Below are 129,844 nucleotides of genomic sequence, written 5' to 3'. Positions count from 1 at the left end.
TAGACATATTGCTCATTTCATTGTCGTTACTAGTCATCACAAGTCATTTGAGTCACGACTGGTCGTTATTGGTCGCTAGTAAGCATTTTAGTCTTTTGCAATCAATTGTGGTCATTACAAGCCGTCGTCAAACATATTGGTCATTTTGTAGTCATTAGTAGTCACGACAAGTCATTAGTGGTCATGGTAGTCCTTAGTACTCCATAATAGACATTTATATTCATTTCTAGTCAAGTGCGGTCATTACAAGCCGTCGTTAGACATATTGACCATTTCAGGGTCATTAGTAGCCATTGCAAGTCATTAGCAGTCATTACTAGTCATTATTAACTTCTACCAATCTCTTTTATAACGTTATCATTCACTAACTGTCACTATCAATCATTTTTCATTCTTTATTCTTGCTTTAATCTGTCTTCATTTGGTGTGATGGCGCTTCGGCGGACACTCCAGCGGTCGGGTCTGCTCACACCAACTTTACCATGAGCGTAGAAAGGTTTTACCTCAAAACTTCAGCACTGCTAGATCAGTGTTATAAAAATTACAGGGTCTCTTAAGATCTCTCGTAAGTGGTGAATGGCAAAAAGCTACTCTTCCTTCTCCCATCATTCGCCTCATTAGTATGTATTTCAGTCATTAGTAAACAATTGTAGCCGGTACGATTTGCCGTTAGATATATTGGTCATTAGTAGTCCTTACTAGACATTTCAGTCATTATTAGTCATTACTACTCACTACTAAGCATTTTTAGCCATTTGTAATCAATTGTGGTCATTACGAGCCTTCGTTAGACATGTTGGTTATATCACAGCCATCAGTACTCATTACAAGTCAGTTCAGTAATTATTACTGATCACTGGTTATTACTAAGCATTTTAGTCATTTCTAATCAATTTTAGTCATTATAATTCGTCGTTAGACATATTTGTCATTTCGTAGTCAGTAGTAGTCATTAAAAGTAATTTCAGTAATTATTAGTAATTACTGGTGATTACTAAGCATTTATAGGCAGCTTTAATCAGTTGTAGTCGTTACAAGTTGTCGTTGAGCATATTCGTCATTTTTATTTATTTATTACGTACTGCAGACCAATCTGGTCCAAGCAGGATAAGCAATACAATTTAGAGAAAATTTTTATTACACAAGAAGAGAAAAGGAAAAGAAACATGATAGTACGAGAGGAAAGAACTCAAAAAGACAATCATCTAGTCATATAGTGCGCCATAAGGTTCTGTTAGGCTGTTCCAGTGGGACACAGAACGCGGAAAAAGCGAAGACTTATAAATGTCTGTTATTGCAAAGTAAGGGGTTAGAAAGTATATTTGGTAATGTCGCGTAGGTCTTGTGGCTAAAGGGGAAGGAAACTGTGTCTGATCAATAGCCATTTTACAGTTGAGAAGTAAGTTTAAAAAATTGAACATTTTTTTCTTGTTGATTCAAGTAGTTCAGTGTTGTTAGCTTTCATGAGCTCAGGACGAGAATCAGTATACTTAAATTTAGAATAAATAAACCTTACAGCTTTACGCTGAATCCTTTCCAACTTTTTAACGTTAAGGATCCCAAACAATGCAGCAATATTCAAGCTTCGGTGGCATGAATGTGAAATAGCTAACAAATTTGACGTTAGGAGGAGAATTACGAAGTTTATGTCTTAAGTAACAAAGTTTGCGGAAAGCTGAAGAGCAGACGTTATCAATGTGCAGATTCCAAGAGAGGTTATTGGCGATCGTGACTCCTAGGTACTTGTAAGTGGTGAAGTGTTTCAAAGGAAGAGATGTCAGGTTATAAGTATATTTAAGAGGAGTTTTTTTAGGCGTTACACAAAGATAAACCGCTTTATCGGCATTAACAGTCATGCCAAAATCTGTGCACCACTTAGATACATTATTGAGATTAGAATTCAAGTCAACCTGATCATGCACACTTCTTATTTCACGAAATAAAACATCATCATCTGCAAATAACCTAATTTGAGTTCCAGGAGTAATTACGGAGACAATGTTATTTCTATATAAATGAAACAGCAAGGGTCCCAGAACACTTCCTTGAGGCACACCTGATGTCATTTGAAGACTGCAGGAATCGAAACCATCAAGTGAACAAACTGCGTTCGGTTATGTAAGTAATCGGAAACCAAAGAGACAAAAATGTCGGGAAGGTTAATATTTATGAGTTTATTGAACAATTTGTCATAAATAACTCTGTCAAATGCTTTACTAAAATATAAGAATATCGCTTCAATTTCTCCATTATTATCTACGCATGCAGCAAATGAATTAACTACCCTGACCAATAGTGTCGCAGTAGAGAAATTTCTTATAAATCCGTGTTGAAAGCTTGAGAGTATAGAGTTTTCCTCAAGAAACTGAATGATGCGCTTTCCTACAACGTGTTCCAATTATTTACAGGAAGAAGATGGTAAGTATATTGGGCGATAACTTTGCTAACAAACGGTCACCTTTTTTATAGACGGCTATAACATGAGCTGTCTTCCATTCATCAAGTAGCCTTGCACTTAATAATGAACATCGAAACAAAATCACAAGAAATTTAGCAATAGTTTTGGCATACCTGCGAAGGAAAATATTAAGTAAACCATCAGGACCGCAAGTCGATCTTGTTTTCAGATTTAATATCATTGCGACTATGCCATGATACCAAATAAAATAAACCTGGGATGCTAAAAATGCCCCGTGGCACAGATTCACGGTTGTACTTGCTTCCGAAAACACTGAGGTAAAATGTGTATTAAAACACTCAGCGACCTGTAACAGAGATGCCATCGACCGAAACCTGCGTCACGTGCCTGTCAGCATCGCTCAAGTAATCCCAAAATTTTATTGGTTCATTATTCATAAAGTTGGGCAAAGTTGTAAAAAAAAGTTCTTAGACTCGTTCATTGCATGTATGAGATTGTTTTTGATACCATTAATGATAATAGGATTAGGATTAGACCTTTTAGCACGTTTTAGTTTCCGTTTCAAATGAAGAATTTTTCGCGTTAGCCAGGGTGTACGTTTGTGCACTTTCTTTCGCTTGTTTGGTACGAATGTATTGAAACAATTATTCCACATATCAGCAAACTTTTCCCATAGAAAAGACACATTATCATGCTCTTCAGCGAAATCACTAAGCCAATTTTCCGTATACACAATCACAGAAGCATCATCAGCTCTTTCGTAAAATAGCGTATGCTACTAGTTTTATGAGAAGCAAATTTTACTAGGGGAATTGACATATATACAAGACTGAGGTCTCATAAACCTTCTTCAACTATGACAGTTTGTTCTGTAATATCTCGGTTTATAAAGGCCAGATCTAATATCGAGCAAGAAGAACTCTGGATGCGAGTGGGCTGTTTGACAACTAGAACCAGGTCATGGGTGAGCATAATGTCAAAGGCAATATTCATATTTTTTGTTGAATTTGTTAGTTCCTTGCAGTCGCTCTCAGTCGACGATGGGTAAATTAAAATCACCGCCCAAAAGAACTTTCTTATTGCGACAAGGTTCATATACACTCGCAATTTATTTAGGTAATCAGGAGTAGATTCAGGTTGTCTGTAGCACGCTATCAGGATAAAGCTATGACCCTAGCAAGATATTTTTAAGCATAAACACTCAGGATCGCGGAAGCAGTCGAGTGCCATTGCGTCAATTGAAGATATAACAAGCATTGCTACACCCCCGCCCCTGGTTTCTCTGTCTCTGCGAAAAACTTTATAAGAAGGAAAGACTAAGTCATATGCTATGTCGCTGTGCAACCAAGTTTCAGTAAGGACTGAATTGTGTGGGTCATGTTCATTTAACTTTAATTCCAGACTATCATTATTGTTAATAATGCTCCGGGCATTATTATGTAAAAGTCTCAGGTATTTTCTCTCTGGCTTAGCACGAGTAACGTGACTAATCGTTTCGTCGTACAAGTGTGATGAAGTGCTGGTTTGCATACTACTGCTTAAGTTTTGTGCTGCATTTGCATGCAACTGCGCGTCCAAGGGCGATTTGGTTTGGTGTATTCGTTTTTTTGCAGTAGTAGTTTATCATTTTTGTTCTCATCCCACACATAGGCCACGCTATGGATTTACAGTTCATCAAAAGCCAAAAGAATTTTATCATGCTTTTCACGGTTTGTTTTTGCACTTGCCCATGACTTTCTTCTGACCTCACGTACTCTAAGCGAGAAATTTTCGCCAACAGAATATTCAGTATTTCTTAGTTTATAACTTTTCTCTAGAATTTTTATTGTTTTCCGCTAGTCCGTTAACTTGAGAATCACTGGCCTTAACTTTCTAGTGTTTGGTCGGCCCAACCTGTGTATGCACTCTATATCAATGTCATTATTTCAAGAATTTCCTGAAAAATACCTTTATTGACTGCGTTTTCAAGTGATTCTGTATCCTCTTTCTCAGATTCCGGAAGACCATAAATGATTAAATTGGATCGTCTGGAATTGTTCTCTAAATCGTCAATTCGCGCCTCATTTCATAGTCATTACTAGTCATTACAACTAATTTCAGTCATTATTAATCGTTACTTCTCACTGCTAAGCTTTTTAGTCATTTGTAATCAATCGTTGTCATTGCAAGCCGCCGTTAGACATATTGGTGATTTCGGAGTCATTATTAGTCTATACTAGTAATATGAACTTCTACCAATCTCTATTATAACGTTATGATTCAGTAACTGTCACTATCGATCATTTTCCAATCTGTCATCATCATCGTCATCATCGGCCTGATTACACCCACTGCAGGACAAAGGCCTCTAACATACTACTACAACTACCCCCGTCATGTGCTAATTGTGGCCATGTTGTCCCTGCAAACTTCTTAATCTCATCCACCCACCTAATTTTCTGCCACCCCTGCTACGCTTAACTTCTCTTGGAATCCAGTCCGTAACCCTTAATGACCATCCGTTATCTACCCTCCTCATTACATGTCCTGCCCATGGCCCATTTCTTTTCTTCATTTCAACTAAGATGTCAATAACTCGCGCTCGTTCCCACACCCAATCTGCTCTTTTCTTATCCCTTAACATTACACCCATCATTATTCTTTCCATAGCTCGTTGCGTCGTCCTCAGTTTAACTAGAACTGCTTTCGTAAGCCTCCTGGTTTCTGCCGTATAGGTGAGTACTGGTAAGACACAGCTGTTATACGCTTTTCTCTTAAGGGATAATGACAGCCTGCTGTTCATGATCTGAAAATGCCTGCCAAAAGCACCCCAGTCCATTCTTATTCTTCTGATTACCTCAGTCCTATGATCCGGATCCACATTCACTACCTGCCCTAAGTAGATGTATCCCCTTACCACTTCCAGTGCCTCGTTACCTATCGTAAATTGCTGTTCTCTTTCGATACTGTTAAACATTACTTTAGTTTTCTGCAGATTAATATTTAGACCCACTCTTCTGCTTTGCCTCTCCAGGTCAGTGAGCATGCATTGGAATTGGTCCCCTGAGTTACTAAGCAAAACAATATCATCAGCGAATCGCAAGTTACTCAGGTGTTCGCCATTAACTTTTATCCCCAATTCTTCCCAATCCAGGTCTCTGAATACCTCCTGTAAACACGCTGTGAATAGCATTCGTGAGATCGTATCTCCCGGCCTGACGCCTTTCTTTATTGGGATTTTGTTGCTTTCTTTGGGATGGACTACGGTGGCTGTGGAGCCGCTATAGATACCTTTCAGTAATTTTACATATGGCTCATCTACACCCTGATTCCGTAGCGCCTCCATGACTGCTCATGTTTCGACTGAATCAAACGCTTTTTCGTAATCAATGAAAGCTATGTATAAGGGTCGGTTATATTCCACACATTTCTCTATCACCTGATTGATAGTGTGAATATGGTCTATTGTTGAGTAGCCTTTACGGAATCCTGCGTGGTCCTTTGGTTGACAGAAGTCTTAGGTGCTCTTGATTCTATTTGCGATTATCTTAGTAAATACTTTGTAGGCAACGGACAGTAAGCTGATCGATCTATAATTTTTCAAGTCTTTGGCGTCCCCTTTCTGGTGGTTTAGGATTATGTTGGGGTTCTTCTAAAATTCCGGTACGCTCGAGGTCATGAGGCATTGCGTATACAGGGTGGCCAGTTTTTCTAGAACAATCTCCCCATCATCCTTGAACAAATCTACTGTTACGTGATCCTCCCAGCTGCCTACCCCCTTTGCGTAGCTCCCAAGGCTTTCTTTACTTCTTCCGGCGTTACTTGTGGGATGTCAAATTCCTCTAGACTATTCTTTTCTTTATTGGGATAAAGACTTGCCCTTAAGGCATAATTCTTGATGCGTGTATGTGTATTATATGTGTACTGTGAGGCCTGTGTTGTGTATGAATTCTCTCTTCCATTATTCTCGTGGGTGCCACTGGTACTGTGGTACTGTATAAATCTCTATAGAACTCCTCAGCCACTAGAACTATCTCATCCATTTTAGCAATGATATTTCCGGCTTTGTCTCTTAACGCATACATCTGATTCTTGCCTATTCCTAGTTTCTTCTTCACTGCTTTTATTCTTCCTCTGTTCCTGAGAGCATGTTCAATTCTATCGATAGTATACTTCCTTATGTAAGCTTTGCACGCTTGTTGATTAACTTGGAAAGTTCTGCTAGTTTTATTCTAGCTGTAGGGGTAGAGGCTTTCATACATTCACGTTTTTAAATCAGATCTTTTGTCTCCTTCGATAGCTGTCTGGTATCCCGTCTGACGAATTTCCCATCGACTTCTATTGCACACTCCTTAATTACACATTTCCATTCTTTAATCTGTCTTTAATCTGTCTTCATATGGCGTGATGACGCTTCGGCGGACACACCGGCGGTCAGGTCTGCTGACACAAACTTCACCATGAGCCTAGAAAGACTTTCGCCTTAAATAGTAGGCAAAGTGCGCTATGAATTCTGACCGAATGCGTGACATATTGTTGCTTCTTAGCAGGAGTGCCGCAGTATTAGAAAACATGGCAACCAACAGATATAATAAACACCATAATTACAGATTGCACATCTACGAAGAGCGTTTGTTCTCAATCTACGTTTTTTGCCCAGCAAGTTATGGAAGCTTAGACAGAGGCGCCCAATGGCGCTTGTTTAACTTACTGTAACATCTGAGTAATATGTGCTAAAGGATCAAAGTCGGCATTCTGAACGACAGACAGCGCAGTTGCAAGAGGGTGTTGCAAATGTGAATGGGAGGTGTGGCTTCCTAGTGAGTTGTCTTTTTGCTCAGGCTGTCACGCCAGTTTATATTCGTAAATATTAGTAAACAGAAGGCCTGCGCCTTACGCAAGACCGTTTTCGTTGAACTTCACCTTCATCATGTTTCTAACATTACACAGCAAAGCAAAATACAACACAGGTAGGGCTCGAAATACATGATTATGCAAAAACAATAATTATGTGACTAATGGGCAATACGACAAGCACTCCAATCTGACAGCAATGCTTCTTAGCTGCCGCCTAAGTCTAGCAGAAACGAACGTTGCTAAACCTGGCCGAACGCCTGTAACCACTTCAAGGTATGAGAAGCTCCAGAAAGGAGTTGTATGTTAGCATATGTTCCATTATTTCCACCATGCCATACAAAATTTCTTGGCCTCTTTACTTCCTCAGTAGTCAATGATTAGTGTGGGAATGAGGGATGATGCTTACAAAGAGTTACTTATATCAGATTGGCGCTTTTTGGCGATTGCGTCATGCGCCTGATAAAATTGGTAAAATGTGGTGATAAAAAGGCACGATATTATGTATGGCACTTATCACACTAAAGAAGATGTCTTCGGCTACATATCATCAGCGTTCGTAGCCTAAGAAGGAAACAATCTTTCTAAAAAAAGAAATAGGTAATATAGTTCGTCATAAGAACATTGCGTGAATTCATGCTTGCCTTGATCGGTTAAGGCCGGATAATTTATTTACTTGGACTAGGTAAATTCTTTTGATGACTCATACGGAATTTCAGGTGTCCCTCGTAGTTCGCCGTTACTTATGGTTGCTTCAGCTTCATGTTCCTTACTGCAGCATCCGGGCCAAAAATGTTCTGCGTCTGTGTGGGTAAGTTGATAGTCTTGGGGAGGTGGACATCTGTATTTAGGTGAAAAAAAAAACTGGGCTATAGAGGGGTAATATTTTACTCTTAAACAAGTAGCTTTAAAATATACAAGTGTCAAGACTCCTGTATGAAGATTTCTGAACGAGTGTAGAATTAGGCCCAATAGGGAACGTCTAGAGGAAATGCATTGTCGTCAGCGAGATTGTCACCGCTTAAACGGGCCCTGAACCACCCCTCGGGCTTGGGGAAAAATATAGACCACGGATGGCATACGCTGGTGTGACTATCTCAACCAAGTTTTGCAGTCAAGAGCGGTGCGTGGAGCTCGCAAGCGGAGCGTCAAGTTACCTTTCTCGGAAACGCTTCGATTTCTACGCAAACCTGCTCCTCCCTCTATTCTGGACGCTTTATTTAGTCATATAGCGGATTCTCATACGCGGCTGCAATATGTTGGCCAATAGCTGACGTCAATCAAAGAAACGTTAATGGATCAGTGCGTTTCTTTCCATTGTTACTCTGTGTATTAGGATGTTCAATAAACAGCCTGAAGTAAGGGCACATGTACTTTTAAATTTACATAACAAATACATACTGCAGGAACAAGTCGACTATCGTCTGCTCCTGCTAGGCCGCAGCAACCCGCGTAAGGAATTAACTTTGGCCACCGTCCTTATTGGCATTAAAGCCGTTGGGTCTCGCCAATTTCGACTAGCTTTGAAGGCTCAACTAGCCTCTATGCACGCGAAACAAGGTCACACCGTACTTGCGAATATGTGAGTCGGATGTGGCTACTATCTGTCACTCAGGCGTGTCAAGGACAAAGCCGGTCCGCCCCACGTGGCCTGGTCAGACTGCTGCATATGAGGGCGAGCACATAATCAAGCCTTGTAGCACACACAGCATACGCTGCGCACACGCAATGTGGTTGCATGAAGCTGCAGTCTGCTATGTAGCCATGATCGCCGCGGGGTGTCACGAGTCCAGCAGCTAAGTTCACTGCGGCTCGCTGAGGACAACCGCGTTTGGCTTACGTTTGCGCGTAGTAGGGGCCAAAATCGCAAGTGTCCTCGTCGTTCACATCCAAAACCAAGTTTGAACGGCGCGCCGCGGTGAGATTTAGAAGGCAGGGCGTTGTGGGCAAACCCTTCTCCGGCGTACCCTTCGCAGTGCAAGACATTGAAGAAGGGACGGGAACGTAGCGCAGGCCGTGTTATCATTTACAATACCTCTGCTTCTGCTGAGCGGATTGAAGTACTTTTTCCGGCAAAGTATTTCTGAAGTAGCCTATTTTCACTCAATGTGCATTTCCACACTTCTAAAAAAGCTGTTCAGCGCGCCGTATATTTCTGAATCTTGTACTGTTCATCAAGAAAATATTTTTACCAGAGTTAGTTTTCTTCCAAGAAGTTATGACTAACATGGCATATGAAGTCCGTTTCTCTTATATTACCTGTCTCTAACACTTTGGTTGCACCCTTACAGATAAAAAAAATATCGGAAGAGAAGACACGAATAAAGAAATTCGCGATTTGCCTTTGCAAGTCGGTCTGCACAAGTTTATATTGTGTGAGTTTATTGAAAATATAAAAATATAGCTGGTGTCGTTCGAGGCTGTTGCGAAGTTCGAGGCAGAGTAGCATGACAATGTACACCAGACTTGCGGGAAAAGCAAGTCGCACTTTCCATTGTGAATATGTTCTTCACAGAGGCAAGCCATGTATAACCATATGGCGTGCTGAGGCCCTTATTTCCCATGACCATTTCCTTTCGTTTACTTCGTCCATGGCCGAAATACTAGCCTCATCCGTTTCCGAAGCTGCTCAGTTATAACCTTTTCTAGTGGCTTCTTCAAATTGAAGTTTCATGGTCATTCACGCACATTCACCTTACCAGAGACTTAGGTTGCACGTGACATCAGTTACGGCCATTGCCGAGTGTATATGTAGCTGTCGCACTGCTGCTTTGCGACCGAGTGGCCCATCATGTGCAGTGTCTACCTCGCCTGATTATTGCGCGTACATAAAATAATCAAGAAATGTTTCCGCAACTGCGTCCCACAAACTTTTATGAAATTCCAGGCTCGAAGCGGGCTTGTGATAGTGTGGAAATGCCATGGAGCGATGGCACTGAGCATTACAAGGTCCATGTCGCTGAAGGCATGAGTCCGATACCAGTGGTCAAGGACATTGACTTCATAAGTTAACTCGTCTTGCCAGTGGGTTCAGCACGTAGACAGGAACTTGTTAATTACGTCGACAAGCATGTTTTCAAGTCCGTTTCAAGTCCTTTGTTCTGGCCCGGGCATGCAAAGTGGTTCGTCACCTTTCTGGCACCACTATCGTCTGCTCGCGCTAGTTAGTCATCGCCTTCGGCGAACAGAATACACTTTTGTGCTTTGTACGTTTTCGATTTACTGCCATGTGCTTCTCATTTGACAGCAAAATTTCGCATAGGCCACAATTGCGACGGCATCGACATGGAATGCAAATCTCCCAGAGCTACGTCCTTTGAGGACATGACCGGTTTGTTGTCTAGTTTATAGCGCCCGGTAATTGCCGCACGGCTTGAGAGAGCTCTGCGCAGGAGGCACATGTATACGTGGGCGATGTACAAATGTCAGTGCGGCAAGTCCAGAGACCCTTTATTTCTTATATGTAGGAAACTGCGGTGATTGTCAAGATTGCCACCCTCACGTTTGTTCCTTTTCTTTCTGGCTCCTGGTGTAGTACCGATACTAGCAACCTAATGAGCCTAAGTTCCTAGCAAGCAGAATTTTGAGCAAGAAAAGTGTTAAAACGGAATTGTATGTTCACGACAGCTATTCCCCAATACCACTAGAAGTGGCCAAATATGTGCAAAATTGTTAATTATGAAATCAGTAGAACTTATCTAAAGAAGTTCACTAAAAAAGTGAATCTGTGGCATTTTTGACGTAGGAATATCAAGCTTACCGAATGCAAGATAATGGAAAGCTGCAGATTGTTCCGTTTCTAGTGCTACATATGACGACAAAATACTGCCGCCTCAAATTTGCGATAAGCACAAATATTCGTAGACGCTTACCCAGTAATTATAAGTTGGAAGCGCTGCGGTCTGCATTTCAGGTTTATACACGGGTTGCCCAAGTCAAGTGAGAGGCCCATAGTCAAGCTACTTCCTGCAAAGGCAAAACGACATGAAACTTCTATTATTATAGAAAACATTGTGACATACTTAACTAAAGCGTTCTTCTTAACCAAACCTGGCCTTTCTTTATTTAATTATACGTGCATCAGATGCCTCAAAAAGGAACCTCGTCCCATTGTACCAACTTCCCAAAAGGTCTGTGTCCTTTTAAACGTATGGGATTGCGGCAGTTGCCTAGCAAAGGCCGGCATTATGCTTGTACCCATTTTATGCTATTTTAGGCTGGATAATGCTTTCTTCTCGCTTATTTAACTTTGTGTGGTAAAAAATATGCTAGAATAAATCCCTCTTTTTCCTTCGCTAGACATGTACTCTCTCCTAACGTGTGCTCTACTCAGGCATTCATTTCCGACCTGCTGTTCCTCATTTAGCTGTTAACCGATACCCCTACAATGCAGACGACAGGAATTCCGATCATTGCTTCATGCATTCTTTCGTTATATAAATTGAAAATTGCTAATTTAAAATCATTGTAGAAGAAAGTTTAAAATAGTTTTCGGCATCTTCAAGTAACACTATTCTTCAGCAACCAAAATCAAGAACCCTCACGCAAGAAAGCTGGTAATGTTTTCACTTAAAACGTATTGGTTAAAGTAAACTTGTCAGCAATGTAAGAGTGAACGAATTTTGCCTTTCACCGGAGTGTCCGCAAAGCTAAGCAATCTTTCGTGCAATGTATTTACCCTATATGCTTAGTTGTCCTTTCGCTACACAATATAGCAAGACAAACATTAAATACAAATGAAAACATTTCAATAACGCACCTAATTCATCTCCATGCTTATAGAATTTCTCCAGCCGTCAGCCTTAAAACCATAAACTTTCGTATTACCTTAAAAATGCAGCAATATTTCGTTCAGATAGGTGCGCATTTTTTTGCTTTTGCATCTGTGTTCGCATGTCTCTTGCAATGCTCACGCATCTGTCCTGCTGTTTTTCAACAACCCTAGTTTCAATTTGAAATTCACTGCCATGCAGAATGTCCTTCCTTATGTATTCAAATCTGATGCATCAAATGTTAACACCAATTTTCTTATCACTACAATAAAAAACCACTAATACTTCTTTATGGATTGTCGTTTGATGTTTGCTAGGATATGCTACTCCCTCCGGCACATGTCTCCCTGAAGTTTGTCGTATAATCCATACAGTGAAACCTCCTTGCGCTTTTAAATGTAATGTTTTGCTTACCATAAAGAATGTGCATCACACCAAGAAGTTCGTAAGGAGGCGGTAGAAATGGTCGAGTCTCAGTAGTTGGCGTTGTACCAGGTTCTACGTGTCCCTCACTAAGCCCTTGAGACGTTAGTAGAAGGGGTAGAATTTCAGTAACACTCGTTCCATCAGTTTCACCGTAGCCATCCTCACCATTAATCTTGTTAGGGGGTAGTCGAATAGATACGCTTTTATAAGAAGCAGTTGTTCCTTTTTCACCAGGTCGCTCCTCGGAAAACGAAGGACTAATCATACATTGTGCCCAAAATATTACCACGAAGCATAGCAGCACCGTCATGGTCATGTTTCTTCTGGTCTCTTCTGCTCTCTTTAAAAGAAAATGGGCCAATATTTTGAAGGCTCACATAAATATTTGTTTAACTCGAGAAGTATATTTCGCAGCTCCTCTCTAGTTTGTTTGCTTTGTAGAATATTTTCTTTTTTTTGTGTTTAACTACAATGCTTGTTTCATATGATCGTGATACGCCGATGTTTAAATCTCAACAGTTATTTTTGTTAATTCTTGTCCACTTGTCAGCATCTCATGGTGCCACTGAAGTATGTGTTCAGTATTTGTCTTCCAGAGTTGTAAGCATGTTGAGGGCTACGAAAACATAAAGCGCCCAATGGAAACACACAATGCAACATTTCATATGTTCAAGATTGCATTTTCAGCCTTAGCCTTTGTACACAGAGAAAAAAATGCGTCAAACAACGGATCGCCTTGAATTCAAGTCTGAAGGACCACCACACAAAACAGAAACCTGCTTTTTCGAGGGAACACGAGTTGTTGACTTAGCCATGTCGTGTGTATGCGTGCTTCTCACACCTGTACACGTTATAGAATAAAAGTAACAGATTACAATTAATTCATTCAGACCTTTTTTGTCGTGTACACGGTCACAGCTAAGTGGCGCAAGGTGCACAACAGTGGTTTCTGGGTAATGCGTACCATGACACGTGGGAGGCGGACATTTCTTTCCGTGCAAGCGGAGGCGCAAGGAACCCATGTCATTCGTTTGGTCAGTTGATACTTTGTCTCTCTTTCAACACTCAACTACGACGTAACTAATTACTGTTACCGATTACGTCCTCATAAATGTAATCCAACAATTACCAAACGGCTATCGACTACATTTGGTTTACATTAATCGCAGCTTTTATTAGCGGTGGAAAAAAACTAAAGATAGAATGAGCTGACCTCGCTCTTTTCCTGCATCGTCTGCAGCCATTCACACACGGTTAACCTTGAATAACACGTCATTTTCTAAACTGATATGGTTCATCTTTCCTCGTTTTCTTTCTAAGACATCATCAGTGACATTTAAAACTCCCTCAAAGTGCGCGTTAAAGGTGACATGATGCAAAAACACAAGGCAAGCAAGAATGGTTACTCATGGCTGTAATGCTTTCCTGTGGGTCATATACAGGGTGTTTCGCGTAACCTGAACAAAGGATATAAGAAAGGTTAGCCGCAGCTGGCTCAAACCATCGACATATTGGTCGCGTCATGTTGCGCTCCTCAAAATATATTTTACATTCCGCTTAATTAGGTAATCAGCTGAGATTATTTCTAAAAGTTTTTAATATTCACTTTAACTCCTCATGTACTGCTTCCATTGGACTTCGTTATACCGCTATCGATGGTTTGAAATGCCGCTTTTGAGAGCTTCCATGCGGCTCACGGACACACTGCGCTATCGGACGTGAAAGAGCACTACATTTTTCTTTTCTAAGCCGTCCACTTTTCTCCTGCAAGGCGGTGATTTCTCAAAGCGCTCCGAAGCTTCGCGATAATCTATGTAGAAAGTAAAGCCCTCAATCTCCCAAAGTAACGCCATTCACTTCCCTCCTCCTCCGCTCGGCGCGGCCTCGACGGTGGCGCCGCCGGTGGTGGGCCTGCTAACGGTGACGGCTAACACGCTACGGGAGGAAATCCGCAGAAAAGTTCGTTCAAGCCCTGCGGAGCAGTTTTTTCAATCGAGATCTTTCTTCGTCAGTCGGTAACTGGCATTTAGAATTTTGTGTTGGAATTGGAATTGGAATTGGAATTTTGTGTTGGAAGATGTTCGTACTATCATAGTCTTAGCAACCATTACAAATTATTTCAGTCATTATTAGTCATTACTGGTCATTACTAAGCATTCTTAGTGATTTCGTAGTCATTAATAATCACTAAAAATATTTGAGTCATAATTAGTCACTACTGCTAACTATTAGGCATTTTTCGTCATTTGTAACCAATTCTGTTCATTAGAAGCCGTCGTCGGACATTTCGGTCATATCATAGTCATTAGTAGCCATTAGAAGTCATTACTGGTCATTACTAAGCATGTTTAGTCATTTCCAATCAAGCGTAGTCTTTACAATTCGTTGTTAGATATATTGGTCATTCCGTAGTCATTATAGCAATTACAAATCATTTCAGCGATTATTAGTAATAACTCGTCATTACAAAGCATACTTAACCATTTGTAATCAGTTGCGGTCGTTACAAGCCATCGTTAGACATATTTGTCATTTCGTAGGCCTTAGTAGTCATTACAAGTTTTTAATAATAGCTTTAGTCATTACTACTCATTTCTATACATTCCTAGTGATTTCTAATCAATTGTGGTCATTACAAGCTGTCGTTAGACATATTGGCCATTTCGGAGTCATTAGTACTCATTGCAAGTCATTAGTAGTTCTATTAGTCATTACTCATCATTACTAAGCATTTTTAGTAACTTCTAATCAGTTGTGGCCGTTGCAAGTTTCGTTAGACATATTGCTCATTTCATTGTCATTACTAGTCATCACAAGTCATTTCAGTAACGACTGGTCGTTATTGGTCGCTAGTAAGCATTTTAGTCTTTTGCAATCAATTGTGGTCATTACAAGCCGTCGTCAGACATATTGGTCCTTTTGTAGTTATTAGTAGTCACGACAAGTCATTAGTGGTCATGGTAGTCCTTAGTACTCCATACTAGACATTTATATTCATTTCTAGTCAAGTGTGGTCATTACAAGCCGTCGTTGACATATTGACCATTTCAGGGTCATTAGTAGCCATTGCAAGTCATTAGCAGTCATTACTAGTCATTAATAACTTCTACCAATCTCTTTTATAGCGCTATCATTCACTAACTGTCACTATCAATCATTTTTCATTCTTTATTCTTGCTTTAATCTGTCTTCATTTGGTGTGATGGCTCTTCGGCGGACACTCCAGCGGTCGGGTCTGCTCACACCAACTTTACCATGAGCGTAGAAAGGTTTTACCTCAAAACTTCAGCACTGCTAGATCAGTGTTATAAAAATTATAGGGTCTCTTAAGATCTCTCGTAAGTGTTGAATGGCAAAAAGCTACTCTTCCTTCTCTCACCATTCGCCTCATTAGTATGTATTTCAGTCATTAGTAAACAATTGTAGCCGGTACGATTCGCCGTTAGATATATTGGTCATTAGTAGTTCTTACTAGACATTTCAGTCATTATTAGTCATTACTACTCACTACTAAGCATTTTTAGCCATTTGTAATCAATTGTGGTCATTACGAGCCTTTGTTAGACATGTTGGTCATATCACAGCCATCAGTACTCATTACAAGTCAGTTCAGTAATTATTACTGATCACTGGTCATTACTAAGCATTTTAGTCATTTCTAATCAATTTTAGTCATTATAATTCATCGTTAGACATATTTGTCATTTCGTAGTCAGTAGTAGTCATTAAAAGTAATTTAATAATTATTAGTAATTACTGGTGATTACTAAGCATTTATAGGCAGCTTGAATCAGTTGTAGTCGTTACAAGTTGTCGTTGAGTATGTTCGTCATTTTTATTTATTTATTACGTACTGCAGACCAATCTGGTCCAAGCAGGATAAGCAATACAATTTACAGAAAATTTTTTTTACACAAGAAGAGAAAAGGAAAAGAAACATGATTGTACGAGAGGAAAGAACTCAAAAATACAATCATCTAGTCATATAGTGCGTCATAAGGTTCTGTTAGGCTGTTCCAGTGGGACACAGAACGCGGAAAAAACGAAGACTTATAAATGTCTGTTATTGCAAAGTAAGGGGTTAGAAAGTATGTTTGGTAATGTCGCGTAGGTCTTGTGGCTAAAGGGGAAGGAAACTGTGTCTGATCAATAGCCATTATACTTTTAAGAAGTAAGTTTAAAAAATTAAACATTTTTTTCTTGTCGATTCAAGTACTTCAGTCTTGTCAGCTTTCATGAGCTCAGGAGCAGAATCAGTATACTTAAATTTAGAATAAATGAACCTTACAGCTTTACACTGAATCCTTTCCAACTTTTTAACGTTAAGGATCCCAAACAATACAGCAATATTCAACCTTTGGTGGCATGAATGTGAAATAGCTAACAAATTTGATGTTAGGAGGAGAATTACGAAGTTTATGTCTTAAGTAACAAAGTTTGCGGAAAGCTGAAGAGCAGACGTTATCAATGTGCAGATTCCAAGAGAGGTTATTGGTGATCGTGACTCCTAGATACTTGTAAGTGGTGAACTGTTTCAAAGGAAGAGATGTCAGGTTATAAGTATATTTAAGAGGAGATTTTTTAGGCGTTACACAAAGATAAACCGCTTTATCGGCATTAACAGTCATGCCAAAATCTGTGCACCACTTAGATACATTATTGAGATTAGAATTCAAGTCAACCTGATCATGCACACTTCTTATTTCACGAAATAAAACATCATCATCTGCAAATAACCTAATTTGAGTTCCAGGAGTAATTACGGAGACAATGTCATTTCTATATAAATGAAACAGCAAGGGTCCCAGAACACTACCTTGAGGCACACCTGATGTCATTTGAAGACTGCAGGAATCGAAACCATCAAGTGAACAAACTGCGTTCGGTTATGTAAGTAATCGGAAACCAAAAAGACAAAAATGTCGGGAAGGTTAATACTTCTGAGTTTATTGAACAATTTGTCATAAATAACTCTGTCAAATGCTTTACTAAAATATAAGAATATCGCTTCAATTTCTCCATTATTATCTACGCATGCCGGAAATGAATTAACTACCCTGACCAATAGTGTCGCAGTAGAGAAATTTCTTATAAATCCGTGTTGAAAGCTTGATAGTATAGAGTTTTCCTCAAGAAACTGAATGATGCGCTTTCCTACAACGTGTTCCAATTATTTACAGGAAGAAGATGGTAAGTATATTGGGCGATATCTTTGCAATAACAAACGGTCACCTTTTTTATAGACGGCTATAACATGAGCTGTCTTCCATTCATCAAGTAGCCTTGCACTTAATAGTGAACATCGAAACAAAATCACAAGAAATTTAGCAATAGTTTTGGCATACCTGCGAAGAAAAATATTGGGTAAACCATCAGGACCGCAAGTCGATTTTGTTTTCCGATTTAATATCATTGCGACTACGCCGTGATACCAAATAAAATAAACCTGGGATGCTAAAAATGCCCCGTGGCACAGATTCACGGTTGTACTTGCTTCCGAAAACACTGAGGTAAAATGAGTATTAAAACACTCAGCGACCTGTAACAGAGATGCCATCGACCGAAACCTGCGTCACGTGCCTGTTAGCATCGCTTAAGTAATCCCAAAATTTTATTGGTTCATTATTCATAAAGTTGGGCAAAGTTGTAAAAATAAGTCCTTAGACTCTTTCATTGCATGTATGAGATTGTTTTTGATACCATTAATGATAATAGGATTCGGATTAGACCTTTTAGCACGTTTTAGTTTCCGTTTCAAATGAATAATTTTTCGCGTTAGCCAGGGTGTACGTTTGTGCACTTTCTTTCGCTTGTTTGGTACGGATGTGTTCAAACAATTATTCCACATATCAGCAAACTTTTCCCATAGAAAAGACACATTATCATGCTCTTCAGCGAAATCACTAAGCCAATTTTCCGTATACACAATCACAGAAGCATCATCAGCTCTTTCGTAAAATAGCGTATGCTACTAGTTTTATGAGAAGCAAATTTTACTAGGGGAATTGACATATATACAAGACTGAGGTCTCATAAACCTTCTTCAACTATGAGAGTTTGTTCTGTAATATCCCGGTTTATAAAGGCCAGATCTAATATCGAGCAAGAAGAACTCTGGATGCGAGTGGGCTGTTTGACAACTAGAACCAGGTCATGAGTGAGCATAATATCAAAGACAATATTCATATTTTTGTTGAATTTGTTAGTTCCTTGCAGTCGCTCTCAGTCGACGATGGGTAAATTAAAATCACCGCTCAAAAAAACTTTCTTATTGCGACAAGGTTCATATACTCTCGCAATTTATTTAGGTAATCAGGAGTAGATTCAGGTTGTCTGTAGCACGCTATCAGGATAAAGCTATGACCCTAGCAAGATATTTTTAAGCATAAACACTCAGGATCGCGGAAGCAGTCGAGTGCCATTGCGTCAATTGAAGATATAACAAGCATTGCTACACCCCCGCCCCTGGTTTCTCTGTCTCTGCGAAAAACTTTATAAGAAGGAAAGACTAAGTCATATGCTATGTCGCTGTGAAACCAAGTTTCAGTAAGGACTGAATTGTGTGGGTCATGTTCATTTACCGTAAATCCCAGACTATATTTATTGTTACTAAGGCTCCGGGCATTAATATGTAAAATTCTCAGGTATTTTCTCTCTGGCTTAGCACGAGTAACGTGACTAATGGTTTCATTGTAGAAGTGTGATGAAGTGCTGGTTTGGATACTACTGCTTAAGTTTTGTGCTGCATTTGCACGCAACTGCGCGTCAAACGGCGATTTCGTTTGGTGTTTTCGTTTTTTTTGCAGTAGCAGTTTATCATTTTTGTTCTCATCCCACACATAGGCCACGCTATGGATATACAGTTCATCAAAAGCCAAAAGAATTTTATCATGCTTTTCACGGTTTGTTTTTGCACTTGCGCATAACTTTCTTCTGACGTCACGTACTCTAAGCGAGAAATCTTCGCCAACAGAATATTCAGTGTTTCTTAGTTTATAACTTTTCTCTAGAATTTTTATTGTTTTCCGCGAGTCCGTTAACTTAAGAATCACTGGACTTAACTTTCTAGTGTTTGGTCGGCCCAACCTGTGTATGCGCTCTATATCAATGTCATTATTTCAAGAATTGTCTAAAAAATACCGTTATTGACTGCCTTTTCAAGTGATTCTGTATCCTCTTTCTCAGATTCCGGAAGACCATGAATGATTAAATTGGATCGTCTGCAATGGTTCTCTAAATCGTCAATTCGCGCCTCATTTCATAGTCATTACTAGTCATTACAAGTAATTTCAGTCATTATTAATAGTTACTACTCACTGCTAAGCTTTTTAGTCATTTCTAATCAATTGTTGTCATTGCAAGCCGCCGTTAGACATCTTGGTGATTTCGGAGTCATTATTAGTCTATACTAGTAATATGAACTTCTACCAATCTCTATTATAACGTTATGATTCAGTGACTGTCACTATCAACCATTTTACAATCTGTCATCATCATCGTCATCATCGGCCTGATTACACCCACTGCAGGACAAAGACCTCTCCCATACTTCCATAACTACCCCGGTCATGTGCTAATTGTGGCCATGTTGTCCCTGCAAACTTCTTAATCTCATCCGCCCACCTAATTTTCTGCCACCCCTGCTACGCTTAACTTCTCTTGGAATCCAGTCCGTAACCCTTAATAACCATCCGTTATCTACCCTCCTCATTACATGTCCTGCCCATGGCCCATTTCTTTTTCTTCATTTGAACTAAGATGTCGTTAACTCGCGCTCGTTCCCTCACCAAATGTGCTCTTTTCTTATCCCTTAACATTACACCCATCATTCTTCTTTCCATACCTCGTTGCGTCGTCCTCAGTTTAACTAGAACCTTTTGCGTAGGCCTCCTGGTTTCTGCCGTATAGGTGAGTACTGGTAAGACACAGCTGTTATACGCTTTTCTCTTAAGGGATAATGACAACCTGATGTTCATGATCTGAAAATGCCTGCCAAAAGCACCCCAGTCCATTCTTATTCTTCTGATTACCTCAATCTCATGATCCGGATCCACAGTCACTACCTGCCCTAAGTAAATGTATCCCCTTACCACTTCCAGTGCCTCGTTACCTATCGTAAATTGCTGTTCTCTTTCGAGACTGTTAACCATTACTTTAGTTTTCTGCAGATTAATCTTTAGACCCACTCTTCTGCTTTGCCTCTCCAGGTCAGTGAGCATGCATTGCCATTGGTCCCCTGAGTTACAAAGCAAGGCAATATCATCAGCGAATCGCAAGTTACTCAGGTGTTCTCCATTAACTTTTATCCCCAATTCTTCCCAATCCAGGTCTCTGAATACCTCCTGTAAACACGCTGTGAATAGCATTCGTGAGATCGTATCTCCCGGCCTGACGCCTTTCTTTATTGGGATTTTGTTTCTTTCTTTGGGAAGGACTACGGTGGCTGTGGATCCGCTATATATATCTTTCAGTATTTTTACCTATGGCTCGTCGGCACCCTGATTCTGCAATGACTCGATGACTGCTGAGGTTTCGACTGAATGAAAAGCTTTCTCGTAATCAATGAAAGCTATGTATAAGGGTTGGTTATATTCCGCACATTTCTCTATCACCTGATTGATTGTGTGAATATGGTCTATTGTTGAGTAGCCTTTATGAAAGCCTGTCTGGTCCTTTGGTTGACAGAAGTCTAAGGTGTTCTCGATTCTATTTGCGATTACCTTAATAAATACTTTGTAGGCAACGGACCGTAAGCTGATCGGTCTATAATTTTTCAAGTCTTTGGCGTCCCCTTTCTGATGGATTAGGATTATCTTGGCGTTCATCTAAAATTCCGGTACGCTCGAGGTCATGAGGCATTGCGTATACAGGGTGGCCAGTTTTTCTAGAACAATCTGCCCAGCATCCTTCAACAAATCTACTGTTACGTGATCCTCCCAGCTGCCTACCCCCTTTGCATAGCTCCCAAGGCTTTTTTTTACTTCTTCTGGCGTTACTTGTGGGATGTCAAATTCCTCTAGACTATTCTTTCTTTTTTATTGCGATAAAGACTTGCCCTTAAGGCATAATTCTTGATGCGTATATGTGTATTATATGTTTGCTCTGAGGCCTGTGTTGTGTATGAATTCTCTCTTCCATTATTCTCGTGGGTGCCACTGGTACTGTGGTACTGTATAAATCTCTATGAAATTCCTCAGCCACTTGAACTATCTCATCCATATTAGCAATGATATTTCCGGGTTTGTCTCTTAACGCATACATATGATTCTTGCCTATTGCTAGTTTCTTCTTGAATGCTTTTATTCTTCCTCTGTTCCTGAGAGCATGTTCAATTCTATCGATATTATACTTCCTTATGTAAGCTTTGCACGCTTGTTGATTAACTTGGAAAGTTCTGCTAGTTTTATTCTAGCTGTAGGGGTAGAGGCTTTCACACATTCATGTTTCTAAATCAGATCTTTCGTCTCCTGCGATAGCTGTCTGGTATCCCGTCTAACGAATTTCCCATCGACTTCTATTGCACACTCCTTAAAAACACATTTCCATTCTTTAATCTGTCTTCATATGGCGTGATGACGCTTCGGCGGACACACCGGCAGTCAGGTCTGCTGACACAAACTTCACCATGAGCCTAGAAAAACTGTCGCCTTAAATAGTAGGCAAAGTGCGCTATGAATTCTGTCCGAATGCGTGACATATTGTTGCTTCTTAGCAGGAGTGCCGCAGTATTAGGAAACATCGCAACCAACAGATATAATAAACACCACAATTACAGATTGCACATCTACGAAGAGCGTTTGTTTTCAATCTACGTTTTGCGCCCAGGAAGTTATGGAAGCTTAGACAGAGACGCCCAAGGGCGCTTGTTTAACTTAGTGTAACATCTGAGTAATATGTGCTACAGGATCAAAGTCGGCATTCTGAACGACAGACAGCGCAGTTGCAAGGGGGTGTGGCAAATGGGAATGGGAGTTGTGGCTTCCTAGTGAGTTTTCTCTTTGCTCAGGCTGTCACGCCAGTTTAAATTCGGAAATATTAGTAAACAGAAGGCCTGCGCCTTACGCAAGACCGTTTTCGTTGAACTTCACCTTCATCATGTTTCTAACATTACACAGCAAAGCAAAATACAACACAGGTAGGGCTCGAAATACATCATTATGCAAAAACAATAAACATGTGACTAACTGGCAATACGACAAGCACTCCAATCTGACAGCAATGCTTCTTAGCTGCCGCCTAAGTCTAGCAGAAACGAACGTTGCTAAACCTGGCCGAACGCCTGTAACCACTTCAAGGTATGAGAAGCTCCAGAAAGGAGTTGTATGTTAGCATATGTTCCATTATTTCCACCATGCCATACAAAATTTCTTGGCCTCTTTGCTTCCTCAGTAGTCAATAATTAGTGTGGGAATGAGGGATGATGCTAACAAAGAGTTACTTATATCAGATTGGCGCTTTTTGGCGATTGCGTCATGCTGATTATAAAATTGGTGAAATGTGGTGATAAAAGGGCACGATATTATGTATGGCACTTATCAAACTAAAGAAAATGTCTTCGGCTACATATCATCAGCGTTCGTAGCCTAAGAAGGAAACAATCTTTCTAAAAAAAGAAATAGGTATTATAGTTCATGATAAGAACATTGCGTGAATTCATGCTTGCCTTGATCGGTTAAGGCCGCATAATTTATTTACTTGGACTTGGTAAATTCTTTTGATGACTCATACGGAATTTCAGGTGTCCCTCGTAGTTCGCCGTTACTTATGGTTGCTTCAGCTTCATGTTCCTTACTGCAGCATCCGGGCCAAAAATGTTCTGCGTGTCTGTGGGTAAGTTGATAGTCTTGGGGAGGTGGACATCTGCATTTAGGTGAAAAAAAAACTGGCCTATAGAGGGGTAATATTGTACTCTTAAACAAGTAGCTTTAAGATATACAAGTGTCAAGACTCCTGTATGAAGATTTCAGAACGAGTGAATTAGGTCCAATAGGGAACGTCTAGAGGAAATGCATTGTCTTCAGCGAGATTGTCACCGCTTAAACGGGCCCTGAACCACCCCTCGGGCTTGGGGAAAAATATAGACCACGGATGGCATACGCTGGTGTGATTATCTCAACCAAGTTTTGCAGTCAAGAGCGGTGCGTGGAGATCGCAAGCGGGGCGCCAAGTTACCTTTCTCGGAAACGCTTCGATTTCTACGCAAACCTGCTCCTCGCTCTATTCTGGACGCTTTATTTAGTCATATAGCGGATTCTCATAGGCGGCTGCAATATGTTGGCCAATAGCTGACGTCAATGAAAGAAAGGTTAATGGATCAGTGCGTTTTTTTCCATTGTTACTCTGTGTATTAGGATGTTCAATAAACGGCCTGAAGTAAGGGCACATGTACTTTTAAATTTACATAACATATACATACTTCAGGAACAAGTCGACTATCGTCTGCTTCTGCTAGGCCGCAGCAACCCGCGTAGGGAATTAACTTTGGCCACCGTCCTTACTGGCATTAAAGCCGTCGGGTCTCGCCAATTTCGACTAGCTTTGAAGGCTCAACTAGCCTCTATGCACGCGAAACAAGGTCACACCGTACTTGCGAATATGTGAGTCGGATGTGGCTACTATCTGTCACTCAGGCGTGTCAAGGACAAAGCCGGTCCGCCCCACGTGGCCTGGTCAGACTGCTGCATATGAGGGCGAGCACATAATCAAGCCTTGTAGCACACACAGCATACGCTGCGCACACGCAATGTGGTTGCATGTAGCTGCAGTCTGCTATGTAGCCATGATCGCCGCGGGGTGTCACGAGTCCAGCAGCTAAGTTCACTGCGGCTCGCTGAGGACAACCGCGTTTGGCTTACGTTTGCGCGTCGTAGGGGCCAAAATCGCAAGTGTCCTCGTCGTTCACATCCAAAACCAAGTTTGAACGGCGCGCCGCGGTGAGATTAAGGCAGGGCGTTGTGGGCAAACCCTTCTCCGGCGTACCCTTCGCAGTGCAAGACATTGAAGAAGGGACGGGAACGTAGCGCAGGCCGTGTTTTCATTTACAATACCTCTGCCTCTGCTGAGCGGATTGAAGTACTTTTTCCGGCAAAGTATTTCTGAAGTAGCCTATTTTCACTCAATGTGCGTTTCTACACTTCTAAAAAAGCTGTTCAGCGCGCCGTATATTTCTGAATCTTGTACTGTTCATCAAGAAAGTATTTTTGCCAGAGTTAGTTTGCTTCCAAGAAGTTATGACTAACATGGCATATGAAGTCCGCTACTCTTATGTTACCTGTCTCTGACACTTTGGTTGGTTGCACCCTTACAGATAAAAAAATATCGGAAGAGAAGACACGAATAAAGAAATTCGCGATTTGCCTTTGCAAGTCGGTCTGCACAAGTTTATATTGTGTGAGTTTCTTGAAAATATAAAAATATAGCTGGTGTCGTTCGAGGCTGTTGCGAAGTTCGAGGCAGAGTAGCATGACAATGTGCACCAGACTTGCGGGAAAAGCAAGTCGCACTTTCCATTGTGAATATGTTCTTCACAGAGGCAAGCCATGTATAAGCATATGGCGTGCTGAGGCCCTTATTTCCCATGACCATTTCCTTTCGTTTACTTCGTCCATGGCCGAAATAGTAGTCTCAGCCGTTTCCGAAGGTGCTCAGTTATAACCTTTTCTATTGGCTTCTTCAAATTGAAGTTTCATGGTCATTCACGCACATTCACCTTACTATAGACTTAGGTTGCGCGTGACATCAGTTGCGGCCATTGCCGAGTGTATATGTTGCTGTCGCACTGCTTGTTTGCGACCGAGTGGCCCATCATGTGCAGTGTCTACCTCGCCTGATGATTGCGCGCACATAAAATAATCAAGAAATGTTTCCGCAACTGCGTCCCACAAACTTTTATGAAATTCTAGGCCCGAAGCGGGCTTGTGATAGTGTGGAAATTCCATGGAGCACTGATGGCACTGAGCGTTACAAGGTCCATGTCGCTGAAGGCACGAGTCCGATACCAGTGGTCAAGGACATTGACTTCATAAGTTAACTCGTCTTGCCAGTGTGTTCAGCACGTAGAGAGGAACCTGTTAATTACGTCGACAAGCATGTTTTCAAGTCCTTTTCAAGTCCTTTGTGTTGGCCTTTGCATGCAAAGTGGTTCGTCACCTTTCTGGCACCACTATCGTCTGCTCGCGCTGGTTTGTCTTCGCCTTCGGCGAACAGTATACACTTTTGTGCTTTGTACGTTTTCGATTTACTGCCATTTGCTTCTCATTTGACAGCAAAATTTCGTACAGGCCACCATTGCGACGGCATCGACATGGAATGCAAATCTCCCAGAGCTACGTCCTTTGAGGACATGACCGGTTTGTTGTCTAGTTCATAGCGCCCGGTAATTGCCGCTCGACTTGATAGAGCTTTGCGCAGGAGGCACATGTATACGTGGGCGATGTAGAAATGTCACTGCGGCAAGTCCAGAGACCCTTTATTTCTTACATGTAGGAAACTGCGGTGATTGTCAAGATTGCCACTCTCACGTTTTTTCCTTTTCTTTCTGGCTCTTGGTGTAGTACCGACACTAGCAACCTAATGAGCCTAAGTTCATAGCAAGCAGAATTTTGAGCAAGAAAAGTGTTAAAACGGAATTGTATGTTTACGACAGCTATTCCCTAATACCACTAGAAGTGGCCAATTATGTGCAAAATTGTTAATCATGAAATCAGTAGAACTTATATAATGAAGTTCACTACAAAAGTGAATCTGTGGCATTTTTGACGTAGGAGTATCAAGCTTACCGAATGCAAGATAATGGAAAGCTGCAGATTGTTCCGTTTCTAGTGCTACATATGACGACAAAATACTGCCGCCTCAAATTTGCGATAAGCACAAATATTCGTAGACGCTTACCCAGTAATTATAAGTTGGAAGCGCTGCGGTCTGCATTTCAGGCTTATGCACGGGTTGCCCAAGTCAAGTGAGAGGCCCATAGTCAAGCTACTTCCTGCAAACGCAAAATGACATGAAACTTCTATTATTATGGAAAACATTGTGACATACTTAACTAAAGCGTTCTTCTTAACCAAACCTGGCCTTTCTTTATTTAATTAATCGTGCCTCAGATGCCTCAAAAAGGAACCTCCTCCCATTGTGCCAACTTCCCAAAAGGTCTGTGTCCTTTTAAACGTATGGGATTGCGGCAGTTGCCTAGCAAAGGCCGGCATTATGCTTGTACCCATTTTATGCTATTTTATGCTGGATAATGCTTTCTTCTTGTTTATTTTACTTTGTGTGGTAAAAAATATGCTAGAATAAATCCCTCTTTTTCCTTCGCTAGACATGTACTCTCTCCTAACATATGCTCTACTCAGGCACTCATTTCCGACCTGCTGTTCCTCATTTAGCTGTTAACCGATACCCCTAGAATGCAGACGACATGAATTCCGATCATTGCTTCATACATTCTTTCGTTATATAAATTGAAAATTGCTAATTTAAAATCATTGTAGAAGAAAGTTTAAAATAGTTTTCGGCATCTTCAAGTAACACTATTCTTCAGCAACCAAAATCAAGAACCCTCACGCAAGAAAGCTGGTAATGTTTTCACTTAAAACGTATTGGTTAAAGTAAATTTGTCAGCAATGTAAGAGGGAACGAATTTTGCGTTTCACCGGAGTGTACGCAAAGCTAAGCAATCTTTCGTGCAATGTATTTACCCTACATGCTTAGTTGTTCTTTCGCTACACAATATACCAGGACAAACATTAAATACAAATGAAAACATTTCCAATAACGCACCTAATTCATCTCCATGCTTATAGAATTTCTCCAGCCGTCAGCCTTAAAACCATAAACTTTCGTATTACCTTAAAAACGCAGCAATATTTCGTTCAGATAGTTGCGCATTTTTTTGCTTATGCATCTGTGTTCGCATGTCTCTTGCAATGCTCACGCATCTGTCCTGCTGTTTTTCAACAATTCTAGTTTCAATTTGAAATTCACTGCCATGCGGAATGTACTTCCTTATGTATTCAAATCTGATGCATCAAATGTTATCACCAATTTTCTTATCACTACAATAAAAAACCACTAATACTTCTTTATGGATTGTCATTTGATGTTTGCTAGGATATGCTACTCCCTCCGGCACATGTCTCCCTGAGGTTTGTCGTATAATCCATACAGTGAAACCTCCTTGCGCTTTTAAATGTAATGTTTTGCTTACCATAAAGAATGTGCATCACACCAAGAAGTTCGTAGGGAGGCGGTAGAAATGGTCGAGTCTCAGTAGTTGGCGTTGTACCAGGTTCTACGTGTCCCTCACTAAGCCCTTGAGACGTTAGTAGAAGGGGTAGAATTTCAGTAACACTCGTTCCATCAGTTTCACCGTAGCCATCCTCACCATTAATCTTGTTAGGGGGTAGTCGAATAGGTACGCTTTTAGAAGAAGCAGTTGTTCCTTTTTCACCGGGTCGCTCCTCGGAAAAGGAAGGACTAGTCATTCATTGTGCCCAAAATATTACCACGAAGCATAGCAGCACCGTCATGGTCATGTTTCTTCTGGCCTCTTCTGCTCTCTTTAAAAGAAAATGGGCCAATATTTTGAAGGCTCACATAAATATTTGTTTAACTCGAGAAGTATATTTCGCAGCTCCTCTCTAGTTTGTTTGCTTTATAGAATATTTTCTTTTTTTTGGTGTTTAACTACAATGCTTGTTTCATATGATCGTGATACGCCGATGTTTAAATCTCAACAGTTATTCTTATTAATTCTTGTCTACTTGTCAGCATCTCATTGTGCCACTGAAGTATATGTTCAGTATTTGTCTTCCAGAGTTGTAAGCATGTTGAGGGCTACGAAAACATAAAGCGCCCAATGGAAACACACAATGCAACATTTCATATGTTCAAGATTGCATTTTCAGCCTTTGCCTTTGTCCACAGAGAAAAAAATGCGTCAAACAACGGATCGCCTTGAATTCAAGTCTGAAGGACCACCACACAAAATAGAAACCTGCTTTTTCGAGAGAACAGGAGTTGTTGACTTACCCACGTCGTGTGTATGCGTGCTTCTCACACCTGTACACGTTATAGAATAAAAGTAACAGATTACAATTAATTCATTCAGACCTTTCTTTGTCGTGTACACGGTCACAGCTAAGTGGCGCAAGGTGCACAACAGTGGTTTCTGGGTAATGCGTACCATGACACGTGGGAGGCGGACATTTCTTTCCGTGCAAGCCGAGGCGCAAGGAACCCATGTCATTCGTTTGGTCAGTTGATACTTTGTCTCTCTTTCAACACTCAACCACGGCGTAACTAATTACTGTTACCGATTACTTCCTCATAAATGTAATCCAACAATTACCAAACGGCTATCGACTACATTTAGTTTACATTAATCGCAGCTTTTATTAGCGCAGCAAAAAAACTAAAAATAGAATGAGCTGACCTCGGTCTTTCCGTGCATCGTCTGCAGCCATTCACACACGGTTAACCTTGAATAACAAGTCATTTTCTAAACTGATATGGTTCATCTTTCCTCGTTTTCTTTCTAAGACATCATCAGTGACATTTAAAACCCCCTCAAAGTGCGCGTTAAAGGTGACATGATGCAAAAACACAAGGCAAGCAAGAATGGTTACTCATGGCTGTAATGCTTTCCTGTGGGTCATATACAGGGTGTTTCACGTAACCTGAACAAAGGATTTAAAAAAGGTTAGCCGCAGCTGGCTCCAACCAACGACATATTGGTCGCGTCATGTTGCGCTCCTCAAAATATATTTTACATTCCGCTTAATTAGGTAATCAGCTGAGATTATTTCTAAAAGTTTTTAATATTCACTTTAACTCCTTATGTACTGCTTCCATTGGACTTCGTTATACCGCTATCGATGGTTTGAAATGCCGCTTTTGAGTGCTTGCATGCGGCTCACGGACACACTGCGCTATCGGACGTGAAAGAGCACTACATTTTTGTTTCCTAAGCCGTCCACATTTCTCCTGCAAGGCGGTGATTTCTCAAAGCGCTCCGAAGCTTCGCGGTAATCTATGTAGAAAGTAAAGCCCCTCAATCTCCCAAAGTAGCGCCATTCACTTCCCTCCTCCTCCGCTCGGCGCGGCCTCGACGGTGGCGCCGCCGGTGGTGGGCCTGCCGTAGCAGACGACGGCTAACACGCTACGGGAGGAAATCCGCAGAAAAGTTCGTTCAAGCCCTGCGGAGCAGTTTTTTCAACCGAGATCTTTCTTCGTCAGTCGGTAACTGGCATTTAGAATTTTGTGTTGGAATTGGGGAAGAAATAGAGAAAAAGACCATTATTCAAGGCGTATTTAAGGGGTAAAGCGCGCGACGTTGAGAGTTCGCGTTGCTGAAACACGGCGCAAGCACGCGGTGTACTCAAACACGCGTGTAATTACAAAGTTTCAGGTGTTGACAGCGTGAAAGTATGTGTACGTAGTTTCGTAGGTTCATTTACGTACCTGAAGGATACTTTTGTTCGGCCAGTGCGTGAGAGATTCCGGCTGTGTGCGGTCAGCAATGCCTGGCAACAGGGCCGTTTTTTTCATTGCGGGGTGCTTTGGTAATCGTGACGATATACTGCTTTTTTTTACAACTACTGCTCCAGGAGGGCACATGTAATGGCTAACGGAGGCCTCGGAAGAGCACGTGATATTACAATAATGCAGGCGTCGCAGGGAGTGTTGGCATACAAAATTGGCTGTCCGCGATCTTATACCCCCTTGGCATGCACAGGCTTCGGCGAGCCCCATCCAGCCCTGGTTCTAGCTTTGGTGTTCCCGTTGCCACTTTGGTGCCCTGGAGGCGCCGTCAATAATACGAAATAATGACAAGTTGTTACAACTAGTAAATGAAATTAATTGAAGAAATACAATCGCGCTGAGGCACCAACTTCTAAAACAGCGCTAGCGCGCTCGCGCGAGTATTATGAAACGCCAACGAGGAATTTACCGGCCCACGTGCGACTCTACTGTCAAAGTGCACGTTAAACATCCCCAGGTGAGCTAGATAAAGTTATCTAGAGCCATCCACTACGACCTCCATCCTAGCTTTAGTCGCTTCGGAACATTAAAAACGTTAATCACCACAAACGAAATCAATACATGCGGGCGTACATTCGAAGCTAAAAGACTGCATCGTAAGTCATATTGAGCCTTGCAAAAGCGTCGAGAATGTGCTAACTTCTGGTGGAGCTCAAAACACACCCTGAATAAAGTCGCTTTTATGTCACAGGCCAGCTGCAGATGCGTGCATTTCATTGCAAGACGAAACTACATGAAACAAAGAGAGCACATTCTAAACAAAAAGTCGTACAATGCGCTAAAAACCAGGCAGAGCATGAACACACACTTTTTCGAAGCGGAAGGCGTAAACTAGGCTCAAAATAAGAGGTTGTGAGTAGCCGTGGCCATTACTTCACTAAGCCGTGCGCTCTATGCCACCTCCTCGAAGTCAGCCCGCCCGACCCTGCGAATACACACTTCTTTTTGCGTTGCGCCAGCCGGACGGCAAAGCAAAAAACTTTTTGCACTCGCTGTGTCTGTTGCGGCAACCGAAGGCGCAGCAGCATGGCATCGCAATTAAGTACTCGGCCCTACACCTTCTATTACGCTAACGCACTCCGTCAGTCCGCCTGTCGTCGCGCAGGCCCAACAATGGAGGTCAACGCGCACTGGAAAGAAAAAAAATACACAAAAGCGCGGCGCCTGCTCCGTGCTGGAAAGAAAAAAATATACAAAAGCGCGGCGACTGCTTTCACGTGACACAGATTGGCCGATGGGGGAGCGGAGGAGGCTGGGGCGACAGGAGGCGTGGAGGTGGACGCGCCAGGGTGAGCGGGGTGGCGGAAAGATCTAAGAATGGCGCTACTTTTGAAAAATTGAGGGGTTTTGTGTAGACAGGAAAAATTGTCGCCCCCTATCGATTGCTTAAAACGCCACTTTCGAGATATTCCGCGCCGCCATAGTGCCTAGAATATACTGGCTAGTGTGCCGTCCACGGCCGCCCGGATGGCACCGGATGCAATGAAAGGCGGCGGCTACCGCTAGGAGCGCTGCAGTGCAAGTGGGTGCCGCGGCGCCATCTGGTCTTCGTAGCCCGCTGAGTTTCCACAGCATGGGTAAGCGAACTGTTGCGCTTTTTTGCTTTTATTAAGCCGTAGCAGCAGCACAGTTCAAATGTGGGCAGCTGATTACTGATTAAGGTTTGTTTTGACAACAGGCTTTTATAGCGCTTGTCGCTTGCGTAAAATCCTTGTGCTAGCTCAGCTCGCCTTCGAGCGGGGAACCTCAAGTGTTTGCATGCTGGCGAAGAGAAAACGTAACCTTTAAGGCAGATGCCTTCGATCTCCATGTTTCAAGGCCGTGTTGTGAGGTACAGCACATATCACAGGATCCAAGGAAGGCCAGAAGCGAACCAAGAGAGAGAGAGAGAGAGAAACAACTTTATTGAGCCAAGCTCGACATCTTCTTGGACGCCGCCGATGGAAGTGGTTCCCTCTTCGCGGGACCCATATGCTTCCCTAGCCGTCTGGCCCCTGGAGATCAGGGCGAGCTGGTCTTCCAGGGCGGTGCTGGTTAGCAAGGTCTCCCATCGGTCGGTAAGGGTGGATGAGGGATGGGGTAGGGTAGCGGGGCAGTTAAGAGGTGGGGGGATCGCCTTGATGAAATCGCATACTCCAATGACGTGTTGGAGCGTGCCTAACTGAGTTTTTCAAAAGTTACAATCCTCCTCGTACCTTTCCGGGTACATCTTGTTTTGAAGGTAAGGGTGCGGGAAGGATCCGGCCTGTATTTGCCTGTAGATCGCTTGCTGTTCTCTGCTAAGCGATTTGTGAGGATCGGGGTAACGGCGCCTCTCCGTCTTATAATGGTTCGTAATGTCTCTGTAACTAAATATGGACTGTGGCTCACCTTCCTCAACCCGGTGTTCCATCTCTCGGGCGAACTGGTGGGCAAGTTCGTTGCCCTCCAGCCCAGAGTGAGCCGGTGTCCATATTAACTCAACTTTCCTTTCAGGTACGTCGCGTTTACTTTGGAGAATATCTAGTGCCACAAGAGACACCCACCCCTTCCTGTAGTTGTTATACGCCTTTTGCGAGTCGGTGACAATTCTTCCCACCTTGGGTTGCGCGAGTGCTAGCGCTATCGCGGCCTCTTCTGCCACCTCTGGAAAAGACGTCTTGATGGAGGCGCAGGTTACGAGCACATCCCGCGTCGTAACTGCCAGCGTTGCTTTCGATAAAACTTGGGTAACGAAGCGTCTGTGAAGAAAGTGACCCCCTCTTCCTCTTCTACTATTTGACCCAAAGTCTCCGTCAAGGCCGCTATACGAGCCGCTCTGCGGCCGTTCTTACGACCCGACCTCATGTTTCTAGGCAGTGGCTTACTGTGGATTTTATGCGCCCACAACCTGGGTAACGGCCCCGTTTCCTTCCGCTCTGCCTCTCGCCAGCCCAACTTGGCAAGAACGCGACGTCCCGTCGACGTCTGACTGAGCCGAACTCTTTGATTAGATAGATGAACTTCTATTAACTCTTCGACGACGTTGTGCTTGGCCATGCCGAGAAGCTTGTCGGTCGAAGAATGTTTCGGAATGCCCAGCGCCATCTTGGTTGCCTTTCGTATAATGACGTTCAACTGGTCCCTGTCTTTTTTCAGTAACTTGAGGTACGGCGCCGCGTAAACGATGCGCGACGTCAAGAAGGCCTGGACGAGCGTCAGTACATCGTCCTCCTTCAATCCCCTTTGTCTGTTTGTGACTCTTCTGATCGTGTTCGAAATTTGTTCCGTTTAAACTTTGATTTTGTCGATCGACGCCCCCGCCTTGCCATTGTTCTGGAAGATGGCACCCAGGATACGTGCTTGCGTGGTTGGTGTTATGGTCGTCCCGTCGATGGTGATGCGTACGTTCTCTTGGTCTCCTTTCTTTCTTCTTGGCTTGATGACGAGTAACTCGGACTTCTGTGGCGAGCAACTGAGGCCGCACGATTTAGCGAACTCGTGCACGGTCTTTGCCACTCTCTGAAGGGTCTCCTCCATCCAACTCTCCGACCCTGCCCTCGACGTCCACACAGTGATATCGTCTGCACAGAGAGCGTGATCTATGCCCTCTATGTCTTGAAGCAAAGTCGGGAGAGGGAGGAGTGCCAGGTTGAAGAGAAGCGGCGAAAGAACCGATCCTTGTGGAGTGCCTCTGTCTCCCAGGGCTATCGGTTTCGACTTCTCCTCTCCAATTTTGATGGTTGCCGTTCTATTGGTTAAGAAATCCTGCGCATATTTGAATGTTCGCTTTCCGCATCCCGTTTGGTGCAGGTTATGAAGAATACTTTCGTGTGTGACGTTATCGAAGGCCCCCTTGAGATCGAGCGCCAGGATAGCTCTTGGCGTAGGGGTCTTCGCTTGCTTGATAACCAGCTCGTGTATTTTCACCAAGACGTCTTGCGTGCTCAGGTGCCTCCGGAATCCGTACATGGTCGGTGGCATCTGATCAGTGACATCCAAATGTCTCTGTAGTCTCTTGAACACCATACGCTCGACCACCTTCCCTACACATGACGTGAGGGAGATGGGGCGTAGATTGTCGACATGGGGTGGTTTCCCCGGCTTGGGAATGAAATGCACCTCCGCTTCTTTCCATTTTTAACGAACCCTTCTCCCAGGACGCGTTGACGAGGTTTAGCAGTTCAGCTTTGCTTTTGTCACCCATATTTTTTAGCATCTTGTATGTAACGCCGTCAATTCCCGGTGCGCTGCCTTGATTACTTTCATCGATGGCCGCAACCAGCTCCAGTTCGGTGAAGGCTTCGTCCATCTCGACGTTGCTATCGCCTTCATACTCGTGAGTCGGGTTACCGCTCTTCTCGGTCTTGAGGTATTTACTTGTGAGTTCCCGAATGAGCTTCTCCCCGTCCCCGTCGTAACTGTTGATCGTTCTTGTGAGGTCTCGAACGCATGCGCTCTTGCTTTTTAATGGATCTATGAGGTGTCGCAACAGCTTCCAAGTCTTCTTCGTAGACAGTGTGCCTTGCAGGTCATCACTGATCTTCATCCAGTTTTCGCTGCATAGTTGTTCCGCATACTCGGTCATTTGCTTGTTGAGCGCGTGTATACGCCTGCGAAGCTTCTTGTTATGTCTTTGCCTCTTCCACCTTCGAGTAAGACCGTGCCTGGCCGCCCACATGTGACTAAGCCTGCTGTCTACGAAGGGAATTTGCGTGGTCGTAGTAATCTTCTGCGTAAATTTCTTTACAAATTCGCGTTGCTTTTTGGCCCATGCCTCATACGTCTTGGTGTATTGGTTTTCGTCCTCGCCTTCACTGTCTGCGCTTCTACGTAACCGGTCCCAGTCTGTAATGTTGGCTTGACCCAGTTTCGCCTTGATGTCAGTCCCCCCGAGGGTTACACAAATTATATCGTGATCCGAGCCAAGATTTTCCCCCATGTTACGCCAAGTTACGTCGAGGTTCCCCCGAACTAGCGTCAGATCAGGTGTGGTGTCTCTGACCGTGCTAGTGCCTGTCCTGGTTGGTACGCCAGGTTCGTTAACCACCTCCATGTCGTGATCCTCTATAGCTTTAACCAATTGGTTTCCTCTTTTGGACGAATATTTATAACCCCACATCGTGTGGGCGGCGTTGAAATCTCCTAGCACTAAAATCGGTCTTGTTTTTGCTTTTTTAATGCAGTCCAATATGGTGCCTTCAAAGTCAATGACCCTGCTGGACGGTCGGCAATAAGCATTCAGGACGAAAAAGTTCTTGTCCCCCCCCCCCCCCCCAACTCTTCTGCTGTGAATTTCGATGAGCGTATGTTCGCAGCCTCGCTGAGCGGTCACGTGTTGTGTGGCCGCCACGTTGCTGCGGACCAAGATCGCAGTACCCTTTTCGCTAGGGTCCGTGTACGTAATGTATCCCGCGAGCTTGGCCCGGCCGTTGGTCTCTTGTAACGCTATGATATCCGGTTTTTGGTCCAATTTATCAACGAATAGTTGTAACTCCCCTATCTTGTTTCGAATACTCCTACAGTTCCATTGAAATAACGTCGCAGTCTCTTTCTGCTTTCCTTTAGTCTTCGTCATTTTCTACTTTTTGAGCGGTAGATTTGCGCACGGAACCAACTTTTCGCGGCCTGACCCGTAGATTAAGCCGTGGTGACTTCATCTTGGCAACGGTGAGATGCTTATTTTTCGCATCCATCGTCATGACTCTAACGGAGAGTTGGCTGCATTTGGCTTACACATTATCCATTCTTACTGTTAGATTGTTCACTTGCGCAGGCATTTGGGAAACTTGGCTGGAGATTTGCGTAAGCGTGCTCATGACCGACTCCATTGTCGGAGCAACGGCGGCCTCAGCCTTCTCTTCCTCCATGGCAACCACTGCCGTTTCTGTCTGTGAAGCTTGCGTCACTGACAGTGTCAACGCCGGTGATGTGATCTGCGCCGGTGACGTGATCAGCTTCGTCACCGCTGGAGTAGCGCTGGTGGTGTCTCTCTTGGGTACTTTCCTTTTAACTGCACTGACGTCATTATCACTGTTCTTTGTTCTACTGAGCGTCTCGATACGCTCCATCATTGCTTTTATCTGATTGTTTTGGTTCTTGATTTGATTGTTCTGCCTCTCTATCATCTCCTTGAGTTCCAAACAGTGTCTACACTCGTTGTCTTTGGAAGGGCGGGAGGAGGGGAGGGGAGGGAAATTGCTATTGTCGAGAGCGACGGGAGACCCCGCTGCCCAGCCCACCTGTTTCTCGGCGCTGTGTAAAATATATGATTATTGATTAGCAAATTTAATTATTGATTAGTGATTAGATTAAGCTGGATTAGGTTTGATTATGGAGATGAGTTGTATTAAGGAGGATTAGGGTGGAAGAAGGAGGATCTGGGTGGATTAAGGTGCATTACAATAGGCTATACAGGGCGTTCGCCTTCGTTCTCTGAGGAGATAGCTAAGGGCACTTGTTTTTTATTCTAGCGATGATGGCAGCGTAATTTTTCTATAGGTAAGTTTTAGGTGACATTTTTTATTGTAATAAAGTAAAAGAATTCTAAGGGTGCGTTAGTGTTCTTTTAATGTTATATTGCTGCATAACCGTTCAAGACCGCTGTAACCGATCATCTTTTGAACTGACTCAAATTTCACGGTTCTTTCTTTTTATTTTATTTGCTGCTGTTTCTGCCTATTTAGCTTATTGTTATCCTCAAAGGTTTGAATGTTTTTGATTGTTTGTAAACCATGTATACATCCCCTCATAATGTCCACTGGGCCCCAAGGGTATGATAATAAGAAAATAACTTAGCCTGTAAAATAGACTGTGGTGTTCCGTGTGCTATACATTTTTATACCTGGTAAACACGTGGAGATTTCTTTTTATGTCTGATATACGTGAACGAAAATAGGAAACAGAACTTTTATTTAAGTGTAAGAAATGTTTTATTCAAGCATAACAACAAACGCCGGCGAAGACAGCACTACGTGAGATAACGCACACATACATGAAGAAGATAGATCTAGTGGCGGTGACGCAGTTTAAGGAGCTTCTGCCGTTCCGTTTGCACTTCCCTCTATTTGGTGATTGCTTTTACAAAAAAAGAACGAAATATGAAGAAAAAGTTAACTTTGCAACTGGTGTCAAAGCTGGTTTTTCATGCTCTGGGCACCCTAATTGTGGAAAGGCCAGTGGCGCCAGTTCGCGCCTTTAGAAATATATATATATATATATCACAGGCGCTGGCGGGCGAACGGGGCTAAGTGCGTCAGATATTTGGGCCCGCCAGCTGTCGCTACTCCTTGACAGTCAGAAGCCTGCCCTAACACTGACTCCGGCCGTGCGACAAGCCATCTGAGCCCAAATATCTGACGCGCTTACCCCCGTTCACCCGACAGTGCCTGTGACGGCGCCGCTCTCCTATGTTGATTACCCGCCAGTATTCGCATCTCCTACGGCACCGCTATCTTATGCCGATTGCCTGTCGCGGGTCACTCCTCTACCGCTCAGCTATGCTGCCGCTGTCGCACGGCCTCCCCCACCGCCATATTCCGTCCCAGCTCCAACGCACCGGGTTCCCCCTGCTCCCATTCCACGACAGTCACCACCGCCTCTTCGTCAAGCCGACATGTGGCGCACGTCAGACAACAGGCCTATTTGCTCCGCCTGTGGCATCGCTGGTCACGTTGCCCGTTTTTGTCGTCGTAACATGTCCTGGAACCGGGATGCCTTTGACCAGTTTCCCACAAGATACCGCCGACGTACGCTGCCGAGACGCCGCTGACTTGCCGCTGAGACCTTTCGATCGCGACCGCCGTTCAGACAGTCGCCGTTCTCCTTCTCCGCGTCGAGGGTCGCTGCTACCTATGCGTCATCGGCCACCTACTGCCAAGGGAAACTGACCAGCGCAGTTCCCGAGGCAAGAACTGCAAGCTCATGGAACTTTCTAAGGCCTCAATCTTTACCACAGACTATCATTGACGTTCATGTCAAGGGAGCATCCGCCCAAGCGCTTATCGATACCGGGGCCGCCGTTTTCGTCATCCACGAAAATCTTTGTCGCAAGCTGAAAAAAGTCACGACCTCTCCATCTGGCATGGCGCTCTGCACTGCTAGTGCTCAACCCATTCATCCTACAGCTCTATGCACAGCCCGTGTAGTCATCCAAGACGTTTTGTACATCATCGAATTTTTTGTTTTGCCATCCTGTTCTCATGATGTCATCCACGGGTGGGACTTCCTGTCCCGTCATAGTGCCATCATCGATTGTTCTCGTGCGGAAGTGGCCCTTTCGTCACTATGTGACTCCCCATTGGTCGGCACCGACCTCAGTGTTCACAAGGTCTTCGTTGATGACGATACTGATCTACCTCCGGAGACGTGGGTGCTTGTGACATTGTCGCGTACTGCCGTGCCAGACTCAAGTGTGGTGTTTCCGCCTTCTTAATGCTTGCTCGCCGCAAGGACCTATTTCTCCCATTCGCCATACTCACGGTTAGGTCTGAATCCTCTTTGATACCTATCTCTAATCCGCACCGGTATCCAGTGACCATACTGCGTGGTGAGAGCGTAGGATTTGTGCAAGCTTTCACGTGTGTTGAAGACCTTGACGTTCATGATGGCGCCACCTGTTTACATCTGGACGCCATAACTTCCGTCTCCTCAACGCCACCCTTAGCAGTTTTCGACAACGCCATAGCTGCAGACTTTTCGCCGTCTGATCGCACTAAACTTCTGGCTCTGCTGAACGACTTCGCTTCTTCGTTCGACTGCAACAAACCATCCTTGGGTCGCACGGCAAGTGTCTCTCGTACTATCGACACCGGTTCCCATGCCCCCTTGCGACAGCGTATCGCGCTTCCGCAGAAGAGCGCCGAGTTATCACAGAACAAGTGGACGACATGCTGCAGTACGGCGTCATTCAGCCATTTAAAAGCCCTTGATTGTCGCCTGTCGTTCTATTGCGGAAAAAAGATGGCACCATTCGGTTTTGTATCGATCATCGCCGCCTAAATAGGATCACAACCAAAGACGTCTACCCCCTGCCTCGGATGAACTATGCTCTTGACTGTCTGCAAGACTAAAGATCTAAAGACTTCTCGTCTTTAGATCTCCGCGCCGGCTATTGGCAGGTTCCCATTGCTGAGGCTAACCGTCCAAAGACAGCTTTCATCACTCCCGATAGTGCGCATGTGTTTAAGGCTATGCCTTTCAGACTTTGCGATGCTCTCGCTGCCTTCGAGCGCATGATTGATACCAGCCTTCTCGGACACAAGTGGAAGACTTGTTTATGTTACCTGTATGACATAGTCGTTTTCGCACCGGATTTTCCGACACATCTCGTCCATCTGCATGACATCCTGACCTTTCTCACTTCACCTGGCCCACAGCTCAACCTCAAGAAGTGCCGTCTCGCTGCCCGAAAATTAACTGTTTTGGGTCACGCTGTCTCGAAAGATGGCATTCTTCCTGATCCCGACAACCTTCGCGCAGTCACCGAGTCTCCGGAGCGCCCATCTATCAAGGCCCTGCGAAGTTTAACCGGCCTGTGCTCTTATTTTCGACGCTTCTTGCGGAACGTCGCCTTTATTGTCGCACCCTTGATGAAGCTGCTTACCGCAAAAAAAGGCACTTCCGCGTGGTCATCAGCATGCGATGAAGCCTTTGACTTGTTACGCGAGTTGCTGACTTCCCCGCCGACTCTTCGCCATTACGACCCAACTGCGCCGACAGAGGTTCACACCGACGCCAGTGGTATCGGCCTTGGTGCGGTCTTGGCCCAACGGAAAGCCACGAATATGTCGTGGCTTATGCCAGCCGTACCCTTAAAAAAGCTAAGATGAATTACTCCGTTACACAGAAGGAATGCTTAGCCATCATTTGGGCATTGGCCAAGTTTCGTCCTTATCTCTACGGCCGTCCTTTCAGCATCGTCAATGACGATCGCGCCATTTGTTGGCTTCCCTCCTTGAAAGACCCGTCGGGCCGCCTCGGATGTTGGGCACTTCGCCTGCAGGAATACGACATCCGCGTCGTGTACCGCTCTGGTCGAAAACATTCCGACGCTGTCGCGCTCTCCTGCTCGCCTATGACACCTGATGTGGCTTCTCTTTCCGTTCCTTCTCCGACCTCAGACCCGTCACTACTGACCGCTATTGACATGCCTTCCGAGCAACGCAAGGACCCATCGCTCGCACTGCTGCCCGACTACCTTGCCGCTCCATCGGTCGTTCCTTCAACGCGGACGTTACGCCGTCAAGCAGCCCAATTTGCCGTGCGCCCACTTTGCCCAATTTGCCTCTACCGCCACAACTATATGCCTGATGGTCGGAAATGGCTTCTGGCTATCCCTCGTCACATGCGCTCCGATATGTGCGCGTAGTTCCATGCTGACCCTCAAAGCGCCCACGCCGGCGTCCTAAAAGCCCTCACAAGGCTGCGTCAACGATATTACTGGCGTGGAATGTAGCGGTTTGCGCAGCGGTTTGTGCAGTACGTTCCATGATGCACCGCCTGTCAGCAAAGCAAAACTCCCCCACTGCGCCCTACTGGCCCACTACAGCCGCTACCGTGCCCAGCTCGGCCGTTAGACCACATAGGCATCGACATCTATGGCCCGCTCCCATCCAGCGGATGTGGAAACCGCTGGATTATTTTTAGCGTCGATCACCTGACGCGCTACGCCGAGACCTAGGCTCTCCACGCCGCGACCGCGAGCGCAGTTGCGATGTTCATTCTTCGCAACTTCGTCCTTCTCCACGGTGCTGCTAGAGAATTACTCAGCGATAGGGGTCGTGTCTTCTTGTCAGAAGCAACACAATCCCTCCTTCGCGAGTGCCAGATCATTCACTGGAAGTCGACCGCGTATCACCCCCAAACGAACGGTCTCACGCAGCGCTTCAACCGAACGCTGGGCGACATTTTGAGGATGTACATTTCGTCCGACCACTAAAATTGGGACACCGTACTCCCGTTCATTACTTTCGCTTATAATACCGCGACACAAGCGACCACCGGTTTTCCACCTTTCTTTATCTTGCATGGGCGTGAGCCTTCGTGTCCTTTGGATACTATCCTGCCCTACCGACCTGGCGCTTTCGAGTGCACAACTATTTCAGAAGTCGCCCTATACGCTGAAGATTGCCGCCAGCTGTCCCGTTCGTTGAGCAGCGAGGATCAGGGGCGTCAGAAGACAAGACGCGACAGTCATTATGCCACGCCCACGTTCCCTGCTGGTTCCCTTGTTTAACTATGGATACCGCCTCACACGCCTGGCCTTCCTTCTAAGCTACTTGCGCGGTACCGCGGTCCGTACCGGATCATTGATGCCTCCTCCCCTGTGAACTATATCGTTGAGCCCGTCACACCATCGCCTGACCTTCGTTGTCGAGGTCGCGAGACTGTGCATGTTAGCCGGCTGAAGCCTTATTTCGATCCCCTCATGCTCTCTGCGCCCTGAGTCGCCAGGATGGCTCTGTTTCACACCCGGGGACAACGTAATGAAGCAGACGCGCTTCGTGTTTCGGATAGCAGCTCAGAGACGACGACGACGACCCGTGCTGTGCTTTGCGAGAGCGCGCGGGTTGTTCGCTTCGGCTAGGCTGCTGCCTATCTGCTGTTTCTCGCGTTCAATAAACATCATGACTATATATACATATATATATATATATATATATATATATATATATATATATATATATATATATATATATATATTCACAACACGCGCACAGCGATGGCTGAATCAGGCTAGCGCCAAGGTTGAATTTCACAACACAATTTTCATTCCACGTTCAGTAATCACACTGATCATTTGCTGCTTCGTTCAGGGGCACACGCGGGCTTTCGGCTTGGTGCTTGTTGTTGCGTTTGGCGCAAGAATATGGCTAGGAGCAGGCACCGCATATGCGCAATCACGAGCAGTATAAACACATAATTTCTCTAGAAGCTGACGCCGAACACGGGTAGCGCGAGGATATTATTGGGCTGACACGACGACTTCGTGCCGGCCGAATTCCGTATACTGCATATCCGGTGAGGGCAGCTATATGAACTTGTTGATAGGTCATCTTGTAGATTGTTGTGGCGCAGGCAGAACGAAACGGTCATAGAAGGCAGATGAGACAACACACAGCGCTGAACCACCTGCGAAAAGTTGTTTACGTACTCCGTGTCGCAATGAACTTTAGAAACCGCCGTTGCGCACTCCAAAACAAATCTTAACTAACATGTTATTAAATTAGTAAACGTGCATATTATTTGCTCGAAATCAAGAAAGGTCAGTAATATTGTAATGTAAAAGTTTTATTCATTGCAAAAAAGGAATTATGCAGCGTGTGCCATGAAACCTGGCAGCAAGCAACCCTGGGCCTCGCACCAGTCGCATTGTTGAAATCGCAATCATGTAAAATTGGCCTTCTAAAAATTGCATTGCGACGCGTGCGACTGCACCGATTATCGTCGTTCCAGTCGTAGCATGTGAAAGAGCTATGATCCCGGATGTCGCTGTGTTTTCCACAATTTTATGAATTCTAAGAAGGAAAATGCGAACACATCTTCGTTTTGGATATAAATATTTACTTCTTCTATATTTCTTTAATGCGTCTCTCAGCAGTATGTTTGGTACAGAAACCACCTTGTTACTTGTTTGCCTTTTACTGGAATTTTCTATATTGATATGCAGACATGAATGTGTGCCTCTCAGCTTCGGGAGACAAGGAACGTTCAAGCAAAGTCACAGGTGGTTCTGGGCTTGGCTGAGTGCAGCACCCTGGCCAAAATGGGTGTCCATTGTCAGACGGAAGGCCTTTTGGAGCAGGACATCTGTAAGTAAGATAAATGATCTTGCAATCAAACGTGAATTGGCAGGGCAGTAAAAGTAATTTTTTTATTCAACCGATTGAGTGTGGCGTTTTCATACAATGTAACTGACGTCAATGCAGATTGCACAGATCTTCGTGAAAATAATAGTAACATGTTATTGTCGGTGCGACAGTAATCAAATCTTTAAATAAATATTTAGCTACATGAGCTGTTGTCCCAAATGAGGCAACTAATTGTCTCATTTACGGTTAATGCGGTTAACCTAGGGTTTTTTAACAAACGGGTAATTATGACATATTATCCAGTGAATATACAGGTGACTGGTCCAGGGAAGAGCATGACATTAAAAGTAAAATGTTATATTGGAGATTTACGAGCCAAAACCATGATCAGATAATGAGGCACGCCGTAGTGAGTGACACAGAATTAATTTTGACCACCTGGGGTTTTTAACGTGCACCCATTGCACGCTACACTGGCGTTCTTGCATGCCGTCGTAATTGTTTGCAGTCGCTTGGAGATACTCAGATTAATTCTTACATTGCGTTAAATCAGATTTTCATGCCAGAATAATTAATCAGCTTCTCAATTATAATAATTATATTAGAAGTGTAAATGGGGAAATAGCAGAACAACATGAGAAACTTCCGACACAGCTTTCTGTTGCTCAATACGTGCTGCACAAAACTTTTTACGAGCGCGAAAGATGCCAGCGATTACATCCAAAGTGGCTCGAGCGGACAGTCGTGCAGTTATTTGACGTGTATTTGCGCGCTTCTTTCACGCTAGGAAAACACTTTATGAAGCACGTAATAAAGCTATATCGTGAGTTTTTCGTGTTGCTATAGGATTTTCTCATTGACGCTGCTATAGGATTTTCTCATTGATGCTTTATATCCAATTACAATGTTTGAGAAGTTGGTAAATAATTAGTACTAATTATGTAATGATGAGGAATGGAAATAATGATGTATCTCCAAGTAACGCACACAATATTTTCTTCGTTTTGTCCACTTGCGTGACATATTCATATTTTTCAATATTGGCATACGATACTTGGGACTTTGGCAGAAGAGTGCGTGGTGCGACGAAACTATAAAATTTGCGGGTCCTAGCTGGAATCGGTTGGCGCAGGACACGGGTAATTGGAGATCGCAGGTAGAGGCCTTCGTCCTACAGTGAACATAAAATAGGCTGATGATGATGATAATAATGATGATGATGTTGATTTGGGACTCTCTGCAAACGCATAAACTGGGCCCGCATTACATGGCGGGCCCAGTTCCATCTTTTCACGTAATGTGAACTAGAATATGGAATATCTCCTTTTTTCTCTCATCCACACGCTCTCTTTCTGTCTCTCTACGTTACGCCTAAATTTTTTTTCCATCGCTTCTTGCACAGCCCCAAACTTATTCTGGAGCTTCTTTATTAAGTTCCAAGTTTCTATCCGATATGGCAGCCCCAACAGAATTGAATTACTTCCATTTTGAAATACAGTGGTAGGCTCCCAATGTAGTTTTGGTAAAAAATGTCGTATGCACTTCAACCCATTTTTATTCTTCTGTAAGTTTGCTTCTCCTGGTCAGGGTCCCGTGTCGGCTAATTGATCTTGGTAAGTGTACTCCTCTGCCGACCCTAGAGGCAGACTGGCCATCACGAATTCTTGTTTTTTTTGCTAGATATTCAACACTACATGAGTCTTGTGCACAATAATATTTAGCCCTACTTTGCACGTTCTCGGTTGGAGTCCATAGTCACTTGTTGCAATTCATCCACAGTGTTCGTCAACAGAACAATGTCATCTGCAAGCAGAGGGTTGTTCTTGAGTTTTCCGAGTCTGCGAGCTTGAATACTTCTACGCATAGAGTGTATAGCATTGGAGATATTGTGTCTGCTTGCCTGAAACCTTTCTTGATAGGTAATTTTCAACTTTTAGCAGGCGATACTTTGTAGATATTTCCATGGATAATATTCACACATACCTTCTGTACTCCTCTATTATGCGATGGCTCAATAAGTGTTGGTATCTGTTTTAAGATATCCCTTGCTGAAGCTGGCCTGTTCTATTCGTTGATTGAAGTGGTTTTGCCCTTATTATACGTACTATACTTATGCTACAGTGAGAGTAAGGTAATGGGCTTATATTTTTTTCAATTCCTTAACGCTTCCTTTCTTATGCATTTTTCTAGTTCTCCAGTGCACTTGAAGTATCGAGGCATTGCGTATAGAAGGCAGCAAACTTTTCAAGCATTATATCTCCCTCATATTTAAATAAATATACTGGTAATTCCTTTTCTTGTGTCTTTTTATCCAAGATAAATGTTGCGAGGTGATATTAAATGAATCGTAAGTAATAAAATGAGGCTCTCTATCTTGTTCATCACTACTAAGGAACGTAGCGTGACTGCTCTGGATATTGTATTGGTCCGTATGGAATAGTTTGCTGCTATGAGTATATTATCGAAATTGCTTATGACGTTACCCTGCCTAGCTTTCACCGCAGACATTTTGCCCAGTCCTATGCCAAGTTTCTCCTTTACTGCGTCCTGCAACCGTTTCATACTGCTTCCCCAAGTTTTGTGTCGTTACAGTTTCGAGTATTGTTTTGTTTATTCTCATGTGTAACCTTCGACAGTTCAGCATTTTCTGTCTGATCTCCTTTGTTAAACAGTTTCATGTTTTGTTGTTTCTTTATTAGGTCGTTTCTTGCTTCGGAGAGCTTACCTATATGTTGTCATGGTGCCTTAACTCCCATCTCCCTCGCTCTTTCTGAAATGAGCCTAGTTATGGCTTTATTCATTACCTCTACGTTAGCCCCACATTTACATTTTAAAACTTCATATTTGTTTCCAAGCGCCAGCCTGAATTCGTCTGCTTCTACCCTTACTGGATCTTGGTTGGCCTGTTCCTCCTTGAATTATTTAACTCTTTCTCTCTTCGAATTGAAATAAATCATAGAACTCACTAATCTGTGGTCCTACCCTTTACGCTACCTAACACCTTTGCATACTGCACTATGCTGGTATGAGCAGAGAGTGCGGATACTATTTCATTTCGTGCTTTTTTTCATTACGGCTTTTCCAGATTCACTCGACGGTTTAGTATCGTTTTTCACTTGCAGCTAAATTTTGCACTTAAGCGTTTCTGAATTCCCCTTCTCCCTGACTCAGCATCAGCGGCTGCGTTGTCAAACGCATGACCTCGTGCTTAGAACCACAACATCATAGCCACCTTGGCCACCGCGGAAGGTAGACCTGATATATTACCGACGACGCAAGATACCGACGAAAAAAGAACTTAAATTCAAGGGGCTCCAGCTGATCACACCAACGCAGAAATATAATACTGCATATATGATTAGGTTACTCAACCTTCGAAGCACCTCAACGTTGTTCGGATGATGTGCTCTCAAGATTCGTTTCCTAGAGAGCTGCCTGAAAACGCGTGTGTAGCGTTAAGCTGCACTGCATTAGCAACCAATGCAGTCATCAGCCTTGTGGCGAGCTGCCTCTAAATGGATTCACTGCTGCGCAGTACTCTCTCTAATAATGACTGTGTCAAACGCAACATTTTCCGTCAGATACTGTTGTCTGACTCTAATGTTGTGGGGTATTCTGTTCCCTCGTCCTTTTTAGATCTGACCATGGGCTTGTATTCGCAGCTATGAGGCTGCGGCAAATGCTCGACTGAGAAGCTGAAACTGGCTGTTGGGGCCAGGAACTCCACGTGGGCGTCACACTTTCCCACTGCAAATAAAAAGCCACTACACGTCTCCAACCCATGCGCATATTGTCGCTTCACGTGCGATCAGAACTGTCTGGACTACTTCAGGTACGAGGTTAAAAACCACGAATATTTGCAAAAGGGTTTTCAACAAGTTAGTAGTTTACATCCAGGCCCATCTAGAATCCTTCGATAACGTCAGTCGTGATGCTATAATGTGCGTTTTAAAATACTTTAGGGAGTCTATGAAACACGCCTCAGGTGCAATTAAATTATTTCATCCACGAGAATTTTAAACGATAGTTAAGGATAGTTAACGGACTCCTATCTCGCAATTTTTGTTATCATAAATGCTGCTGAGCACAAAAAGCAACAACAAATAATGCAGATAACGAAAAGGTTGGAATCTGTGAGAAGCGAATATATCGGGAAACGCTTCACGAAGAGCTATAAATTTGCCTCCTTTCATTCCCGCATCTTTGTTGTAAAGCAAACCAGCGCGCGCCTGTGCGATAAGGTACCTGTTCTACGCGATGTGATAAATTCTGTATAGGCCCGTACGTCTTCATTTCTTCTCATTTATTTTGAATGTACCTGCCACTTCTTGGCCAATTTCCCATAGTGCGTCTGTGTCATAGAATGCAAAACGATCATCATCAACATTCGGCGGCCATATGAAAAAGCTAGTTGACATGCGCATGATATGCACATGCATTTTTCACCAATTGTGGGTATATACCCTAGTATGCCAGTGATCATGCTAATCAACATGTCGACACTCTATGCCGATCCCCCGCCGTCCTTGGTATGTGCCATAGCATGGAAATCATAATCGTCATCAACATGCGCCGATCATCTGAAAGAGCTGATTGTCGTTGTCATGACATGCAACGGCCCCCTCTTGAAAATCCCACGTGGGGGCTACGAGGCACAGTATGGAAATCATCATCATAATTAGCACGCGTGGACGTTTCTGGACGTTTCTTGGAGGATCCTTGTTGTGAGCATCTATCATAGTATGAAAAGCATTACCATCATCAAAAGCTACCATAGCAAAAAGCCAGTTAGCGTCGGCACAATATGTACCACCGTAGTTTTCGCCAATACCTTGTTGTGGGTATGTACTATAGAATTCGAACCATCACCCTCATCTACGCTTAGACACGCTTCCTGGCCGATCCCCCGTCGTTGGTATCTGCGATGGTATGAAAATCTAAATCGCCGTTAACACGCGCACACCATCTCAAAGAGACAGTTTCAAAAAGATAATCTCAGGGATCTGATCTTATCGCATCCCGCAGACTCTTGAACGTCTGTGCTGTCTGGTATAAAGCGGCAATTGTACCATCCAGAGCGCATTTCCAGCGTCTTCTCAATTGTGGTAGCCCCCGTGAGGCATTCTGCTTAACTCCTGCGAGGGTCGCGCGTTAGTCGAGGGACGATTTGTTGCTTCAGCGCACGCTCGAAAAACAATTTTTTTTTCTTAGCAGGTATATCCGGGTCTGTGTGATGGAGAAGTCGGGTCATCTTATTCGGTAAAAAAAGAAATGTGGCAGAACCTACCTCAAGATGAATGTCGACAGTAATGTGTTACCATTGAATTAATATAGCGATACAACATATTGCCACTGTCGAAACGAGCAATGTGTGAGACGTGTTCTGCCCAAGAACACTGGGCACCTTCTAGTGCCACAACCGCGAAGCCTGGGCGTGGCTTCCAAATGCGTAGTTCGCCGGCGCATGCATACGCTCAGAAGCGCGTGACGTAGGAACCAGCCTTTCTCGCACTTCCTTCTGCACGCGCTGCGTCACACCAAGAGACGGCTGCTGAGAAGTCCGCGCGTGGGCTGCCTAGACCGGAAGCTTGGCGCTCCAGTATCTGCAAACGCTCAGTACTGTTGGCTTGCCTGCCGCGCACTCAGTGACACACACTCAGCAGTCCAAGTTGGCAAGAAGTTCACTGAGGAGCTGCACATAGCAAGTGCATTCGTGGTGCATTTCGCTTAAAGCGCTATGTAAAAGCGGCCCATACCTGCGGCATTTGTGGCGTGGTCCGCTATTGCTTCGGATGGCTGTCATTGAGAAACTCTTCTGGCGTGGGTTCGAGTGTGCTCAACATCGCATACTTGAAGTAGTCTTTCTGCTATTGTATAACGGCACATTTCTAGTGGCGCATGTGTACTCAAGTTGGCGTCAAAGACGTTCATTGAAGAGCGGCACATAATCTACTGGCACATATCCAGTGACAGAATCAAAAATGTTTCTTGAGGGCGAGCGGAGACCAAGCGACACATACCCGGTGCTCTCAGTCAGCCTCAAAACGTTTCTTCGAACGCTGAAAGTCACCCAGTTCCGCATCTACAGTCATTCTTGTCGGCGTGAAAGATTTTCCTTGAAAAGCGGTAAGTATGTACACATTGGTGAATGCTCAGTGACGCATGTTGGTCCATTGCTTTGTTTCGAACGCTGTTTCCTTAGTACGGCTGCCCGATACGCTACTCAGTCAACCAAGGGCTACTCAGTGACGCAGGTAGACGGGAAAACGCTTACATAGGACAATAGATAAAAATATTTCTCCGGAAATAACTTGAACTACCCAAAGAATGCTCACGCATTAAATCGTTGCTGTCCAGGTTGTGCAGAAGCACTTGTGCATGTATTTAAGAACTCCCTGCAGATCAGGTCCCCTGTAGTCAACGAGGACACTCGATTTTTGAAGTAAGTTCTGGCGACTTCTTCCAGTGAAAAATAGACGTGGCGCAGCTTGTCTTCAGCGTTCAGCTTGTAGGTTGACACTCTTTCAAACGCCTCAAGCCAGGTTTTCGGTTAAACCACTGAATGCTCATAGAAGATATGGTGCTCTCTGAGTTACTGAAGCGTGATCAGTGTAGGATGCATTGGAGCTGTCATTCTGGCTCCTGTCGTGGTTGTACACTTCCTGTACTTGGGAAGAAGTCCGTGCTGCAGAGGAAGTTTTGTAGCCTAGGCCAGCTCGATGCTCAAGGCGACGCTGGTGATGTCTTTTGGGTTTAGGCTCTACGTGGACGTCCGGTACTAGAAGGCAAATGACCTCAAGAGGCTATCACGTCGTAGTGGCGGTGAGCAAGCCAAAGTGACACAGCGCAAGACACGAAACTAAATGTTCACTGAGAAAACATGTGCCAAGCTAGAGACTTAACACTGCCATGAAATGTACAGATGCCCGCCTAAAAAGTAATGCCTTGTTCGCCGTGCGTGGGCGACTACAAAGTGTTGAGTGGCGCGTGGTGCGTATCAGTGATACCGTGCTGCTCGTCGTTGAAGACGAGTCAGTTCTCGTCGGACGTCCGATCCACAGAACCCAATATGCACCACTATGCCGTTCTCCGACGCCAACGGCACGTGCTCCTGCTGGGCAACCAGTACAGGGAACCAGGTGAAGTGGTCGTTTTCCCTGGTCACTGCGACCACCAGCTTTGCTGAAGGTGGCGAGAGCAGAAGCTGCAGCTAGTGCATGTCTACTGTGGCTACGTTGGCTGTAGTGGCTGTCATCGCCGTCGTTGCTGGTGCGGAGAGCAGTATTTTCACAGTATCTGAGCAGTACCTCCAATACATGGCTACCGCGGCTACGTCGGCTACAGCGACTTTCATCACAGCCTCTGCGCCGACTGCACATTCCTTGATGCCATGGCGAGGCTCATGGTGACGTTGTCGAAACGCCAGCCGACCGCTGGGGCCCGACATCGGCATCGACGTGGCAATGCGTTCCGCGCGAAGAAACGTACGGCGAGAGACTATTTCTATCACAAGACATTTTAGCAGCCGCAGGAATGCAGGTGATAAGATACCTTTAAGTATGTGTCTCAAGTCGAGATAATATTTTGTCCTGTAAATACAGATTCTGTGTCGTATGTGCAGTGGGGTGTCTATTGCGTTCATTGGTTACTGGTCCTGGGCCCAAGCCTTTCTTACTCCATCACAAACGCGGAACACAAGAACAGCGGCGAGCGCACTTGTTGATCACTGAAATCTGATGTGCGGATCACATGCGTCGGTTATTTGTACATGACCAACTGAATCGTCAAGCGTAATCACTAATGTTCACCATACACCAATATTCTTGGCATGCATACATTTGATTACACAAGGCTCGGAGACAACATAAGCAACATCTAGAATCAGCGACAATGCCCTAGAAACTTTCAATACAGAAAGGCGCGTGTTGCGCTTGGCGATAACTCTGAGCGTTGTTAGCCTCGAAAGGACAATCACCCTGAAAGTAAGTACACGTGGCAACGTTTCGCCAGCTGTGGCGTCATTTTTCGGGTTATGGTCAAAAGCAATTTTTATACGCAGCCATATTACTCGTGTTATCAATACAAAGACTGAAACAGTTGTCAGGCGGAACGCCGTCACTAGTTACCTTTAACTAACTGAACCAATTCGATGTGAGATGCCCATTTTATTTATTGCAGCGAAGCTGTTTAGCTCTAGTCCCTGTATGCATCACCGTATGCGTTCGTAGGGGTCTATCCTGGCCAACTTACGTCCTTAAGCGCGACAGGAATGTGGAGCAGATCCCAGATCTAATGCAATACCGGGCATGCATTCCAAGGGGTGTAGCCAGCCCGGCCCAAGTCCGTATCGCAGCGCGTGGACAGGAATGCATCGGCCGATGCCGGAGATAATGCAGTACTGTGCTGACCCGTGGTGGTGGCGAAACAGGCTTCTGGCAGTCCGCAAAATTCCAAAAGTAAGTATCGTGTCGTTGTAAGTGAAATACAATATATAATTATCCATACTATATATATATATATATATATATATATATATATATATATATATATATATATATATATATATATATATATATATATATATATATATATATATATATATATATATATATATATAGTAGAAAGTGCACGTACAGTAGCAATTTAGCCTTGATGTGCTTTACGTGTTTTAAATTCTGTTTTCCAATAATGAGAGGGGGAAAGAGTGTAGCGATGGCACCTGCGCACCTGGCCTGCGCTATTACGATTACAAAGCAACGCGTGTCTGCGGTGCCGGCACGGCGGCAGCAGCGGTTGCGGCAGAAGCATGGGGAGTGCGGTGAGCGCGTCGGCGCTTGTGTCGGCGCAGTGCGGTGCCGTATTTAAAAAAAAATGTCATAATGTATGCAGCCCATGTATCCAGTCTAAATATATTCGCTGGTAATCCGTCCCCATATGAATGTTCTAGCCACGAATTTGTTCTTCACGCAAACATCCGCTTTCTGTGGATTCCGCCATCGTGTTTCAATTTTTTCCCGAGTACCAGCTCCCCGTAATTTTGGGAATGAATTTTGTCGGTCTTTATGGTATCTTCGGTCTTTTATTATGACTGAACGAAAACTAATGAAATACTTCTACAAACGACGATATTTAAAAATCACTTTTGCTAGTGATGGGAGGGAAGTAAATATCAGTGCCCAATAGGAACTTACCCGGTCAGTACAAGCTGAGATTTCGTTGCCCTACAGCACACACTTACGCATGGAATTGATAAGTCCATGCACACACTATCGGGTATGCCATATCCGCGGTATCGGCAAGTATCTGCAGGAAAAATGGGAAATCGTGTAAAAATTTTGATAGAATGTTTTTAAATGTATAGTTGTTATTTGCGGAACCAAAACAGTTATGAAGGCATTCCTACTAATATTTCACTTAGATTTTTACAATTTAATGTTTCCGAAAGGTAAATAAGATGTCATGTTGCAAGAATGCTGTGATATTAAAGGAATACGGAAGTAAATTGCTTCATTCGGGACAAGAAATTCAGGAACTTCATTTATTGATGTCCTAACTATGAGAAAAGCAGTGTACAAATTTTTGTTTGCCGCTCCTACGAAATAAAGTCACACTATGTATCAGTGCGCCTAAAGTCAATCATCATCCACTGATAGTTGTCAGTAGCCAAGCCTCATTCAATACCCAGGAGTCCTGATGTCACTAATACGCAATATATATGCAGAATTTTCCAAATGAAATGCCTTGACGCTTGGGATTATTCAAAAGCTTTTGATAGAGTTGCTTACTGTCGTCTAAAAGCTAAGTTAACAGTTCTTAAGATTGACTCATTAACATTACTTTGGCTTCGCAATTTCTTAACTAATCGGCAACAGTTCGTATCTGTGAATAACTTTAGCTCCTCTACATCTGTTGTAAAGTCAGGTATACTCCAGGGAAGTGTTTTAGGCCCTTTTTCCCCCCTAATTTTTATCAATGATTTGCCGAGCATCGTTTCCTCCTGCATACGACTTTCCGCGGATGATTGATAAATTACAGAACGATTAGCTGTCATGATGATCCTCTACCTTTGCCAAATCACCTTCACCTAGTTAATGAATGGTGCGACCGTTGGCAAATGACATTTAACACATCTAAGTGCTGCGTTCTTTCCTTCCCTCGTATGAAATCATAGCCTAAGTTTCCTTACAAAATCTGCTCGTCGGAAGTTCTTCGCGACTCTACTTACAAATACTTTGGCGTTAATTTCTGTACTAATCTTGCCTGGAGCTTTCGCATCGAGAAGATATGTGCTAAAGCTAATAGAACTTTAGGGTTTTTATGTCGTTTTCGGCACCTTTCGCCATCTACCATCGGTCAACAGGCCTACCAAACTTTTGTACGCCCTCAACATGCATATGCTTCATCGATCTGGTCTCCTCATCAACAATACCTATTAGATAAGTTGGAATCCATCCAAAATCGTGCTGCCCGCTTTATAGCTTCTAACTACAGTCGTCAATCTATCATCACACAAATTAAAGGCGATGTCCCCCTGCCGGACTTGGATTCCCGCCTCTCTGTTGCTCTTCTATGCCTCTTTCATAAATACTACTGTAACTCATGGTCCAGCCGTTTGTCGCTTGAAATTTCTTCTCGCACATCTACTGGACTTCATAATGATCTCAGTTTCAGGCGCATTTTTCGCCGCACACGCTCATTCAATAACTCTGCATTACCGCGCGCCATCACACTATCGAATAGCCTTCCAAATAATATTGTCTCAATAAAATATCCTGCTAAATTTCGTGAACATTTGGAACTCCACACGTTTGCTTGACCATGTTGTACGACTTTATATTGTATTCGCCTTTGTATCGTTCTTCGACTTGTTTTCCATTGTATTCCCTTGACTTCGTATGTATTTTTTCCAATGTTTACCAGTGTTCCTGTTTTTCAATGTACAAAGTTATTTGTTTCTCTTACTATGTACTTTCCTTTTTTGCGGTAAATATTTGTCATTTTTCGGTAACCTCCCCTACCCCATGCTCCTCCGAGCCTGTAGGGTAAACCGAATAAATAAATAACCTTTCAAGTTAACACGCTGCTTGGTTATAGAAACAAACAAAACTTAACTATGATTGGACATAATACGATGGTGATAATTAAATCATCTGCGACTTTTAATACAACGAATAAACATGACACATCCCGAATGAGCATCGAAGTTTTGCATAGTGCCAAACTTCTCAAGATACTAGTTTCTTCCAACGAAATTGATGATGTTGCAAAAAGTGGACGAGACCTCATACATTTAAACTGCGAGATATGTCATTGTTCCAGGCACTACAACATGGGAATTAGGAGCCTGGAGACACCAAAACCAAACAAAAGAATTGAAAGAGCCCAAGAACTGTGCAAGTTCCTGGAAGCCTTCGTAAGTTATCTTGTAGAACCATAAATTTTTGGAAAATTTTAGGACAGTTTAAAAATGAGATTTAGCTATTGTCAGGATATCTACGCAATCCACGATGGTCATATAAACGCACACTCAAATTAGCTACACTTGTACACACGTAAATAACTTTGGACTATGTAGGTCACGTTGCAAATTTAGGTTGCTTTATGATGCATATATGCAACCAAGGCCGACCTTTCTGGACATAAAGACCAGTTGTGAAAGCCACGTTTTCCACTATTTTGTTAAGAAACTTTCTTTAACCGTGGTACTATCAATACCATGCGAATATAGTTATTTCAAACTGTGGAGAAATATTTGTTATATAATGACTCTCTGGTTTATGATTCCTCCTTACAGTAGCGGCACGAACATTGCATATTTGCATAGCTGCACTACTCATTAGAACTGGTCATGTCTGAATTGCCACAATACGTGAAAACATTATTGAATATATCGATCAATTTACACAGCTAGATTATTTTGATACTTCATGCATTCTTTGATGTACATATATGGAAAGAAATTAGATGAATGAGAGTAAACATAATATTCAAATGCTGAGGTGACATGGACATATGTCAACTCAGAATGTGGTAAACGTGTTTCTCTCAACCGTACAGGCAAACTCCGCATGAATTATGCGGATACGCACAGGCATTTTTCATATAGAGGCTGCGAAATAGTTGGCAGAAACACTTGTCTGTTATAAAAGCTTTTCGAAGTTTTTTTTTCTTTTCACATTAGAGGAAGAGCCATACTTACTGTTGATAATTTGCATTTTTCCTATGTTGTATGGGTCTCGACCTTCTTCTGCTAGGACCTCACTTGTCATTGCAAGAATGAATGCGTAGAATAGTATCATCATTGGGGTTTTCCAGATGTCCTAATGTCACTGAAGGAGAAATTCCAGCCGCCAAATGAGCATTCTACGAGGAATCGCATTACGAATTCATTGAGCTATACAAAATCTCAAATTTCTATAACGACAAGACCAATAGTTTACAAGTGTCCGGCCATTCAAAGTGTGCGTTACGGGTGGTTGCTTTCAGATACTCCCTGCCGAGCAGCATGGTAGACCGCATACGCTCACACTTGGCAGCGCTCTCTCTCTTTCTACAAATACAGTTCTTCCTCGCAGGACATTTCTAACAGTCCACAGGGTGGGAACCTTCGTATAAACAGCATCTGTCACACTGAGAGGAACACGTCTTTGCACCGTGACCTTCTCCACGAATCCAGCACCGAAGGTCTGATCTGCACACCTTAGTGCTATGGCCATATCGCAAACACTGAGCGCATTGCAGTGAACTGAAGAAAGTGCTGTCGAGACACCGTAGTCGTCATACAGTTGCTGTAATGCCCTCGTCTTCATAACTCTGTATTCATTTTAACATGGTCGTTCCTTCGGCGTCACACATGCATCGGCAGCAGGTTATCGTCACGCCGTCATTTCAACACCGGCGTCGTCATCCCATGGTCACCGTGCAGTCATCGCAACATTGTCACCATCCCATGGTCGTCCCGTGCCCGTCATCATACCATGATCGTCACTCCCAGCTTGGTCAAGCCAAGATCCTTGTGTTGTGGTCATCTCACCATCATCATCCTATCTTCTGCCGTCTTTGCATACATATGCGTCATCTATACGTCTTATACCACTCTCTGCAGGAAACGGATAATTCTCAAGGATAATTTCTCTGTATTTATATCGCTCTCCTTCTGCTGCTTTCTCTGCTCGCTCGTGCATTCTCAGTGTGGATCTCTGCAGTCTGTCCTGTTGAATACAAGGTGGTCTTCGACAAGTTCTTGGGTAGTTCTGTGATGTCAGAGTACTTCCAGCAGAAAAGTGGCCTTGCCTGGTGGCAGTCCAAGCTGCTGCTTGTAGCCTGCTCGCAGGAATGCCTTCGCCCAGTTGTCAGACTAAACGCCACACACAACAGCCGCGCCACATCAGACAGGACCTTGGCGCCGATCCTCCCTGTCTTGTATGCACAATCATGCGAACGATGACTAAAATCTGGAGTTGCATACCTCAGAGTACAGATACGCTAGAAGAATTCTTCCAACTGATACGGTGCAGAAACACGACTGCCTCTAACTTTTCAATGCAACAATACCCACTAACAGCAGTTACCAAAAAAGTTAATAATTGTGTATTAGCTGATGGGACTACTCACAAAGATCATTAGCATCTCAAGTTGTGTCCCCCTGGCCACATAAGTTATTTGCACTGGCGGTCTTCGCATGTCTCCCAGTGCGTAACTTTAACAAACCTATAAATCTTAAATTTGAACACCCTGTATATAATACCTGTAACGAATGCCAAAAACCATATGTACTAGGAGGAATATAAGCAAAAATGTGCAAATTGCAATTACATGTCTGGACATGAAAAACGTATGTGCAACGAGGTGATGTACGAGAACAAAAAAAAAAGATTAAAGCAAAAACACATCATGTAAGGTGCGACAATTAAATAGCTATAATTAAAAACTAAACTGATGGAGCAAATGCGATATGAGTGTATGTGTAGTATTACAATATGAAACAGCGCAAAGTGCCCTAAGCACAAAAGAATCATTGAAGAAAAGTTCCGAATAAATGTCATTCTTTTATTCTAAGTCATTCTGTTATGTGAGCGGTTGAAAAGTGATAGAAGAATTTTGTACAACGGACAGCTCAGGTTGCTTGCAGTCTGCTTCCATATTGACGGATGAATACAGGTATACGTGGACGTACAAAAAATGAACACTCGTGTGGAGGCACCCTTCGATATATATATATATATATATATATATATATATACGCGTGTCGTGCTTACCTGTGTGCGATCGTAGGCTTGGTTCCTTCTCGATAAAGAACCGGTAATAATAAGGTACCACGGCCATACATGTGTCTATTTTTTGTCTCTATAATTGTGCAAGTACCCGTTTCCTGTTTCCAATAGAAGCACAATAGCCATTTTACTGGCCACGTGCATCTGCTTTTGCTCGCTCTACCAATAACCGCGCACCGCATCGAGACGTAGCCACTCAGTTTTGCCAGTGGACGCAAATAGGATTTAGCAATACTCGTTTTACACTCCATGAATAGCGCCCTACGACACTTCGGTGTTGTTTGTGCAAGTGCGTCTGTTCACCTTTTTTATTGTACTTGATCACAGAATTGCTCCTAAAAATGCTTGCATAAAAGTGCGGAGGTATTTGAGGAATGACGTCACTTTTACGAAAGGTATGAGCAATGTGGACACGAAAACTTGACAAATCGGTCGCCTTTCAACAGAGCATTGATCTTTTTTTTTAAGCTTGTTTATTTCTGTCAAGCGCGAGCACATTCGAATACCCTTATTTTTGTCCGCTTGACCTTAGTGATGACGACGCTACCAATGTCATAGCCAGCAGGACTCTACGAAAAGAATATCTTTTGTAAAGTTCGCTGCGAACAATACCTTCGCGATGCTTGAAAGCATATGTTGCCGCACAATAGTATAGCATGTACGTGGCTTTTTGGTAGAGAGAGCGTTGAAAAAAGCTGTTCGTTGTGCGTAATTTGAGATTTATTTTCTAGCAGGCGCGTACTTTGAGATTTATATTCTAACCGATATTCAAGAGAACATGTTCCATGGTTAGAGTAAAATTAGTGGTTTTGTTTAGATTGTATGGAAAAGGTTTCCAGGATATTATATTATTAAATGCTAGCTTACAATGACAAAGCAGGCCACCTGCGACTCACTCCGAATCTTCATGTTTGAAAAACGGCATTCTGAGACCCAAGTGCGCATTAATAGTTTCACTTCAGAGAATATGGAGAATCTCTGGAACTTACCCGAGTTCAAGGTATATAAATAATTGCGCGATGTTTGCAACACAAGAAAAGTAATACATGATAGACAGGGAGATCAACCAAGACTACGGTTGAGTACCTAGCATGAACAGATGGAAGGGGAATAACATTTTTAATTAGTTGATGTAACTTCAAAATTACATTAATGTGGCGTTAATTTATAAGGCAGAAACCACCTATGATAATTCTGAAGGTAAAGTGGCGACAGCAACCCCCTCCCCCCACCCCACCTTATCGTCACTGTCCCTACAACGTTGACCCTTAAAGCACGCGCCCTTTCCCTCGGTTCCTTTCCTCGCCTTGCCAGAGTTCCTTCGAGGCAGCCGTGGAGAGCGAACGCGTTCACTTCATCGCTTGTCAATGTCAACGTCGCCAGCGTTCAACGGAATGCTCGACTGCGTCTGCGGCGCATTTTGCCGCCGTATTATTCAACGAACTTTTTCATTACTGCGTCGTAATCATCCCTTGACTCGTCTTCCGTGAAGCTGAAGTTGTTGTACACCTCGGTGGCTTGCTCTCCAGCGACGCTCCGTAGCGACGCAGTTTTCGTCCATGCTTCTCGTTTGTTACTCGCTGGTTCTGTTGGAGTCAGGAGTAGTTAGAACCTGCAGTTGGAACCATTACCTGAACAGCCGCCAGTGCTGGCTTACGTCACCTTCCAACTGCGGTTGCGGTGGCTTCATGAAATTCATGCTGGCAGCCTTCGTTCGGCAACTGCTATACTTCAGACGAGCGGATGGAGGGATGGGCTAGACACTGCTGGCACCATGCATCAGCTAGACACCATGTTCCCAGTAGCCAGGGCACGAGTGCCCAGGATTTATTGAGCAGTTTTTTATAGAGTGAAATGGGGCAACGCTTCTGAAATGATTACGCTACGATATACAGGGAAGTGGGGCGACGACCCCTCAGTTTATCATCCATGGCACACGTGTCAGACCCGATACGATACAATATCAGTGCATGCTTAATACGTAGATGATCACTGTTGCAGGGTAGCTGCGAGGTGAAGCATAATGCAGCGCTTTCTATTGAACACGTGTGCTCTAGTATAGCCCATACGAAAAGTAGGCAATGTTTTACTAGTCCAGTTGGAACTAGCACTCTTGCAGTAGTGCTTCTACAACGCTTATTCTTAAACGAATCTTGAAGAATATGGTTGTTGGTATTGGGGTAAGCTCCCTGTCTAGGTGACGAAAAATAAATTTCGAAACTTTCGATGTTTGCCTATCATTTCTTAGATTTCCAGTCCCCAACGTGGCACCGAGTAGTAACTGGACAGATCTTGAGCGTCGCACGAGGGCAAATTGATACCTAAATAATTCCATTTGTCTGCATTCATTTCATTTTCTTTCCCTCTGTCTCGAGAAACAAACAGATAACGAAACCAACAAAAGAATAGGTTGATTTACTTGTAGTATAACTATATATGTTATTTAAATTATAGGCTAAAGGGAAGTGAAAGTAGATTAAAAGATTCGCCGACCATTACGATATTTTTATTGAGAAATTTGAGCGCAGCTCTATATGTTTTTTTTTTCATTTCGCGTGCCAGTGTTTTCTATAGTGATTATATAGGTATGCAGTTTGCATTAGGAAGAGAACACTGTGAGTAGTGCTCTTTGCTTCGGCACAGACGACGCGCCGCTTTTCTGGTGTCACACCGTACACTGTAAAAATGGTTTCACCCTTGGGGTGTGAATTTGCCACAGAACGATAATCGTCATCAGCCTTGCTTGCGTTTCCTTTCATGAAAACGCTGCGCTCGTTACTTTCCAGTCTAGAATGCTCCGCCATGATGATAACCCGCATGCTGTTCGTGACTTGGAAGGAAATATCGGGCTCGTAGCATTAAACAAAAGAAATGCGGGCAAGACAGATGAAGACTATCGTTGTGGGGCAGATATGCACCCCGAAGGGTGCAATTGCTTTTAGAGTGTAGCCATCGTCGCTCATCTTGCGCGGCGCTGCGCTCTTCCTCGCATGCTTTCGTTTCATCAGCGACGAGCGTGGCCATTCATTGCGGGGAAATGATGCCACCAGGGTAAGCGGCAGCAACGCCCAAGAGAGCGTGACAGCGAGCCTTACTCGCGACCACTCGCCATTGCACCTCGCAAGAGCAGTGATTCCCTCCACACGCTGGTACCGCGCACTGATGACGCCGTGGATGAGCGTAGCACTTCCCACGCCCCAGCTAACTATGTTTTAGCGAATGTCCTGAAGGGGGCGCAGCAAGTGCATGCTGAGCATATCGGCCCCTCTATGAAGAGTGCTCACGTGCAGCGCTCCCACGAGGGAGACATGGCGACGCCCCTTTTAGTGCCGCCAGTCCGCCAATTAAGGAGGCGCGTCGATGCCACATTTAGCATGCGTTTAATAGCTGATACAAACCAGCGATGGAATGCAGAGCACATTGGATTGTAACACTCGTTTGCGTATTGACTGCTACAACAATGTAGATTCAGCTTCTTTTTTTTTTTCAAGCAGCTGAAGAATTCCATACTGACTTGTACACTGCAAGGAGCAGCCACGCTACCTCTATGGGAAGTAGCGATGAACGGAATGCAGAGGCTCGTTATGTAGCCATCGGGGAACTTAGAAGGGCCTAGCAAGACATGGCAAGGAGATAAGGGACAGGAGAAGATGGAATAACTGTCAATTTAATTAAATATAGACAACATATCATGAATGAAATGCTTGCCGCCATGTGCACGCGATGCGTCTCGACTTCAAGTGTACCATAGAGCTATGAGATTGTCAGCATTATACTAATCCATAAAAAGGAAGACGTTAAATAATTGAATAATTGCAGGCCCATTAGGTTCCATTCAGTATGGTACGAAATATTCACAAAGAAAATTTTTAATACAATGATGGCTACACTTCACTGAACAAAGAGAGCAGAGTGGCTTCGGGAAGAGATATTCCATGGTGAATCGCATCCATGTGGTCAATCAAGCTATCGATAAATATACGGAGTACGTGACTAGGGGCAACGTCATCAAAATAATGGTACCACGCATGCGCAAGCTTGGTCTGCCTGTGTATAAGCACACCTGTCTCCCGAAATTGAACATTCCTTCGTTTCCTGTTGCTCGGCTCTCTACACGGTGTACGAAGTCGAGGTGCCGGTTCGTTTTATTACGACCGCCAGTCGGCCATGAACGAACCTATGGACTGAATAAAAATGTATATTGAAAGAATGCCGCCGACACTGCTACAGCCACCAAGGTCACTCAACAGCACTGAAGACATATTTCATAACATAAGCTAATGGGAACGTGAGTTAAACCTTTTCTGCTGCGCTAACGGGACTGACGCAGCAGCCTAAGGAAGTTCAAGCGTTAACATTTCTGATGACGATATCAGAAGATGGCAGACGAACGTACCATACTTCTGTGTGCGGCAGCGAAGACGAGAAGAAAGACCTCGAAATTTTCTGAGTAAAGTTCGACGCCTATTACAAGCCGTCTGCGAACGTAACCTTTCATGAATTCCGAATTGGCTCCCGGGACCAACAAGGACAGTGCTTTTATGACGGCCTCGCGGAACTGCGAGTTCTCACGAATAGAAGTGAATTCGCTGAGCTCGAGGAACGGCTCATTTAAACCTCATTTTCGGCTCATTTCGCTGAGCTCGAGAACTTCACATTTCAACCTCGTTTTCGGCGAATTCGCTGAGCTCGAGAACGGCTCATTTCAAACCCTCGTTTTCAAAACCACTAGAAAGGTGCCGCGCATGGGAACAAGCAAAAGAACAATTTCAAGCAATCAGAGAAAGAACAGCTAACGCGACAGTCGCAGCAATCCAGGCGAACGCAAAACCTTACTCCAACTGTAGTCTTGAAAGGCAACAAAATGGGAAATTTGCCATTCAGGGCAAACATTGCTACAACAGCAGCAGAAACAGCCATTTCACTCGAATGTGCCATCAGATACAACAAAGGTGAAGCTCAACTGCACGCGAGGTTAAGGAGGGTTGTTTTAGGAACTGAAGAGGCATACTTGCTCCACGCGCTCCAAGTGTGTGTTATTGCCAGTGAGAACCGTTGGTCGGCGCAAATTGTTATCGCAGGTGCAGGGGTTGATCGCAAAATCGACACGAGAGGCCAAATGCTGTATCGTGTCTGAGGCGACGCTCCGAAAACTTACGCAGCCGGCACAGTTTCGCTCGACCACTTTGCGTGCCTTTTTCGTCCGCAAGCAAACAACTTTGAAGAAGATAACTTTACTTATTATTGCTCTGATCTGTCAAGTGGAATTTTTTTGTACCCCAGTTCGTGCCAGTAATAGTCAGTGGTAATACTGCAGGAAGCATGGGACTGATATCCCGTGTGCGCTCAGTCGAAGCGCTGCCAAGCCAGGATGCAAGCGCAACTTTTGATGATGGATTTGAAGGCTTTGGAGAACTGAAGAGTGTTACCTATCACATTTAACTCATGCCAGGAGAACGAAGAATCGTCAAGCCAGTACGCAGGGTCACGGTTGCTCTTCAAGAACGTGTGAAACAGGAACTCGACAAAATGGAGCATGACCTCGTCATTGCAAAGGTAACTAAACCTACTGCTTGTTCGAGCCACATGGTCGTAGCGGTTAGAAACGACAAAGTGCGCATTTGTTAAATTCCTTCGGATTTTAACAAGGGCTTACTGAGGGAGCACTATCGTACGCCAACATCAGATGACATGGTTCCCAGCCTGCATTTGGCAAAGTGCTTTTCAGCATTAGATGCATCTTTAGGATTTTGGCAAATTCGGTTAGGCAACGAAAGTGCATTAATATGCACAATGAGCACTACCTACTGCTACTGAAAATTTATTCGCAGGCCGTTTGAGATTGCCTTGGCCCAGGAAGTGTTTCAGTGGTCAATGAACCGTGTAGTAGAAGGCTTGGGTGGTGTTGCAGTTGTAATGGTTGACATTCTATTCTGGGTCTAGTGTCGAGAAAAGCATGACAATAACATAGGAGGTTAACTTTGATGCTGAATAAACCATTACTTAACGTTGAATAAAAAATGCCAATTTTGCAGCTCGGAGTTTGCTACATGGGACATATACTCACACAAGAAATAACTTGCCTGGATGCAGGGAAAGTGGAAGACATCTTGCAAGTGCCACCACGAAAAATTGTAAGGAACTGTAAGGTTTTCTCGAGATGATTAACTTCGTGGGGCGCTTCATCGCCAACATGTCTTCACGGTCCGCACCCGCCAGGGAACTATTTAAAGAGTACACAGCCCGGCTCTGGACACAAGAGACTGAAGAAAGGGTCTGAAGCCTGCGCGCCGGTCTAACAAGGGCACCTGTTCTTGCATATATTCAGAAAGGAATACCACTGACGTCGGTGGATGGAATCCAGCAAGGGGTGGGGGCAATTCATTTGCAAAAACGACACGCAAACGACTACTCGTCATATTCGCTTACAGAAGCGCAAAAGAAATGCACCCAAATCAAGAAGGAAATGGTAGCCATTGTTCGCGGATGGGCAAAATTTGTAGACTATATCCTTGGGCAGCAAGAGGTTATCGTAGAATCTGATCGTCGCCCCCTACAGTCAATATTTAAGAAGCCACTGTATGAGTGCGCGTTACGCTTGCAGCATATGAAATTCGCTCTTAAGAGGTTGCCCATAAGAGTGGCTTACAAGCGCAAGAAAATACCTGTTCTTAAAGGATGCGCTGTCGCGCTTTCCGAACAAAACTGACCTGAAAGAAGAATCGCTAGATTCCCAAGTACATGCTCTTTTTCCACTTCCAGTCTCTGATCGTCAACTGCAGGGAATGTGTGAAGAGGCACTGAAAGACGCAACAAAGACTGAAACTTGCAGCTGCTCAAGCAACGAATGGGCCGAGAGCAAGCAACGTGTCTCTGAGGCCGTACTGGAACTACCGCGACGAACTTCATGTCGAGGATGGTCTCATCTTAAGAAGCAACAAACTCGTCAATTCTCCAACAAAACGACAGGAAGCACTGCTCTACGCGGCACACAGGATTGAAGAAAAAATTAAGGCAAGATCCAGAGAAGTTATGTAATGGCCTAGCATGGCGGCGGGCGTTGCAGCTGTTGCGAGGACATGCTCGCTTTGTGAAAGGTAAAAGAGCAGGAACGCCAGGTTCCCTGTGCTTTGTAACGATATGCCTACTTTGCCGTCGCAAGTAGTCGGAGTCGACCTTTTCTACCATGGAGGCGATGGATACATTGTTATGGCAGATTTCAATTCTTTTTCGAAGTCAAGCAGATGCGTCGAACAACAGCAGAAGGAGTGACAGATTTAAATTATGGGGTGTTACGTGCCAAAACCACTTTCTTATTATGAGGCACGCCGTAGTGGGGGACTCCGGAAATGTCAATCACCTTGGGTTCTTTAACGTGCATCTAGCTCTAAGTATACGGGCATTTTCGCATTTCGCCGCCATCGAAATGCGGCCGCCGTGGCTGGGATTCGATCCGGCGACCTCGGGCTCAGCAGCCCAAAACCTTGCTGAAAAATGTGTTCATGCAAGTGTTCGTCACTCAGGGCAGCTCGGTGAAGATATGCAGCAATTATGACCTCCGTTCAATAATGCGGGCTGTCGCGTCTTTTCCGCGCAACTGCGCATAGTCCACACGACTTCCAGTCCACACTACCCTCACGGTAATGGCATGGCTGAAAGGGTATTCCAAGAAGCAAAGAAACTGCTCAAGAAATGCCGGTTTGAAACGCTAGCGTTGTACAATGCCTTGCTAGAATGGAGGAACATGCCAACGAACGACCGCCTAAAGTAACCCGCGCGAAGACTCATGGGCCGTCAGAAGAGGACTAAACCGCCAGCACTAGACTGCCACTTCGAACCGCCAACTGTCCCTACTGGAAAAGTTCGAAAGCAACTCGACAAAACGCGGCGCAAACAACGCACCTTCCACTAGAGATCTACGCGAAATCTACCGGATATTCACACTGGCTCCCATTTTACTGTTTCCGATACGAAACACAAGACTTGGGCAGTAGCAGTCGTCATAGGCCTGACAAGTGCACCACGCTCTTATGTCATTGCGAGAGAGAACGGACAGCCGCAACGACGCAAGAGAGAGTGCACAGTAGACCAAGAGAAGGACAGGTTTTCTTCCGGCAGACCGAGAGTGCATGAGCGGCTCCTCACTCTTTCCCTCTGCTGTAGACCAACAAGCAACACGCACCTCAAGAAGCGCTCCGTAGAAACACACGACAGCGTAGAGAACCGCAACGCTATCGTTTTTCAATTCAATTCAGTTATTTCAATTTAATTATTTCCTTGTACATTATTTTGCTTTTCTTTTTTCTTTTTAAAGGAAGACAGATGTGACCAGGGGCGACGCCATCAAGAATACTGTTACTACGCATGCGCAAGCCTGGTCTGCCTGTGTATACGTACATCTGTCTCACGCAATAAAGCGTTCTTTCGTTTTGTGCTGCTCAGCTGCCTAGCGAGTAGAATGAATCTCTCTATATGGGTTTCATAGATTATGAAAAATCATTGAAATCAGTGCAGATACCATCAGCCATAGAAGTATTGCATAATAATGAAGTTGAACTCGCATACGGAAATACCTTGGAAGATATCTACAAAGATTCCGCGGCTACCTTCGTTCTCTAGAAGAAAAGTAGAATGTTACCTAAGCAGAAAGGGGTAGGCAAGAAGACAATAATTCTAATACAAGTCGCTGCAAGCCTAGAAGTATTGAAGCTGATAGACTGATAGAGAGGATTAATGGCAAATGTCTACGCTAGCATCGGTTTGCAGATGAAATTGGCTTTTTCATGAACACACCGCACAAACTACAAGAATGATTCGAGACCTTAAGAGGAAGCTTTAGCTCAAGTGCTCCTATCTAAATACATGTAAAAGGAGAATTCGTTTTTCTCGGCAACCACTGCACCAAATTTGACGAGGTTTGTTGCATTTAAAAGACAAACGTAAAATCTAGTGACTGTTGGTTTCAAATTTTTGAGTTAGATCGTCAATCTTTTATTAAGAATTGGCAAAAATCGAAAATTTTCAAAAAACGAAACTATCAAATTTACAACTCTGTAACTTAACTACTAAAAATGATAATACAATTCTGTGAATTGCATCTAATAGTACATCTAAAGCGGACAAAATTGATATGTTACACATGAATATAAAAAAATTTAATCATAGAGAAATACAACTTTTGCAAAACCGTTGTAACAAACGTAACAAATTCACGTAAGATGTAAAATGACATATTGAATTTGTCCGCTTTGAATGATCTAATGGATGCCGTTTACAGAACCGCAATATCGGTTCCTCATGCAGAGCTATGAATTTATAAACTTTGTGCTTCTATTTTTTTCACACGGTCAAATATTTGAAAATCGTTTTAAGAAAATTCAAGCCCTAAATCGAAATTCCGCTTCCAATAGTCATTAGAAGTTAACTTTCTTTTTCAAATGCGACAAATTTCACCAAAATCGGTCCAGGGGTTATCTCATAAAAACGTTTTTGCGTTTTACATAGGCCGCGTCGGAGTTGGGCCCGAGCTAAAGCTTCCAAGAAAGTGTAACAGTGGGGTTAACGATTACTATGCAGAAGACAAAGACAATGTTCAATAGCCTCGCAAGGGAACAAGATTTCAGGATCGCCAGTCAGCCTCTTAAGTCTGTAAGGGAGAAAGTTTAGGGTCTCCAGTGAGTTTTTGACCTAGAATACATGAAAACGAAATTTACAGAAGAATGACAATGAGGTGGAATGCATACGCTAGGCATTACCAAATTAAGACTGCCAGCTTACCATTGTTGTTGAAAACGAAAACCTAAAATTATAACATTCTACTGGTGCTAAGATATGCGGCAGAAACTTGGAGGTTAAAAGTTAATCTCGATCACAAGTTAAGGACCCCGCAAAAAGCAATGGAAAGAAAATTGTTACCCTTAACGTTAAGAGATAGGAAGAGAATTGCAGACTGGGGATAGCTCATGGGGATAGCCAATGTAGTAGTTGGCATTACGAGAGAAAATGGAGCTGGCCAGGTCATGCAATGCGTAAAAGAGATAACCAGCGGACCATTAGAGTTACCGAATAGGTGCCGTGATAAACGAAGTGCCGTCGAGAGCACTTCACTTCCTAGAACTAGGTGAGGTGATGAAATGAGGAAATTTGCAGACGCAGTTTAGAATCCGCCACCACAAGACAGATGAAACGGGAGGTCACAGGGAGAGGCCTTCGTCCTACAGTGGACATGAAAATCGGCTGATTTTAATGATGATGATAAGCTTTTATGTAGCTTTAGAAAGGAAAGCCCTACCTCTCTTCACAGGTCATTGGAAACAGTAAATTCAGACAGCACGTAGTTGTTTCCACGGCATTTTGTTATCGAAAATACGTTGTCGGTCGCGCGCAGGCATCGTATCAATTAGACAGTGGAAGGCGAAACCATAGGCGTTGAAGGTCAAGAAAACTTTTAAAAGAAGTTGGTTACGGGTATAAGCGCAGAAAGAAGCTTTGGATTATGCTCATGGTAGAATATATAATTCATATTTGGTAGGTTGATAAGCCATTTATTTATGTAGTATCTTTCCGATGGCCTGTGGGGCAAGTTCATGGAACGGCAAGTTCAATGAAAATTCCGCCGAACTTTTCGTGTACAATATTTCGGTATATTGGGCTCCGTATTATTTGACGTATGGAGCGTCCTGAGTGGGACATAGAATATTTCAGTAAATATAAATGAACGAGGCTGCATACTTAGCGATCACAAGTGTCACAGATAGAACCGGATTCAATTACTAGTTTTCAAGAAATCTCTAGGTGTTTTTCCGAAGTATAGCAGAAGTGCAAATATGTGTTTCAGGCAATAAATATTTATGGAATCATTGTTCCCGGTGCGGGTTATAATCAGCAGTAACTCTTTTCTCTATTCGTCTCAATTACCGCATAAGTTACAAGACTGGGTGGGTATATTTGAATGTTCCTGCTAGTGAGCCTGGAAAAAAATACAACTGCGCAGAAATATTGTCGCTACCATAAAATCTATCATACACCTACTGCAACGTGCACTGGAAATGAACAGGTGTTCATTCTAGGCTTTCTGGCCTGCATTGCCACTAAGTAGGCAAAATGTATACTACTAACACGAAAGCTATTGGCTTGTGTAATACGTGCAGAAAATTATTTTATTTTCCTGGTTTTAAATCCAAAAAACACATTCTAATTATGAAGCACGCCGTGCTGAGGGACGTGCAGAACTATTTTGCGCATCTGGGCTTCTTTAATGCACCCCGATACTTGGCGCACGATCTTTCCTCCATTTCATCCTTATCGAACTGCAGCTACTCTGGCCGCGAGTGAATCCACGACCTTGAGTTCCGCAGCCAAATGCGATAGCAACCGGGCCACCTCGGAGGGTTATTTATGTTAAGGTATCACTGATTACTGCATCAAAAAAACATGCGGTACCTGCTAGGTAGTAAAGCTTTGTTCACTTATATTGTGTTGCATGTACGTCTAATGTTCATCCGAAGTTATCGTTAAGCCCTTCAAATACAATCACCATAAGCATCCTAAAATATGCATGCATGTTGGTCCACCTGTACTTTTAAATGCCTCCTCGATACCTCGTCGTTACCACGACACAATTGGTTGCGATTGATCGAGCGATGTCCAAGCACGTCCAAAAGCTCTGTTAATAGGTTTCTCGGTGGTCAGCACGCATAAAAAGCTGCGTTTCGCAATGGCATTCGCTGGCCAGTGATTTTCAGCCTCGGTCTGTAGCGTGTTATTTTCTTTCTAATTGCAATATAGTATTGACAAAATTATTATTCCAAAGGCATGCTTGCTCGCTTGATAAAAGCCAGGTATATTTCAGAAAAATCTCCCAAAAGAAATTGGCGTCAAACACATCCTGAAGAGGAGAATAGCGTTTCTCAGTACTGCAGAAAGGGCTACAAAGATGTCTGTGTGTCATGAAACAACAATAAATACAATTTCCTGGGGAACATGCGTCACGTACAAGTAAGTGCAAGATGCGTCGGAGCGCTTTGCGTAACATCGTTGCCCTAACACGTTTCGTGAAAGTATTTTAATATGCAAAGCAAGTTAGAATATTGTCCTACCATGCAACAATGAAAAACCGCACTATAGGAACAGCGAGAAATACGCTCTTGTTGCGCGCCATTCTAAGCCGAAATGAAAAAAAAAATTAGTTATGGTGTTTTACGCGCTAAAACCACTTTCTGATTATGAGGCACGCCGTAGTGGAGGACTCCGTAAATTTCGACTACCTGGGGTTCTTTAACGTGCACCTCAATGTAAGCACACGGGTGTTTTCGGATTTCGCCCCCATCAAAATGCGGTCGCCGTGGAGTCACTTCTAGGGTTTTTTTTTGTTAAAAGCGAACGAGACAGAGTACAATGAAACAGTAGATTTCGCTGTTCCTACCGTGTTCTCCGGTCTCCGGCAAATAGAACAATGCGTCTCCAATGCGAGGACAAAAAAATTTATATATCTTATGTTTTGATATATCCAGCTGTTCCTTCGTACAGCTAAGCGAAAATTTGTTTTGCAGCACTACAGGATGGCTGTTTTTTTCAGTATATCTTACATAGATTATTCCATATTTTTACGTATGTGCTATTTTAAGTAAGAAACCGTATTAGAAAGCCACCGTTCTTGTTAGTGTAAAATACTGGAGAATTTCTAAAAAAATGTTCTCTATATTATTGCATACTGGCGACTCCCTACCAAGCAAGAAGACAAGAAAACGCACTTTTCTCTACGAAGCGCTCTCTAACGTCCAAGGTCGCTTATTTTAGGCGCTAGAAAAGCTCGCGCTCTCTAAAATTAGCCCAGGCAATAGAGGGGACATATCTAGCTGCAGCATTTTGTTACAGCCAGTGCCTTCACGCAGCAACAGAAACAATGTAAGGGCACATGGTAGTGCTAAAACGGTGTGTGGCACAGTCCAGAAACAATTAAATATCTCAAGCTGGGGACGTGCCAAGCAATATGGTTTGTAGTAAAAGCATTTTCAGTGATGTGGCATACCTAATAAGTGCGACGCTACACAGAAATATGGCTGCAAATTTATCGGCTACAGTTGGTCTTATGTCCATCTGGTGGAACCTTAAGAGAATGCAGTCGACGAGAACAAAATATTACTTCCATAGTTCATAAAACTAGGAAACACGCCGCTGAACAATGGAGCTCGTCTCGCGACCGTTGATTTTGGTGAATAATAATTTATACGCTCTACAAGAGAGAAATTGTCATTGTCAGAACAACGCAGCAGTTCGTTGAAAGTAATATTCTCGTCCCATGTAGTACTAGTTCATTAGACGTCTAAAGGCGGCGCAAAAATGCCACACAGGTCTGTGCTATCTCACTGCAGTTTTTGTGAGTTGTACGAATACGATTCACAAATTAGGGAAGCTGGCTGAGAAATTTTAGAAAAGATAAATAAGGCTTAGATTTTTGACAGCAATTATTCTGACAGTTATGGTTTTGAGTGTGTACAGCCCGTTTCGCCAGTGTAGCTCCAATTCGAATGAAGTTTTATCAAACGCAAACTTGACTTTAAATGACAAAATCTTACGACAAAAATTACTAGTTGCTGAACTGATGCGAGAAACAGACTATCATATATCTAACTGCAGCCGCGAATCATCTTATTTTTGCCATGGCTACGTCGATTGCTTATCCGCTGATTATCACCAAATATAACCTACGTTGATGTTTCATTCTTGTTGGAAAGTTGACCTAACGAAAGAAAGCTGCGATTGTGCAGACAATATGGGTCCCATGGGTCCCACACGACAAGTCATTACATCTAAAAATATTTGCTCAAAGCCATGGGTAAATGTTCATGTACCCTTAAGAGACTAATTATAATGCGTGCTAGTGAGTGTAAACCAAAAACGCCCTTTAAGCAGGCATGCTCGAACCTACTACTGCAGAGACACTGAATTCCATTGTTATATTGGAAGGTCCACAGATTTCTCGAGCATAAAACAACGAAAAACAAAATCCCGCTGGACCCATCTCACAATGAAATTTTTATGTTTCTGCTATTAGCTTCGAAGTAATTTATGGACACAACATATTGCAACCGCTGACGCGTACGTTGTAGGAAGCGTTTATGCAGTCCCGATGCTTTCTCGGAACTTTCTTCCGAACAAGTTGCGCTATCCAGCACCGTCGCAGTAAAGTGCAAGCGAAGCGCGTCAGTGAATATACACTCAGACAAGGTTGTCTGAATTGAAATACACCCAGCACCCTATCATTCTAAATGACTTATTCAAGAGCGTCATATGCGTGAAGTACAGATCCAGTGTCACACAGCCAGTGCCCCAAGCTCAAATCAAAAAGGTTTGTTGAGAAGTGGCGCATACGCAGTTACACATAGCTAGCTACCCAAATCTGTGTAAAAGATGCACATACCTATAACTTATGGTAGATTTCTAATAAACCAAGTTTGAGGTAAAAAGTTTTTAGAAGAGTGGCTCATAGCCACTGGTCTATACTCAGTGACACAAACTGACACAAAAGAGTGTCACTGAAGTGTCGCACATACCTGGTTTCACGTGCCGAGTAATCCAAGTGGCGATGAATGAGATGTACTGAAGAGTGGTACCTAAGTAGTGGCGCATACCGAGAGACACACGTTGCCGGGAGACTAGTTAACTGACGCGCATGCGCAACGCGTCACATGTTCGTGAGCCAAGTTGGCCCGATAATTCGTTTTACACCCGGCGGGTTCGTCACAGCAACACCATGCTCTGACCACCATATCATGGACTACCCAGTCACCCAAGATGGCGGGAAAATTTTTCCAGACACCGAGGGACAAACATACAGACAGACCCCGCATAGAGCGTAGATTACCCTAATATACTAACTGCATAACATTAACTTTTTTCGCAATTAAACAGCTCAGGCTACAAACAACCAATCAAAGACTGTGTCTTGGCGTAATATTGAAATATCAATAAAGAAGGCGTCCAGTGCGTTGTTCCATATGGAGTGTATCAGAATTTACGGCGACTTAAGTTAAAACTCTTCGACAAAGAGAGTATAAAGACCCGAAGTTTCTGTGAGCTGAATGATAGTTTAGTATATTTTTTGGTTAGATTAGGTTGCACGCTGGAAACCAGACTACTTTGTCAAAGAGTATGTTCGGCAGTGATCAGCAATAAAAAATGCGTAAAATATCGAATGCTTCCTCTGGAGCTAGGAACCTATTTTTAGAAGTCATGCCTCTTGCGCGACATACTCTGCGTAGACGGATTTGCTTGTTTGACAAGATACTTGCAATAAATAGCAACGGCGTCGCACTTAAAAAAATTGCAATTACGAGTACTCGACGCTGACAAAAAAATTCACATTTTAACAACTTAACAACTAAGAATACTCTCACCCCCCACTGTGAGCCTAGTAACCATAAACCAGTCACTTGAGGTAGAGCCGCAGACCGCATGCTCTCAGCCCCCATGTTTCGCGCGCTATATGACTGTGTGCCCATAACGGAAAGGTATGATCAAGTTGTATGTTGCCATTCGAGGTAATTCAAGCTTATGGGCTATAGTGATGAGAACAATCTACGCCAAAATACCAGATGTATATATACAAATTGAGACCTCCATAGCCAAAATAGGAATATTTGCTTAAAGTGTTTCTATCCTGGAAGTCTGGAAAGCACGCTTTCGTTGGCAACCTTCAGAATGTTGAGGCGACTAAGCTTCTTCGCTTGTTATTTAGGCAAGAGTAGTTCCGCTTGAAGAATGATTCTGCTATGCGAGAGCGCTTTTCCGGCCAACTCTCCCAGGTAGTCCCGGAAATTCACGTTATGTTTGATCAAAGAAGTTCTGTTTTATATAGGCACACCGAAAAAGGCTGAAAAATGATCGTGTCAGAATAAATATCTGGCTTGCGTTTAATCTTTCTTTTTGCGTTCGAAATCATTGACCATAGAACGTATACCTTGAACAAATAATAAAGCCTGTCCCCTACCTTCAGCTAAACGAACAAATAGCCTCAATGAGCCGTATGATGGCAGCACAATTTTCTGTAAAGCCTCTATTCACGCCCTCAGATTCACTTGCACCAAAAAAGGCGTTCAATTACATGATAGGGCGAATAATTTAAAGAGTAATAACGAGCTTCCTGAACATTCCTTTCTAAGGCCTTGTTTCAACCGGAAAGCTTAAGTAGGACACATTTGTTTACATGACTAGCTATTACAACTCTATTACAACTGAAAGTTTTATAAATTCATATAATTTAACATAATAATGTTGTTATTAGAACCATTGCGGACGTTCTAAATTGTGTGACCCGCCTAATACCATTTGCTTTTATTGCATGGTGCTTATTGTTATGTTTTGATGCGAAAATTGATGCGAATAATAACCGGAGCCTTCTGATTTTACGTCACCCAAACCATACGCACCGGAAAGCTAATTATGTCTCTTTTCCGTCGAAAGAAGAAAACGAACCAGCGTGTTTCTTTACCTTCTCAAGTACTGGTTTATACATGTAGCACTTGGCAGTAAGCTCTACATATTGTTTATGCATGCTTGTTTATACTGACAGCACAGGGGGCCCATTGGAGAGAGCTGGTCGCACACACCTGCTATGACAACACTGGGAGTTGATCCACACGTTGATTCACAGTGATAAAGTTGGGATGGGCACTGTGTTAACATAGATGGCAATGGGTAGTGGCGGCAAACCAGTGACAAGGCATTCTTACGGTATATTACTAAACGTTCACTGGCCAAACAGTAATTGCGATAGCCAGGTTTCTATAAACGTTGCAATCTAGCACAAATATTGCACTGGTTCACTATGGTATGATCTTCTTCATTACACACAGCAGACCAATACACCTGCTTCGCAATGAATCACCGAGCACTGCTTATTAGGCTTGTTGCATTGAATTCGGTAGCCGTCGCTCATACATTCTCACTACTGACCACAAATATAGTCGCCAGCCTGTTCGGTATAATAATATTAATAGCTGGGCGTACAACACCAACTTCAAATGCACACAATTGGATGACATTGGACAGGCCACCGCAGCTGGGTTAACACCTAAAAGTTTTATTTCTAACTTCAGAACTCTGTGACCGTTGCTTCAATAATAGTGATACGCCAGGAGTTCTATATCTATAAATATATTCTTTTATTATACGCTATAACAATTGCAGGCGTGTCGGCACTTGTCATTGGCCACATTAAGCAGCGGTAGTGGAGATCAGCACTCAGTATTTGCCGCTTCCGTTTTCCAAGCGTGCACTCATAAATAGTAATCAGCCCTTCATTTCTATACATGTACTGCATGCTCGTTACTGAATGCATGTGCTTTTATGTCTGCATAGTAGTGAACTCAGAGCATCGTGTATGCACGCAGTACAGTGATAATCTTAATGGCCCGGACGCGGCATGAAATCGAGTGACGCAGTAAATTTACATGTGAGCGGCTGGCGAATGGAAAAATTCCTCGTTTCGAGTTCGTAGATCAATAGGCTCCCGTTAGCGGAACACAGCCGCTGCTGTTTATGCTGACTTTTCGCGCATCTTTTTCTGTGACCACAAAATGCGACTTTTACTTTCTGAGCATGCACATACTAGATGTGCAGCGTAGCAAAGCGGCATTTTGATTATGTGCGGCTTAGTAGACAGAAGTGAGCCACTTGCGGTTTCTTTGTCGCACCGAATACGGGTCGTGCCGGATCAGCGTAGTGGCTATGGCGTTGCGCTGTTTAGCTCGATGTCATCGTTTCAACCCTTGCTGCGGCTGCGGCATTTTAATGGGAGCGGTGTGCGAAAATGCTCGCGTATCTAAATTCATGTGCACGTTAAGAAAGCGCAGGTGGTTAAAGTTACTCCGGAGTCCCCATCTATGGCACCGTATTAATGATATGGTGGTTCTGCCGCGTAGAATCTCGACTTGATTAGCGGATACAAAACACTGATACATGTAGTGTAGAAAAAAAAGGTACAATTATAAACCGGTTACTACCTGTACAATATCATGCCATCTATATTTTAGCGTGCCTGTGTGGTAGTGTGTTAAATTTACAATGCAAGAATTAGACGTTCTAATCATAGCGATGAACGTTTACCATTTCGTTGCTTCTTTCTTTTTCGTCGTGATGTTTGAGTTTTGTGTTGGCACGCTCGAAACTGTACACAATCAATTGAAGGCCTCATTTGTCACGTAACTTGTGCACTAGTATGAGGCGTCATAGCATCGAGTATCCGATCCCACAGCAGCACCGTGAACATGAATGGGTAACGGTCAGAGAAAGTTGGTTTCTCAATATGGATTACGCATGTTCTTTGCGAATAGAGTGTTTTAGTTGAGCGTGTTTACACTCCGCTAAGCGGCTAAGCGAAGCGGAAGCGCGAATGCGCATGCGCCGTCCGCTTAGCCGTAAGCGGGCTAGCGGAGCGAGGAACACGGTCCGCTAAGAAGCTGCCTGAGCGGAGCGTGTTGCGCAGCGGTTTGGCTAGCGTTGGCGTCAGAAAGGATTGGATTGGATGCTGAAAGCAAGCGTGCTGGCTATCACGTGGCGTTCCCCAAGACGGCGCTTTATTTTTCATTGGATAAAATGGACGGGTAATGCATTACAGATGCACGTCTACATACTTCATGGAGAAATAAGTTATATATACACATATATACTATACAAGAGTGATCAATAGGTATTTTTATTTTCTTTCATTACCCTGAATTTGGCCAGGGGGCGCTGCAGCTACGAAAGGTCCGCTTTGCTACGCTAAACGTATAACTAAAACGTGAAAATTGCTCGCCGCACCGCTGTGGCTTAGCGGGGCAGCTTGGAGCGGAGCGTACCGTAAAGACGCTCAACTAAAACATTCTAATGACGAGCGCTTATTGGCAGCGAAGTAGCAACGGGGACGCTCACTTTCACTACTCAGTTGCGGCTAACGCAGCTCTTCTACATTCGCACGATGGTTGCCTGCTTGGCTCTTTGGGTGGCGCTACATTGTGGGTTTCGTTGCCTCTGGCAACCGGTCTGTTTTATGAACTATGAATGCAAACTTGAAACTACCACAAAACAGGTGAAGATGTAGGCAGACACGAATATATGTTATGTGCTGCATGCTCTCTACATAGGTGTAAGGAGCTGATTTTCATGGCTCAAACCCAAGAATAATGTGCCATGTCGTTGGTCTACCAATAATAAATTTTCTGTTTTAGAAGTGTTGCTTTAAAAGTATAAGCTGGTGTCATGAGGCCCAATGCCCTTTGAAGGATAGTCTGGATGGCTGCAGACGGCTGCCGTGGTATGATGATCGTTCCTTTCTCTAAATATGTTATTGTTTTCGAAAAGATGAAAAGAGAGCAAGTATTTTTTTTTGCTTTAATCCACTTTGTCCTAGGCCGCTGTGAATATATTTCACCCAATGAAAGTAACATTGGACGTAAAGCCTTATGGTGATGTCTCTTTGCGAAGGCAATAACCTTCTATTGCATTCTATAACCGCTAATTACTTTATTACATGCGTTCTCACTAATCCAACTTAAGCTAAGTAGGTGTACATTTTGTCGCATTCGAATATGACATCGTAATAAATAAACCATCGGATTAAATAAAAAATTGTGTGCATACTCCGAGTGCGACAGTCACCGGAACCGTGACAGTACACTGGGGCCCTATAACGTAAAACTGGGCCCTATAACGTAAAACTATTCCAATATGTTTTTATTCCAATCTCCTGACGTCAAATTTGCGCAACCGCTGACGCAACCATCGGGCGGTCACCCGCAGGGTTGTTTCAACAGACCAATCAAACGCTCTGCTTGTTCATAGCAGGTCACTTTTGTCTGCATAAAAAACGAATAACATTGCCTACATTGAGTGGCTAGCCTTATCTAATTGGCTCACATGAGGCGAGGAGCACGCACAAGTGGAGAGGGATTCGATGGTGCCGAGTCATTGCACTGAAAATCGATAAAGGATGAAGAGAGTGGCGCCGGCGCCTGTGATTGGTCCGCTTCCCCTTCCTTAGCTTACGGTGGCTCGTCGACAATCGCGGCGGCATGCAACGGAAGCTTAAGAACGACGCTGAAACGGATTTTCAGCAAAAACGAGTCGGCAGAACAATGTCGTAAACGGGCTGAAAGTGCTAGAAAACGTTACATGGTCACGCAAGAAGCTTTATTACATGCAAATAAACTCATGCTCTCCAGCAGGTGCGAGTAGCTAGTGCCTGAGCGATCGGCTGCAGCCATCTTTTATTCCTTTCGGAAGGGGGCAGCCTGCGGCTAATCAGAAGAAAATTCAGCTTTGTTCGGCATATTAATCCATCCTTCACCCGTACAGGTCACTTTGAAGCGGTGACTTCTTGCGGTTTTCTGACGTCGCGTGGCAGGTAGGTGAAATACGTGCAGCCTGAAAACTTTTGACCAATAGCCGAAGGCTAATGACGAAAAGGCGTCGAATCAGAAATAACTGTTTCTTTTGTTAGCTCAAATTATGCTTAATCAGTGTGTACACGTCATATCAAATGGGGAGCTATCGCGGTTCTCGTGACGTGGCGCTATAACGTAAAATTATTCCAAAATTTTCTATTCCAATTCTGCAACCAGCCCTACACGATTGCTAACATTTTTTTTGCCCATCCCCGCTTCGCCTGGCGATCACGGGACATCACAAAAATCTCGATAGCTCCCCATGTGATACGACGTGTGCACACTCATTATGCATGATTTGACGGAACAAAAGCAAAATGGTTACTTCTGATTCGATGCTTTTTCGCCATTAGCCCTCGGCTACGGGAGAAAGGCTTTCGGTCTGCAGCCACTTCACCTGCCTGTCACGCGACGTCAGAAAACCACAAAAACGCCTGGCGTCAAAGTGACGTGAACGCGCTAAAGATGCATTAATATGCCGAACAAAGCTGAGTTTTCTTCTGAACAGCCGCAGGCTCCCGCGTTCCGAAAGGAATAAAAGATGGCTGCCGCCGAACGCTGAGGCATTGTCTACTCGCACCTGCCGGAGAGCATGGGCTTATTTGCGTATAATAAAGCTTCTTGCGTAGCCGCGTAATGTTTTAGAGCACTTTCGGCACGTTTAGACCTCGTTCTGGCCACTCTTCTTTGCTGAGGGTCCATTTTAACGGCATTTTTAACCTTATGTTGCATGCTGTTCCATTTTCGACCAGCCACCACGAGTTAAATAAGGGAAAGCGGACCAATCGCAGACGCCGGCACCGCCTTATTCGTCCGGTTATCGATTAAAAAAAATTAAATTAAATTATGGGGTTTTACGTGCCAAAACCCCTTTCTAATTATGAGGCACGCCGTAGTGGAGGACTCCGGTAATTTCGACCACCTGGGGTACTTTAACGTGCACCTAAATCTAAGAAAACGGGTGTTTTCGCATTTCGCCCCCATCGAAATGCGTCCTCCGCAGCCGGGATTCGATCCCGCGACCTCGTGCTCAGCAGCCTAACACCATAGCCACTGAGCAACCACGGCGGGTATTATCGATTTTCAGTGCAGTGGCTCGGCCCCATCAAATTTCGCTCCACTTGAGCGTGCTTCTCGTCACTTGTCAGCCAATAAGATAAGACAAGCCGTTCAGCCTAGGCAATGTTCGTTTTTGAAGCAAACAAAAGTGACCTCCTATCAACGAGGAAAGCGTTTTATTGGTCTGTTCATACAACCATGCGGGTGACCGCCCGATGCTTGTGTCGGCAGTTACGCAAATTTGACGTCAGGAGATTTGAAAATAAAACATTTTGGAATAGTTTTACGTTATAGCGCCTTTGGAATAGGAAAGGTTGGAATAGCTTTACGTTATAGTGTCCCTGAACACTGCACCCCCAACACCGCGCTGTCCTTAATATTCTGTCTAAGGACGGTAGTGCTGGACACTTTTCGGAACATACTTATATTGCCAAGAAAGCAAAGAAAATAGTAGCAAAATAAAATGTTTATTGAGTAATCAAGATCTTTACTCAGCAGTTGCGTAGCGGTATCTCCACGTTCCGTCATAAGCATAGTATAAAGCAATCGGAGGCAGGCGTGGAGGCTGTAAAGTGCGTCTTTTAACGCAGCAATTGGGCCAATAGCCGTATCCATCCAATGTTCTGTTATCGAAGTCACCTGGGAGAGGGCACCTGAAATTTGATAGTGAATGTCTGGTGAGATTGTAGACAAAATATTAGGAAGTGGCATGCTTTTGCAATCGGTGCGTTATAGTAAACAAAGATGCTATCAAAGCCGCCAGACTTTCATGAAACGAGTCATGTATTTCCTCACACATTATGAAGCAGTTTCTTCTCTGTGAGGCTTCTAACACCAAAAACTTGAATTATTTTTATGCGCTGAGTCAGACACATTGAGTAATATATACATACTGAGGCGTTATACAGGGTTCATTATGAAAGTAATGCGCATGATTTTATTATGCGCGACTACCCATGGCGGCGCGATAAAACCGGTATCGAAATTGGCGAGCGTTCTACCCTGCTAAGGCATCCTGTCGCCAGTTTACTCCGAGCATTGTGAGCGGACAACACGGAGCGATGGAGCGTTCGCTTGAACAGCGATTCTCGCGGTTGTGAATATGAAGTAGTTGGTTGTGAAAGTGCTTGTGGGTTTCAGTGCGAGTCGGTCGAGGTGAGTTGAGGGGCGTGCTTTACTCTCTGGACGGGTTAAGCAAGTCCCATTAGACTGGTGTCGGAGTGAGTGGAGGCAAGTCCAAGTAGGTGCGAGCACGAGTATGGGTTAGTTGACTCCAGTTTAATAGATTGTGCATCTCACGTTTAGTTCAAGTAAAATGGTGATAATCTGACGCTAGGAGAGAATAAGCAAGCATGGATCGCGTGTGACTACATTTACGTTGGTTCGAAAACTTGCGTAATACATTATTGGGCTTGTGCCCTTCGTAAACAAATTAGACCTTAACACAAAGAGATCTTGTAGTCTGTGTGCCCGCGTAACCTGGAAAAACATGTTCTAGAACTCCGTTTTCCGATGAGTATTATTAGGAATGAGCAGCAGCTAGGCAGTCAATGCCTTCACATAAGTTTTCTGCATCTACAGTGGGCCGACTACTTTGGTTTTGAAGTTGCCCCTCGTACCCAGACTCAGTTCAGACAGCTTTGCCCCTGTCAGCTTTGCATGTGTGCTGTGCATGGATGCTTTTGTTAGGCGTAGCGTATCGTCATGTCTCCTGGTGCCGTGCTGTTTGCGCAAAAAATTTTCAAGAAAGTGCCGACCAAGGTGGATTCCACCTCACCTACAACCTCCCTATTTACGTATGTAAGAGCTGTGCATACTGGTATCAGTGAGTACGAGTGAAAGCATAGAAATAAATTTTTCTAGTGTGGCGTATTTCTTGAATATATTTTAGTTCTTTTGCGTGGTAAATCAGGTGCTTAGAAATTTATTTGCAAGAAATTTCGATTCTCTACATCAAGTCGTCTATTTCAAGTAAGTGGAATGACACTGCGACTAAATGGTCTTTCGAAAGGTGGCAGGCATATGTACCACTGACGATGCAAAATTGTCTGACTCATTCGTGGTGAGACAAATACTTTCGAAATATCTTCCTTACAAGTAATTGTGGGTGCATGAAATTACTTTGCAACTAATTTTACTTATGTAAAACAAGCCATTTGACTTTAAAAGTGGGACGTATTTGTCCTATTGGCACTGCATGTCTATATTCAGAAAGCGGTACTCATTTGTCCCACTCACTTTCAAGGGCCTCAATAAAAAATTACGTGCAACCACTTCCCTCGTAAAACGGACTGAAACACGACTGAAAATGTAGCAATGCGGAGGCTATACACAAGAAGTCTGCACGCACATCTCGTCAGTGCACCGAACACCAATGGCATCAGCGCCTTTTGAGCAAAACGTGAACAAGGTGATGCAGGAGCCAACGTTTCGACAAGTGGACTTGTCTTCTTCAAGGCCTTGAAGTCCTTGAAGAAGACAAGTCCACTTGTCGAAACGTTGGCTCCTGCATTCACCCTGTTCACGTTTTGCTCATCTTCTTGAATTTCCATCTCCCGCATTCCCCGTCTTATCAGTTCCTTTTATCACACCCATAATCAAGGACAACCTTGCGGACTAGCTATCACCTGATACAACAAATAGTTCTCATTGTGAGCTAACGGTGTAAGCTTAAACGCAGGAAATACGAATAACTTGTCGGACATATTGAGATCTTTCTCCTCACTAAGAAATATGAAAGCAAATAAAAAAAAGCGTTCCCACGGTGATAACAATTTGACTAGCTCTTACATGCATGTACCCTTTCCGTCGAGGAGTGCGTGGTTTGCTCGCCCGCGCGTGGTGACGCAGCGTATCTTATGTAATACGCAGCTAATCGCATAATTTACTTCAGTGCTTCTAATTGGGCTATCTGCTTCTGATCTGCTATCTGATTTTTATAAAGTTCGTGCAGCAAGAAAAGCACTTTCTGCAGACTTGGGTAAATGGTATAGTTCTTCCAGGACACCGGCAAAAAGGCACAGAAGGTTTTCTAGCTCTTGCAGTCGCTCTGAAATTTTCGCTTTATTACTTGCGAATTCGCATGTTGCAGGGCCATTTGCAAAGCAAGGGAAATGCGCATGGATGGACCAGGCGTGCGAGCCAGCCGAGACAGGCGTCCGGGCTGACAGCGATAGCATTGCCTCAAAGTTAGGGGAGATAGGGGCCGCAGAATCGCGTGTGGTTTGGCCATGCTTCCAAACTGAATGATTGTAACGAGAAAATATTTTTCGTATTTGCGCAAGCGTCACGCGCTTGCGTCAGTTGCGACAGATAGATTTGGGGAATCTTTCAGGACACCTTTGAGAGCTCTGGGGATACTTGGCTGGGGACTTTGGCGTCTAATGTGCTTTATCGAAACCGAACTGCAACGGCTGATACGGAGTTAACAGTGGTGACGCGGCAGCTGTATTTGGCCAGTGATTTGTCCATGTCACTGTGGCACACGTAGCATAAGACTTTTCGTTTCGCAGTGCATGCTCTGTTCTCTGCCAGCGCCACGGTCGTCGGAGACGGGAGAAGTAGATGCAACATGGGCACGCTCTGCGAATGCTCCGTCCATCCATGAACAAGAACTTGAATAAAGACCAGCAAATGACTATTTGCCACAAGAACGAATTTGTGGTAACAACATGTCATTATTCATGGGTCTCCCTTTTGGGCTGGCGGTGAAATACACAAAAGCAGGTACTACTGCAGAAGTCGACAGTGCCAGTGATCTCACAATGCAAATGAAAAAAAAAGTAGCAGTTTCGCACGGAAGGCGAACTATCGATTGCGATAGGAAATGGTTAGATAGTTTTACGAAGTAAAGATAGTAGTTATATCGGCCGTGTAAACTTGCAAACATTGGCTTACTATCCTAGCTTCGAAGCATGGTGTCAGCGGGCACAGGCAGCATCTACACATCACATTCAATGACCTCGGAAACACACAGTCAAAACGCTTGCGTGAGGAAGTGCGGCAGCAGAAGCGAGCGAAGCGATGTTCGTGCTGCGTATCGCTTCGATTCAAATAGGGCGTCGAGAACAGAGCAAACACAAATGTATGAGCCACCGTCATACCCAGAATCAGCAGCCGACGCAAATCGCGTATAGCATAAGTCGCGCGCAGCCGCGCAATAAGTAGTTAGTAACGAAGTACAACGCAGGCCCCCTCCCTCCCCTCCAGCCGGCGCTGTGCACCCAGTGGAATATGGCGCGTTTACTCCCCACTTTCCTCCCCTGTATGCGCGAGATTGAGTCGCGATCGCAGGTACCCCTCGGACAAGGCCGCGCAATACGCAGTTGCTCTCGAATTACACCACCGCCCCTTCCCTGCCATCCCGCCGAGCGTTTCGGGAGATGGAAGACGGCGCGTTACCTCCCAGTTTTCCTCCCTTGTGCGTACCAGACTAAGCCGCGATGGTCGGCTCTCCTCGCGTGCTTTCCCTCACACATACAGCATACGGCTGGTAGTGACTGTGGTATCACTCTTGGACTTTATACAGAACATCACAGCTCTGGCGATGCCGACGCCGACGGCAAAAATTTTCCAGGAGTGTCTATATAGTTGCTATCGTAATAAAAAAAACTGGTTACGTCACCGACGCCACATGAGGGTTGTATCAAAAAAGGGGAAAATAAAGACGTTAACACATCCGATTGTTATAATAGTGTAACAATAGATGATTAGTAGCGCTGGACAAAAAAGCATTCATGGCGTCGCGGTCGCGGCGTAAAGTTGGTGACTAAAACGTGAAGCAAACTAGGACACGAAAAATAAAGCGGTGGAGACGGCAAAAAGACAACATTGTGATGGCGTTTTGGGCTCACTTGATATAAGAAAGGACGGCACAAAGGCATAATTGGTGAAGATAACACATGTACTGCGTAAAGTAATGTAATAGTAGATGATTGGTAGTGGTGGGTAGACATGCAGAAGCTAGCAAAGTAAGTGAACAGAAGAGGAGTAGCAGCAGAGCCAAATAATGCTAACCTGTTCGTGGACAATTCACAGACTTTCTATAGCATTATACCATTTAGTTCTTCGGCTTCAAGTACAGGATGCTTTATCTGATACTGCTAGTATCGAAAGCATTACGACACCGACCTGTCCTTTCAGTAACCATAGCCTTTGAAAATTATTGCAAGGGCCTCGCTTGTTCCCGGGGTAGTGTATGATACCGCCGAGCAATTCGGCCTTTCTTGCGCTGTTTTAGGCGGTGCTTAGCTGAATTGTATTCGTGTGTTATGAGCACTTATGGAGGGTAACAGTCCTTCAGAAATTCCCTCTCTCAACCTGCTAATCTTGGCTACGTTTCTGGGGGCTGGAGTAGAAGCACAACGCTAGAGAAAAGAGTACCGTTGCGACGGATCGGTTGTACCGAATTGTAGCCGCCCATTCAGTAAGTGAGTAACAACTTCAATAATCGAAGGGGTGAGAGGTAAGAGAGGCTAAGCTACGTAGGATGCCAGGCTCCGATCGTCGATGACGTTTTCAGATCATGCCAGGACCCGTCTCTGGATGCATCGGTCCATGCTGGAGAGAAGGGCTTCGCATTGTTTATCGGTGGTGGATGGCGGGATGAGGTCGGCAGATGAGAGATCCTCCGGGCAGCCCGAGAGGATGTGGTTCAGCAAAGCAACATCGAAGCTCTGGTACTTTCCTGTATGCATTGGCTTTCTGTGCACACTGGTCTTAAAGACACTAGAAGTTCTCTCTACGACGACGCCCAGGAAGGGAATCCACCAATGGCTTCTTCTTCAGTCATGGACTGCATGCTCGGCTTGAATGAATTCAGATGCTTGAGGAAATGCGTTGTGTGCTGGCGAGGGACAATGCAGAAGCAGTCGTCTGTGTGTCTTATAACAGGCTCTGGTCACGTCCCGAATGACGACAATATGGCATCTTCCAGATCCCTCAGAGCAATGTTGCCGCAAACGCTCGATGCAGATGACCCCATCGCTATGCCGAACACCTGCTTCTGAAACTGCTTCTCAAATACGAAGTACCTATTCCCATGCCAATATTTTAGAAGGCGGTATACCTCATTCGTTTCAAATAGCGTGTATTCGGGCAATGAACAGTAAGCCTCGACAAGCTTCCTGCACCACTCGACCGCACACTCAATCGACACACACGTAAAAAGTGAGTTCAAGCCAGAAGAAATTATAACGGCGTCGTTATCAATGCGGGCGCTTCCTGAATGCTCAAACCCATGAGCGGAATCCTAGACGAACGTGGACGTGAGTCCTGCAAGCGGCTGGAGAGGGCGGCGCAGGTTGCCGGACAGTTCGCACAGCGGCAAGCTTGTGTATTCCACGATTTCTCATAGCGGAACACTGAGGTTGTGAATTGTTGGCAGCCCGTAAAGAGTGGGAGCCCATTGTTGCGGCAGGATAACCTGCGGAATCATAACCTGCAGCAGTGATACTTTCATTTCGGTGGGAGGGCGGGGGGTGGGACGAACTTGAAATGTTCAGTGAGCAGCTTTTGTAGCTCCTAATCCAGCTTTGCCGGATCCCTAGTCAGCTTGGGATAGGTCGACGTGTCCTGGCGAAGTTCGCTTATTTTGTTGTTTTGTTTGTGTCCTGGAGAAGGCGGCCATTTATTTTCGCCATGAAACGGCGAAAGAAGGAGCGAAGTCTACGGCTGTACCATGCGCGGCGGGAACAAGCGAGGTCGTTACAAGAATTTTGAAATTCTACGTTGTTCAAGTGGCCCACGTGCCTTGCTGAAAACTTGGCCAACAGCCGGATCGTGCAAAAGACCATTTCGAGCGCAAACACTCTCCGGGAAAAATCCGCAGGGGCGAAAACTTTAAAGCAACAAAAAATGACGTAGCGAAGGGCCACACAGCCGCATACGTCTTGGTGGAATATCACCAGCATTCCGGACACTTCGTGGACTGGGGCTCGGAAGGCATCATCGCAAGCAAGAAACATTGATCTGCCCGTTTGTTTTCAAAATTATACAGCATCAGATCAAATACACGGACGATAAGGAGGACTCGGGGTAATCTTTCCGAGATGTACAAACGCACGCTGCGCCGCCTCGCCCATAAATACTCGCGCGTCCTTGTTTACATCTTCATTCTGATCATGGAACCCGTAAGGGGCCAGAAATGTCGCGTTATTTTTATTTTTATTGTGTACTTGGCGAGGGTGCATTCTTTTGCTCCATTGTAACCAAATAGGTGCAGGCGTGTGTATAAAATATTAGATTATGAGGTTTTAGGTTCCAAAACCATGATTTCATCATAAGGGACGGCGTAGAGGTGTACTCAGGAAATTTCGACTACCTGGGATTCCTTAACGTGCACCTAAATGTAAGTACACGGGTGTTTTCGCATTTCGCCCTTATCGATATGCCATCGCCGTGGTGGGGATTCATCTTGCGACCGCGTGCTTAGCAGCCCAACACCATAGGCACTGAGCGACCACGGCGGGTGCGTGTGTAGCGTGTGCGTGAACGCGTAAGCGTTCTTTGGCAGCTCATGAAGACAATCTGTCCGTCGGTCCGTTCATAAAGCGCATTACGTTGGTGAAATAAAAGCCATCTCTACGAGCACACGCAGAGCTGCCATAGAGTCTTGTAGACGTCAGAAAAAATTGTTTCGCCAAAAGGTAATGCAAAGCTTGCCACAACCATGATTCATCTCGGTTGTCGCGGGAACCGCCTTTCGCCGGGGCGTTCTTTCACCCATCGAAATGCCACCGATTTCCGAGAGCTCATGCGTCTTTTTTTTCAATTATGGGGTTTAACGTGCCAAAACCACTTTCTGATATTGAGACACGCCGTAGTGGAGGACTCCAGCAATTTCGACCACTTGGGGTTCTTTGACGTGTCCCTAAATCTAAGTAAACGGGTGTTTTCGTGTTTCGACTCCATCGAAATACGGCCGCCGCGGCCGTGATTAGATCCCGCGACCTCGTGCTCAGCAGCCCAACACCATAGCCACTGAGCAACCACGGCGGGTGGGCTCATGCGTCTTCTGGTCGCACCACACGGACAGATAAGCAGTCAATGTGTTAAGCATGGTCAGGCATGAGGAGGGCCATTACGGGTCTTATCACGGTTGATAAGGTTCGACCCGGACGGATAAGGTGCTAAAGAGTGATACGAACTTCTATTTGTCAGAGTAAATTCCGACAATGTTGATAACGGTTGATAACGGTCGCATCAAGTCTTATAAGGCTGATAAGGTTTTGTAAGGGTCGGATTATGCCTGATTAGGTTGACAAGTAGAAATAAAGGTTGTTAATGGTAGAGTGAACTCTACTAATGCCAATAAGGATGCATAAAGGCTGATAAGAAGATATATCACCTTGATGAAGTACGATCAGGTGATAAGGATGATTAGTAGCGATAGGGTGTTGAATCACACCACCTAAATATACTTCGACAAATCCAGTATAGGAGGAGGAGGAGGAATAAACTTTATTTGTGCACAGCAGATTTGAGACCTAGGCCTCTACCTAAATGACGGCCTCGAGCCCTTGGGCTCTGGCGGCAACTTCGGCCTGCTGGATTGCCTTGAATTGGTCTTCCGGTGCACAGCTGAGCAACGCGGTCTCCCACTGCTCTCTGGTCTTAATTATTTTATTCTGTATGAGTGTACGAGGACAAGCCCAAACCATATGTTGTAGGTCCGCCCTTTCTTCACAGAATCTACATCAATCCGTGTAAAGCTCCGGGTAGTAGCGGTGGTAGGCCACCGGGTTCGGATATGTATCTGTTTGTAAGAGGCGCCACGCCGTCGCTTGCCGTCTATTTAACGAGGAGTGTGCCGGGGGGAAATGGGCCCTTCCCAATTTATAGTGTTTGGTGATCTCGTGAAAGCTGGTCATCCGGTCTCTCTCCGTTCCCAGTATTTGTTGCGTGTCACCTGCTCGGCCTGTCAGTTCTCGAGCCAGGTTGTGCGCTATTTCGTTCCCGGGAAGGGAGGAGTGTGCGGGTGCCCATATAATGTGAATGTCGCAATCTTCACGAAAGTTGTTTAAAATTCTCAGTGCTTCCGGCGAGATTCTCCCTTTTGCATAGTTCTTGACGGCTGTCTTGCAGTCGCTTATTACGATGTTAGCTTCCGTGGAGGCTATTGCCAGTGCTAAGGCAGCTTCCTCCGCCACCTCTGCCTTCCATGTTTTTACCGTCCCACTAACTCTGCAGTCACCCTCTAGACTCGTAGCAACTATCGACATACTCTGTCCATTTGCGCACTCCGCCGCGTCCACATAGACCACGTCCCTGGCACTACGGAATCTTTTGTGGAGAGCTCTCGCTCGTGCGTTTCTTCGATCTTGGTGAAACTCCGGGTGCATGTTTCTGGGGATTGGGGGTATTGATAGATGTTCCCTTATTTTCCTTGGGATGTCTCTCCGCACTCCGTGCTGTGCTTCGTAGGTTATTCCGATGTCATCTAAGATGTGTCTCCCCGTCAAACTCTGTGTAAGCCTTTCATACTGCGCTACTTTCTGGGCCTCAATAAGTTCGTCTGATGTGTTGTGCACGCCGAGCGCCAAGAATTTCTCGTTTGACGTATTTGCCGGAAGTCCCAAGGCTTGCTTATACGCTATTCTAATAATGCAGTCTATCTTGGCTTTCTCCGCAGCATAGAGCTTGAGGTAAGGAACCACATATACAATACGACTGATTACGAATGTTTCTATTAATCGGATGAGATTGTGCTCTTTCATGCCATAGTGCTTGTTGGATATCCCTTTATTAGTCTGATTGTTTGTTGAACACTATTGTCAAGTAGTCTAATGGTTTCTCCGTTATGGCCGTTTTCGGATATGCGGAGTCCCAGTATTCTCAGGCTCTCCACTATCGGTATCGTGGTGCCTTCTACTTTGACCACAATGCCCGGTCTTTCCCTAATGCTTTTCCGACCCCGGCATGTGGGCCTATAGAGCAGAAGTTCTGATTTTTGCGAGGAGCATCTCAGTCCCTTGTCTTTGATGTAGTCTTCCACCGTGTTTACTGCTGTTTGAAGGATCTCTTCCACATGCCCATCGCTTCCACCCGCCACCCAAAGGGTGATGTCCGCGTAGAGGCTGTGTCCGAGTCCTTCTATCTTTTCGAGTCTCGCAGGAAGGCCGATCATTGCCACGTTGAATAGAAAGGGAGATAGGACTGAACCCATCGGGGTACCTCTATTACCTAGCTTGAGCGCGTCCAATTTGGATTCTCCAATTGAAATCTTTGCGGTAAGATCTGTCAAGAAGTCTTCGATGTACGCGTATGTTTTACGTCCTACATCCAGCTTTTGGAGATTTTGTAGTATGGCCTTGTGCGTGACGGTGTCAAAGGCCTTAGTTAGATCGAGACCTAGTATTGCCTTAGTGTCTAGACTGTTCTCACCCGCATCTATGATCTGATGTTTTAGTTTGAGCATAATATTCTGCGTCGATAACTTTGGTCGAAATCCAACCATGGTATGTGGGTAAAGTCCTCCATCATCCATGTATCTCGTGAGACGTGTGAGAACCACATGTTCCATGAGTTTACCGACGCAGGATGTCAGTGATGTGGGCCTTAAGTTCGTCAGTTGTGGTTTCTTTCCAGGCTTTGGTATAAAAATGATTTGGGCTGATTTCCATTGACTTGGAATGCTGCCTTGCTCCCAGCAGTTATTCATGTAGGCCGTGAGAGCTCGGATGGATACATCGTCGATGTTCCTGAGTGTTTTGTTGCTTATCCCATCAGGTCCTGGTGCAGATTTCGAGTTGAGCCTGGTAAGTTCATATCTGACTTCTGCCTCCGTAATAGGCGTATCAAGATCAGGATTCTCGTTACCTAGGTAATACGGAAGTAGTTCTCTATCCGCATCTCCAACGTACATCTTTTGGAGCTCTCGAAAGAGCTCTTCTTCTGTACCGTTGTAGCTGTGTATAACCTTCTGTAGATTGTGTCTTTGTATGGTTTTTGTACTTCCGGGGTACAAGAGGCATCGGAGAATGTTCCAGGTATAGGTTCTACATATTTTTAGTTTCCTACACATTGCTTCTTTTCCGATTCGAATAGGTTCGTATCAAATGTACCTAATATTATTCCACATCCTAAAATTTTGCTACAAACACGGTTTGTTTGTACAAGGTTTCTTGACACTGTAGAATTTCAGCACCGAGCAAGCCATTCTGGCAGTTTCGAGAACATCCTGGAATATAGTCACTCGTGTTGTTAACACTGTGGACCTGTGTTTTTTTTCTAGGACAAAATATTGCCTAATAGCTTTAAACACCGATAATCCTTGTCAATTAATTGTCTGTTTGAGCTGGTCACTCCCATGTCGCACTACGAATAATTTGATGAAATCAAGACGTTTTATGTAAAGGGGTGTCCATTTCTGAAGGAGACAAATAAGAGTACAGGTGCCAACCATCTTTCCGGGAAATTTTAAGCACCTCGATTTACTGCAGACGCCCTGTAAGTAGACCTGTCACCTATCCATAGGTCGGCAGTGTGGGACAGTACCTACTTACATCCTCTCACCATAATGTTTCCAGGCCCCGCGCTCACTCACATTCACGCTCACCTTCCCTCACACTCACAAGCCTCCACTCACCCTCGCACCCACTGGCACTCACTCGCACTCATGTCCATTCACACTCATTGGCACTCATTCGTAGTCGCACGCACCTCCAATCCCAATCATTTGGCATTCACTACCAATCCCACGCACCTCCGTTCACACTCACTGGCACTCACTCGCACTCACCTGAGCTCAGTTGACTAAAGTAGGCTTTCATAGTTGGATACTGTGACAGTGTTCACACTTTGTTTTGAGAACAAACTTGCTAGTCACGTAGCCCCAGATGTAAAAATGAGCCTTTCATCACTATTTTGAGACACGCGTTTGGCGTGGTCCGCTTCGGCGTCGCACTGGCTGCCTTCTTCTATCAGCCTTTCGATGAAGTAACATTTTCTGCCTTGCACCGCCTGCATCATCTTGAAATCATCATTGGCTCTTAATTGATGCAATGCAACAATGCCTAGCAATGTGGTGGAGGCGCGCAACTACGGAATGAGAGAAGAGAGAAAGCAAAGAAACATCGGGAGTGGTGATGCAATGTGGGGACGACATTACCCCGTATGATAGCTCAGTATGAGAAGCAAGAAAGGTGAGGAGACTTGAAGCGATGATATAATCAGGAGACAAAATTACTAAGATTATGCCGCATGACTAAAAACGTGCAGGGACTTTACTTTGCGTCAATGAGAAGAGAGAAAGGAGCGAGCTCTGGAGGTGAGTGACATCCGTTTAACTCGCCAGAAGCACTGAGTCTTACATCTGCGTCATCTGCGTTTTTCCGCTCCCTCCTATATTCAGGAAATTTTCCATTCATAAACAAATTAATTTTTTTCTAGATTGAAATGAATATATAACTAATAGTAGCCCAGCCGTTTACGCGTTTATTATGTGAAAGTTCAGCTGTAACAAGAGCCTTGGTATATAATCCGTGATTCCTCACATAAATGAGAAAAATAGGAAAAATGAAAAAAAAATACATCATCAACATGTAAATTGTCTGATGCTGTCATACGCAAATGGCTTGTCAGTGGAATAAGCGTAATTTATAGTCTCATGTTGAATTGTTACGCAAACCAGCAAGGATATATTGTGCATGAGGTTGTTAAGTGTGTTTCCATTAAATTACCAACCTTGATGCAATGCAAATATTTCTTGCAGCTTTAAATATTACTACCGATATTGCCTTCAATGGCAGTGAACCGTGAAAAGTTTACGCCCTTGTATTAAGTTGCCTCCTTTCATTATATAAAAAAAACCACGTATTAATTGATCAGCAAGTATATTCGGTATGTACTAACCGGCGAGCATACATAAGAAATTGATAATTTACTTTCATGTTGAGAAGGAAACAGCGGAGCGCCGGATGCTGTCTTGTAAAGCAAAGCCAACGCATGAAAGAAAAGAAAGCAAATGAAATGCGCAACCCGTTAGCATGAGCAAGCTGTTGATATCTGCTTCGTACTCCTGCTTACGCGCGTCGTCTCGTGCTTATTCTAGTTTGCAGTATGTTTACGTTTATCACGCCACACTTAAGTAAATACTTCCGCTCACAATGAAGCGCACGCTGAATGTGTGCAAGAAACAGCCCCGTAAGTGCGGACCATTGCGGTGACAAAGCTGCAAGCATGGAATATACGAAATTCCCGTATTTACACCACACAAACGCATCTCTATGTGGTGAGTGGCTGCAGTATTATCTTTCAGTTACGTAGTATATTGGAGCTTAATTATCGCAATGTTGGCTAAGAGTGCCCAAATATCTAGCGCATAGCAGACGCCTGCCGCTTTGGCGCAGCTTGCAAAGCGAAGAAAGCCCGCGGGTGCGGCAAAACAGGGCGACGGCGTGGCAGTTCTCCGGAGAAGCTTCATCCTCCCAGTACTCTAGCTCACCCTAGGACACTTTGGTCCATTGAGGAACGCAGGTGCAAGATCAGACTATAAATGGGTATAACCGTCTCAGGCGCGCACCTGCAAGCACCCGGCGTCATCTTGTCGTGTCGGCAGACGGGGAGAAGGGGTGAGCGTCCGAAGGAAGAGTAGGCGCCGCTTCTACACAGACACGCACACACAGCTCGCATGACTTCCAACGGTTGTGTCTCGGCTACTCGTCAGCGCCTCCTTAAAGCCGAGCAGCCTTACGCTTCCCGGGCCTTAGGCGCCGGCTGCAAAGGTCTGCCCCTGCTTGATTTGGAATGTCTCTGCACTTTGCGCTTGCGGTTACAGTTGCCGCAGTTACAGTTACAGTTACAGTTGCGTAAGATTAGCTACGGTGAAAATTAATGTACACGCTGAACAGTTTTTGTGAACAATTTTTTGTAAAAAAAACATGCAACGGTATTTTGGTTGAATAGCTGATCTCATCGTCGCGCATCCTGTAATCGTATTATTCGTGACTTCTATTTCTTGCTCATACAAAGCTTGCTGCTACTACTAATTTCACGTAATAATTCTGCTAGTGTTTTAGTGTTTTACATTGTGTAAGTGACTTGATTGTGCTTCTTATGTATTTATATGTATGCCCTCCCTGCAGCGATTTGTTGTGAGATCGGCAGTATTCCTAAGAAATAAATAAACGCTACGCGACTTCCGTTCGCCTGCTTGAGCGCATTCAATTCGCGCTCTTTCGCTGCAGGAAAGGAAATATTCTTCCACCCTTGGCCCGCCTAACAACGAGGTTTCAGGTGAACAGCCATTCGCGCAATAAATACTGAGAACGCGACAAAACTGTATAAACTATAGCAATGCGGTAAGTGCAAGTTTCGCAGCGCTGGAGAAAGGGACCTGGCTTCAAAACACTTTTGACTAGCAGCAGACAGTCTACACAACGCGACAAAGGAAAAGAAAACGAAAAAACGAAGAAACGCAGATATTCTGCTGTAATGCACTAAAATCGCTTGCTTCCGGCAGGTTAATAGCGCTTTCTCAAGGTTTCTTAAGTATTATACAATGTAAAATACTATAAAAACGCATGCGCAAACAGTAGAACAGTAGACACAGTAAAATTGGAACATTTTGCAGATTTTATTTCACTTTGCTACCAAGGAATTTTTGGGCGGAAATGTCAGAAACATGCTGAACAGCCCAGAATACCTGTAATCCTAGAATTTACCCCAGTACACACGTCGAACTGAGCGTAATGTCTTAACTCGCATAACTCTATGGAAGCTGCTCTACGCCTCCCGAGCAAGCGCCGAAACTGAGAGGGCAAGGGTCAAGTGACGAGAGGAACCGCGCAAGGCGTTGTGGATGAGGGGATGTCTTTATGCTTAGCTTTTTGAGTCCTGAATAAGCTAGGTAATTCGAACATTTTGCAGATTTTATTTCACTTTGCTACCAAAGCAGTTTTGGGCGGAAATATCAGAAACATGCTGAACAGCCCCAGAATACCTGCAATCCTAGAATTTACACCAGTAGGCACGTCGAACTGAGCGTAATGGAATCCGTTGGCTTTTTGTGTTTGTGCTATCGTTTGAGACTATTCTTTTTGTTTCTTGGTATCAATCATCACTTACAGCGCATACATAGACGAAGGATAAAAAGGGCGACACAGACAGCGCCTGTCTTCGTCATCCTTTTTGTCCCTCGTCTATGTATGCGCTGTAAGTAACGATTGATACCATGGAATACCAACTAGCCCGTACCCAAACCTTGCTTTTGTTTCTGGCAAGCGCCATTGTACTTGAAAAGTAGCACTGCTAAGCTCGAGGACACGGGCTCGATTCCCGGCCGCGGGGCCTTATTTCGATGGGGGCGGAATGCCAGAAACCCAGGTGTTCAAAGTTAATACGGAGTCCGCCACCGCGGCGTGCCTCTTAATCATGTCGTAGTTTTGGAAAGTAAAACCCGGAAAACTATTCTTTGAGAAGTTTGCTGAATCATGTGTAACGCATACGCCATAAGGGCAACTCACACCACTCATTCGCTCGAGTTGACACGCAGCTGCACTCGCACTCACTCACGTTCACGCTCACCTCTACCCACTCACAAGCACTCACCACGTTCACACTCACTTGTACTCACACTCACAGTACTGAGCCATATTCACACTCACCTCTACTCACACACACAGTACTTAGTCACGTTCACACTCACCTCCACTCACTCGCACTCACACTTACTAGCACTCGCACACACTTAAACACACGTCTGCGCACACTCACTGGCACTGACTCGCACTCACGCCTTTGAAATGAATGCGAGTGAGTGTGAGTGAGTGCTCCGACCTATGCAGCTGTCTAAATAATGAGCCTTCAGATATATTTGTACTGTACTTTCAGCTGGAGTCACACACAGTGAGTGCACTCATGAGTGCGCCGACCTACGGACCTATCTAAACAATGCGCATTAAGATATATTTATCGTGTACTTTCAACAATAGTAAGCTGTGTTGCTGCCACCTCCCTTCTGAAGAGTAGGCAGACGTTGTGCCCCTTCCGGTGGCAGTTGCCAGCCTGCTCCTTCCTTCCCCTTCCTGGTAATTGTACATATATGTTCAAAACAAATAATAATAATAGTAACACAAATTCGAATTTTGCATTTAGCAAGGGGCCACATATAACGAGGACAGCGTGTAAAATGCATATAAACATTGCATCTTACCCACTAATTATCAGTTGAGAACTTGGGGCCTTGCAGCACAAGCTCACGCAAGGGCGATTCATGTCCAGGCAAATACCATCAGGTAGGCCATAATATCCGTACTGACAGGTATCTAGGAAAAGTACAATGTGAAAGTAATTGTTATTTCTCAGTCATATAGTACGGGTGTTATAACATAAAATTGATGAGCACTTAAGTGTACGGGGTGATTATTTTCAGGATTCACAAAACATTTAAAAATTACGTCATACAGGTACCATAATCCAACTCCATGAGCTGCGATATTCACATGGGTGATATTAATTGCACAAGAAATTGGAACGCACCACTAATTAACAAACATTCACTAAATAACCTCTAGTGCAATTTCATTCCGGCACATATTGGAGTTTAGGAATCGGAGCTGGTGAGATTGCAAGGCGTATTCACTCGGAATACATTTCGAGAATGACGCCGGTTTGATGATATACGTCCTCAACTCACCGTGAAGGGCTCTGGTTTTCCACTCACCTTCATAGCAAAACGCTATTTTGTCCATTAAACGCCAAAGTGACGACTACGCTCCCGTATTCCGTTCCGAACTTTGGGAAATAATATCTCACAACTTGTGTAATGCTGGAAATTCCTTTTGAGTAACTGTGTATTGCAATCTCGCATGTTAAAATTTATACATTTCAGTGCGTGCTGTGAGGCAATTATTTAGAAGTTTATTGGTGGATTTTTTAATTAGTTGTAGGCGTGTGTAGATTTCTCGCGCTAGTATTGTCCACCTCTTGGAATTCTACATCTCAAGAACAAGATTTATTGGATCTGCCTTAGTCGATTTCTGAAAAGTCTGTAAAACTAGAAAATGATCATGCACTATCCCTCCGATATCTGTTCATGCGTGATGAGGAGTGAACAAATATGAAGTAGGAATTAGGCAGTTACCTCCTGTTCGCAGGTAAAACCAGACCACGAGTCGGAAGCCATCAGAGAGAATGATCATGCGTAAACAGCCCTGTATTCTTTTGTATTTTTGTTTTCTAACTTTCAATTTCATATATTTAGTAGATATCGCAATAGGCGTTAGGCCGTGAGTTTTCATCCAATAGCGTTTACGTGTGAACTCTACCTCTGAATTTTATATTAATTTGACACGCGCACAGATTATTTCTAAAGCTTTTTTATATGTGTTCACGACTTTCCAACAGGCCATATGAAAGAACTACTCATTCGTTCACTCTATAGTTTCAAAATTCCGCATATATTCTTGCCTTCTAGCTTGCTTTTTGATTAGTTAGCGTCTTATGCTGTTGAAGGTAGTCTAATCCAATCTCGGATAGAATGCTGTATGCACTGATAATGGTCCAGGACGTGGCTTGTATTTAGGCGTCTCTAGTACGCGTGCCCCACATATACACTTACCTGTTTGTTTGCCTCCTCTGTACGGCCGTGCACTAGCTTAACTTGAAAGAAACATTTAGTCGAAGAACATGCGACGTTTTATTTTGTGTTTGTGTGTGCGTGACCACAATGCGCAAAATAATACATTCTTGTTCTATGCGATGGAGACCATTCGTAAACCAGCGATCATCTTAGGTATTTAATAATAAGGTTACATTTGTACGACAAAATTTCGATGGGTTACAACTATAATCTAATATTTCGGGACACGTTTCGTTTGCTGTATGCTTCTGCTGTGTTGCAGAAACCAAAAGCGCTATAGGTATAATTATGTGGGGCTTGGCTTGTGTGCCACCACCGCCCTGTTTTAGGTGCAATGTCAATGACCAGAAACCTTGATGGGCATCAGAATGTGACCCTGCAGACGAAATAGGTATCACCGTAGTCGATGACCGCAAAATTTTCAGACACACTGTCTGGTGTGACTTTAAAAAGCCTAAACTCCCGACAGAGCGCATGATAACATGCCGCAGTAGCGCCATGTACTTACTGCTCGCAGCAATTATGGGCACCCTCTCGCTTACAGGAACTTACCGAATTCAAAAAAGGAGCTGGCTGTTTGATTCTCGCATAGCCTGAAATCGCTGCTGTCTTTACGCACAGTAGGGCCACGCAGCGTAACGCTTTCGGTTTCTATTGCTATCTGTTCAAATTCAAACAGTGTTGTAGACTCAAGTTCAAACAGTGCTGTAGATGCGTGCATGAAAGCACACAGGCTACATAAGTTCCAGAGCCTAGATGACTAGAGAGGCCCTACATGAATACTTTTCTGCCCCAAAGGTATCGTGCAAACAAAACCGTCTATGACATTGATAATGGGTCATACTTACTGTTGTTCACAATACCGAGTGGCCATATGCGCCTCGCTCCAGATGCGTCAATGATTATTAGCGCTGCGAGTATTAGCCTGGCAGTTGACCGTAGTTTCATGTTGATGTGAGGCTTCAAGTCGCGCGGTAACTGCAAAAGGTATTTGAGTGATGCAATTCATTGTGTGAAAAAATGTTCATATGCCACCGAATATTGCTTTCTGACTGTATTTGACGTTTTGTACCCTATTGAGCATAATTTTAAATTTATTTCCATGGATCAAGTAGGTTCGACGTGTACTACGGCAGACAAATATTTGTTCCTTTTTTTTTCTTATGCTAAGATCGACACAAAACACCCAGACATAATCGTGCGCTTAAAAGGGCAACTGATAATAGCAAGGCGACCAGCTTGGGTTTCTTTACAAAAACAAAATTGTCGTCACTTCGTAAATTTTTGTATAAGCACTGTAAAAAAAGGGTCGTATTGGAAGGAAGCTGGATGAATTAGGAGGGATATGTAACAAATAGAAACGCCTTTCAAGCGCCAATCACCACAATTTAGCTGCACAAAGAACCAGAAAATAAGAATATCCATGGTTTATGACCGTTTAAATTGATTCTTTAGTCATGAAAAAAACACAAATAAATAGAGGAACGATTGTCGGGCCTTGTGCTTTAATATACCTGCCGCCAATTTCGTATCTCCGGGCGTGTATTTGACAATTTTCAAGAATTACCTCTGGTGGATAGCGTATTTCCAGAGATCGAGCTAGATTACTAAAAAGGCGGAGATTCCTCGCACGAATAGTCAAATACTTGAATAAATAAGAATTTTTCTAATATTCATTTTTTTTTGCTGGCACACCGAAATTTACGAATTCTAGCCGGTAAGTTGGCGAGGCTTATCTACGTGTTGCGAATGTTCAGGATGACTCCAGTTTCCAGATATTAATTCCAATAACGTGCGACAATATGCATCGTTCGTTCCAGTTACTTTGGCTTAATCGTTGTTTGCTGAAAGAGTAAGTGCGATCTTAGTACAATTCGCTGCAAGTATCATGGCGCACATCTCTAAACCTGTGCGATCCATGAATCTCCATAGATGACACGATAATAACAATGTCTGAGTTATATATAAGTATAGTAAATATTTTTATAAAACCAATAATAATAATATGAAGAGGTAATTTTAAACAGGTGCATAAAGCGTAGGCACTTTTTACAAGCAGCAAACAGTCTGACTTATATGTGTAGCTCGTTACATGATGCGGTTTCTCTTATTGGATTTTGATTTTCACCAGGGAATTAACACTGGAGACACGAATCCTATTCGTCCGTGTCCCGACCGTGTATCGCATGCTGAACGTCGAGTCATGCAATCACAAGTGGACAAAATGCTCCGCAAAGGGGTCATTAAACCATCAGCGAGCCCTTGGGCTTCGCCTGTCGTCCTTGTAAAAAAAAATGGAATGTACCTGGCGTTTTTGCGGCGATCATCGCCACTTCAACAAGATCACGCGAAAGGACGCCTACCCACTACCACGCATCGATGACGCCTTGGACTGCTTGCATGGAGGTAAATAATTCTCGTCCATCTATCTTCGATCCCTCTACTGGCAGATTTCTATTGATGAAATGGGCTGCGAAAATACGGCTTTCTTTATGACGGATGGTTTATATCGGTTCAAAGTCATGCCATTTGTCCTGTGCAATGCTCCTGCGACATTTGAACGCATGAAGGACTCTCTTCTGCGATGCTACAAATGGAGCACCCAACATCCCCGTAAGAATATGAGAACCCAAAAACTACAGAGTGTGCCAGTGAATATTCCTGCTGTTCTAAAACTAACGTTTATTGTGTTCTTGTAATGGATCTCGATACCACACGTCACTTATATGGCGCATTTAAAATAAATATTGTCTTAACTACCAGTGCGGCAATGCATACACACTTTTAAAGCTATTCACTCGCAACAGGTTCATTTCGTTGCGAGTTGTTGCCCTATGAGGAGAACACGAATATAAGATTTTGTAGATTGTGACTGAACAGCTCATCAAAATGTAAGTATTGCGACCATTCCCAAGACTCGTTCACAATCATAGACAGTAGCGGGCGCATGAGAGACTCCATATTACAGTTGTCTACATTGCTTCTGAGTGGATCAAGGCGTTATATATATCTCAAAGCTCTCATACTCACATAGGCCTTTCTCTCGGGATGCCATTTTCTACGCCCCAAAAATATTTGACACCGGAGCTCGGCATCGCTTCCATTTGAATCCAGAACGCCCTTGTTGGTTGCAGCTGCTAGTTTTCCTATTGTGCAGCCAATAATTGCGTCTGTAGAATATGCTGTGTAGCTCCAACAGAAAATCATAAACGCGTCCGCTTCTGGGGCATTCAGTTATATTTTGTGCACCACGGTGGGACGATTTGTGCGACGTAGGGTACCGCGATAAAGAGGAGACGAGGGTTGCAGTGGGTTCACCTTGATTATTCCACACGTGGGATTCAGTAGTTTGAGTGTAATATACGAGCAATACGCTATTTAGGGTGGACACAAGTTCTTCCAGTTAACCAGTCAGAACACGACGTGAAGCAGGAGGCCATTAAAGTGCACTGTTCACGAGTGCATAGCATTGGAAAGAAATGCTTTGTTGCTTTTTACGCACACTTACCGACGCCTAGTTAATTGCACGTTACACTTATTGCACTTAGCTAGGCTAGATACCTGGAAAGGAGATAGCACCACACAATAATATTATTAATATTTATCATTATTATCAGCTTGTTGTTGCCGTCAAAGCCAGCCCTAATTTATCCCCGTTATCTGTGTTATTAAATGGCCGCTCAATGCAACATGTGCCTTAGACCCACTGATGGCATTAGCTGCCGCTTTTTTGTGCCGCACCGCGCTTTCAGGCGTCTCCGTCTATTAGTTTCAGTTGAACCGCTCTTGGTACAAGGTTACAAGAACACAGCAATAAAGTGCACAAAGGAAGGTAAGGGTATCTAGGTGTCCATTGCGCACAATGCGGCTGTATCCCGCTTTTTGAAGAAACCACTACCTTAGGTAGGCATTCTAATGAATGCACTAGACTTATCACTGAAGCAGTAGCGATTGCCGAAGGTGACTCAGTTAGTAAGCCGTTAATTGCATTAACCGATAAAGAACTGGTTTTTCTGAGGTCGCACATGCACTCTCGTTCGTCTTAGGCGGCAGTCATGGTTCCTTTCAATTTTGAATGCATACTCATGTCAGTTTGATGCTTTGTGGGGGGCGCTTTTTTCTTGGTGTCTCAGTATATATGCGTGTTACTCAATATAAAAATCAGTTGGAAGTCAGCGCTTGTCTTCGTCGTTCTGCCGGTCCCTTGTCTATGTATGCGCTGTAAGTGATGTTTGAAACAATGGAATACCAGCTAGCCCGTACCTAAGCAATGCTTTGGCATGAAGTTGTTGCCCTTTTTCTTTCCATCGTGGTCTTGCATGTTGTTACCGCACTGCCCGACAACGACACACCAGCAAGCAATATCTCTACTCATATGTGCTTACCGAGCGATTTCCCAGCGCCATCATGGCACGAGAATGCTTCCGCGAAGCAAAATATTGTAACCACCCTTCAGCTTATAGTTATGCCGCTGATGATGCTGTCATAGGCGCAGGGAAAAAGCTGTCGGATACGTTAAGGCGACACATCCCTTTATCTTAGTCGGAGAACCGGCGGAGAAGAAGGAGAAGAGTGGGCCGACGCTGCATCATCTCGGCGGTGGTCGAGAGCCGTATGAATGGGATTTATACGCGCCAACGACACAGATGAGAAAGGATCGAGCCACGTCTCAATATTATACAGGTGCCGCAAACAATGCTGTACGTTGTAGTATGCAAGAGAACACCAGCACTTACTCGTCCACGTATGTAAGGAGATCCAGGCATAAACAACGCAGACAGTAGACCCACGAGACCAGATTTCGATCACCGACAACTGCGTCTGCAGTCGTTGTCACTATTTCGGTGTTGCTTGTTTTTGTACCCGCTATATTGAAGAATAAAGAAGGAGAGTCTTAAGTTGCAGTTTTGACAGTGTTTGGTTCTGGACAGTAACTTAAGCTTGAGGACATCGGACAGCAACCTATAGTTTCGCCATGAAACCTTTTTACATTCGGTCACCACCGGGAGTCACTTGCTAAAGCGGCGTGTAACGAAAACGTTAATAATTCAACCCTACCAGCCACGCGGTACTTTGGTGTCGCTGCTTAGCGAAAAGAAGCTATTGCTCAATCATGCATGTTCTGCCTGCACCGAGAGCGTAGTTATTGCGCCACGCATGACGCAATTGGAGTTAACAATAGCCATGCGCGAGGCGTTCAGATGAGCAAAGCTCAGCAATACGTTTGTCGATCCGAGCGAGAATGGGCGCTATTGATAGATCTCACTCCACCGCAGTAGTTATATAACACCCAAGTCCACCCAGCCGGTGCTCATCGCAAGTTACAGGGCCTACAATGGTGCAGTTGGCTACACAAGTTACACATTTCATCAACTATGGTGCCCTTGCATTAAACACTTTGTGTCCGAAAATGGCGACAAGAGACGTGGTCAGCAACACAGAGCAATGCCAAGCCCGTCTGACCATGGCTGAACGCTTCCGTCTGCCCAGTGTGTGCAAGGGCAAGATATCGTGGCCAGTGCATCAGGTACAGCTCTCTACCAGTGCAAGCTGCTTGAGCGGCGCAGGGCAGCCTTGGACGTCGGCTATAGAGGCTAATTGCTGTACCCGAGTGCCCAAATATCATACGCAAACCAACCGGGGCTACTACAAATAGAAAGCGAGCAATGTTGCAAGATTTGTCCGTGTAAACCCCACTAGTTGTAACTTAAGCATTTGAGCTTGCTAATGTCAGTAAATGTACGCTGTATGTTTGGTTACGTCAACTCTATATCCTAGTGCCCGTACGACCTTTGCTGAACGCAAAATTTTTTTCACGTACACTACTGCAGCTCTGAGTCTGGTGCAACCTACCTATGTTTTTTTTTCGTTGCGGCAGTATATATCAGAAGGCGAGAAAAAGATTCCCTAAATTTTAAAGAATTCTTCACTGACAGAGCTCACTACAGGCATGGTTAAAGAACGTATAGACCTTTAGGTGTAAGAGAGGAAAGGCAAGTGCCTAATTTTCAAACTGAACCTAAAACGAAATAGTTGTGGTCTACGGTTGGGTCGCGCATGTGCAGACCTTTATTTCTCATTTCAACAGTTTACATTTTCCTGATGGGCATCAGTTTTTAATGAGCGCTTGCAATATGCCATCTTGTCCGTGTCTACTATCGCGAACATCTAAATTTATTTTACACCGTGAAAGGACTAGTCCAACAACAAATCTGATTAGCGGTGCTGCACAAGCAGTTATTGGCGTTCGACAAAGGTAAGCGCCAGTCTGTTACTCACAGCAAGAAGTGTAACCGTATTGGAACGAAATGGGTTTTTGTAGAGTATATGCTTTCGATTAATAGGGCCTGTTAGTCTCTGCTCCACGCAGAATCCTAATTTCTCAGTTGACCTATAATTTGTTGTTTCTTAAATTTATTTATTGTTTAAAATCATCAGCAAATGGCCCAATTTTCATTATGTTTAGAGCGCTAAGCCGATCATGTTGCAACAATAAATTAAATCAATTTTAATGAATTACCTCGCGATATTTGGAAAACAAAATAGGTCTTGCCCTTATAAAAGAGTATGCGAATTTAATGTCTTTTGTGACGCCTAATATCCTGCTTTACTCAATTCAATGCCGAACTACTCATATCACCCTTGAAATACTCTCATAAATTCTCTTTGGGATAACAATTTTCATACTATTTTCAAAACCTGCAGCTTTTTTATATATATTTGGTGTGGAATGAGATCTCACTTTCAATTGAACTGCCTTTTAAGCTGGCATCTTAACTTGCACTGTTGCTATTGCTTAGAATATTTCAACCTTTTCGCCGTACTTATACGATTACTCGTGCCATGTTGGACACTCGCATTTTATAGGTGGAAATATGACACTCACCCTTAATATTGCTGGCAAGGTATGTCGCCGAAGCAGGCAAACAAGTTTGACACTTACAAAAAGGAAACCGCGTCAGCTATACGAGAGGCTCCTATTGAGCCATGCACACAGAAAAGTTCAACTGTTCTTTTTATATGGTGTGGTGTTCGAAATATGACAAATACCTATTGTGCATTGCCTTTCAAAAATATTCGTTGACCTGGAAGAATAGATCTTTTTTCTATTCTAAGTGCAGCACTTCGTTGCATACGTAGCAGTGGCTTTTTCCAAAAGTTCACTAGTGATTTACCGGCACTAGCCTTTCGCAAGGGAAAACTAAATGCACCAAGTATAGTAACTTATAGTAGGATCAAAAGATTGGTTTTCTGTGTTTGTGTTGCATCAAACAGATGACTGGCTTTATTGTTTGTGTCTACAGACGGTCCTGTTACGTACAGATGACATAGTGTTTTAAAACACATATACGCAAAAGCTAGAATACACATACTTCGTCTTCCCATAGACACGCAGATGTCTATCTATCTATCTATCTATCTATCTATCTATCTATCTATCTATCTATCTATCTATCTATCTATCTATCTATCTATCTATCTATCTATATATATATATATATATATATATATATATATATATATATATATATATATATATATATATATATATATATATATATATAGAACAATCGATGCGAAAAATTGGAGGTGGCACGTAGCTCTCACTAGCGGTTGATTTGAGCCATTCAATTGAGCGGGCAGTACTTCAAGGACAAACGGAATACCGCAATCGCTTATTTATCAAAATATACCACAGACATTATAATTATTACGGCACATATTGCAATGGGAAAATTGTTCTTGGTCTTCATATTATTCTTCAACCACACTCTTTCGCTCTCTCTGTTAAGGACCTGTATCATTTGTTGTAACCCGTGTGCATTGTTCCTGAATATAACAATGTCGTCGGCAAATGGAAGGTTGCCGAGATATTCGCCATCGATCCTTACTTCTAAGCTTTCCCAGTTTAAGAGCTTGAATACATATTCTAAGCACGCAGTAACTAGCATTGCAGAGAATGTGTCTCCCTGTCTGACCCATTTCTTTAGAAGTATCTTCCTGCTTTTGTTGTGTAGAATTAAGCTAGCTGTAGAACCTCTGTACATATTTTCCAAGGTATTTACATAAGGGTTCTGTGCTCCTATATTGCGTGATGCCTCTATCACTGCTGGTATCTCTACTGCATAAAATTCATTTTCGTAATCTATGAAAGCCATATAGAGAGGCTTATTGTACTCCGCGGATTTCTCATAACCTGATTGATAACATGGATGGCATTCATTGTAGACTACCCCTTCCCTAAGCCAGCCTGTTCCCTTGGTTGACTAAAGTCCAGTGTTGCCCTTCTTCTATTGGAGAATATTTTGATAAATATTTCATATAATACTGGGAGTAAGGTAATGGGCCTATATTTTTTCAATTCTCTAACGCCTCTCCTTTTGTGTATTATTATAATGTGTGCATTCTTCAAGTTTTCTGGCACCCTTGCAGTCAATAGACACTTGCCATAAAGAGCTGCCAGTTTTTCAAGCGTTATGTCTCGTCCAGCTTTGATTAAATCGACTGTTATTCCATCTTCTCCTGCCGCTCTTCCACGTTTCATGTCTTGCAAGGCCCTTCTGACTTCATCGCTTGTTCTAGAAGGAGTTCCTGTATCCTGTTCATTACTGTTTCTAAGTGAGGCACCCTGACTCCTCTGGGTACGGTACAGGCCAGTATAGAATTTTTCCGCTGCTTTTACTATACCTTCGAGATTGCTAATGATGTTACCCTGCTTATCTTTCAGTGCATACATCTTGGTTTGTCCTATGCCAAGTTTCTTTCTCCCTAATTTCAGGCTGCGTCCATTTTTTACGATTTCTTTAGTCTTTCTCACGGTATACTTTCGAATATCCCTTATTTTGGCCTTGTTGATCAGTTTTGACAGTTTCGCGAATTCTATCCTATCTCTGAGTTGGAGACTTTCATTTTTTGTCATTTAGTGGTTGATGTATTAGGTGCTTTGTTACTTGGCAGAGCTTGCCGACTGGTTTCCTCCCACTTTAATCGCTGCCTCTGAAGCGCGCCTTATCATGATCTTGTTCATTACCTCTATGTCATCATTATCATCTCTCTGTTCTAAGGCCGCATATTTGTTTGCAAGTACCAGCATAGATTTATCTCCTTTTACCCTTACAGCCACTAAGTTGACCTGTATTTCATGAGCAAATTTATTCTTTCTTTGTTCAAATTGAGGTGAATCCTAGCCCTCACTAACCTATGGTCACTGAACTTTACCATACCTATAATTTCTACATCCTACACTATGCTAAGATCGGCAGAAAGTATGACATTATTTCATTTCTTGTTTCACCGTTAGGGCTTTTCCTGGTCCATTTTCTGTTGCTTCATTTCCTGAAAAAGGTGTTCGTTATTCGCAGCTTATTCCTTTCCGCGAATTCTGCCAGCATCTCTCCTCTAGCGTTTCTAGAATCGCCACCGTAGTTGCCAATTGCCTGTTCACTCGCCTGCTTTTCCCCACTTTCGCATTGAGGTCTCTCATTGCTACTGAATAGCGCGTTTGCACTTTTCTCATCGCTCATTCAACTTCTTCATAAAACTGATGTACTTCATCATTGTGGTGACTGGATGTTGGAGCGTAGGCTTGTACTACCTTAGCCTATACCTCTTATTAAGTTTGATTACGACTACTGCTACCCTCTCGTTAATGCTGTATAATTCGTCAATGTTGCCCGCTATGTCCTTATGGATTAGGGATCCTACCCCGTATTGCTTCTTGTCAGGGAGACCTCTATAGCAGAGGACATGTCCGATATTCAGCAATGTATAAGCCTCACCAGTTCTTCTAATCTCACTAAGGCAGATAATATCCCAAACAATGCCTGATAGTTCCTCAAAGAGTACTACTAAGCCAGCCTCACTCCAGAGGGTTCGGGTGTTAAACGTTGCAAGGGTCAGTTTGCATTGTCGACCTGTGGGGATCCAGGGATTCTTAGCACCCTCTTCTGCGGTACTGGTATGACCGCCGCCTTGGTCTGGTGCTCCATAGCTGCTGGGGACTGACGACTATTGGGTAATTGAGTTAGAGCATAGCGCTAGTTTCAAGGTAATTCGGCAAACTTGCGACCATATACGTGGGCGTTCCAGTTACATTTTGACTTCGACGCATTAAACGGCTACTTGCTGAAAAAGTTCCTTTACACATTCAAGCATGAATCAACTAGTCCAAGCAAGAGCTTCACTTGAAAAAGTAAGTTGACCTGCCTTTTTTCGCCACTTTCACGACGCGCAGCTCAAAATCCATGCAATCCTTAGAAGTGGTTTCTAGTGGAAATGGCTTGAAACCTCACTGCCTACAATTCGGCTACGTGGTCGTGGTGGTGCTGCGGTCGTCACACAGGCGTGCGCGCGCGACTCATCCATACAACTACTTAATTTACGGAGACATGTTGGTTTACCTGGTAAAGGTTTGTGGAACCCAAAGCAATGCTGGGTAACCACGTCCTTCCCAAAATACTTCGCATAAAGTCGATTCGCACAGTGTGTGAGATCTTCGCAATTATTTAACTCAGTAGGCGTTCAGACGAGTTCAAGGCTAACTACTTCATCGCACGGAATTTTGCATGATACTTCTAGCCAACGCAGAGAGCATAGCGTGCATTGAGATCGCGCACTCACATACTGATGAAATTGCATCGTTCCACCAGCACAGTTCTTCGCCGTCATGCCTGGGAGGCGCATTAGAGCATCGCATGTTTATGGGAACTGAAGAAGCTACAGCTAAACTTGTGTGGAACATGATGGTGGGCTTTATTATGAATAGTCGTGTGCTAAAGCCTAATAAGAGCGCCATTCGGAAGCACGACTGCAAGGTTTCGTTTAACAGAATAAACAGCGTGTTGCACTGCATATATTCTGTGTGATCGAATCAATCACTGAGGCCGGTAAAATGTGACGCGTGCAACGCTTGTGGCGACGCACGTCATCACACGAGCTGTGCTGTGGCACCTATTGGCTGCGAAGGCACTCTTTTCGCTGCGTAGAGTCACTTGGCTTACGCGCTGTTCTGCTGCGTCATACGCCCCCAAATACAGCGTCCGAGACATTTACCCAGAACACTCAACGTTGACGTCGCTTGGGTGCAGATTCGGAATCTGTTCTCTCCCGAAGAATAAACTGGGAATAACGGATGATGTAATGAGCTGGCCCATGCTGCCATTGCAAACAAGGAGACAAATATGAAGGCGTATAGACACTTGTGGAATACAACAAAAATAACACATGAGTAAAAACAGAGGCTACAAGTGTCTCGTTATGCGAGTGCGGGATAGTGAGGGTGTCTTTACGTAGAAGCAGTTGATTGAAGAAGCAGCCTGTAAAATTAAGAGTTGAGGTTCCTTTATGGTGGCCGGCGCTCCTACCATCTGGGGCTCCTTGTCCAAAGCTGCCGAACCCCATAGAGGTGTCCAGCTGTGCGCCGATTACAACCTCTCGGCTCATGCGTTGCGTCCCTCCTGCTCCCTCTCAAGCATTCTGTCTAACCATGTATTCTTTCAACCCACACGGAGAACGGCACTAGAAGACTGACCATTTTGCAAACGGTTCCTGGGTGACTTTACCAACTAAGTGCTTAGGAGTACCTGTAGAATGCTTTCGTGATGGCGAGCCATCTTGAACAGGATAGACGCATAATCCCCGTGGAAAGGCGGAAAAATGGAGAGGATCAGGCTTATACATATTGTGCTACAGCCACCGTGTGTAACCTGTTATTTGCTAGTACGCTCTGGCATACACTGCAAGTGTTGCGATGTGCAAGACTCAACGTACAGAAGCTACATCGAGTTTCCATCATTTTCGTGTGGGCTGCACAATTGGAAAGGTGCCGCCGAAAGAATTTGTTCAGAGGAGATAAGAACGGTGGAAGGGGCCTGGGACGATTTTTTTGCGGCAGATCGTCAACAGATTTTTGTTCCTTCGTGACATCAGCGATCCTTAGTTACGCTCCGTAAGCCAAGTAAGGCTCGGGAGCGCGTTGCTAGACTTTCTTCTTTCAACCGGAACACTCTCGAGAGGTATTTTTGGTTATTTTAGAGAAGTTGTCGCTAGTGCACGATTGTTCCCAACGAGGTTTTCAAATAAATATTTATCTAGAGTCAAGAATATGAAGTTCTACAAGCATTTTCGTGACGTTGTTTTGCCGGAGCCCGTGTACAGAGCCTTGTACAGTGAATGCCCTGGAAGGGACGTATTAAAGGGAGTAAAGAAAATGCAAGTAGCGCCAGGGGTAAATCTTTTTTCAGTTACATACGAGAACGTTTCGAGTAAAAATGTTTTACTACAAAAGTGTCTTTTTATTCCATGGGGATCTCGCTGTCATGTTTGCAAGCAACCAGTAAAGATAGATCATGTTTTTTATCAGCGTAGGAAAGGGGTAGATTTGGAGGAAGTGCTACAAAGAAGGAAAGAACAATAAAGAAACAATTTTCACTTGATTTTCATGGAATACGCTATTTACCCATTAATAACGAGCATGGATATACATTTGATTTATTAATGTTAATGGACCGCCACCGTATAGGGCGCGCTCTAATGGCATGATACTATTGTGGTTATGACGCACGAGCTGCGTAAATTTATGTTCGTGAAACTGTGCATCGGTTTCTTGAGATATTGAAAGCCGCTGGCGATACTTCGGACTAGGTGTGAAGGGTGGATCCTTTGATGGCTTTAAATGAACTTATTCACCTCTCCACCAGGCTGAGTATGTCAATACCACTGGAGCGAAAGGTCATAATTTTATTTATTTATATGAATGTGGACTTTGTGAGAAGTTTTGGGGATTTTGAATTTCGTGTCGAAAAGGATTAGGAAAGAAGCAGAAGGTTAGCCAGGGACCACTTGCACGACTGGCAGCATCAAGAAAATTGAAGGGGAAAGCAAGTAGAGGCGGATGCCGAAAGAGCAGACAAAGCGTTCGTGAATTTGGAAGATGCAGGACCATAGCACTGTTCCGGGAGCTCCTGCTGCGGTGCCTGTGGCCGACTTGAGGACGCGCCTGCCTTTTGGTGCAGACGCGATGTGGCGACCGGTGCGGTGCCGTTTGGAGCAATCCTGCCTGTTGCCTGCTCGTAGCCGCCTCCCGAAGCAGTGTAAGGCTGTGCCCGTGCTGAGGTCTAACTGAGGCCTAACCGATGCCTTTACATTGAGCTGCCTCTTGCTCGAGGTGGAACGTGGAGGTGTGACAGTGGAATCCATCCGCATGGCACGTGTTCGAGTGATCTGTCCACGGTAATGCAGCCGGGGCGCGTCGCCTGCCTCATCTGATGACCACTCACATCATCGTGCCTTGGTTTGCCTTCCACGAGGGCCATCATGCCTTGGCTCGCCTCTCCAACTAGAATCTTTGAAAAATTGCTACCGATGATCGTTGCCACCATCGTAACTCAATCTGTGATACGCTTTCATTCCGTTTTTGAACGCTGGGCGTAGCACCTAATGTAGACGTGTGTTCGTTTTACCGGCTTTCGTGCTGTACTCAGTTTACTGCTTATTTTGTTTTACTTGTATCATATCTAACCAATGTTGGTTTACGTCTGTCGGCGCATCTCTGACGTTCATTACCGCTTGACTGCACACAGACATACGCGAAAGTAAAATCGTGTTACATATGCCAAAGAACTGCACCGAAACACCTTGTAGCCTGCGTACCGTTGGAAAATACACCCGTCATCGGGACAACACTTCACGGAGTGGCAATTGACATTATTGGTCCTCTGTCGCCAACGTCGGATAAAGGGAATAACTATGTACTGAACATGATCGATTTTGCTACACGCGGCCCCGAAGCGGTAGCATTACCAAGTATTGAGACAGAGCGGGTAAAATAGGGCCTACCAGAAATGTTCTCCCTTGTTGGTGTTCCACGATAGATGGTGAGTGACCATGGCAAGCGTTTTACATCCAGCCTCATGCAGGAACTGGGACGACTATTGTCATTTCGACAACTGTCCACAACGCCATACCATCCAATGGCAAATGTCTTGTGGAAAACTTTAGATAACGCTTAAGCAAATGTTCCCACGTATGTGTCAGGAATGCCCTAAAATGAGGATAGATACTTGGGCACATTGATCTTCACCAACCAAAAGGTCCTGCAAGCAAGCCTTGGGTTTTCCCAATTCGACCTCCTGTACGGAAGATTTGTGCGGTGACGGATGTCCATGCTTAAGGAACTCTGGACAGGCGATAATCTCGGCACTGAGACCAAGACGATGGAGGAATATGTCGTAGAGCATCAGGAATGATTACAGGACACCTACAAGATGGCTCATGGAAGAACATTAGCAGGGAAAAGCATCCCAAAGAAGTACTTTGAGAGAAAGTCAAGAGCGAGACAGCTTCTTGCAGGCGATGAAGTGTTATTGGTCCTTCCATCAGAGAAGACCATGCTAATCTTGACATTGAAGGACCTCTTAAGAGTTGTTGAAAAACGCAACGATTACGACTACCTTATAGACCTCTGATCACGTGTGAGTGAGTGAGTGAAGAAAATTTTATTGTAGGTCCGGCGAGGACGCGAACTCGTCGCGCATTCGGCTAGTCCCACGTCGGGACCGGCAGGTCTAGCCCACAGGCCCGGTCACCAGGATTTGCTTTTCTAGAGCGGGGCTAAGCAGAAGCGAGTCCCACTCCTCCTTGATGAACTTGGGGTATGTCGACACACACTCCCATAGCATGTGCGCTAGAGTGGAGGTCTGCCCGCAGGAGGGGCAGGCGTCGTCGCGATACACGTCCGGGTAAGCCTCTTGGAGAACGGACAGACACGGATACGTACTGGTCTGCAGAAGCCTAAGCGAAATGGCTTGCGCCCTATTCGACTTGGGGTGAGGGGGTGGAAAGACCTTTCTAGTCATGTAGAATTTAATAATCTCGTTGTGAGTAGCGGGAGCGTCCCTGTGGCCGTAGGGAGGAGGGGAGTCGGTGCTTCTTGCAGAGGAAGCGCGGTCGGTGAGGTCACGCACAGCCTCGTGAGCAGACTCATTGAGGTTCGGGGGAGCACCCTCCACCGACGCTACGTGAGCTGAAAACCAGTGGATTGAATGATGCGTGAGAACATCTCGACTCGAGCTGCTAAGGAGACGAGCTGCTTGCTTGGCGATGCAACCCTTCTGAAAAGCCCTAACTGCCGTTTTGAAATCGCGATATATCTCGGACCCACGACCGTCTAGCAGGGCGAGGGCGATGGCGGCTTGCTCGGCGACACCGGGGTCTGAAGTGCGAATGGAGGCGCAGTTGGAAATCTTGCCGCTGGAGTCGACCACAACGATGGCGAAGGTCTTCCCATCGCTGTACTCCGCGGCGTCGACGAAGCTTGCTCTAATGTCTCGTTGCTTGATCTGTTTGAGGATGACTGCTGCTCTGGCCTTGCGTCTGCCCTCGTTATGGGCGGGATGGACGTCTCGGGGCACAGGGGCCACTTCGAACTTGTCTCGAATGCACCTGGGGATCGGGGTACTGACCATCGGGAATCCCGCAGGTTGGTAACCCAGCTCTTCGAGGATGTGTTTACCTGCCGCTGTGGTGCTCAGGCGAGTGAGTTGCGCGCGTTCTTGGGCTTCGGCAATCTCCTCGGCAGTGTTATGCACCCCCAGCTTAAGGAGATCCTCGGTATGGGTCCTGATGGGTAGCCCGAGAGCCCTCTTGACCACTTTGCGGATGAGAGCGTTGAGCTTGTCGCGCTCCGCTCTGAGCTAGTTATGCATAGAAAGTGTGTACGTAAAGTGACATAGTACGAAGGCATTGATAAGCCTGAGGAGATTGTTTTCCTTCATTCCACGGTGCCGGTTTGCTATTCTGTGAACGAGGCGGAAAGCGTTGTGCGTCTTTGCGATGATCTTGCGGAGAGCCGTGCCGTTCCCGCCGTTGAATTCGACAAACATGCCCAGGACCCGAATAACGTCGACCCTGGGTATCACCCCCCCGTCACAAGTGCGAAGACTGATGCTGCTTTCGGAGACTGGCTTCCTATCTTTGGGTCTGCCTCCCTTCTCTTTTCTGTAAAGCAGAAGCTCCGACTTGGCGGGGGAGCATCGAACTCCGGTGGGGCGGAGATACTCCTCGATCACGTCGATCGCTTCCTGCATGGATTCTTCGACTCTGCCCTCGCAGCCGCTGGAGCACCATAAGGTGATGTCGTCGGCGTATATGGTGTGCTTGACGCCCTCTACGCGTGCCAACCTCTCGGAAAGACCAATCATACAGATGTTGAACAGGGTGGGTGAGATGACGGCGCCCTGAGGAGTGCCACGGCCTCCGAGGGACACATCGTTGGAGCGAAGTCCCCAATGCGAAGCTTGGCTTTCCTGTCCGTTAGGAAAGAGCTGACGTAGCTATGGAATCTGGAGCCGAGACCCAGGTCTGAAATGGTCTTTACGATGAAGCTGTGGAGCACGTTGTCGAAAGCTTTCTCGAGGTCCAGACCGAGCAAAGCCTTGACGTCTCTGGAACGGCCATCCACAATCTGATGCTTTATTAGCCTCATTGCATCCTGCGTCGAGAGTCCGGCGCGGAAGCCAATCATGTTGTACCTGTAAACCTCGTTGTCTTCGAGGTACCCGTTGACCCTGTTGAGGACAACGCGCTCCATGACCTTGCCGACGCAGGAGGTTAGAGAAATCGGCCTGAGGTTCTCGATGTTCGGGGCCTTGCCAGGCTTGGGGATGAGCACCGTGCAGGCCATCTTCCATTCTGCAGGAACAACGCCGCTATTCCAGGACTCGTTGATTTTGTCGGTCAGGAAGACGATCGACGTGTCCTCGAGGTTTCTCAACATTCTGTTGGTGACTCCGTCTGGACCCGGCGCAGACTTGCGGTTGAGCGCGAAGATGGCCTGTCTGACCTCGGCAACGGAGAAGTCTTCGTCGAGCTCGGGGCGTGGAGGGCCTCGGTAGTCTGGGAGTTGGGTTACTGGATCTCCGTCGCGACGGACGGGCAAGTACTTCTGTACCAGTTTTGCGAGTTGGGGTCTCCGAGTGCAACCTGAATTTGACGAACGTTATCGGTGAGACAACTGACGCTAGCAGTGACCTGTTTGAGGCCATCTGCCAGGCGAATGAGAGTTTGCTTAATCTCGCTGACATCTGCGGACATCGCTCCCGATTCACCTGTTTGTTTTACTACTGCTCTGCGTTTGCAGGACGTCTCAGTACCGTCTACTGGGGCTGGGGTTGTAGTCTCTGTGGCCATGCCTGGCACACCGTTATCAGACGCATTCGTAACGAGCTTCCGAATCTGTGCCACTTCGTTAACTAGCCTCTTGATTATGCTCTTGAGGTCGTCGTTCTCTTTGCGTAAGCGAATGACTTCCGCGTCCCTAGCTCGCTCTGGGTGTTGGTCGTTACGAGGTGCCTGAGCAGCTTCTATATTGGCACCGGGCTTGGGACGTGCCAGATCGGCCCAAAGGAGGGTCGGTTGCTTCCCCAAACGTGTGGTGGCGGGCAGAGATCCAGATGCTGGCTGGGTTCTTTGCCCACGGCTGGGTTCTTTGGCTGGTGATCACTTTGCCCACGTCCAGTCCTCTCTCCCTGTGACGTCACGCATAAACTGTACAAGGTCCTATCCAATGCACCCACGACCAACGAGTATGACACTCCTAGGGCAATCGTTCTCGAGCGTACTATGCTGTCAGGACGTAACCGCCTGCAACACCTAATTTCAGACAAGCAACTCGGGGATCGCCAATCTACACAATTTTTCCGTCACACGCAGGCCCTGTTAGGAAATCGAGCAGCAAGTTTGGACCGAGAGCTCCACTGGGAGCTTTTACTGCAGCCTGTACCAGCGTGCATGCGGATGATCCTGAACCTGTCGGTGTCTGCTTTGGCTGTCCACACTGACAAAATCATGGAAGATGCCTGACAATTGCCCGCTGCCTCAACTGTTGCATGGGTGTGATTTCCTCAATTTTCTCCAGTTACGCTGCACGACCAACCTCTGTCCACCGACTCGCTTAAGGAAATCATAGAACTGCGCCAAAATTTCACCAGCCTCCGAACACTCGTTTATTCCGTGCTTCGGCAGAGCCATACAAATTCCGACCGCGGTTCATGCCCTGGATTCTTCACGCGATACTCGACTCGCCACACCACCGACCGGATTTGTTCCGCATTCCCAAACCACTCACTCAGGCGGCAGTGCTTTTGATGGTATTGTGACCGTTTTTGTGCTGCCGCAGAGGGCAGCACCAAGTCGTGTGCGTGGCCAAAGAATGAGGACAGTGACCATTAATGGTGACGAGTGGTCCTCTCGGCACTCCAAGTTGCCTCTCTTGCGTCACCGACACCTGCAGCACGTTCTTGTGCAGAATAGAGCCAAGGTCAGCGTCCTACTCGCAAATTCTGTTGAACGCACCTTTTTGCTCATCAGACATCTCCAAAAGGTGAATAGTACGCGTATTCTTGTGTACGAACACAGATCGCTGATTGTAAGTATCGGCCTATGCCGTATGTTCTGTTGAATTTTTATTTGCATAAACATCGGCCGGAGAAGATTTCAGAAACATTGAAGAAGATTTCCTTCACCACTTTCCTCTTTTGGTTGAGATGGCTAGAAAATAAGCCCTCGATGCAAGCACATGTCTCTCCGTCACAGTTACATATTGCCGCTACCTGACCACTTTTAATCCTCGTGTGCCAGTGCCAGGACCATACGGGGATTGCTAGCTGCAGGATTTTCCCTCTATCAACGCTGCACCAGGCTATAGTAAGCATGCGATGCATTATGCCGTCCACCGTATTGTTACCCACTGCTTGCTGACCTATTCAACACCAAGCCGTCTCACTCCTGAAAAGCTCCACATTACACAGCATTGCACATGTTTGAGATCAGAATAGTGCATGCGCTGTAAAGCATCTTGTTGGCGCCCTTGTAGACAGTTCCGTAAAAAACCTTGGGAATGGCGGTCACGTGGGGATTACCGAGGCCTAAACCAACTTTTCCAGACCGCTAACTCCTACTCAACGTCCAATACTTCATGATGGACTTGCATGGACTGATCGATATTATCTAAGCTCCAGCTCGAGCAGGCATACAACCAAACGTAGCTGCTCCAGAAGACGTTAATAAGACCTCCAATTTCACCCAATATGGGCTGTTCGGATTCAACGTTGTTCAATGGGTGTCGAATTTATGGTTGTCCCGCTTCAAATTGCTTGTTCGCCCAGCCCCAATATAGGATGACCCAGCCCTAATTAAATATGCCTCTCGCCAAGTATTCTGTTCTTCCAACTTCTTGATGGGCCACCACCCAATTACTCCCTAATTTTAAGTTGGCCCACCCGAAAATTTAGGTTTGGCCGCACGAAATTTCAGGTTAGCCCATCTCCGTATCAACTCTAAATTTAAGTTGGCAATCCTCCAAATTCAGGTTAGTCCACCCCCATATCACTTCTAAAGTGAGGTTAGCCCACTCCCATATCGGCCCCAAATTTAGGTTGCCAACCATTATATTACCGCCTCCCGCATATCACCCACCAATTCAGGTTTGTCCACCCCCCCCCCCCAGTCACCCCAAAATTTAGGTTGATCAGCCCCCATAACTCCCAATTTCAGGTTAGCTCACCTCCATATCACGTCGAAATTTAGGTTGAGCTTAACCGAAATTCAAGTCGGCTACCCCAAACTTATGTATTGTCTATGGAGTCTGATGTATTCTTAGGCGAAGGGTATGCTTTTTGAGTTAAAGACTAGATTTTCCCCTAATATTCTAATAAATGCTGGGGTACTCGCAAAAACTTACTACGCACTAAAATCCTCATCACGATGCCATAAACGCCACAAACTAAAGCAAACTTAGTAAAGGAAAACAAACACAACGCCAGAGTTCCATAGTGCTGCTAGAAAGGAATAAGACGCAACATGGAATACTTCTGGTCGCCAGTGGCGCGGCTATTATAATAATATTGCCGTAGTCACGACCTCATAGTCCAGTGCACCTGTACGTTGGATTATCTAGTAGGGCCCGAAATAGCGTAGCAAAAGTTTTTAGGCTATAGTAGGCGTATCCGGGACAACCGAACGCGGTTCCTGGGCTAGTATTCCACGTAGCATCGGCGAAAATTGTAGTGTCGGCAGTCCGTCCTTTGCGATCTCCATGCGTGGGGGGGTGGGGGTTCTTCGGTGCGTGGCAGATAGGCAGTGACGTCGAGATTCTATTCGTCGTTGACGTGCGGCAGAATAGTTTCGAAATCGGCATCGTGTTTCGTCCGTAAACATGCTTGAACGGCATGATCTTCGTTGTTTACTGCACTACCCTTATGTAACCTAAGGTTACGTGCGGAAGGAGGCCATCCCATCTTTTGTCTTCGACGTTGATATAGGATACATACAAAGAGAAGCTGCTCGATTTTTTAGGAAGCTTGTTGGACGCCAGTTAGCGGCCAAAAAGGCGGTCACCTCGTGTCCAGAGGTCCACGGAATCATACGTTTCGCCCATTCAGGACGTTCTGGTTCTTTGTCGAACAGCTGAATAAGACATGACAAAGGCAGCCAGAGTCAGCCACATTTCAAAGGGCACCATGGACGATGCATTCAATCTCCTTCTTTTCAAGAGTTGTGCAATGGCTGAGTGCATGACCACAGAGTGCCCGCACTTCGAGCAAGTTAAGAGCTAACGTATTGCACATTGCTTCGATTGGCTTCCCAAGACGGCAGGCCACCTCCCCCTGCCACGACTTGCCAACGCTACATCAACAGCCAGCATCCCCGAGTTTGACGCAAGCCATCCGTCGCGAGCTAGAGGTCATAGTGCAAAGCACTCAAAGTCGACTGGTGCTCCACTGCTTAACTATCTCGCTCATCAAAGCCGTCGTCCACCAAAAAATTTGCGAATACAAAGATTCCGCCATCTGTTGGCCAACGCTCCACCTCTGACTCTTCTGTGTTTGCTACTACTGTTCCACACATACCGAATTCAAGACGATGTTACAGGAACACAATGGAATGGTGAACGCCGGACGACAAGCCTATTCGTTTCATCCGCTCTAGGATACGCCACATCTGGCCCCATTGCAGCACCAGCTGGTCCGCTTCACCTCCACCATACGCTGACCACCGCATCAAATGCGAACCTCGTCGCCTGTCTCTTCTCGCTGAGCCCTACACTGCCGACCTTACCGGAAAAAGGATCCCCACCAGCCGTTAAACTCCACCACAGCGCCGTCCGTACCATTCACCTCTACCTTGATGGTCCCATCCCCACCTTATTCTGGCCGCTTCACGGGAAAGTAAACATTTCAGCTTCCGGAAGTGAGGCTGCATTGATGACCCAAACTGCAAAACCTGTGTTGACCCTTGCTTCCAGACCAAACCTCATGAAAATTTTTGTCGATAGCGTGCCTGTTAGAGAACGTATTGATACCAGAACTCAAGTGCCAGTGATGCACTGAGATCTTCGTAGTCGTCTCCGTAAAGTCCTCGACACCTGCCGTTAGCGTAGCCAACAAGCAGCACCACAGGCCTGATGGGATTGTGTGCAGTTCGCCTAACCATTGCCCGTAAGCCAACATCCGTTCTCTTCACTGTGCTGGCCGAAAACCCTCACGAAGTGATTCCTGGACCAGATTTCTTGATAGTCCACTATGCAGTATTGATTGTTCAACCGAAGGTTTCCGCCTCACACTGCCCCAGTACTCCACTGACAGTGCCACAGACCAATCCCGACATAGGTGCGGTGAATTTTTGTGGCTGCAACTCGATGCTGCGAACTACGTGCCCATCCCCATGTCTCCATTTCCCCGTTTCGCGACTGTGAAAACGTAGTATCAACGCTCAATGACTTTCTCCTGGCATGAAAATAGCCCTTCCCATAACTTGTGACGCAGTTAGCTGCTATCGTACGCGGCTCCCACTCCTGCACTTTGGGTCGTCTACGCAAGCTTTTGCTCAAGGTGCCTCAGTTGCCGTGCTGTACCCATTGAATGACTTCGCAGTTTCTATATTAAAACCTCATTTGCCTTCTGACTGGTGAATCTTTGGCACCACCGAGCCCTGGTCAAGACCAGTTTGCCAAAACTATAGCTCCCGACATGCATCCTGTCCACGACGACACACTCTGCAGCTTCTTGAGGCACTGCCACTATCTGCTTGACTGCGGCAATTGTCAGCTAGGTCAAATAAACGTTGTCAGCCAAAGAATTTCGAACCAAATTACGAACCACGCATACCCAACCACTTCTCAACAACCAAAGTTGCTCAAAGCTTGTCTTTCATTCTTTATGAAAATGAGAAGAAATGGGGTTAACCGAGGCACGCGATATTTATTTGTCATATCATAAAAAGACAACGAATACTGACACCAAAGACAAATAGGGTAAATTACTTGTGCTTAATAAAACAAATTAAGAAACGATAAATTGATGGCAATGAAAGTGGATGAAAAAACAACTTCGCGCAGGAGGGGAACGAACCCACAACCTTTGCATAATGCGAAGGTTGCGTTTATACAATGTTGTACCTCGGAATTTTGAGAACCGGAGCCCACAAACAAACTTAACGAAAAAAATTGGCAGTGCCTTAACTCGGCTATACCAGGATATACGTAGCGAAAACTAAGGAATAGCATGGTTAGCCTTGGTTAATCTTGATTCCAAGTCCAGGTTAGTCTTTTGTCTAGCTATGTTGCGGCGTTTAGCCAATCGTACGGCGCCGTTCATCTGTTTCCTGGGCGATTCGTTTCCTCTTCATACCGTTCCGATATCGATTGCAGGCCTCCTCCTGCTGACCAGAATTGTCGCGGTCCATACTGCCGCCTCAACTGTGGTTACGGCGCACGCGAGCTCCCCTTTTCAATACTCCGACATGTTATCAGGCATGTGACGCAACTGGCGAAGCGAGCGGAGGCGAACGGAACGCCGACGAACCCGGTGTGACGAGGAACGCGGTGTGATGTCATGTGCCTCCTCGGAGCATGGTCACGGCGAAATCGCAAGTTCGCGCCCAGTAAAGCTTTCGCTTTAAAAAAAAACACCGATAGCGCATGACCTTTATGTTAGCTCGTCTAAGGCTGAAGTAATAAAAGTTCGAAACAATAACAGGAGATCGACCCACGCAAGAGGCCGCATTTCCACCGGAACGCTCCCGTTGTGCATTGCGTTTGCAGGCGGTGTTTCTTAGTAAACGTTAGGGCTACATAAGCTGCAGTTGCCGCGAAGCATGAGAAGCGGTAAGGAGTCTTTGAATTCTGTAGCGTTCCACGCTTAAACGCGAAGCTTGTGTGCCCATCAAATTTTGTTGAGTAATAATATGCGTTCATTTTAAATATTGTCGACGTTATGCTAGAAGGTGGTTCGCTGTGATGCAATAAGAGAAGTTTGGGCCCAGGACCACTCGCCAAGCAATTCGATTGACACCCGAGTTTACACGAAACACAGAATCTCTATTTACAGAACAAAATATAAACTTGACTTAGCACATAGGCTTAAAGGTATCACAACTAGCACTTGCAGTCCTGCGGGTGCTACGTAAAATTTCTGTCTTATGATACAAATAGTGTCGCTATGTATTCCTGTGTGAGGAACCCGTTGACGCATCGATGATCATGTCGATCCCGAAGCACCGGCTGGCATTTACGCGACGTCACCATGGCCATCGCCATGGCATCACCCATTGTGCAGTCACCGCAGAGACTGCCCTACTAAAAAAATGTGTATGTGCCATAGCTTCCTTAACCAATAATCCGATATGAAACATATATGATTCAATACAAAAACCCGTTTTTCCTATATGTCCTACGTATTATTGGATATAAGAGTTATGGCAAAGAAGAGGCTTTTTTCACTACGGTGTGATGACAGCCACGGTAGCCGACGCAGCCGCGTAGCCCTGTAGTAGCTGCAGTTACCGCTCTAGCCACCAGCAGTATTATGACGGTGTTAACAGCCTCGGTTGCCGACGCAGCCGCGGTAGCAGTAGAGTAGCTCCAGCTACTCTACAGCTAAGGACCAGTTAATCTCCGCACCTGGTTCTCTGGACAGTTAGCCTCCAAGCAGGAACACAGGCCCTTGGCGTTCGAGAACAGCGTACTAATGGATTCAGGGTTCTTAGTGCCGGGCGTCCAGCGAGAACCGGCTGGCCTTGAACGCCGAACAGCAGAGAACACCGGCACACACCACGCGCCAACCGAGCTCAACACTTCGTCATCGCCCCCGCACAGGGAACACGGCATGAACATTGTGTTCTGCGCGCTTCTGCGCATATTAGTTACCAACCCTTACAGCAAACTTTACTGCTCAGTGCAGCCATGCCGGACGTATTCGACCAAGCTTTGTGTGAGTTCTCATGCGTGCCTGAAATTCAAGTCGCCTCTTGATGCTTTGTTGATAAAGTCACTGAAAAGAAAATAGTACGGTCATCGAAAGAACCATGCAAGCGATGCACACAGGGCTTGTAGCATGTTCACTTGGTATGACATCAGTCAAAACACCCTATGCACACACGCTTGCAGAGGTGTGGATTGAGGAGACAGAAAAATAAGATGTTGAAGTTCCACATATAATAGACCGATAACAAATAATGATTCAGCGATAACTCTGGTAAAAGGCGCAAGCCTTTCTCTCCACGACGAATGCTAAGACAGTACTGTTATTGCAGCAAAATTGCCTATAGCTCTTTTGTGAACGATCATGCCAACTGAATAACCAATATAAAAGCATCAAGGACTAAAGGGTCATGTGGCCTCAAGAAAGCCTGTTCTTACGGCCTCTCACTTTCAGAAAAGGTAAGAATTCGCCGATAGTGACAGAAACTGTCACAGTCACAGAAACGTGTCTCCTTAAATGTGTGGGGTGCCATGAGGCACGCAGGTCTTGGGCCCACTGCACCGCATTCCAGGGAGGCAGCAAGCTGCCTCCGTGGAAGCTACAAGCTACAAAGAAATTTGTGACGCCATTCTCCGTCTCTATGCAATTAATGGACCCTTTTCAGGTTGATCCCTTTATTTTCAGCACGACGGGTGCCCCGCGCACACAGCATCTCTTGTGCAGGCATATCTGCACAGCAGTGTCATCGCACACCTGGAGTGGCTACTGCGGAGTCCGGACCTTAAAATAATTGAAAACATTTGGGCCAATATGAAAACTAATCTGGCTCACGTGCATCGGGAAACAGCGAGTCCTGAAAGGTTGTGGCGAGCCGTGGAAACAGTAGGGAATCAAATTCATGAAGACCTGACAATTGCAGAGTCCCGCCACGTATCGCTGTCCAGAAGAATTGAAGAGCTGCAAGGACAAGGAGGGTACCTTATCAAGTACTGAAAGCATGTAGACACATTTCTGAAGCGGTCAGTGTCAGCAGACTTATTGTTAATTGTTATGAGCAAGTGCAAACTGCTGAGAATAACTCTTTTTGCAATCAATAAAATATTAACAAGTCTCATACCTTCTTTCTTTTGACTCTTTAAAAGCAACTTTTGGGCCTGAAGGCAAAGAGTAGTAAGAAACGGCAATGTTAAACAGTGAAACAGTTGATAGTGGTATAGTAGCGCAGTTGCAATATCAGGAAGGAGCAGTAGATGTCACCCTCGTTTTCGTGGACAGCTGATGCCGGTCGTGAAGCGAGAAGTAGCTAAGGGATTGAAGAAAATCGTGGAGAAATTGACTAGTCGAGGGTACCGGAACAGTTATGGGGGCACTTGTCATTGCTTTTGTGCTGTTAATGCGACAGTGTTGATTGCACTTGGCATAGAACAGTAATTGATATTTATTGAATTGGTTGAAGCCGTCGCAATTTTGAGTATTGAGCGCCCCACTAACCAGAGTGGCAGAAACCGTGCTTCACTTGATTGTTTTTCCTCCAGTCACTCTTTTGCTAACGAAAATGCATGTGCGCAGTTGTTACTTATAGCGAAGTAAAGGACCGCACGTAAGTGCCGGATAGAGAAAGCGCCCTTCCATTCCTATGACCATCTACGTCAGAGGGTTTTCAGCGCCGCATTTTCCGGCCGATCACCCGGATATTGCTTTTTGTGATAATTTCAAATACCTATGGAGTTTTAAGATGTGCTTACCGCACCCAGCTAATAGGCCCGGTAGTGTGCTATGCAAAGAAGAATTAAGGGAAAATGTGAACTTTGATATTATCATTTGTGAGAAGAGTGCCCGCCCTTTGCAGAAGTTCTTGAAGACAACGGAGGCCAGCGGAGTTTCATTCCTGAAAGATAAAAAAAAAATCGCGCGCAAGATGGCTGTTTCCAGCAAGGGCTGAAAGCTCACACGATAACCTTCCAACCGATTGCGGACACTCGCAAAGTACCAGATGTAACAACACTTGCGGTGTCACTGCTACCTGTTCTTATGCGGCGTAAAAAATGAAAAGCTGCGAGTTGCTAGACGGGAGTACCAGCTGCTAAGGCAGCAGAAAAAGAGACAGAGGGAAGCGATCTGATTTTTCCCTCTCGACTGATGGTGATGACGTAATGTGGCGCTGTTCCTTGTTTGGGTTGCCGCTCGAGCGATGACCTTCAAATTCATCGCCACTCTACTGATTGCTACTGGGACAAATTCGGGACGCATTCCCTGACCCATAAATTACAGTAATTCGTTACTTTTTCGGATACTTTTGAGGCATGCTAACCCCTCCTGGAGTTGTGACGCAGTTAGCAAAAAAGAAAGCCGGTCATGTTAACACTTAGTTTGGCCTGTAATGATTCTTGGTGAGAGAAGAGTGTGACACTTTCTATGGCTCAGCAACATATACCATATATCGGTACTCACGCTTGTCGGAGACGCTACCAGCGATTGCCAAGAGTGACAACACTGGAGTGTGTTGCTTGGGCCGGCAAACGCACAAAAGATAACGCCGAGGGGCTCAAGAACCATGAACTCCAACATTATGTCCACTGTGTGACTAGAAACAGGCTTTGTACCCGTGCATTTCTTTTGAGTGCGAGTAGAAGGCATTCTCGGAGCGTCTAGCATGGTCTAGCTGGGAACCTATGTTGTGGGCACCTCTGTGGACGTAGCGTAATGTCGAGTCGGCTGAAGACAAGGTGTTTCGGAGGCTCACACTCGCCAGTGAGTTTGTGCTCTTAAAGTGCAGAAAATAGTGCACGGTAATGGGGAATGCTTGGCAATCAGATGTTTTCTTTATAATTTATGGTACTGCTTGGAACGAGTAGGGTATTTTCGACGCCATCAATGAAAAGCAAATTGCTTTTCTTTGAAATGTCACCCATTCACCACTTTCGGAGGTTTCTCTTCTGGACGCACTATTCCTATAATGTCTAAATACCAAAATAACCCACGCTTGTAACATACTTTTTTTCAGCTGAATCCGTCCGGTGTAGCTTCGTACGGTGACTACTGTTGCTAAATTGGCGCTACAACGTTGGATGAATGCGCGAAAAGCATGGAACGAGCTTTTTATACACTAAATTAAACATGTTATCATCTCATAAAGCCTCTTGCGTCTTATTTAGGAAATTTCACGTGAACATATTCAATGCACGTTTGTAAAAATCGTTCGCAATTAATTTTTTTAACAAAAAAAGACGATTTCACACAAAGACCGCGCGCGGTTGAGCAGCAGAAGAAAGAAAAAGAAAAGGCGCCGTATAGCGCATTCGGAGTAGCGCGTGCCAGCTAGCGCTCTAAAACCCGCATGCCCGACACCTAAACCGGAAGGAGTTAATCCCATACGCTTGGTGCGCTAGAGTCAATTCGGGCGCTGCGCGCTATGGGAGTGTCCGCTCTTGTTGAATGTCTGTCTGTATGGCGTAACTAGCACATGACGCATGCACCTATCGCGCCTGGTATGCCGTTAGCTTGTTGTTGCTAGGTAACGCAAGAAAAATAATTCGGGAAGCATAAGTTCATTTATACATAAATCTTTGTTTTAACGGGAAAAAACAAATAAAAATAAAACGTTGACTATAGGTTCATTTCATATTCTTATTTTCCGATGCTCGCGTCAACTACCGGATGGGATTAACACTAGCCATCACTTCCTTCCTCTTGCCAGTTTTCGCGGAGCCAGTCCAGTCAGTCCCCTTGCCAGTCCCCTTTTGTTGAAGTTTTCGCTATGCTGTAATCTTTGATGACTTGTGTTTCAAAGCCGACGGCTTCGCCGGCAGATGAGATTTTCGATGATCGCCGACTGTGATCGCCCCTATCATTGTGCTTTCAGTGTAGTGAATTTTTGAGGGCACTGGTTCGCCCAGTAAAACACTATTTTTGCCATTCACAGTCTTGCCGCTTTCTTCACTGCCACAACAACGTGACATCTGGTGCAGGCGCTATTCTGTACATGTACCGAACCCTCCTGAAAAGCAGTGATTCAACTCTGACACACAAGGACAAAACCAATGTCGCCAATGACCAGCGAGCTGCAAGGACTGCTAGCGGAGAACGGGTCTCTTCCAGAGAAGACCACATAAATCAAGGCCAAGTCAGCATCTCCAATTGCTACCCAAGCGTCGCCCATTCTACCGCAACAGCCTCGCCAGCGACCAACATTTCTTGGATTATCTGCTGAAGACTCAGAACACTGGTTGGAGATCTATGAAATAATCGCGACATTCAACAACAGGGCCTATGACAACACACTGCGGCATGTATACGTCGTTCTTGAAGAAGCCGCGAGAACGTGGTTTGATAACCGGGAGTCGACTTTAACCACATAGGACCTGTTCCATAGCGGCTTCCTGTGGATGTTTTTGAGGGTAGTTTGGATAAATAGGGCCGAAGCTTTGCTAGAAGCCGGATGTCACCGCGTCAATGGGAATAGGAGCCGTCTACTTCGTCAGCGGATTATTCGCTGCCATATTCATGAAATCCAAGTCTGCTTGGGATTGCCCTCAATTTCGCACATCTGGGGAACGGCTCATAACGTCGATTCGAATCTGCACGGCAATGATTACAGTTCGTGGCAGGACCCAGCCTGCGATGTTCGTTGCACTCCAACAGTGCTCGCGAGACGTAATTCTCGGCATGGACTTTCTGAATAAACACGTAACAATCACCGAACTGAGGTGGAATTCGATAACGCTGCCCAGAGACCAATCGACACCGACGAAGAAACATTTATGTCAGCGTGCCTTGAGCGTACTTCAGGACCAAGTCACGATACCGCCTTCCTACAACATTGTCATTTTCTTCGGCGTTGAGACACCCGCCGACATAGAAAGCGTCATCAAGGGCGACCATCGTCTACTTCTCGCCTGTGAAGTTTGCGTCGCAGAGGAATCGCTCGACTGCACGGACAGAAAGTGAAAGTGAGGCTGACAAACTTCAGCCAGGACTTCAAGTACTTCAACAAAGGCGCGATGATCACACACGTCAAAGAAATTGTGGATAGCAGTAATGCCTTGGGCCTCTCGGACTCTGCGACGTCTTCCCAGACGACCATAATTCTCTAACCAGTCTGTGACATGAATCTATGTCTCCCTATAAGTAAGCAGCAACAGCTCAGAAATCTTCTACGTAGATACATTGACAGCTTTATGACGTCATTGAGGGATAGACAAGCCCAGGTGCAAAACGTTACGCCACAACCAAAGAGTGCCCTCGAGCGCCGCATTAAACCCCTTACCGAGTTTCGATGCAAGGTCACGAAGCAATAAGGTAACAAGTCGAGGAAATTCTTGACCAGCCGTTGAAAAGCCCCTTGCGAATCTCCTGTAGTGCAATAAAGGTCACCCATCTATATCCTTTAGTCTTGGTGAAAAAAAGTACTAATCCGTATGTTTCTGCGTCGATTATAGTCGTCTGAACAAGATCAGGAAGAAGGTCCTATACCCCTGCCACGGATAGACGAGGCATTGAATCGGCTCTGCAATGCTAAATACTTCTCGTCAATGGATATTTTCTTGTTTCCGAAACACTGGCGCATACCCACTATGGGGATTGGCCTAGAAGCAGGAGGTTTCCCGTAGCTTTAGAATTAAAGCCAAACTAGATTTGAGTACTATACCCTGAGACTAAAGGCATGTAACTTAGAAGTTTAATGAAAATATTGTTAAAAGATTTTGACAAGTAAGGTAACATAAATAATGAAATAATATAAATATTTTATGACTTCAGGAATTCATCAGGGTACTAATTTTGTCTGTCTAATTGTAAACTTCAGGAAAAGTATTCTGTGCCTGGCTCCTAGCGAGTTGCCCCCAAATAGAGAATGGTTGGTGAGGTTTGCGATAGCCAAAGTTTGCTGAATGAGTTTTGTCTCTAGACAGGCTACTGCAAATAGAAGAGTCGACGAGAGGGATCGCGAAAAGACCGACTACATCACGCCAGACGTCCTCTATGAGTTCAAGGTCATACCATTCAGACTGGGTTCGGTGCGTGCTACATTTCCGCTCGTGATAGACACGGTATTGGTACAGTTCTAGTGAAGACCTTTCTCTTACATGAATGACATCATCGTCCTCGCCAAAAATTTCTACGATCACCTTATGTGGCTTGCGACAGTACTATAGTCCATCAATTCACGAGGGCTCACTCTGATGTTAAAAGAGTGCTGGTTCACTTACAATGAGCGTCTGTTCCTAGGCCACGTCATCAGCAAATCTGGTGCGGAATCTTATAACGGTTCGGAAAGCCCGCCGTTCACTTCGCCGCTTACGTCACGAAATGGGGCCCTTCCAAGCCGGAGTTGAAAGAAGGCGAGGACGCGACCTCGCTGCCGAGAGTTCGCGTCCATGATGACGTGCATTTGAGAGGCTGCCGCCTCTCAAATGTACGTCATCATTTGACGAGCTGATCGAGAAACTGTCGAATGGTTCTGCTTGATAATTAAATATACAATATAACCTAAATATTATCTCGTGAGTTTCAAAGTATACGTGTGCAGTGCCGTGCGTTTACGCAATGCTTTAAGTAATATATTTGTGTCATTCTTTTTCATTCTCAGCCGACGGCGGCTATCGAAAGCGTAAATGAGTTGGCAGAGTGCAGCGCTATGTCTTATGCTACCAGGAGCTTGCACAATGCACGCACCAGGAATGCAATGGCAGCATTTCCTAAGTCACGAGCGATACAAAACTGTGGACTGGTTCTTAGGGCTGCATATAATAGCGGACTAAATCAATTTTGCTTTCTTTTTCTCTAGCCACATTGCTGCCATTGTGTGCGCTATCTGAGTGATTGAGTGAGTGAGTTTCTGCTAAATGAGTGAGTGAATGAGCACACTGTCACCATCAGTGTGATCTGTAGCCTTCCCTGTCCCGGTAGGAGCTCCCGGACTTTGACTGATCCTTTTTCGGGGGACAGCTGCGGCTTTTGTTTGTACATGCTCTACCATTCGCTTGAGTTTGCGTATCTCTGAGAATGTTAGTTGCCTGTTTTGTGCTAACTGTTCCAGCGTTACCGATTGAGCGCTGGAGGCGGTACTTTGTTGAAGTGATGTCTGTGGTGGTGATTTGCAAGTGCGGTGCGCAATTTGTATGGGTTGCTGTGATGTGCTGTTGTTTGAGGGATGCTTATTTTGAGGGGTGCTGCATGCCACTAGGACCCCTGGCGACTTGCTTGTTGCGGCCTCCATCTTTTTTGTCTGATGTTGTTGCGGGGGCTCATTGGGTCGGGATGCCGATCGTCTTCTCTGGCGTGGCTGCCCAGAATAAGCTCGGCTGCACAACAGCGAGCGGGTTCAGGAGCGGCTGCAACCATCCATTGCCGGATGGAGCTCCAGCTCGGAGCCTTCGTCTCCGGTGGGGAACCGCCGTAGCTGGGCCTTTGTTGTTTTCTTGAAACTTGTGCAGCCACCCGTTGGAAGATCACCCCCAGAAATGGCGCATTTGGGGGTTCATGTGTTTCCAACGGCAGGCTCCCGCACCCCGCACGAGTGGCACACCTGTACGTCGGTGCGTTTTCCCATGAGGCGACAGATAGTGCAGAATTGTACCGAATTCCGGTAGTGTGGGCAGAATTTCTCCCCCCTCCAACGAAGTTATAAACACACCTTGGCCCTTGGCTGCCGTAGAAGGTTAGCAAAACACTTTGTGAGTCGCCCAGCGTTCTTGCGTCGATGCACTGCAGTACTTGCGTTCGTATACGTAGGTTCAGTCACAGCAAGTCAGAAGAGGTGTGTGCTTCTATCCCGTCGATTACACCCTGTGTCGTGCCTTCCCCTGACGTAACGTACGCATTGACCGGGTGTGGTTGTCCGTTGATGTTCAAGGATTTAATGGCTTAATATATTGCATGACCTTGGCCGTATCACTAATCCGGTGGATAACGCTGCAGTGTTAAAACCTGAATTCATTCTTAGAATAAAATTGTTGTCAGTAGTTCTGTCCTGCCCTGCCTAAATGACAGCTCTTGCCAGGGCCTGACTGGTGACATTGGTGTGGTAAGATGACCACCTTCAGGTCCCTCTTCGGTAGCGACTGAAGATGCTTGCGTCGTGAGCGCTCGCGATGCGCCATAGGTTTGGATGAGTTGTTAATCGGATCTGATTGTAGTGCGCTTCTATGCGCAGCGCGTCGCTCCTAGGCGAGATTTTTTTGTTTGCTTCCGCGAAAGAACGAGCTCCTATTCGGCTTCTGTTTTCGTTTCGTCGACCGCGGTAGCGGTTTGCATGTTGTTGTTGATTGTAGCTTTCTCATTGCACTCGTGGCGGGGTGTTTACACTCTAAAAACTAAGAGTTTAGAGTGTTTACACTCTAAAAACTCTAAACACTCTTTTAGGGAGTAGCTGCTTGTCCCATATTTCGCTCTCATTTCGAGAGTAGATCGACCCTCCTTGAGAGAGAGTAGGTCAACTCCTCCTGACAGAGTTTTGTTACTCCACCGCAAGGGATTGCTAGTACTCTTCCGCAGAGTGATAATACTCTTCCCACAGGGAGTGCTAGTACTCTTCCGCAAAGTGCTAATACTCTCGCCGCAGGGATAATAGTACTCCACCAGACCGAGTACTTCTACTCCCACAAACAGAGTGCTTGTACTCCTTCAGAACAGAGTGCTAGTACTCTTCCCAATACCTTCTTAGCCAAGTCCTGGCCACGCATGTAGGCAGGAAATCAGATCAAATTGGGCCGCAGATATACTGTTCCCTAGGCGGCTCCTCAGAGACAGTGGCCCAATTACAAGCGGCCTTCAGAATAGGCGTGAGCAAAGTTACGGAGGATTTTAAAGCCATTTTTCCTGGCTATTTGCTGCCTACCATGAGGCATGACTGCTCTGAAGCGGCCTATGGCGTATGCATCCCGGACGCCACTGCGGAGAAAAAAAGGTAATTAACACTTAATCCGCAATTATCTTGGCAAATGTCACAATCAGGAGTCACATAATCTAATTAGAATACAATTTTCAAGGGAATCACACACTTATGAAGAATCACAATGCTCTATACATCACGGGGATTCGAACCAGCGTACACTCGCATTTATACAATTCAAAGCACACATTTTAACCATTACACCACAGCTCCACGACTGCTGGTGGTGGAGCTGTGGTGCAACTTGGAGCCCATGCTTGACTTGATCTAAATGACGCAAGTCGTGAACGCACCAAAAGAAAGGCATTGAGCGTCTTGAGGGACGTTCGCACCAGGCGTCGTTTATATCAAGTCAAGCATGGGCTTTGTATTAAGATACATTTATGAGTACGGGGGTTAGTCATCTGCTTCTCACAGAAAATGTCGAAGAAACGCCCACCAAAACCAGGCACATTCGTAAACTTAACTAGGCAATACGAAGCTCCATAGAAAAAAAGAAGAGTGGTATTAAAAGCTTTCGGTATTTTTTTTTACTCCAAAATGGTTGCGCTCTCGTGGCTTCAATGTACAGAGATAGTGCAGCGTTAGCTAAAAAGC

The 129,844-nt window shown here is 44.8% G+C and overlaps 2 protein-coding genes across 6 annotated transcripts; both read right to left on the bottom strand.

Annotated features, from left to right (window-relative positions):
- Positions 1–42,492: 42,492 nt before the first annotated feature.
- LOC142590384 (uncharacterized) lies at positions 42,493–75,163 on the bottom strand. 4 transcript variants are annotated; one of them, XR_012830089.1, is made up of 4 exons: positions 75,143–75,163; positions 54,961–55,090; positions 51,953–52,064; positions 42,493–42,759 (listed from the first exon to the last, which is right to left on the bottom strand). XR_012830089.1 is itself a non-coding variant. In XM_075702470.1 (3 exons), exons 1-3 carry the CDS (start codon positions 57,084–57,086, stop codon positions 42,591–42,593), a joined length of 348 nt encoding a protein of 115 aa, XP_075558585.1. In that variant the 5' UTR covers positions 57,087–57,215; the 3' UTR covers positions 42,493–42,590. The 4 variants fall into 4 exon arrangements, 1 of the variants encoding a protein (XP_075558585.1); XR_012830088.1 differs by lacking the exon at positions 75,143–75,163 and adding an exon at positions 57,020–57,199; XR_012830090.1 differs by lacking the exon at positions 75,143–75,163 and adding an exon at positions 56,376–56,396.
- Positions 75,164–78,967: 3,804 nt separating this feature from the next.
- On the bottom strand, positions 78,968–103,141 carry LOC142591157 (uncharacterized). Of its 2 annotated transcripts, XM_075703526.1 has the most exons (5): positions 102,987–103,100; positions 100,837–100,966; positions 96,949–97,078; positions 94,673–94,784; positions 78,968–79,172 (listed from the first exon to the last, which is right to left on the bottom strand). In XM_075703526.1, the coding sequence occupies exons 2-5, from the start codon at positions 100,864–100,866 to the stop codon at positions 79,007–79,009; spliced, it is 438 nt and encodes a 145-aa protein (XP_075559641.1). In that variant the 5' UTR covers positions 100,867–100,966; positions 102,987–103,100; the 3' UTR covers positions 78,968–79,006. The 2 variants fall into 2 exon arrangements, 1 of the variants encoding a protein (XP_075559641.1); XR_012830366.1 differs by lacking the exon at positions 100,837–100,966 and having other exon boundaries at positions 102,987–103,141.
- Positions 103,142–129,844: the final 26,703 nt, after the last annotated feature.

This window comes from Dermacentor variabilis, chromosome 8 (assembly GCF_050947875.1).
Source record: "Dermacentor variabilis isolate Ectoservices chromosome 8, ASM5094787v1, whole genome shotgun sequence".
Lineage (NCBI taxonomy): Eukaryota > Metazoa > Arthropoda > Arachnida > Ixodida > Ixodidae > Dermacentor > Dermacentor variabilis.
The sequence above is the reverse complement of the archived record's forward strand: the minus strand, read 5'-3'. Positions and strand labels throughout refer to the sequence as shown.

Bases quoted from the DNA above. Each gene is read 5' to 3' on its own strand.
- LOC142590384 (XM_075702470.1), bottom strand. From the start codon at position 57,086: ATGGCCGTGGTACCTTATTATTACCGGTTCTTTATCGAGAAGGAACCA. The intron at 52,065-57,019 runs GTAAGCACGACA...TTTTTCCTGCAG, and splicing joins AAGCCTACGATCGCACACAG to ATACTTGCCGATACCGCGGA. The intron at 42,760-51,952 runs GTAAGTTCCTAT...TCTTACTTACAG, and splicing joins TCTCAGCTTGTACTGACCGG to ATGTCCTGCTCCAAAAGGCC.
- LOC142591157 (XM_075703526.1), bottom strand. From the start codon at position 100,866: ATGCCTGGATCTCCTTACATACGTGGACGA. The intron at 94,785-96,948 runs GTAAGTATGACC...TACTTTTCCTAG, and splicing joins ACTCGGTATTGTGAACAACA to ATACCTGTCAGTACGGATAT. The intron at 79,173-94,672 runs GTAAGATGCAAT...ATCAAATTTCAG, and splicing joins TCTCAACTGATAATTAGTGG to GTGCCCTCTCCCAGGTGACT.